This window comes from Hypanus sabinus, chromosome 6, assembly GCF_030144855.1.
Source record: "Hypanus sabinus isolate sHypSab1 chromosome 6, sHypSab1.hap1, whole genome shotgun sequence".
NCBI classification, from domain to species: Eukaryota; Metazoa; Chordata; class Chondrichthyes; order Myliobatiformes; family Dasyatidae; genus Hypanus; species Hypanus sabinus.
In genome coordinates, this window is record NC_082711.1 from 180,330,357 (window position 1) to 180,474,535 (window position 144,179).

At 52.2% G+C, this 144,179-nt stretch overlaps 4 protein-coding genes and 1 long non-coding RNA gene across 7 annotated transcripts in view; 3 read left to right on the forward strand and 2 right to left on the reverse strand.

Annotated features, from left to right (window-relative positions):
• Positions 1 to 10,766, forward strand: part of LOC132396180 (unconventional myosin-Ic-like) — a 112,262-nt gene extending 101,496 nt beyond the window's left edge. Inside the window, exon 32 of the mRNA XM_059973732.1 lies at positions 8,663 to 10,766. Coding sequence (XP_059829715.1) covers positions 8,663 to 8,689 — 27 coding nt within the window. The 3' untranslated portion in view covers positions 8,690 to 10,766. The remainder of the gene's footprint in view (positions 1 to 8,662) is intronic.
• A 12,966-nt stretch (positions 10,767 to 23,732) lies between these two features.
• Positions 23,733 to 35,415, forward strand: LOC132395223 (uncharacterized). Its single transcript, XM_059971510.1, has 4 exons — positions 23,733 to 23,840; positions 32,762 to 33,687; positions 35,150 to 35,181; positions 35,274 to 35,415. The coding sequence occupies exons 1-4, from the start codon at positions 23,733 to 23,735 to the stop codon at positions 35,351 to 35,353; spliced, it is 1,146 nt and encodes a 381-aa protein (XP_059827493.1). The 3' UTR covers positions 35,354 to 35,415.
• A 282-nt stretch (positions 35,416 to 35,697) lies between these two features.
• serpinf1 (serpin peptidase inhibitor, clade F (alpha-2 antiplasmin, pigment epithelium derived factor), member 1) lies at positions 35,698 to 79,370 on the reverse strand. Of its 2 annotated transcripts, none has more exons than XM_059973733.1 (8): positions 79,198 to 79,370; positions 51,240 to 51,327; positions 50,447 to 50,657; positions 47,999 to 48,154; positions 46,398 to 46,601; positions 37,936 to 38,078; positions 37,380 to 37,590; positions 35,698 to 35,978 (listed from the first exon to the last, which is right to left on the reverse strand). In XM_059973733.1, exons 2-8 carry the CDS (start codon positions 51,315 to 51,317, stop codon positions 35,698 to 35,700), a joined length of 1,284 nt encoding a protein of 427 aa, XP_059829716.1. In that variant the 5' UTR covers positions 51,318 to 51,327; positions 79,198 to 79,370. The 2 variants fall into 2 exon arrangements, with proteins under 2 accessions (XP_059829716.1, XP_059829717.1); XM_059973734.1 differs by having other exon boundaries at positions 79,160 to 79,370.
• Positions 79,371 to 125,998: 46,628 nt separating this feature from the next.
• On the forward strand, positions 125,999 to 128,943 carry LOC132395135 (uncharacterized). Its single transcript, XR_009512540.1, has 2 exons — positions 125,999 to 126,092; positions 127,848 to 128,943. It is a non-coding gene; the product is annotated as an uncharacterized LOC132395135 (long non-coding RNA).
• A 529-nt stretch (positions 128,944 to 129,472) lies between these two features.
• serpinf2b (serpin peptidase inhibitor, clade F (alpha-2 antiplasmin, pigment epithelium derived factor), member 2b) overlaps positions 129,473 to 144,179 on the reverse strand; it is a 53,727-nt gene continuing 39,020 nt past the window's right edge. For both annotated transcript variants that reach the window (XM_059973735.1, XM_059973736.1), the window contains exon 8: positions 129,473 to 132,498. In XM_059973735.1, coding sequence (XP_059829718.1) covers positions 132,179 to 132,498 — 320 coding nt within the window. In that variant the 3' untranslated portion in view covers positions 129,473 to 132,178. The remainder of the gene's footprint in view (positions 132,499 to 144,179) is intronic.

A 144,179-nucleotide genomic window follows, 5' to 3' on the forward strand; every position in this document is an offset into this window, starting at 1 on the left:
TGTTGCTGTAGGTTCAGTAGTGTAGAGTTAGTGTGACACTACAGCTCCCGGTGTTGCTGGTAGGTTCAGTAGTGTAGGGTTAGTGTGACACTACAGCTCCCGGTGTTGCTGTAGGTTCAGTAGTGTAGAGTTAGTGTGACACTACAGCTCCCGGTGTTGCTGTAGGTTCCGTAATGTAGTGTTAGTGTGACACTACAGCTCCCGTTGTTGCTTGTAGATTCAGTAGTGTAGAGTTAGTGTGACACCACAGCTCCCGGTGTTGCTGGTAGGTTCAGTAGTGTAGAGTTAGTGTGACACTACAGCTCCCGGTGTTGCTGTAGGTTCCGTAATGTAGTGTTAGTGTGACACTACAGCTCCCGTTGTTGCTTGTAGATTCAGTAGTGTAGAATTAGTGTGACACTACAGCTCCCGGTGTTGCTGTAGGTTCAGTAGTGTAGAGTTAGTGTGACACTACAGCTCCCGGTATTGCTTGTAGATTCAGTAATGTAGAGTTAGTGTTACTGTACAGCTCCCGGTGTTGCTGGTAGGTTCAGTAGTGTAGTGTTAGTGTGACACTACAGCTCCCGGTGTTGCTGGTAGGTTCAGTAGTGTAGAGTTAGTGTGACACTACAGCTCCCGGTGTTGCTGTAGGTTCAGTAGTGTAGGGTTAGTGTGACACTACAGCTCCCGTTGTTGCTGTAGGTTCAGTAGTGTAGTGTTAGTGTGACACTACAGCTCCCGGTGTTGCTGGTAGGTTCAGTAGTGTAGAGTTAGTGTGACACCACAGCTCCCGGTGTTGCTGTAGGTTCAGTAGTGTAGAGTTAGTGTGACACCACAGCTCCCGGTGTTGCTGTAGGTTCAGTAGTGTAGAATTAGTGTGACACTACAGCTCCCGTTGTTGCTGTAGGATCAGTAGTGTAGAGTTAGTGTGACACCACAGCTCCCGGTGTTGCTGTAGGTTCAGTAGTGTAGAGTTAGTGTGACACCACAGCTCCCGGTGTTGCTGGTAGGTTCAGTAGTGTAGTGTTAGTGTGACACTACAACTCCCGTTGTTGCTTGTAGATTCAGTAGTATAGAGTTAGTGTGACACTACAGCTCCCGTTGTTGCTGTAGGATCAGTAGTGTAGAGTTAGTGTGACACCACAGCTCCCGGTGTTGCTGGTAGGTTCAGTAGTGTAGTGTTAGTGTGACACTACAACTCCCGTTGTTGCTTGTAGATTCAGTAGTATAGAGTTAGTGTGACACTACAGCTCCCGGTGTTGCTGGTAGATTCAGTAGTGTAGAGTTAGTGTGACACTACAGCTCCCGGTGTTGCTGGTAGGTTCAGTAGTGTAGAGTTAGTGTGACACTATAGCTCCCGGTGTTGCTGGTAGGTTCAGTAGTGTAGAGTTGGTGTGACACTACAGCTCCCGGTGTTGCTGGTAGGTTCAGTAGTGTAGAATTAGTGTGACACTACAGCTCCCGGTGTTGCTGTAGGTTCAGTAGTGTAGAGTTAGTGTGACACTACAGCTCCCGGTGTTGCTGTAGGTTCAGTAGTGTAGAATTAGTGTGACACTACAGCTCCCGGTGTTGCTGTAGGTTCAGTAGTGTAGAATTAGTGTGACACTACAGCTCCCGGTGTTGCTGTAGGTTCAGTAGTGTAGAGTTAGTGTGACACTACAGCTCCCGGTGTTGCTGGTAGGTTCAGTAGTGTAGAGTTAGTGTGACACTACAGCTCCCGGTGTTGCTGGTAGGTTCAGTAGTGTAGAGTTAGTGTGACACTACAGCTCCCGGTGTTGCTGGTAGGTTCAGTAGTGTAGAGTTAGTGTGACACTACAGCTCCCGTTGTTGCTGTAGGTTCAGTAGTGTAGAGTTAGTGTGACACTACAGCTCCCGGTGTTGCTGTAGGTTCAGTAGTGTAGAATTAGTGTGACACTACAGTTCCCGGTGTTGCTGGTAGGTTCAGTAGTGTAGAGTTGGTGTGACACTACAACTCCCGGTGTTGCTGGTAGGTTCAGTAGTGTAGAGTTGGTGTGACACTACAGCTCCCGGTGTTGCTGTAGGTTCAGTAGTGTAGAGTTAGTGTGACACTACAGCTCCCGGTGTTGCTGGTAGGTTCAGTAGTGTAGAGTTAGTGTGACACTACAGCTCCCGGTGTTGCTGTAGGTTCAGTAGTATAGAGTTAGTGTGACACTACAGCTCCTGGTGTTGCTGGTAGGTTCAGTAGTGTAGAGTTAGTGTGACACCACAGCTCCCGGTGTTGCTGTAGGTTCAGTAGTGTAGAGTTAGTGTGACACTACAGCTCCCGGTGTTGCTGTAGGTTCCGTAATGTAGAGTTAGTGTTACTGTACAGCTCCCGGTGTTGCTGGTAGGTTCAGTAGTGTAGAGTTAGTGTGACACTACAGCTCCCGGTGTTGCTGTAGGTTCAGTAGTGTAGGGTTAGTGTGACACTACAGCTCCCGGTGTTGCTGGTAGGTTCAGTAGTGTAGTGTTAGTGTGAGACTGCAGCTCCCGGTGTTGCTGGAGGGTTCAGTAGTGTAGAGTTAGTGTGACACTACAGCTCCCGGTGTTGCTGGTAGATTCAGTAGTGTAGAGTTAGTGTGACACTACAGCTCCCGGTGTTGCTGGTAGATTCAGTAGTGTAGAGTTAGTGTGACACTATAGCTCCCGGTGTTGCTGGTAGGTTCAGTAGTGTAGAGTTAGTGTGACACCACAGCTCCCGGTGTTGCTGTAGGTTCAGTAGTGTAGAGTTAGTGTGACACCACAGCTCCCGGTGTTGCTGTAGGTTCAGTAGTGTAGAATTAGTGTGACACTACAGCTCCCGGTGTTGCTGGTAGGTTCAGTAGTGTAGTGTTAGTGTGACACTACAGCTCCCGGTGTTGCTGTAGGTTCCGTAATGTAGAGTTAGTGTGACACTACAGCTCCCGGTGTTGCTGTAGGTTCAGTAGTGTAGAATTAGTGTGACACTACAGCTCCCGGTGTTGCTGGTAGGTTCAGTAGTGTAGAATTAGTGTGACACTACAGCTCCCGGTGTTGCTGGTAGGTTCAGTAGTGTAGAGTTAGTGTGACACTACAGCTCCCGGTGTTGCTGGTAGATTCAGTAGTGTAGAGTTAGTATGACACTATAGCTCCCGGTGTTGCTGTAGGTTCAGTAGTGTAGAGTTAGTGTGACACTACAGCTCCCGGTGTTGCTGGTAGATTCAGTAGTGTAGAGTTAGTGTGACACTATAGCTCCCGGTGTTGCTGTAGGTTCAGTAGTGTAGAGTTAGTGTAACACTACAGCTCCCGGTGTTGCTGGTAGGTTCAGTAGTGTAGAGTTAGTGTGACACTACAGCTCCCGGTGTTGCTGATAGGTTCGGTAGTGTAGAGTTAGTGTGACACTACAGCTCCCGTTGTTGCTGTAGGTTCAGTAGTGTAGAGTTAGTGTGACACTACAGCTCCCGTTGTTGCTGTAGGTTCAGTAGTGTAGAATTAGTGTGACACTACAGCTCCCGGTGTTGCTGTAGGTTCAGTAGTGTAGAGTTAGTGTGACACTACAGCTCCCGGTGTTGCTGGTAGATTCAGTAGTGTAGAGTTAGTGTGACACTATAGCTCCCGGTGTTGCTGTAGGTTCAGTAGTGTAGAGTTAGTGTAACACTACAGCTCCCGGTGTTGCTGGTAGGTTCAGTAGTGTAGAGTTAGTGTGACACTACAGCTCCCGTTGTTGCTGTAGGTTCAGTAGTGTAGTGTTAGTGTGACACTACAGCTCCCGGTGTTGCTGGAGGGTTCAGTAGTGTAGAGTTAGTGTGACACTACAGTTCCCGGTGTTGCTGGTAGATTCAGTAGTGTAGAGTTAGTGTGACACTACAGCTCCCGGTGTTGCTGATAGGTTCGGTAGTGTAGAGTTAGTGTGACACTACAGCTCCCGTTGTTGCTGTAGGTTCAGTAGTGTAGAGTTAGTGTGACACTACAGCTCCCGTTGTTGCTGTAGGTTCAGTAGTGTAGAGTTAGTGTGACACTACAGCTCCCGGTGTTGCTGTAGGTTCAGTAGTGTAGAGTTAGTGTGACACTACAGCTCCCGGTGTTGCTGGTAGGTTCAGTAGTGTAGAGTTAGTGTGACACTACAGCTCCCGGTGTTGCTGGTAGATTCAGTAGTGTAGAGTTGGTGTGACACTACAGCTCCCGGTGTTGCTGGTAGGCTCGGTAGTGTAGAGCTAGTGTGACATGACGGCTCCCGGTGTTGTTGGTAGATTCAGTAGTGTAGAGTTAGTGTGACACTACAGCTCCCGGTGCTGCTGTAGGTTCAGTAGTGTAGAGTTAGTGTGACACCACAGCTCCCGGTGTTGCTGTAGGTTCAGTAGTGTAGAGTTAGTGTGACACTACAGCTCCCGGTGTTGCTGGTAGGTTCAGTAGTGTAGGGTTAGTGTGACACTACAGCTCCCGGTGTTGCTGTAGGTTCAGTAGTATAGAGTTAGTGTGACACTACAGCTCCCGGTGTTGCTGTAGGTTCAGTAGTGTAGAGTTAGTGTGACACTACAGCTCCTGGTGTTGCTGTAGGTTCAGTAGTGTAGAGTTAGTGTGACACTACAGCTCCCGGTGTTGCTGTAGGTTCAGTAGTGTAGAGTTAGTGTGACACTACAGCTCCCGGTGTTGCTGTAGGTTCAGTAGTGTAGAGTTAGTGTGACACTACAGCTCCCGGTGTTGCTGTAGGTTCAGTAGTATAGAGTTAGTGTGACACTACAGCTCCCGGTGTTGCTGTAGGTTCAGTAGTGTAGAATTAGTGTGACACTACAGCTCCCGGTGTTGCTGGTAGGCTCGGTAGTGTAGAGTTAGTGTGACACTACAGCTCCCGGTGTTGCTGTAGGTTCAGTAGTGTAAGGTTAGTGTGACACCACAGCTCCCGGTGTTGCTGGTAGGTTCAGTAGTGTAGAGTTAGTGTGACACTACAGCTCCCGGTGTTGCTGTAGGTTCAGTAGTGTAGAGTTAGTGTGACACCACAGCTCCCGGTGTTGCTGTAGGTTCAGTAGTGTAGAGTTAGTGTGACACTACAGCTCCCGGTGTTGCTGTAGGTTCCGTAATGTAGAGTTAGTGTTACTGTACAGCTCCCGGTGTTGCTGTAGGTTCGGTAGTGTAGAGTTAGTGTGACACTACAGCTCCCGGTGTTGCTGGTAGGTTCAGTAGTGTAGTGTGTGTGTGACACTACAGCTCCCAGTGTTGCTGTAGGTTCAGTAGTGTAGAGTTAGTGTGACACTACAGCTCCCGGTGTTGCTGGTAGATTCAGTAGTGTAGAGTTAGTGTGACACTACAGCTCCCGGTGTTGCTGTAGGTTCAGTAGTGTAGAATTAGTGTGACACTACAGCTCCCGGTGTTGCTGTAGGTTCAGTAGTGTAGAGTTAGTGTGACACTACAGCTCCCGGTGTTGCTGGTAGGTTCAGTAGTGTAGAGTTAGTGTGACACTATAGCTCCCGGTGTTGCTGTAGGTTCAGTAGTGTAGAGTTAGTGTGACACTACAGCTCCCGGTGTTGCTGTAGGTTCCGTAATGTAGAGTTAGTGTTACTGTACAGCTCCCGGTGTTGCTGGTAGGTTCAGTAGTGTAGAGTTAGTGTGACACTACAGCTCCCGGTGTTGCTGGTAGATTCAGTAGTATAGAGTTAGTGTGACACTACAGCTCCCGGTGTTGCTGGTAGGCTCGGTAGTGTAGAGTTAGTGTGACACTACAGCTCCCGGTGTTGTTGGTAGATTCAGTAGTGTAAGGTTAGTGTGACACTACAGCTCCCGGTGTTGCTGGAGGGTTCAGTAGTATAGAGTTAGTGTGACACTACAGCTCCCAGTGTTGCTGTAGGTTCGGTAGTGTAGAGTTAGTGTGACACTACAGCTCCCGGTGTTGCTGGAGGGTTCAGTAGTGTAGAGTTAGTGTGACACTACAGGTCCCAGTGTTGCTGTAGGTTCAGTAGTGTAGAGTTAGTGTGACACTACAGCTCCCGGTGTTGCTGGTAGATTCAGTAGTGTAGAATTAGTGTGACACTACAGCTCCCGGTGTTGCTGGTAGATTCAGTAGTGTAGAGTTGGTGTGACACTACAGCTCCCGGTGTTGCTGGTAGATTCAGTAGTGTAGAGTTGGTGTGACACTACAGCTCCCGGTGTTGCTGGTAGGTTCAGTAGTGTAGTGTTAGTGTGACACTACAGCTCCCGGTGTTGCTGGAGGGTTCAGTAGTATAGAATTAGTGTGACACTACAGCTCCCGGTGTTGTTGGTAGATTCGGTAGTGTAGAGTTAGTGTAACACTACAGCTCCCGCTGTTGCTGTAGGTTCGGTAGTGTAGGGTTAGTGTGACACTACAGCACGGGGAATTGCAATTCGGAGTTCACTCTGACCTACTCTGTAAGGAGTTTGTATGCCACCCTGTGAACCACATGGGTTTCCTTTGGGTGTCCAGTTTCTTGCCACAACCAAAGACATTTAGTAGGATAATTGGTGGTTGTAAATTGCTGGAAGGACCAGGATGACCCGCTCTGCACCGTGCCTCTGAACTAAATAAATTTACTTCAAAGCTAGCGGCCCTGCAGGTGAGATGGATGAGCTGGAGTGTGGTGCTATCAGAAACACAGCTGAGGGAGGGGCAGGAATGGCAGTTTTGGGTGTGGAGTTTTCAAGTGTGATGGGGGGGGTTTGCACTACTGATTAGCATGAGCTGAGAGCAGGATATTCTGGAGAGAGGGGCAGGTGAAATATATCATCTGGAAATAGAAAGGCGTGATCTCTGATGGAGTTACACAAGTCCCAATAGTCGAAGATCAGATCTGTAGGCAAGCACAGTACAGTGCTGAATGAGGGAAATTTGACTTACCCATTACTGGCCTCCAGAGCAGTTTTGCGAGTTGGACCCGGGAATGAAAGAGTTAATGATTGAGGCTCTAGAACTTCATTCCCTGAATTGAGGAGTGACCTGATTGAAGTATGATATGATCACCTGGGGCACAGACAGGGTGAAAGCACATGGGTCTCCTCTTTGAAGCATGCTAAGAACTAGAGGACACCGGTGTAAGACCAGAGGTTTCTAAGGGGCATTCCTGTCACGGGATGTCCTTCTCTGATCCAATTGAGATACCCCCACCCTCTCTCAACAGAGACACCTGTGGGGGTATCCTTGTCGTGGGAGGGGCAGGATGGGGTGTGTCTGTCTGGGTCAGCATGTGGGATTCTCTGTCAGTACTGAGGGTGGGGGTATCCCTGTCGAGGGAGGGGCAGGATGGGGGTGTCTCTGTCAGGACTCAGGGTAGGATCGTCCCTGTCCAGGTCAGGTTGGGGGCATCTCTATCAAAAGAGGAAAGAGGTGTGTTGTCGGGGTCAAAGTGGGGGTGTCTCTATCAAGGGAGGGTAGAGGGGCTTCCTTTCAGTGTCAGTGGGATCTGTCAAGGGAAGGTGGGGACATCCCTGTCGGGGTCAGGGTGAGGGATCCCTGTAGGTGTGAAGGGCATCTCTATTGAGAGAGCATGGAGCATCCTTGTCCATGTCAGGGTGGGATTACCCCTGTCTGTGTCAGGGTAGGGGTGCCTCTGTTAGAGTTACCCCTGCTGGTGTCAGGGTGGGATGTCCCTGTTGTGAGAGGGTGGAATTGCCCCTGTCTGTGTCAGGGTAGGGGTGCCTCTGTTCGAGTTGCCCCTGCTGGTGTCAGGATGGGATGTCCCTGTTGTGAGAGGGTGGAATTGCCCCTGTCTGTGTCAGGGTAGGGGTGCCACTGTTAGAGTTGCCCCTGCTGGTGTCAGGATGGGATGTCCCTGTTGAGAGAGGGTGGAATTGCCCCTGTCTGTGTCAGGGTAGGGGTGCCTCTGTTCGAGTTGCCCCTGCTGGTGTCAGGATGGGATGTCCCTGTTGTGAGAGGGTGGAATTGCCCCTGTCTGTGTCAGGGTAGGGGTGCCTCTGTTCGAGTTGCCCCTGCTGGTGTCAGGGTGGGATGTCCCTGTTATGAGAGGGTGGAATTGCCCCTGTCTGTGTCAGGGTAGGGGTGCCTCTGTTCGAGTTGCCCCTGCTGGTGTCAGGGTGGGATGTCCCTGTTGTGAGAGGGTGGAATTGCCCCTGTCTGTGTCAGGGTAGGGGTGCCTCTGTTCGAGTTGCCCCTGCTGGTGTCAGGATGGGATGTCCCTGTTGTGAGAGGGTGGGATTGCCCCTGTCTGTGTCAGGGTAGGGGTGCCTCTGTTCGAGTTGCCCCTGCTGGTGTCAGGATGGGATGTCCCTGTTGTGAGAGGGTGGAATTGCCCCTGTCTGTGTCAGGGTAGGGGTGCCACTGTTAGAGTTGCCCCTGCTGGTGTCAGGATGGGATGTCCCTGTTGAGAGAGGGTGGAATTGCCCCTGTCTGTGTCAGGGTAGGGGTGCCACTGTTAGAGTTGCCCCTGCTGGTGTCAGGATGGGATGTCGCTGTTGAGAGAGGGTGGAATTGCCCGTCTGCATCATGGTAGGGTTGCCTCTGTTAGAGTTGCTCCTGTTGGTGTCAGGGTGGGATGATCCTGTTGAGAGAGGTTTAGGGTGCCCCTGTCGGGGTCAGGGTGGGGGTGTCTCTGGGGCAGAGATGGTGTCAAGGTTGGGGGTGGAATGCTCATTCGGAGCAGCTGGGGTCGAGATGTTTCCGTTGGGTTTGAGGAGGTTGGGCAGGGGAGTGTTACTGTTGTATTAGTGGGAATGATCCTGTTGAGGACCCCAGCCAAGCCCACCCTCACTGTCTCTCCAGGTGGCTCCGCGCCTGAACTCCAGATGACGGAGGGTAGGGATTGCGACGGCCACCCCACACACGCACGGTCCGATGAACGGGAGTCCGAGAGTTCACCGGTGAGACATTCGAGATGCTGGCCTTCGTCACACACCTACACAAACTGTGCTCACCATGACTGCCAAAGTCTGTGCTTCCAGCTGGGAACTCTCATTCCCAGTTCATACATTAATCACGCAAAATAAATTTAATGGAAGTTTATATTAAAGAGTATTTGCCATTATCATGGACTCACCAAGTTTAATCACTCTCCTGCCTCTGTGCACAATGGTGCTTTAAGGAAAACAGTATAACCTCTCTGTCTCTCTGCCAAATCCACTGTGCTTCACACTGCCTCAGACCCAGTCGGTGTCTGTGCTGCCCTCCGGGAAATGGTGACTGAGAGTTGGTGCTGAGGTGGGGGTCTACCATCACTGATTCCTCCACTGCCACCCTCATGACGATCTCTACACCGCTGGGCCTTTAGTCAACTGCCCCACTTTGGGGTTTCTGTACCGAAGGAGATTGTATCCTGGTAGGTTGGAGTGGCCTGGTGGTCTCATGGACTTCCTCAGTGGAGGGTCCACTGTCAATGGCATCCTAGGGCGAACATCCTGTTAATGGTCACTTCCTCGCTGAACATAGGAGCAGAATTAGGCCATTTGGCCCATCAAATTTGCTCCACCATTCCATTGTGGCTGATTTATTATCCCTCTCAACCCCATTCCTGTCTTCTCCCTGTAACCCTTGAGCCCTACCTAATTAAGAACTTATCAACCTATACCCAATGACTTGGTCTCCACTGTTATCTTTACAATGAATTCTACAGATTCACCATCCTCTGGCTAAAGAAATTCCTCCTCATCTCTGCTCTACACAGATGTCCTTTCATTCTGTCCTTCCTCTGGTCCTAGACTCCTCCATTATAGAAAACAACATCTCCTCATCCAGTCCTTTCAGAATTTCATAGGTTTCAATTAAATCCCCCCTCATTCTTCTAACCTCCAATGGGTACAGGCCCAGAGCCATTAAATGTTCTTTCATTCATGTGAATCTCCTCTCCAATGTCAGCTCATCCTTCCTTAGATAAGGGCCCCAAAACTGCTCACAATACTCCAAGTGAGGTCTGACAACTGCCCATAAACCCTTCAGCTCTCCGCAGTTGTTCAGTCACTGCGGGTACACCGGCTCCATCAGATCAACTGAGTCTGCCACAAGTACAGCGACCTCATGTGCTCATCTGACTCTCCCTCTTCCCATTTAATGACCCCCCCCCTCACAACACAACCACATCAGTCAGTGACCCACCCTACCCTCTAAAGTGGGCAGTTGTGACCCTCCCACCACGGGGGTGGGTGAGTTGATGTGATGTTGTAAGTAGTGGTTGAGGGGACAGGGATGCCTCCTGGTGAGGATGCACTGCAGGAGAGTGCAGATGTCTGGTCTGTCCACCACAGAAAGTTCAGACGTCTGGTCTCCACACTCACCACAGAGGGTACAGATGTCTGGTCTCTGCCAGACTGAACAGTGTGTCTGATCTCCCCAGCGTGCAGACATACGTATGGTCTCCCCATCCACCACAGAAAGGACAGACGTTTGGTTTCCCTAGCATGTAGTCTCCCTGCGCTGGTCGTCTGGGTTTGGTTGCAGAGAGGTTGGGTAGACAGGGCCCAGAGGTGCAGCTGTTGAGACAAACAGGAGTTGATCTCACTTGATTGCTCCAGGAAGGAGGCAGTGGGGGAGGTGGGGGCAAGGACTAGGAGTCCCAATCAGGGACGTAGGCTTAGTGAGATAAAGTGGGCTGAATGGCCTGGCCCTTGGCCCCAGTAACCCATTCCCACCCTCCCTCAGGGTGTTCTCGACATTGGACTGGGTGTGAGGAGCTGGGTTGAGGCATGCAAGGGTGGGGCAGATGTGGGGCTTCCTTCAGGCCAAGCCTGCATTGGGGTGACAGGCCAAGAGGCTGGAGCCGTTCCCTGGGCAGGAGCATTCTAAATAAAGTATACGCAATGTTAATTAAAGACTGTAGTAATCTTTGTATGGATCGATGTGTCAGACTTGGTTTCAATAAAACAATATTTTCCAACTTGTTGTGAATGTTGTTTCCTTGCCTGGGTCAGGGCTACTGGCATACTCCAGCTGGGATGCCTGCTGAAGTTGACCAACCCATCTTCACCTGGACAAAACCCTCCACCACAACATCTCAGCCTACATACAGCCCACCATTCTGCTTGTACAAGCATCTGCCCATCTCCATCCTCGGGCACTTGGGGACTCCACTCCTCTGCTGTCTGCGCAGAGAATTCCAAATATTTGAGAAGAAAATCCACCTTCTTGTCCATAAGTAGCCCCCATTCTGAAACACCATGCCATTTCCATGGCAACCACCCTCTCTACTCCTGCTTTCTCAATCTCCTTAGTGTATGAACTCTCACGTCAGAGTTGAAGAGGGGCACCCCACTGCCTCTGATGGGTATACACCTTCCCCTGAGCATGGAGACCAAAAGGGTGCAGCAGAACCTAGAGCATTACAGGAGAGTCCAGGCCCTTCAGCCCAGTGTTGTGCCTACAAGTTAACCTAACCCTCTCCTCCCATATAGTATCAATTTTTCTATCATTTGTGTGTCCCTAATTTATCTACCTCTGTCAGCACCCTGGCAAAGGCATTCCATGCAGCCACCACTCTGTAAAAACGTACCTGCCACTTGCTCCAATTCTTCAGCCATACATTTATCTGTGACCTCATTTTATTCCTATCCTCACTATGTGGCACAGGCAGCAATCCCAAGATTACTACCCTTGAGGTCCTGCTTCTCAGCTTCCTGTATTCTTTTTTCAGGACCTCCTCCCTTTTCCTACCTAATAGAATACTGAAGCGAGATAATGCTGAAACTTTATAAGACACTGGTCAGGCTGCACTTGGACCCCATATCTCAGAAAGGATGTGTTGTTGTTGGAGAGAGTCCAGAGGAGGTTCATGAGAATTATTCTGGGAATGAAGGGGTTAAAATGTGAGGAGTGTTTGGCAGCTTTGAGCCTGTACTCACTGGAGTTTAGAAGAATGTGTGAGGATTTAATTGAAAACTACCAAATGTTGAAGGGACTAGATAGGGTGGATGTGGAGAGGATGTTTCCTATGGTGGGGGTATCCAGAACAACCTCAAAACTGAGGGGTGACCTTTTGGAATAGAGGCAAGGAGGAATTTTTCTTAGCCAGAGAGTAGTGAATCTGTGGAATGCTCTGCCACAGACTGCGGTGGAGGCCAAGTCTGTGTGTATACTTAAGGTGGAAGTTGATAGTTTCCTGATCAGTCAGGGCCTCGAAGGATATGGTGAGAAGGCAGGTGTATGGGGTTGAGTGGGATCTGAGATCAGCCATGATAGAATGGTGGAGCAGACTCGATAGGCTGAATGGCCTATTTCTGTTCCCAATCATTCTCGTGAACCTTTGCTGGACTCTCTCCAATACCAGCACATCCATTCTTGGATGAGGAACCCAAAACTGCTTCCAAAATTCCAAATGCAGTCTGACCAATAGCTTATAAAGCCTCAGCATTAGATCCTTGCTCTTCTCGAAATGAATGTGAACATTGCATTTGCCTTCTTCACTATTGAATCTCACACAAGGGCTCCCAAGTCCTTTTGTACCTATGTCTCTGTATCCATTCCCCATTTAGAAAATAGCCTACACCTTTTTTCTTTCTATCAAAGTGCATTATCCCACACTTCCCTCTGCTCTATGCTATCTATCCCTTTGCCCACTCTCCCAACCAGTCAAAATCCTCTGCAGATTCTGCCTCAGTGGCGCTCACTACCTGTCCCTTTAAGACCAGAGGTGAGAGATGTCAAAGGAACACCAGGGCACCTTCTTCATGCAAAGGGTTTTGTGATTTGGATTGAACTGCCAGAAGTGGTCTCAGGTCACTGGAGGAAAGTTTGGGGGGGGGGGGGGTGCCAGAGATAGTTTTTTGTACAGTGGTGGGTGCATGCAACACACTACCAGGAGACATTTAAAAGACAAGCACATGGCTGTGGGTTAGATGGGTCTTAGACTAGGTTAAAGGTCAGCACAACATCCTGGGTGTAAGGGCCTGTACTGTTTTGGTGACTGTGGTGGGCATCTTCTTCCTAAGGCCACCAACACTACTGGACCTGAGGATCTGAGGGCAAGATTGTGTTATCAGAGGAAAATGAGAGGCTGTCATATACTGTATGACCGAGACATGGCTTTCTCCCAGCACGCCAGATAGAGCAGGCAAACAGGAAGGTGTCTTGATGATTGAATGGACCGAACTGCTGATTCAGAAAACGCAAATTGTGGGGCTGTTTCATGATAAACTCCCCTTGGTGCGCCAATGTGGTGGTTTTGTTGAGCTTGTGTTGCCGCCACCTGGAACACCTAATGGTCAGATGTCATCCATTGTATTTACATAAGGAGTTCTCCATAATCTTGTCTGCAGTTTACATAACAACACTGGTCAACTTTAATCAAGCGCTCCCAATACTGCATGATGCCATCTCCAAACTAGAAACAGTCCGCCGATGCATTCAAATTATAGGCATGTTTGAAGAAAACCCTGCCCAATTACCGTCAGTATATAACCTGTAGCACCAGAGGTCCCAACACACTAGACCATGCCCAGACCTAATTTTGGGACAACAAAGGATTACATTCAGAAGCCCTGGATGAACCGTTAGACTCGCAATCTGCAGAGGGCCAGATCAAAGGCATTCAAGTTTGATGATCAAGAAAGTTACAAGAGGTCCAGACATAATCTCTGGAAAGCCATGTCACGGGCAACATGGAAATTCCAGACCAAACTTGAATCAACGAAGAATGGTTGACAGTTGTAGCAGAGATTGAATACTATCACCTCTTATAAAATTAAATCAAATGACAAGGTGACAGTGGGACCTCGCTTCCAGATGAGCTCAATGCCCTCTACGCTCGCTTTGACCATCAAAACAGGGAGAGAGCATCACAGACCCCCACACCCCAAAGTTCCTATAATTTCAGTCTCTGAGACTGATGTGCGAACAGCCTTTGGGAGGGTAAAGCCATGAAAAGCATCTGGTCCAGATGGGGCAGCTGGCGAAGTGTGAAAGACTGCACTGTTCAACTGGCTGGAGTGTTCTCTGAGATCCTTCACCTCTTGCTTTGGCAGTGTGTGTGCTGTCCAGCTGCAGGCTTCAATCATACCGGTGCCCAAGAAGAGTATGATGAACACTAAGTACACTGCAGATGCTGCGGTCAAATCAACATGTACAACAAGCTGGAGGAACTCAGCAGGTCGGGCAGCATCCATTGAAATGAACAGTCAACGTTTCGGGCCAAGACCCTTTGTCAGGACATGAGTACGATGAGCTGACATGAGTACTGTCACCCAGGAGCACTTACATCCACAGTTAAGAAGTGTTTAGAGAGGCTGGTGATGAACCATCAACATCTGCCTGAGAAGCAACTTGGATCTGCTCCAGTTTGCCTACTGGGTCCACAGGCCCACAGCAGATGCCATCTCATTGGCATTTCACTCAACCCTGGAACATCTGGACAGCAAAGATGCATCAGGGTGCTCTTCATCAATTACAGCTCAGCATTCAATACCATTGTCCCCTCAAAACTAACCAATAAGCTCAAAGACCTTGGCCTCAATACTTTCTTGTATAACTGGATCCTCGATTTCCTCATTTGCAGACCCACTCAGCTTGGACTGGTAATAACAAGGCTATGTGCTTAGCCCCCTCTCTGCTCACTTTACACATTTGACTGTGTGGCTAAGGACAGCTCAAACCCCATACTTAAGTTTGCTGACGACACCACTGCTGTAGGCCGATTCAAAGGTGGTGATGAATCAACACTTAGGAGGGTGATTGAAAATCTGGTTGAGCAGTGCATTAACAATAATTTCTTACTCGATATCAGCAAGAGCAAGGAGCTAATAATAGACTTCAGGAGAAGGAAACCAGAGGTCCATGAAATCAGAGGTGGAGATGGTCAGCAACTTTAAATTCCTCAGTGTTACCTGTCCTGGATCCAGAACGTAAGTGCAATTACAAAGGAAGCACAGCAGCACCTCCACTTCCTTAGGAGTTTGGGGAGATCTGGAATGACATCTAAAACTTTGACAAACTTTTATAGATGTGTAATGGAGAGTATATTGTCTAGCTGCATCACAGCGTGTCGTGGAAGGATCCTTGCCTATGAACAGAAAATCATAGAAGAAGTATGGATACAGCCCAGGTCCATCACAGGTAAAGCTCTCCCCTGCCACCATTGAGCACATCTACATGAAACACTGTCGTAGAAAAGTAGCATCTTCAGAGACCCCACCACCCAGATCACGCTCTCTGCTCGCTGCTGCCATCAGGAAGAAGGTAGAGGAGCCTCAGGACTCGCACCATCAGGTTCAGGAACTGCTATTACCCATCAAACATCGGGCTCTTGAACCAGAGGGGATAACTTCACTCATTGAAGTGTTCCCAGGCTATGGACTCACTTTCGAGAAATCTTCATCTCATGTTCTTGATATTTATTGTTAATTTATTATTATTGTTTCTTCTTTTGTATTTGCACAGTTTGTTGTCTTTTGCACTCTGGTTGAACACTCTGACTGGGCGGACTTTCATTAGTTCCATTATGGATATTGCAGTATTTTATAGATTTATTGAGTATACCCACAAGAAAATTAATCTCACGGTTGTATATGGTGACATATATGTATTTTAATAATTAAATTACCTTGAAGTTTGAAATTGGGGCATAGGCCACTGACAGCAGTTCACCAGATTCTCTGGCCTGAGCCAGTTTTTAAGTTGTTTCCAGATGTAGACCACCTCCTTTAATCTTTCCTCTCCCAGGAGCCTCTGGTATTTCTGTAGCACTGGGGTTTTAAGGGATGGGTTTGCTAGCCCCATTCCCAACCCTCCTCCTTTCACAGGAGGGCTAGGGACCATCCATGGCAGAGTGGTGGTAGGCATATTAGCAACATTTCAAAGCCTCCAGGTAAGTACATGTGGGGGTGTTGGAGTGGGCAGGTAAGAGGGCTATGAAGCCCAATTCAGGCAGATGGGACTAACTTGTTGGGCAGTCAGTATGGATGAGTTGGGCTGAAGTATCTGTTACCATGCTGTGTGATTCTCTGACCATCTGAGCTTTAACAATTCCTTTTCCTCCCATACCTGTTTCTGTACTGTACTTTTCTATGACTATCGGTGCAGGTCGACGGGAGTGGGCTGCTTAAACGGCTTGGCATGGACTAGATGGGCCAAAGGGCCTGTTACCATTCTGTGGCTCTATCTTGTATTATCATCTGCAAACGTGGCCACAAAGCCGTCAGTTCTTTCATCTGGATCATCAATACGTAGAGTGAAGAATTGTGGTCCCACACTGACCCCTGCAGAACTCCATTAATCCCCAGCAGCCATGCTGAAAAGGATGTCCCACTCTCTGCCTCCTGCCTGTCAGCCAAACCTCTGCCCATGCCAGCACTTTGCCAAGGGCCCTTTCCTGTTTCGCAACATGTGTGTGGTACTTTGTCAAAGGCCTTCTGAAACTCACTGCCCTGCCCTCACTAATACATTTTCAACCTCCTCAAAGTTCAATCAAGCTGGTGAGACGGACTCCACCCAAACAAAACTACGCTGAGTTCCTTTGATGGGCTCTGCCTCGGAACTCTGTGGCTCACAACATTTCCCCGACAATTTCCCTTCAAGCTGATATTTGGCTCACTGGCCTGTAGGAAACGAACTTATCCACACTGGTCTTGAATGAAGGGTCACGGCCAGGTCAGTGTGCTGAGGAGAGGGTTCATGTGCTAGGTTTAGACACTACAGTGTTAAAGTTGGAGCTTCCAACCAAACCAACAGCCCTACCCTGCACCTTTCCTGCCTCCCCGGTTATTGTAAATTGCTCTTCCACCAACTCCCGGATTCTTTCCAATAATAAACCCCTTCCTCTCCTCTCCACCAGCAAAGAGAACGGAAAACTCTCTGCACTTGCTCTCAGTTCCAGTTCCACGCGTCGACTGCAGCAGCCAGCAGTCAGAAGTGTTTCCTGTATCCGAATCAGACACGCACTGCTCAGACCTGGGAGTGTGTGAAGGAGTTTCACTCGGTGTCTGACCCCGGGAGTGTGTGATCGGACGGTGAGGAGGGAGATTCACTCTGTGTCTGACACCGGGTGTGTGTGATGGGACGGTGTGGAGGGAGATTCACTCTGTATCTGACCCCGGGATTGTGTGATGGGATGGTGTGGAGTGAGTTTCACTCTGTCTCTGACCCATTGAGAGTGTGATGGGATGGTGTGGAGGGAGCTTCACTCTGTGTCTCACCCCAGGAGTGTGTGATGCGATGGTGTGGAGGGAGATTCACTCTGTGTCTGACCCCGGGAGTGTGTGATGGGATGGTGTGGAGGGAGATTCACTCTGTATCTGACCCCAGGAGTCTGTTATGGGACGGTGTGGAGGGAGATTCACTCTGTATCTGACCCCGGGATTGTGTGATGGGATGGTGTGGAGGGAGATTCACTCTGTGTCTGACCCCGGGATTATCTGATGGGACGGTGTGGAGGGAGATTCACTCTGTGTCTGACCCCGGGAGTGTGTGATGGGACGGTGAGGAGGGAGATTCACTCTGTGTCTGACCCCGGCAGTGTGTGATGGGACGGTGTGGAGGGAGATTCACTCTGTATCTGACCCCAGGAGTGTGTGATGGGACGGTGTGGAGGGAGTTCCACTCTGTGTCTGATCCGGGGAGTGTGTGATGGGACGGTGTGGAGGGAGATTCACTCTGTGTCTGAACCTGGGAGTGTGTCATGGGACGGTGTGGAGGGAGATTCACTCTGTGTCTGACCCCGGGAGTGTGTAATGGGATGGTGGGGAGGGAGCTCCACTCTGTGTCTGACCCCGGGATTGTGTGATGAGACGGTGTGGAGGGAGATTCACTCTGTATCTGACCCTGGGAGTGTGTGAAGGGACAGTGTGGAGGGAGTTTCACTCTGTATCTGACCCCGGGAGGGAGTGAGGGACGGTGTGGAGGGAGTTTCACTCTGTGTCTGACCCCGGGATTGTGTGATGGGACGGTGTGGAGCGAGTTTCACTCTGTGTCTGACCCCGGGAGTGTGTGATGGGACGGAGTGGAGGGAGATTCACTCTGTATCTGACCCCAGGAGTGTGTGATGGGACGGTGTGGAGGGAGATTCACTCTGTGTCTGACCCCGGGATTATCTGATGGGACGGTGTGGAGGGAGATTCACTCTGTGTCTGACCCAGGGAGTGTGTGATGGGACGGTGAGGAGGGAGATTCACTCTGTGTCTGACCCCGGCAGTGTGTGATGGGACGGTGTGGAGGGAGATTCACTCTGTATCTGACCCCAGGAGTGTGTGATGGGACAGTGTGGAGGGAGTTCCACTCTGTGTCTGATCCGGGGAGTGTGTGATGGGACGGTGTGGAGGGAGATTCACTCTGTGTCTGAACCTGGGAGTGTGTCATGGGACGGTGTGGAGGGAGATTCACTCTGTGTCTGACCCCGGGAGTGTGTGATGGGACGGTGTGGAAGGAGATTCACTCTGTGTCTGACCCCGGGATTGTGTGATGGGATGGTGGGGAGGGAGCTCCACTCTGTGTCTGACCCCGGGATTGTGTGATGAGACGGTGTGGAGGGAGATTCACTCTGTATCTGACCCTGGGAGTGTGTGAAGGGACAGTGTGGAGGGAGTTTCACTCTGTATCTGACCCCGGGATTGTGTGATGGGACGGTGTGGAGCGAGTTTCACTCTGTGTCTGACCCCGGGAGTGTGTGATGGGACGGTGTGGAGGGAGATTCACTCTGTATCTGACCCCGGGATTGTGTGATGGGATGGTGTGGAGGGAGATTCACTCTGTATCTGACCCCGGGATTGTGTGATGGGACGGTGAGGAGGGAGATTCACTCTGTGTCTGATACCGGCAGTGTGTGATGGGATGGTGTGGAGTGAGTTTCACTCTGTGTCTGACCCCGGGAGTGTGTGATGGGACGGTGTGGAGGGAGATTCACTCTGCGTCTGACTCCGGGAGTGTGTGATGGGACGGTGTGGAGGGAGTTTCACTCTGTGTCTGACCCCGGGAGTGTGTGATGGGACGGTGTGGAGGGAGTTTCACTCTGTGTCTGACCCCGGGAGTGTGTGATGGGACGGTGTGGAGGGAGATTCACTCTGTGTCTGACCCCGGGAGTGTGTGAATGGACTGTGAGGAGGGAGTTTCACTCTGTGTCTGACCCCGGGAGTGTGTGAGGGGACGGTGTGGAAGGAGATTCACTCTGTGTCTGACCCCAGGATTGTGTGATGAGACGGTGTGGAGGGAGATTCACTCTGTATCTGACCCCGGGATTGTGTGACGGGATGGTGTGGAGGGAGCTCCTCTCTGTATGTGACCCGGGAGTGTGTGATGGGATGGTAAGGAGGGAGTTTCACTCTGTGTCTGACCCTGGGAGTGTGTGATGGGACATTGTGGAGGGAGTTTCACTCTGTATCTGACCCCGGGAGGGAGTGAGGGACGGTGTGGAGGGAGTTTCACTCTGTGTCTGACCCCAGGAGTGTGTGATGGGACGGTGAGGAGGGAGTTTCACTCTGTGTCTGACCCTGGGAGTGTGTGATGGGACGGTGTGGAGGGAGATTCACTCTGTGTCTGACCCCGGGAGTGTGTGATGGGACGGTGTGGAGGGAGTTTCACTCTGTGTCTGACCCCGGGACGGTGTGGAGGGAGTTTCACTGTGTCTGACCCCGGGAGTGTGTGATGGACGGTGTGGAGGGAGTTTCACTCGGTGTCTGACCCCGGGAGTGTGTGATGGGACAGTGTGGAGGGAGATTCACTCTGTGTCTGACCCCGGGAGTGTGTGATGGACGGTGTGGAGGGAGTTTCACTCTGTGTCTGACCCCGGGAGTGTGTGATGGGACGGTGTGGAGGGAGATTCACTCTGTGTCTGACCCCGGGAGTGTGTGATGGGACGGTGTCGAGGGAGTTTCACTCTGTGTCTGATCCCAGGAGTGTGTGATGGGACGGTGAGGAGGGAGTTTCACTCTGTGTCTGCCCCCGGGAGTGTGTTATGGGACAGTGTGGAGGGAGATTCACTCTGTGTCTGACCCCGGGGGAGTGTGTGATGGGACGGTGTGGAGGGAGATTCACTCTGTGTCTGACCCCGGGAGTGTGTGATGGGACGGTGTGGAGGGAGATTCACTCTGTGTCTGACCCCGGGAGTGTGTGATGGGACGGTGAGGAGGGAGATTCTCTCTCTATCTGACCCCGGGATTGTGTGATGGGACTGTGTGGGGGGAGTTTCACTCTGTGTCCGACCCCGGGAGTGTGTGATGAGACGGTGTGGAGGGAGCTCCACTCTGTGTCTAAAAAAACTTAACTGAGGAGAAATAGGAGCTACAGGCAGGTAGTCATCCCTGGGTTGCAGGAGGCAGGTACCTGCGTGACTGTCAGGAGGGGGAAGCGAAATAGGTAGCCAATGCAGAGTGCCCCTGTGGCCATTCCCCTCATTAATAATTATACCACTTTGGGTACTGTTGAGGGGTGTGATGTTCTGGGGGCAGTCACATCAACCGGACGTCTGGTCCCAAGACTGGTGCTGTGGCTCAGAAATGAAGGGGGAGAAGAGAACTGTAGTAGTGATAGTGGATTTCATAGTTAGAGGTGCAGACAAATGAGTGTATGAGGAACTGGTGCAGAGGGCTGTGCTTCAGATTTCTGGATCATTGGGATCTCTTCTGGGGAAGGTCTGACCTGTAGAAAAGGCGTGGATTATGCCCAAACCCTAGGAGTCCGATATCCTTATGGGCAAGTTTGCTAGAGCTGTTCAGGAGGGTTTGAATTAAATAGACAGGGGGCTGGGAACCAGAGTGATAGGCCTGAGGACGGGGCAGTGTGTAGTGAGGCTGTCAGGAAGGACAGGCGGATAAAGCAAAATTGCAGTGTATGGGATCTTAAAGTGTTACAAGGTGGAAATCAGAAAGGGTGATGAATACAGGACTGAAGGTGTTACATGGGAATGCACACAGTATACGGAATAAGGTAGATGATCTTGTAGCGCAGTTAGAGGTTGGCACCTACAACGTTCCAGGTATCACTGAGCCGTGACTGAAAGAAGATTATAGTTGGGAGCTTAAAATCCAAGGATACACATTGTATCAAAGGGGCAGATAGGTAGGCAAAAGGGTTGGCATGGCTGTACTGGTACAAAAAAATCAAACCTTTGCAAGGAGGTGACATAGGAATGGAAGATGTAGAATCCGTGTGGGTAGAGGTCTTCAGGCTGCCAAACTGTGGCCAGGATGTGCAATACGAGGTACAACAGCAGACAGGAAATGCATGTCAAAAGATCGTCACGGGAGATTTCAACGTACAGGTGGATTGGGAAAATCCGGTTGGTGCTGGAACCCAAGAGAGGGGATTTGTAGAAAGCCTTTGAGGTGTCATTTCAGAGCGGCTTGTGGTTGAGCCCACTAGGGGAAAGGCAATTCTGGATCTGGTATTGGGTGATGAACCAGATTTGATTATGGATCTTGAGGTAAAGCAACTCTTAGAAAGGCAGTGATCATTATCTGAGACTTCACGAAAGGCGGGGGGTGGGGGAGGCGAGAAGAGAGAATAAAGTCAGATTATTCAGTATTACCGTGGAATTAAGGGAATTACAGAGGCCTGAGAGAGGAGCTGGCCAAAGTTGATTGGAAGGGGATACTAACAGGGATGATGGCAGAACAGGAACAGCAGGAGTTTCTGGGAGCAATTCAGAAGACGCAGGATTCCAAAGATGAAGATGTATTCTAACGAGACAATGACATTGACAAGGGAAGTCAGACTGTATAAAAGTAAAAGGAATATAACAAAAATAGTGGGATGTTAGAGGATTGTGAAGCTTTTAAAAACCAGCCAAAACTCATAAGGAGAGATAGAGGAATTATGAAAGTATGCTAACCAATAATGTAAAAGAGCAAATCAAATGATTTTTTTTCAGTTATCTAAAGACTGAAAGAGAGACAAAAGCCTGCTGGGAAATCACCCTGGAGAGGTAGTAATGGGGGACAGGAAATGCTGGATGATTTCAGACTTCACCATGGAAAACACTCACAGTATGCAAGAAATTCAAGAGTGTCGGGGGGGGGGGCGGGTGTAGAAGTGAGTGTAGTTGCTATTTCTGAGGAGAAGGTGCTTGGGAGGATGAAAGCCTGAAGGTATATCAGTCACCTGGATCAAAACACCCCAGGGTTTTCTGAAAGAGGTGGCTGGAGAGATTGTGCAAACATTAGTAATGATCTTTCAAGAATCAACAGATTCTGGAATGGTTCCAGGGGACTAGAAATTTGCAAATGTCACATTTTAGGAAGAGAGGGAGGCAGGAGGATGAAAACTATATGTCAGATAGCCTGACCTCAGTGGTTGGGAAGATGTTGGAGTCCATTATTAAGGATTAGGTTTCAGGTTACTTGGAGGCACATGACAAAGTAGGCCAAAGTCAGCGTAGATTCCTTAAGGGGAAATCTTGGCTGAGAAATAACAGGCGGTATAGACAAAGTAGTCAGTGGATGTCATTTACTTGTATTTTCAGAAGCCCTTTGACAAGATGCTACAAATGAGACTGCTTAACAAGAGCCCATGGTATTACAGGAAATGTACCAGAATTGCTGATTGGCAGGAGGCAGAGTGGGAATAAGAGTTTTTTTCTGATTGGCTGCTGATAACCAATAGTGTTCCACAGTGGTTGGTGTTGGGATCGTTACTTTTTATGTTATATTTCAATGATTTGGATGATGAAATTAATGGCTTTGTGGCCAGGTTTGCAGATGATACGAAGATGTGTGGAGGGATAGGTAGTGTTGAGGAAGCAAAGAGGCTGCAGAAGAACTTGTAAATAAGTAGCAGATGGAAAATACTGTAGGGAAGTGTATGGTCATGCACTTTGATAGAAGGAATAAAGATGTGGACTATGTACTATCTGGGGAGAAAATTTAAAAATCAGAGTTGCAAACAGAATTGAGAGAGATTGTGCAGGAATCCCAAAAGGTTAACTTGCAGACTCAGTTAATGGCAAGGAAGGCAAATGCAATGTCAGCATTAATTTTGAGAAGTCTAAAGTATAAAAGCCAGGGTGTAATGCTGGGGCATTGGTCAGACCACACAAAAGTATTGTGAGCAGTTTGGGCCCCTTATCTAAGAAAAGTTGTGCTCACATTGGAGAGAGTCCAGAGGAGGGTTGAGAATGAAAGGGTTAATATATGAGGAATAGGTGATTGCTCTGAGCCTGCACTGGCTGGAGTTTAGAAGAACGGGGTAGGTGGGGGTGTGGTTATCTCATTGAAACCTATTGCATGTTGAAAGGCCAAAATAAGGTGGATGTGAAGAGAACGTTTCCTATAGTTGGAAAGCCTAGGACAAGAGGGCACAAGCCTGAGAATAGAGGGGTGTCCATTTAGAACGGAGATGAGGAGGGATTTCTTTAGCCAGAGAGTGGTGAATCTGTGAAATTCTTCACCACAGACAGCTGTGGAGATCGTCATTGGGTTATTTAAAGCAGAGGTTGATGGGCCCTCTCAAATGTTACAGGGAGAGGCAGGAGAATGGGGTACTATATCAGCCATGATAGAATGGCAGAGCAGACTCGATGGGCCAAATAGCCTGATTTTCTCCGATATCTATATACTACTAAAACTCTCATGCTGTTTGTCTGTGACCTCCAATTAGCGCAAATTTTTGACAAAATCTACTTAAAATGCGCTAACTTACAGTGTAGGCAAAGTTCAGGATAATATATTCAATGAAAAGTGTTCACTCGCCAAAATCAACAGCCCCGCCATCATGGAAAGGGGAGGCGGCAGCAGGGCGCATGCGCACGACCAGCCGCAGCAGCGACACCAAGCGGAGCACAAGGGCAGCGCAGCGCAGCGCAGCGCAGCGGCGGATCCCCATCATGGCCAGAAACCAGCTTCGTATCTTCCATCCAGCATTGGGGGGGGAAGGTATATGGTCAGCCTAATTATGCCGCGTGGAAAGAGAAGAGGGACATTATGGTCACGAGATGACGCCAAACGTCGTCGGGAAGCGACAAGGAGAGGGAGAGAACAAGAATCAGATGAGGCCAGGGCCACTCGACTCCAGGACCAAAGAGACAGAGGAGGAGAGGCATGCACGTCTCCAGAATGACAACGAGAGGCACAGGAGGAGGAGAGAGAAAGAGACAGAGGAGGAGAGGCATGCACGTCTCCAGAATGACAACGAGAGGCACAGGAGGAGGAGAGAGAAAGAGACAGAGGAGGAGAGGCATGCACGTCTCCAGAATGACAACGAGAGGCACAGGAGGAGGAGAGAGAAAGAGACAGAGGAGGAGAGGCATGCACGTCTCCAGAATGACAACGAGAGGCACAGGAGGAGGAGAGAGAAAGAGACAGAGGAGGAGAGGCATGCACGTCTCCAGAATGACAACGAGAGGCACAGGAGGAGGAGAGAGAAAGAGACAGAGGAGGAGAGGCATGCACGTCTCCAGAATGACAACGAGAGGCACAGGAGGAGGAGAGAGAAAGAGACAGAGGAGCTGAGAAATGCACAATCAGAGACAACGCACAAACGGCAGAAGAGATTAAGAGACGACGCATGAAAGGACTGCACGTCTCCAGAATGACAACCAGAGGCACAAGGGTGGCAGATCAACCAAAAACGATGCCATCAAAAGTGTCCTTCATTAAACGAGGAGGAGCTATATTTGCCTTGCTACGTCTTTCTTCTTTAATAAACTGCGGTTTTCATCTTCAATTTCCAAAGCAGAGGAATACCAATAGCATTCGGGAAAGTTTAATGTTCATTCTGGTCACATCAGACTGCACTACCCTTCTCTCAAAGGGTGCCCCGTTGTCTAGTCTTGTATAAACATGCACATTGCACTTTTTGTCAGCCAGTCAATATTCAGGCCATGCCACTCAAGGACTTCTGTTAATATTATTTTGTCACTGTATGTGCTGGACTTGAGGAGAAACTAAAGTCAGATATCAGTATTACTGTGGAACAAAGGGAATGAGAGAGGAGTTGGCCAGAATGGATTGGAAAAGAACACTGGCAGCAATGATGGCTGGAATTTCTGAAAACAATTTGGAAGGCGCAGGATATATACATCCCAAAGAGGAAGAGGTATTCTAAAGGCAAGATGACACAACCGTGGCTAACAAGAGAAGTCAAAGCCAACACAGAAGCCAAATAGAGGGAATGCAATAGAGCAAAAATTAGTGAGAAGTTAGATTGGGAAGCTTTTAAAAAAAAATAATAGCAGCCAACTAAAAAAGTCATTAAGAAGGTAAAGAAGACATACAAAAGTAAGCTTGCCAATAATATTAATGAGGATACCAGAAGTTTTCTCAGATACATGAAGTGTAAAAGAGGGGTGAGAGTGGATATCGGGCCAGTGGAAAACACTGCTGGAGAGGGGAATGGGAAGCAAGGAAATGGATGAACTGGAGAAGTATTTTGCCTCCATCTTCACTGTGGAAGACACTGGCAGTGTGGTGGAAGTTCCAGGTATCAGGGGGCATGAAGTGTGTGAAGTTACCAGAACTGGAGAGAAGGTTCTTGGGAAACTGAAAGGTCTGAAGGTAGATCAGTCACCCGGACAGATGGATGACACCCCAGGGTTCTGAAAGAGGAGGCTGAACAGATTGTGGAAGCATTAGTAATGATTTTTCAAGAATCACTAGATTCTGGAAAATTGCAAATGTTACTCTTCGAGAGAGAGGCAGAGAACGGGATCTATAGGTCTCGGAGTACTTGGAGGCACATGATAAAATAGCCCATATTCAACATGGTTTCCTCAAGGGAAAATCTTACCCGACAAATCTGTTGGAATTCTTTGAAGACATAACAGGCAGGATAGACAAAGGAGAATTGGGTGATGTGAACAACACACACAAAATGCTGGTGGGACACAGCAGGCCAGGCAGCATCTATAGGGAGAAGTGTTGTCGACGTTTTGAGCCGAGACCCTTCCTGATGAAAATAGGTTGGGGGTCAGGTAGTTTTGAGGAAGTAAAGAGGCTACAGAAGAAATTATACAGATTAGGAGAATGGGCAAAGAAATGGCAGATGGAATACAGTGTTGGGAAATGTATGGTCATGCACTTTGTGAGAAGAAATGAAAAGCTTCACTGTTTTCTAAATGGAGAGACAAAAATTACTGAAATGCAAAGGGACTTGTGCAGGATTCCCCAAAGGTTAATTTGCAGGTTGAGTCAGTGGTGAGGAAGGCAAATGCAATGTTAGCATTCATTTCAAGTGAACTAGAATATAAAAGCAAGAATGTAATGATGAGACTTTATAAAGCCCTGGTGAGGCCTCACTTGGAGTATTGTGAGCAGTTTTGGGCCCCTCATCTTAGAAAGGATGTGCTGAAACTGGAGAGGATTCAAAGAAGGTTCATGAAAATGATTCTAGGATTGAATGGCTTGTCTTATGGTGATTGTCAGGTGTTTCTGGGCTTGTGTCGTGAATTCAGAACAATGAGGGGTGACCTCATTGAAATCTGTTGAATAGTGAAAGGCCTTGATAGAGTGGATGTGGAGTGGATGTTTCCTATAGTGGGAGAGTCTAGGACCAGGGGACACAGAGTGGATGTGGAGAGGATGTTTCCTATAGTGGGAGAGTCTAGGACCAGGGGACACAGAGTAGATGTGGAGAGGATGTTTCCTACACTGGGGGAGTCTAGGACCAGAGGACACAGATAGAGTGGATGTGGAGAGGATGTTTCCTATAGTTGGGGGAGTCTAGGACCAGAGGACACAGATAGAGTGGATGTGGAGAGGATGTTTCCTATAGTGGGGGAGTCTAGGACCAGAGGACACAGATAGAGTGGATGTGGAGAGGATGTTTCCTATAGTGGGGGAGTCTAGGACCAGAGGACACAGATAGAGTGGGTGTGGAGAGGATGTTTCCTATAGTGGGGGACTCTAGGACGAGGACACAGATAGAGTGGATGTGGAGAGGATGTTTCCTATAGTGGGGGAGTCCAGGACCAGAGGGCACAGATAGAGTGGATGTGGAGAGGATGTTTCCTATAGTGAGGGACTCTAGGACCAGAGGACACAGATAGAGTGGATGTGGAGAGGATGTTTCCTATAGTGGGGGAGTCCAGGACCAGAGGACACAGATAGAGTGGATGTGGAGAGGATGTTTCCTATAGTGGGGACTCTAGGACCAGAGGACACAGATAGAGTGGATATGGAGAGGATGTTTCCTATAGTGGGGGAGTCTAGGACCAGAGGACACAGATAGAGTGGGTGTGGAGAGGATGTTTCCTATAGTGGGGGAGTCTAGGACCAGAGGACACAGATAGAGTGGGTGTGGAGAGGATGTTTCCTATAGTGGGGGAGTCTAGGATCAGAGGGCACAGATAGAATGGATATGGAGAGGATGTTTCCTATGGTGGGGGAGTCTAGGACCAGAGGGCACAGCCTCAGAATAGAGGGGTTGTCCTTTTAGAACAGAGATGAGGAGGAATTTCTTTAGCCGGGGGTGATGAATCTGTGGAATTCTTTGCCACAGGCAGCTGTGGAGACCAAGTCTTTATGTATATTTAAGACAGAGGTTGATAGGTTTTTTTGGTCACTGCATGAATGGATACAGGGAGAAAGCAGGAGATTGGGGCTAGGAAGAAAATTGGATGAGTCATGATGAAATAGTGGAGCAGACTTGATGGATCAAATGGCTTAATTCCGTATCTATGTCTCATGGCTTTATAACTGTATGGCGGAATGCATACATGTGTGTGACTCAGTGACAATTAAACTGAACATGAAATGTGTAAGGGAACACTTTGGATTTGGCGATCATAATGCCGTTAGTTTCAAGGTAATTGTGGAGCAGATAGTTTGGGTCCTTGGTTTGAGGTTCTAAATTGGAGAAAGGCCGATTTTGATGGCATCAGAAGGGATCTGCCAAGTGTGGATTTGGTAAGTGGGAAATTGTGAGAGCACAGAGCTTTAATGTTCGTGTCAGAATAAACGGCAAGAGTAAGAGGTTTCGAAAACCTTGGTGTTCAAGAGGTATTGAGGTCCTGGTAAAGAAACAAGGAAGTGCTGAGGTAGGCAGGAACAACTGAGGACAAGAAATGCAGGCGAGCTCTTGAGAAAGAAATGTGGAGGACCGAGAGCAGGCATGAGGTGGCTCTGGCACACACAGTGAAGGGATTCTAGTATATTAACAGCAAGACGGTAACAAATTGGTCCTCCGCAAGGTCAGAATGACAATCTATGGAGCCAAGTGAGGGGGGCAGATCTTAACTGGGTATTTTGCATCTGTATTTACTCAGTCGATGGAAGTGAGGCGAAGCAGCAGAGAGGCCATTACAGAGGAGGAGGTGGTTGCTGTCTTCAGGTAAATTATGGTGCATAAATCCCCAGTGCCTGACAAATTGTTCCCTCAGATCTTGTAGGAGGAAAGTGCAGAAATTGCAGGGGCCCTAGCAGAGATATTTAAAACATTCTTAGTCATCCATGAGGTGCTGGGGGACAGCTAATGTTGTTCTGTTGTTTAAGCCAGGCTCCAAAAACGAACCAGGAAACTATAGGCCGGTGAGCCTGACATCAGTAGTGGGAAAGTCATTGGAAGGTTTTCTAAGGGACTGGATTGATAAGTATTTGGATAGACAGGGATAGTCAGCATGGCTTTGTGCATGGTAGGTCATGTGTAACCAATCTAATAGAGTTTTGTGAGGAAGTTCCCAGGAAAGTGGATGAAGACAAGGCTGTGGATATTGTCTCATGGACTTTAGCACAGCATTTGACAAGGTCCCACATGGGAGGCTGATCAAAATGGTCCAGTTGCTTGGCATTCAACGTGAGGTAGTAAACTGGATTGGACATCGGCTTTGTGGGTGAAACCAGAGAGCAGCAGTAGACGGTTACCTCTCTGACTGGAGGCCTGTGACCAGTGGACTGCCGCAGTGATTGTGCTGGGTCTGTTGTTGTTGGTCATCTATATCAATTCAATGGTTCCATTTAATATCAGAGAATGTATACAACCTGAAATTGTTGATAGTGTGGTAAACCGGATCAGCAAATTTGTGGATGTAGTGGACAGCGAGGAAGATTATCAAAGCTAGAAAACTGAACTGCAAAATGGCAGATGGAATTGAATGCAGACAGTGTGGGGTTTGCGCTTTGGGAGGGCAAGCCAGGGTATGGGGAGCTCTGGTCAAGGTGCACGTCAGTGGGACTGGCATTAAGTGGGTTGAATGTGCTGCGGTATGACCCGTGGCACCTGAGGCAGTCTGCAAAGTGTCACCACACGTTCCAACGCTTCAATGTTCAGCAGAAGAACAGGAACAGAATGTTAAAAGCAAAGAAGCCCCCCCTTCCTCCATTCCACGCACTCTAATACACCAACGTTCCATCTCCTAGCCTCCAGAGGACTCAGACGCAGGCATTGGGCCTTTATCTTCCCGAAAGGCCATCGGCAATCGACTTCCACATCCAGACTTGTCGATTTTGGTCTTCAAACTTCAGGTTTCGATCGTCAGTATTGACTCCAGTACTTGCCAAAGGCAGGCCTAAACTCTGTACCTATGTCTCCTGCCTGCATGGGCTTCCACTAACCTGGGGGGAATTGCTGACGAGGAGAAGCAGGCTCCATCCTCACCGGGGGATTTCCAGCGTGCTTGCCAACCCATCGCAGGTGTCGTCTGTCACAAGTCTATGTTGCCGGCACTGAGCGCAGGAAGTGAAGTGGAAGCCAAAACTCTCCCACCTCCCGGTCATAATCAAAACCTCACTGCCAACTGCCCTCTCTGTACCAAAACAATCCCTACAAACTCAATAAACAATTAGGCCTGAGCCATGATCTTAACAGAGCCCACAATATGGGCCACCATGACAGTATGGATCCCTAGAGTGTGTGACGGGACGGTGTGGAGGGAGATTCACTCTGTGTCTGACCCTGGGAGTGTGTGAGGGACGGTGTGGAGGGAGATTCACTCTGTGTCTGACCCCAGGAGTGTGTGATGGGACGGTGTGGAGGGAGATTCACTCTGTGTCTGACCCTGGGTGTGATGGGACAGTGTGGAGGGAGATTCACTCTGTGTCTGACCCCGGGAGTGTGTGAGGGACGGTGTGGAGGGAGATTCACTCTGTGTCTGACCCCGGGAGTGTGTGATGGGACGGTGTGGAGGGAGATTCACTCTGTGTCTGACCCTGGGAGTGTGTGACGGGACGGTGTGGAGGGAGATTCACTCTGTGTCTGACCCTGGGAGTGTGTGATGGGACGGTGTGGAGGGAGTTTCACTCTGTGTCTGACCCCGGGAGTGTGTGATGGAACGGTGTGGAGGGAGATTCACTCTGTGTCTGACCCTGGGAGTGTGTGAGGGACGGTGTGGAGGGAGATTCACTCTGTGTCTGACCCTGGGTGTGATGGGACAGTGTGGAGGGAGATTCACTCTGTGTCTGACCCCGGGAGTGTGTGAGGGACGGTGTGGAGGGAGATTCACTCTGTGTCTGACCCTGGGTGTGATGGGACAGTGTGGAGGGAGATTCACTCTGTGTCTGACCCCGGGAGTGTGTGATGGGACGATGTGGAGGGAGTTTCACTCTGTGTCTGACCCCAGGAGTGTGTGATGGGACGGTGTGGAGGGAGATTCACTCTGAGTCTGACCCCGGGAGTGTGTGATGGGACGGTGTGGAGGGAGTTTCACTCTGTGTCTGACCCCCGGAGTGAGTGATGGGACGGTGTGGAGGGAGATTCACTCTGTGTCTGACCCCGGGAGTGTGTGATGGGACGGTGTGGAGGGAGATTCACTCTGTATCTGACCCCAGGATTGTGTGATGGGATGGTGTGGAGGGAGATTCACTCTGTGTCTGACCCCGGGATTGTGTGATGGGACAGTGTGGAGGGAGATTCACTCTGTGTCTGACCCCGGGAATGTGTGATGGGACGGTGTGGAGGGAGATTCACTCTGTGTCTGACCCTGGGTGTGATGGGACAGTGTGGAGGGAGATTCACTCTGTGTCTGACCCCAGGAGTGTGTGATGGGACAGTGTGGAGGGAGATTCACTCTGTGTCTGACCCCGGGAGTGTGTGATGGGACGGTGTGGAGGGAGCTTCACTCTGTGTCTGACCCCAGGAGTGTGTGATGGGACAGTGTGGAGGGAGATTCACTCTGTGTCTGACCCCGGGAGTCTGTGATGGGACAGTGTGGAGGGAGATTCACTCTGTGTCTGACCCCAGGAGTGTGTGATGGGACAGTGTGGAGGGAGTTTCACTCTGTGTCTGACCCCGGGAGTGTGTGATGAGACAGTGTGGAGGGAGTTTCACTCTGTGTCTGACCCCAGGAGTGTGTGATGGGACGGTGTGGAGGGAGATTCAGTCTGTGTCTGACCCCAGGAGTGTGTGATGGGACGGTGTGGAGGGAGTTTCACTCTGTGTCTGACCCCAGGAGTGTGTGATGGGACGGTGTGGAGGGAGATTCACTCTGAGTCTGACCCCGGGAGTGTGTGATGGGACGGTGTGGAGGGAGTTTCACTCTGTGTCTGACCCCCGGAGTGAGTGATGGGACGGTGTGGAGGGAGATTCACTCTGTATCTGACCCCAGGATTGTGTGATGGGATGGTGTGGAGGGAGATTCACTCTGTGTCTGACCCCGGGATTGTGTGATGGGACGGTGTGGAGGGAGATTCACTCTGTATCTGACCCCGGGATTGTGTGATGGGATGGTGTGGAGGGAGATTCACTCTGTGTCTGACCCCGGGATTGTGTGATGGGACGGTGTGGAGGGAGATTCACTCTGTGTCTGACCCTGGGAGTGTGTGATGGGACGGTGTGGAGGGAGTTTCACTCTGTGTCTGACCCCGGGAGTGTGTGATGGGATGGTATGGAGGGAGATTCACTCTGTGTCTGACCACGGGAGTGTGTGATGGGACGGTGTGGAGGGAGATTCACTCTGTGTCTGACCCCGGGAATGTGTGATGGGATGGTGTGGAGGTAGTTTCACTCTGTCTCCCTCTCGGAGGAGGTGTGTTCTGTGATCTGTTTTCTCCGTGTGCCTGCCACTTTGTTCAGTCTGAGGGATTTCTGCTCACAATGCTCCCCGGAGGTGAGGTCACCTGTCCAGAGTTTACTGAATCCCAAAAAATAATTGCACGAACTCTTACGCAGTTCTGGAGCATTCTGTCTCATCATTCGCATGTTACAGGTAAGGTTAATAAATTCACCCACAGAGCTGACTGTTCCAATGTTGTCAGATGATCATTGTCAGACACCGAAGGTTTTTGTAGGGTTCTGTGAACAGTGTTAGTGGTTACACTAAGCCAGCAGAAATGATGGATAGCATCAGTCCAGGAGGGTGTGGGAGGTGTTTGTCCTGCCTGGGGTCCATGTGGTTTGTACCTGTCCGGTCCTGGGTCAGTGTGGGTGATACCTGTCCACTTTGGGTCAGTGTGGGTGGTACCCGTCCACTCCTGGGTCAGTGTGGCGGTACCCGTCCACTCCTGGGTCAGTGTGGCGGTACCCGTCCACTCCTGGGTCAGTGTGGCGGTACCCGTCCACTCCTGGGTCAGTGTGGCGGTACCCGTCCACTCCTGGGTCAGTGTGGCGGTACCCGTCCACTCTTGGGTCAGTGTTGTGGTACCCGTCCACTTTGGGTCAGTATGGGTGGTACCCGTCCACTCCTGTGTCAGTGTGGGTGGTACCCGTCCACTCCTGTGACAGTGTGGGTGGTACCCGTCCACTCTGGGTCAGTGTGTGGTGGTACTGTCCACTCCTGTGTCAGTGTAGGTGGTACCCGTCCACTCCGGGTCAGTGTGTGGCGGTACTGTCCACTCCTGTGTCAGTGTAGGTGGTACCCGTCCACTCCGGGTCAGTGTGTGGCGGTACTGTCCACTCCTGTGTCAGTGTAGGTGGTACCCGTCCACTCCTGTGTCAGTGTGGGTGGTACCCGTCCACTCCTGGGTCAGTGTGTGGTGGTACCCGTCCACTCTGGGTCAGTGTGTGGCGGTACCCGTCCTGTCCTGGGTCAGAGTGTGGCTGTACCCGTCCTGTCCTGGGTCAGAGTGTGGCGGTACCCGTCCACTCCTGTGACAGTGTGTGGCGGTACCCGTCCACTCCTGGGTCAGTGTGTGGCGGTACCCGTCCACTCCTGGGTCAGTGTGTGGCGGTACCCGTGCACTCCTGGGTCAGTGTGTGGCGGTACCCGTGCACTCCTGGGTCAGTGTGTGGCGGTACCCGTGCACTCCTGGGTCAGTGTGTGGCGGTACCCGTGCACTCCTGGGTCAGTGTGTGGCGGTACCCGTCCACTCCTGGGTCAGTGTGTGGCGGTACCCGTCCACTCCTGGGTCAGTGTGTGGCGGTACCCGTCCACTCCTGGGTCAGTGTGTGGCGGTACCCGTCCACTCCTGGGTCAGTGTGTGGCGGTACCCGTCCACTCCTGGGTCAGTGTGTGGCGGTACCCGTCCACTCCTGGGTCAGTGTGTGGCGGTACCCGTCCACTCCTGGGTCAGTGTGTGGCGGTACCCGTCCACTCCTGGGTCAGTGTGTGGCGGTACCCGTCCACTCCTGGGTCAGTGTGTGGCGGTACCCGTCCACTCCTGGGTCAGTGTGTGGCGGTACCCGTCCACTCCTGGGTCAGTGTGTGGCGGTACCCGTCCACTCCTGGGTCAGTGTGTGGCGGTACCCGTCCACTCCTGGGTCAGTGTGTGGCGGTACCCGTCCACTCCTGGGTCAGTGTGTGGCGGTACCCGTCCACTCCTGGGTCAGTGTGTGGCGGTACCCGTCCACTCCTGGGTCAGTGTGTGGCGGTACCCGTCCACTCCTGGGTCAGTGTGTGGCGGTACCCGTCCACTCCTGGGTCAGTGTGTGGCGGTACCCGTCCACTCCTGGGTCAGTGTGTGGCGGTACCCGTCCACTCTGGGTCAGTGTGTGGCGGTACCCGTCCACTCTGGGTCAGTGTGGTGGTACCCGTCCACTCTGGGTCAGTGTGGTGGTACCCGTCCACTCTTGGGTCAGTCCGGGTGGTACCCGTCCACTCCTGGGTCAGTGTGTGGTGGTACCCGTCCACTCCTGGGTCAGTGTGGGTGGTACCCGTCCACTCCTGGGTCAGTGTGGTGGTACCCGTCCACTCCTGGGTCAGTGTGGGTGGTACCCGTCCACTCCTGGGTCAGTGTGGTGGTACCCGTCCACTCTGGGTCAGTGTGTTGTGGTACCCGTCCACTCCTGGGTCAGTCCAGGTGGTACCCGTCCACTCTGGGTCAGTGCGGTGGTTCCCGTGCACTCCTGGGTCAGTGCGGTGGTACCCGTGCACTCCTGGGTCAGTGCGGTGGTACCCGTGCACTCCTGGGTCAGTGCGGTGGTACCCGTCCACTCCTGGGTCAGTGTGGTGGTACCCGTCCACTCTGGGTCAGTGTGTGGTGGTACCCGTCCACTCTGGGTCAGTGTGTTGTGGTACCCGTCCACTCCTGGGTCAGTGTGTGGTGGTACCTGTCCACTCTGGGTCAGTGTGTTGTGGTACCCGTCCACTCCTGGGTCAGTGTGTGGTGATACCCGTCCACTCCTGGGTCAGTGTGTTGTGGTACCCGTCCACTCCTGGGTCAGTGTGGTGGTACCTGTCCACTCCTGGGTCAGTGTGTGGTGGTACCGTCCACTCCTGGGTCAGTCCAGGTGGTACCCGTCCACTCTGGGTCAGTGCGGTGGTTCCCGTGCACTCCTGGGTCAGTGCGGTGGTACCCGTGCACTCCTGGGTCAGTGCGGTGGTACCTGTCCACTCCTGGGTCAGTGTGTGGCGGTACCCGTGCACTCCTGGGTCAGTGTGTGTGGTACCCGAGCACTCCTGGGTCAGTGCGGTGGTACCCGTCCACTCCTGGGTCAGTGTGGTGGTACCCGTCCACTCTGGGTCAGTGTGTGGTGGTACCCGTCCACTCTGGGTCAGTGTGTGGTGGTACCCGTCCACTCTGGGTCAGTGCGGTGGTTCCCGTGCACTCCTGGGTCGGTGTGTGGCGGTACCCGTCCACTCCTGGGTCAGTGTGGTGATACCCGTCCACTCCTGGGTCAGTGTGGCGGTACCCGTCCACTCCTGGGTCAGTGTGGTGATACCCGTCCACTCCTGGGTCAGTGTGGTGGTACCCGTCCACTCTTGGGTCAGTCCAGGTGGTACCCGTCCACTCTGGGTCAGTGCGGTGGTTCCCGTGCACTCCTGGGTCAGTGCGGTGGTACCCGTCCACTCCTGGGTCAGTGCGGTGGTTCCCGTGCACTCCTGGGTCAGTGCGGTGGTTCCCGTGCACTCCTGGGTCAGTGCGGTGGTACCCGTGCACTCCTGGGTCAGTGTGTGTGGTACCCGTGCACTCCTGGGTCAGTGTGTGTGGTACCCGTCCACTCTGGGTCAGTGTGGTGGTACCCGTCCACTCTTGGGTCAGTCCAGGTGGTACCTGTCCACTCTGGGTCAGTGTGTGGTACCCGTCCACTCCTGGGTCAGTCCAGGTGGTACCTGTCCACTCTGGGTCAGTGTGTGGTACCCGTCCACTCCTGGGTCAGTGTGTGTGGTACCCGTCCACTCCTGGGTCAGTGTGTGGTGGTACCGTCCACTCCTGGGTCAGTGTGGTGATACCCGTCCACTCCTGGGTCAGTGTGGTGATACCCGTCCACTCCTGGGTCGGTGGAGGGCGTGGGTCGCGTTATGGATAGGCGTCCCACAATAGTCTGGTCTGGGACGGTCACCTCCGGCCTGGGGCCAATGTGCAGATGAGTGAGAAACATGAGACACGGGAGAGTTAAAAAGAACAAGGATGGCCCAGGCCCGCACAGGAAACACCAGAGGATCAGAGACAGAGGGAGTGTGGTGGGAAGGACAGTGAGAAAGGCGGAACATTTGGGAAGGTCAGGGGTCGAAAAGGCTGAGTGGGTGGATTGGGAGGCGGAGAAGGAGATTGAGGGAGGAGGATGCAGAGGGTGGTGTGGACAGGGAGGGAGCTGGGTGAGGGTGGGTGAGGGGAGCAGCTGGGTGTGTGCGGCATTGCTGACGATCACTGCTATGCCGGTCCTCCGTGCTGGCTTGTCCCCAGATTCCTGGGGTCGATGACCCTCCCGATGTGGAGCAGAGAGCCGGAAGCGTTGTCGTACACGACCAGGATGAAGGGTTGGTTGACGTGGAACTCCAGGTCGAGCTGAGGGCCGGTAGGGTTCCTGAGGTCAGCGTCCTGCGCCCCCTTCTCATCCAGCGACATGGAGGCGGTGTGGGTGATGCTGGAGACGGAGACGGGGGTCAGGGAGAGTTTCTTCAGCACCGACGAGCTGTAGAGGGGACTCAGATCTGGACAAGGAAGGAACACATTGTCTTAGCTCCAAGCCTGTCCCGTTTCCCTCGACGAACCCCCCCCGTGACGAGGGCTGGGCTTGCTCTGTGCAGAGGGAGGACTGGTGTTATAGGGGAAGGGGTGAGGATTGAGGAGAGCAAGTACTCTGGGCAGGGTAACACCCAGGGGCACTGATCCCCATTCAGGAGAGAGGGTGGTGAGGAGATGCTAATGGGGACAGTGGTAGGGATAGGTTGATGGTGAGGAGAGGGGACAGGGAGGGTGATAGTGAGAGGGGCAGGGAGGATGAGAATGGAGGGAGAGGGGATGGGGAGGGTGAGAATGAGGGAGGGGATGGGGAGGGTGAGAATGGAGGGAGAGGGGATGGGGAGGGTGAGAATGGAGGGAGAGGGGACAGGGAGGGTGATAGTGAGAGGGGCAGGGAGGATGAGAATGGAGGGAGAGGGGATGGGGAGGGTGAGAATGAGGGAGGGGATGGGGAGGGTGAGAATGGAGGGAGAGGGGATGGGGAGGGTGAGAATGGAGGGAGAGGGGACAGGGAGGGTGATAGTGGGAGGGGCAGGGTGGATAAGAATGGAGGGAGAGGGGATGGGGAGGGTGAGAATGGAGGGAGAGGGGATGGGGAGGGTGAGAATGAGGGAGGGGATGGGGAGGGTGAGAATGGAGGGAGAGGGGACAGGGAGGGTGATAGTGAGAGGGGCAGGGAGGATGAGAATGGAGGGAGAGGGGATGGGGAGGGTGAGAATGAGGGAGGGGATGGGGAGGGTGAGAATGGAGGGAGAGGGGATGGGGAGGGTGAGAATGGAGGGAGAGGGGATGGGGAGGGTGAGAATGGAGGGAGAGGGGACAGGGAGGGTGATAGTGGGAGGGGCAGGGTGGATAAGAATGGAGGGAGAGGGGATGGGGAGGGTGAGAATGAGGGAGGGGATGGGGAGGATGAGAATGGAGGGAGAGGGGATGGGGAGGGTGAGAATGAGGGAGGGGATGGGGAGGGTGAGAATGGAGGGAGAGGGGATGGGGAGGGTGAGAATGAGGGAGGGGATGGGGAGGGTGAGAATGGAGGGAGAGGGGATGGGGAGGGTGAGAATGAGGGGGGGATGGGGAGGGTGAGAATGGAGGGAGAGGGGATGGGGAGGGTGAGAATGAGGGAGGGGATGGGGAGGGTGAGAATGGAGGGAGAGGGGATGGGGGTTGAGAATGGAGAGAGGGGACTGGGTGAAAATGGAAGGAGGGAGGGGACAAGGAGTGTGAGATGTAGGAGTGATGATGATGGGAACAGAGGTGGACGAGGAGGGGCCAGAGGGTGAATGGGGAGGGGAAGGAGGGGATGTACAGAGCGAGGAAGGGGAGCTGGGGGGGCGGTGGGAGAACGGGGAGGGGTTATCCTGCACACTTACTCATGTCTGCCAGAACATTCTTCAGCTCAAGTTTGGTGTTAATGTTGAGCTTGGGGAGGGAGACACTGGCCCAGACCGACTGCAGCTGGCTGACCAGGTCATGGACAAATACAGGGGTCAGGCTGTCCTCGATACCGGTCATGTTGTACATGGGGCCGCTGGGCAGGAAGACCAACAGGCTGACGTCACCCTGGTACGGGAAGAGGCCAATCTACAGGACGAGAAACAGAAGGTGTGGAATGAAGGGCCCAGGGCAGCCACAACTACACCATGCCCACACAGCCTGTGGCCAGAGACCAGTGCAGACCAGATGGAAGATCAGAGAGGGACCCCTCACCACACCTCCCAAAAAGTGAGGCTCCCTCAGTACTGGCCCCACAGAGTGAGTCTCCCTCAGAGCCCTAACGACCCCCCCCCCCCAACATGTGAGTGTGAGTGACACAGATTCCCATAGTCAAATCCCCCCTCCACCATCTCCGAGAGCAGGGACACAGTTGCTCATAACCAAATGCCCCCCACCCTCAGCCTCCGAGGACAGCGTGGAGCGGAGACCAACCTTGCAGCCCAACTCCGAATCGAAGCCGTAACGCATCGGGTAGTGTGGACTGGTCATCATTGAAATGGCCACCTCCTGCAAGAATCCCGTCCGGAACGTCTGCAGATGTGTGTTGTCTGACCTAAACCTCGTCACCAGCTTCCCTGGAATTCAATAAAGCTGAGGGGTAACAGTCAGGAGATGTGGGGGTGGTACCAGATTATGGTAAGAGTCTGTACGCCAGGGACTGTACCCTGGGAGACTCCGTACGCCGGGGACTGCACCCTGGGAGGGTCGGTACGCCGGGGACTGTACCCTGGGAGAGTCCGTACGCCGGGGACTGCACCCTGGGAGGGTCGGTACGCCGGGGACTGCACCCTGGGAGGGTCGGTACGCCGGGGACTGGACCCTGGGAGGGTCGGTACGCCGGGGACTGGACCCTGGGAGGGTCGGTACGCCGGGGACTGTACCCTGGGAGGGTCGGTACGCCGGGGACTGCACCCTGGGAGGGTCGGTACGCCGGGGACTGGACCCTGGGAGGGTCGGTACGCCGGGGACTGGACCCTGGGAGGGTCGGTAAGCCGGGGACTGCACACTGGGAGGGTCGGTACGCCGGGGACTGCACACTGGGAGGGTCGGTACGCCGGGGACTGTCCTCTGGGAGGGTCGGTACGCCGGGGACTGTACCCTGGGAGGGTCGGTACGCCGGGGACTGCACCCTGGGAGGGTCGGTACGCCGGGGACTGCACCCTGGGAGGGTCGGTACGCCGGGGACTGCACCCTGGGAGGGTCGGTACGCCGGGGACTGCACCCTGGGAGGGTCGGTACGCCGGGGACTGCACCCTGGGAGGGTCGGTACGCCGGGGACTGGACCCTGGGAGGGTCGGTACGCCGGGGACTGGACCCTGGGAGGGTCGGTACGCCGGGGACTGCACCCTGGGAGGGTCGGTACGCCGGGGACTGTACCCTGGGAGGGTCGGTACGCCGGGGACTGTACCCTGGGAGGGTCCGTACGCCGGGGACTGTACCCTGGGGGGGTCGGTACGCCGGGGACTGTCCTCTGGGAGGGTCGGTACGCCGGGGACTGTACCCTGGGAGGGTCGGTACGCCGGGGACTGCACCCTGGGAGGGTCGGTACGCCGGGGACTGTACACTGGGAGGGTCGGTACGCCGGGGACTGTACACTGGGAGGGTCGGTACGCCGGGGACTGTACCCTGGGAAGGTCCGTACGCCGGGGACTGGACCCTGGGAGGGTCGGTACGCCGGGGACTGGACCCTGGGAGGGTCGGTACGCCGGGGACTGCACACTGGGAGGGTCGGTACGCCGGGGACTGCACACTGGGAGGGTCGGTACGCCGGGGACTGCACCCTGGGAGGGTCGGTACGCCGGGGACTGCGCCCTGGGAGGGTCGGTACGCCGGGGACTGTACCCTGGGAGAGTCCGTACGCCGGGGACTGCACCCTGGGAGGGTCGGTACGCCGGGGACTGCACCCTGGGAGGGTCGGTACGCCGGGGACTGGACCCTGGGAGGGTCGGTACGCCGGGGACTGGACCCTGGGAGGGTCGGTACGCCGGGGACTGTACCCTGGGAGGGTCGGTACGCCGGGGACTGCACCCTGGGAGGGTCGGTACGCCGGGGACTGGACCCTGGGAGGGTCGGTACGCCGGGGACTGGACCCTGGGAGGGTCGGTAAGCCGGGGACTGCACACTGGGAGGGTCGGTACGCCGGGGACTGCACACTGGGAGGGTCGGTACGCCGGGGACTGTCCTCTGGGAGGGTCGGTACGCCGGGGACTGTACCCTGGGAGGGTCGGTACGCCGGGGACTGCACCCTGGGAGGGTCGGTACGCCGGGGACTGCACCCTGGGAGGGTCGGTACGCCGGGGACTGCACCCTGGGAGGGTCGGTACGCCGGGGACTGCACCCTGGGAGGGTCGGTACGCCGGGGACTGCACCCTGGGAGGGTCGGTACGCCGGGGACTGGACCCTGGGAGGGTCGGTACGCCGGGGACTGGACCCTGGGAGGGTCGGTACGCCGGGGACTGCACCCTGGGAGGGTCGGTACGCCGGGGACTGTACCCTGGGAGGGTCGGTACGCCGGGGACTGTACCCTGGGAGGGTCCGTACGCCGGGGACTGTACCCTGGGGGGGTCGGTACGCCGGGGACTGTCCTCTGGGAGGGTCGGTACGCCGGGGACTGTACCCTGGGAGGGTCGGTACGCCGGGGACTGCACCCTGGGAGGGTCGGTACGCCGGGGACTGTACACTGGGAGGGTCGGTACGCCGGGGACTGTACACTGGGAGAGTCGGTACGCCGGGGACTGTACCCTGGGAAGGTCCGTACGCCGGGGACTGGACCCTGGGAGGGTCGGTACGCCGGGGACTGGACCCTGGGAGGGTCGGTACGCCGGGGACTGCACACTGGGAGGGTCGGTACGCCGGGGACTGCACACTGGGAGGGTCGGTACGCCGGGGACTGCACCCTGGGAGGGTCGGTACGCCGGGGACTGCGCCCTGGGAGGGTCGGTACGCCGGGGACTGCACCCTGGGAGGTTCGGTACGCCGGGGACTGCGCCCTGGGAGGGTCGGTACGCCGGGGACTGCGCCCTGGGAGGGTCGGTACGCCGGGGACTGCGCCCTGGGAGGGTCGGTACGCCGGGGACTGCGCCCTGGCAGGGTCGGTACGCCGGGGACTGCGCCCTGGGAGGGTCGGTACGCCGGGGACTGCGCCCTGGGAGGGTCGGTACGCCGGGGACTGCGCCCTGGGAGGGTCGGTACGCCGGGGACTGCGCCCTGGGAGGGTCGGTACGCCGGGGACTGCGCCCTGGGAGGGTCGGTACGCCGGGGACTGCGCCCTGGGAGGGTCGGTACGCCGGGGACTGCGCCCTTGGAGGGTCGGTACGCCGGGGACTGCGCCCTGGGAGGGTCGGTACGCCGGGGACTGCGCCCTGGGAGGGTCGGTACGCCGGGGACTGGACCCTGGGAGGGTCGGTACGCCGGGGACTGCACCCTGGGAGGGTCGGTACACCGGGGACTGCACCCTGGGAGGGTCGGTACGCCGGGGACTGCACCCTGGGAGGGTCGGTACGCCGGGGACTGTACCCTGGGAGGGTCCGTACGCCGGGGACTGCACCCTGGGTGGGTCGGTACGCCGGGGACTGCACCCTGGGAGGGTCGGTACGCCGGGGACTGCACCCTGGGAGGGTCGGTACGCCGGGGACTGCACCCTGGGAGGGTCGGTACGCCGGGGACTGCACCCTGGGAGGGTCGGTACGCCGGGGACTGCAACCTGGGAGGGTCGGTACGCCGGGGACTGCACCCTGGGAGGGTCGGTACGCCGGGGACTGCACCCTGGGAGGGTCGGTACGCCGGGGACTGTCCTCTGGGAGGGTCGGTACGCCGGGGACTGCACCCTGGGAGGGTCGGTACGCCGGGGACTGCACCCTGGGAGGGTCGGTACGCCGGGGACTGTACACTGGGAGGGTCGGTACGCCGGGGACTGCGCCCTGGGAGGGTCGGTACGCCGGGGACTGCGCCCTGGGAGGGTCGGTACGCCGGGGACTGCGCCCTGGGAGGGTCCGTACGCCGGGGACTGCGCCCTGGGAGGGTCCGTACGCCGGGGACTGCGCCCTGGGAGGGTCCGTACGACGGGGACTGGGCCCTGGGAGGGTCCGTACGACGGGGACTGGACCCTGGGAGGGTCCGTACGACGGGGACTGTACACTGGGAGGGTCGGTACGCCGGGGACTGTACACTGCGAGGGTCGGTACGCCGGGGACTGTACACTGGGAGGGTCGGTACGCCGGGGACTGCACCCTGGGAGGGTCCGTACGCCGGGGACTGTACCCTGGGAGGGTCCGTACGCCGGGGACTGGACCCTGGGAGGGTCGGTACGCCGGGGACTGCACCCTGGGAGGGTCGGTACGCCGGGGACTGTACCCTGGGAGGGTCGGTACGCCGGGGACTGTACCCTGGGAGGGTCGGTACGCCGGGGACTGTACCCTGGGAGGGTCCGTACGCCGGGGACTGCACCCTGGGAGGGTCGGTACGACGGGGACTGTACACTGGGAGGGTCGGTACGACGGGGACTGTACACTGGGAGGGTCGGTACGACGGGGACTGTACACTGGGAGGGTCGGTACGCCGGGGACTGCACCCTGGGAGGGTCCGTACGCCGGGGACTGTACCCTGGGAGGGTCCGTACGCCGGGGACTGGACCCTGGGAGGGTCGGTACGCCGGGGACTGTACCCTGGGAGGGTCCGTACGCCGGGGACTGTACCCTGGGAGGGTCCGTACGCCGGGGACTGCGCCCTGGGAGGGTCCGTACGCCGGGGACTGCGCCCTGGGAGGGTCCGTACGCCGGGGACTGCGCCCTGGGAGGGTCCGTACGACGGGGACTGGGCCCTGGGAGGGTCCGTACGCCGGGGACTGGACCCTGGGAGGGTCGGTACGCCGGGGACTGTACACTGGGAGGGTCGGTACGCCGGGGACTGTACACTGCGAGGGTCGGTACGCCGGGGACTGTACACTGGGAGGGTCGGTACGCCGGGGACTGCACCCTGGGAGGGTCCGTACGCCGGGGACTGTACCCTGGGAGGGTCCGTACGCCGGGGACTGCACCCTGGGAGGGTCGGTACGCCGGGGACTGTACCCTGGGAGGGTCGGTACGCCGGGGACTGTACCCTGGGAGGGTCCGTACGCCGGGGACTGTACCCTGGGAGGGTCCGTACGCCGGGGACTGCACCCTGGGAGGGTCGGTACGACGGGGACTGTACACTGGGAGGGTCGGTACGACGGGGACTGTACACTGGGAGGGTCGGTACGCCGGGGACTGTACACTGGGAGGGTCGGTACGCCGGGGACTGCACCCTGGGAGGGTCCGTACGCCGGGGACTGTACCCTGGGAGGGTCCGTACGCCGGGGACTGGACCCTGGGAGGGTCGGTACGCCGGGGACTGCACCCTGGGAGGGTCGGTACGCCGGGGACTGTACCCTGGGAGGGTCGGTACGCCGGGGACTGTACCCTGGGAGGGTCCGTACGCCGGGGACTGTACCCTGGGAGGGTCCGTACGCCGGGGACTGCACCCTGGGAGGGTCGGTACGCCGGGGACTGCGCCCTGGGAGGGTCGGTACGCCGGGGACTGCGCCCTGGGAGGGTCGGTACGCCGGGGACTGCGCCCTGGGAGGGTCGGTACGCCGGGGACTGCGCCCTGGGAGGGTCGGTACGCCGGGGACTGCGCCCTGGGAGGGTCGGTACGCCGGGGACTGCGCCCTGGGAGGGTCGGTACGCCGGGGACTGCGCCCTGGGAGGGTCGGTACGCCGGGGACTGCGCCCTGGGAGGGTCGGTACGCCGGGGACTGCGCCCTTGGAGGGTCGGTACGCCGGGGACTGCGCCCTGGGAGGGTCGGTACGCCGGGGACTGCGCCCTGGGAGGGTCGGTACGCCGGGGACTGGGCCCTGGGAGGGTCGGTACGCCGGGGACTGCGCCCTGGGAGGGTCGGTACGCCGGGGACTGCGCCCTGGGAGGGTCGGTACGCCGGGGACTGCGCCCTGGGAGGGTCGGTACGCCGGGGACTGTACCCTGGGAGGGTCCGTACGCCGGGGACTGTACCCTGGGTGGGTCGGTACGCCGGGGACTGCACCCTGGGAGGGTCGGTACGCCGGGGACTGCACCCTGGGAGGGTCGGTACGCCGGGGACTGCACCCTGGGAGGGTCGGTACGCCGGGGACTGCACCCTGGGAGGGTCGGTACGCCGGGGACTGCACCCTGGGAGGGTCCGTACGCCGGGGACTGTACCCTGGGAGGGTCGGTACGCCGGGGACTGTCCTCTGGGAGGGTCGGTACGCCGGGGACTGCACCCTGGGAGGGTCGGTACGCCGGGGACTGCACCCTGGGAGGGTCGGTACGCCGGGGACTGCACCCTGGGAGGGTCGGTACGCCGGGGACTGCACCCTGGGAGGGTCGGTACGCCGGGGACTGCGCCCTGGGAGGGTCGGTACGCCGGGGACTGCGCCCTGGGAGGGTCGGTACGCCGGGGACTGCGCCCTGGGAGGGTCCGTACGCCGGGGACTGCGCCCTGGGAGGGTCCGTACGCCGGGGACTGCGCCCTGGGAGGGTCCGTACGACGGGGACTGGGCCCTGGGAGGGTCGGTACGACGGGGACTGGACCCTGGGAGGGTCGGTACGACGGGGACTGTACACTGGGAGGGTCGGTACGACGGGGACTGTACACTGGGAGGGTCGGTACGCCGGGGACTGCACCCTGGGAGGGTCCGTACGCCGGGGACTGGACCCTGGGAGGGTCCGTACGCCGGGGACTGGACCCTGGGAGGGTCGGTACGCCGGGGACTGCACCCTGGGAGGGTCGGTACGCCGGGGACTGTACCCTGGGAGGGTCGGTACGCCGGGGACTGTACCCTGGGAGGGTCCGTACGCCGGGGACTGTACCCTGGGAGGGTCCGTACGCCGGGGACTGCACCCTGGGAGGGTCCGTACGCCGGGGACTGTACACTGGGAGGGTCGGTACGCCGGGGACTGTACACTGGGAGGGTCGGTACGCCGGGGACTGCACCCTGGGAGGGTCGGTACGCCGGGGACTGTACCCTGGGAGGGTCGGTACGCCGGGGACTGGACCCTGGGAGGGTCGGTACGTCGGGGACTGTACCCTGGGAGGGTCGGTACGCCGGGGACTGTACCCTGGGAGGGTCGGTACGCCGGGGACTGTACCCTGGGGGGGTCGGTACGCCGGGGACTGTCCACTGGGAGGGTCGGTACGCCGGGGACTGTACCCTGGGAGGGTCGGTACGCCGGGGACTGCACCCTGGGAGGGTCGGTACGCCGGGGACTGTACACTGGGAGGGTCGGTACGCCGGGGACTGTACACTGGGAGGGTCGGTACGCCGGGGACTGTACCCTGGGAGGGTCCGTACGCCGGGGACTGGACCCTGGGAGGGTCGGTACGCCGGGGACTGGACCCTGGGAGGGTCGGTACGCCGGGGACTGCACACTGGGAGGGTCGGTACGCCGGGGACTGCACACTGGGAGGGTCGGTACGCCGGGGACTGCACCCTGGGAGGGTCGGTACGCCGGGGACTGGACCCTGGGAGGGTCGGTACGCCGGGGACTGCACACTGGGAGGGTCGGTACGCCGGGGACTGCACACTGGGAGGGTCGGTACGCCGGGGACTGCGCCCTGGGAGGGTCGGTACGCCGGGGACTGCGCCCTGGGAGGGTCGGTACGCCGGGGACTGCGCCCTGGGAGGGTCGGTACGCCGGGGACTGTCCTCCGGGAGGGTCGGTACGCCGGGGACTGCGCCCTGGCAGGGTCGGTACGCCGGGGACTGCGCCCTGGCAGGGTCGGTACGCCGGGGACTGCGCCCCGGGAGGGTCGGCACGCCGGGGACTGCGCCCCGGGAGGGTCGGCACGCCGGGGACTGCGCCCCGGGAGGGTCGGCACGCCGGGGACTGCGCCCCGGGAGGGTCGGCACGCCGGGGACTGCGCCCCGGGAGGGTCGGCACGCCGGGGACTGCGCCCCGGGAGGGTCGGCACGCCGGGGACTGCGCCCCGGGAGGGTCGGCACGCCGGGGACTGCGCCCCGGGAGGGTCGGCACGCCGGGGACTGCGCCCCGGGAGGGTCGGCACGCCGGGGACTGCGCCCCGGCAGGGTCGGCACGCCGGGGACTGCGCCCCGGCAGGGTCGGCACGCCGGGGTCTGCGCCCCGGCAGGGTCGGCACGCCGGGGACTGCGCCCCGGCAGGGTCGGCACGCCGGGGACTGCGCCCCGGCAGGGTCGGCACGCCGGGGACTGCGCCCCGGCAGGGTCGGCACGCCGGGGACTGCGCCCCGGGAGGGTCGGCACGCCGGGGACTGCGCCCCGGGAGTGTCGGCACGCCGGGGACTGCGCCCCGGGAGTGTCGGCACGCCGGGGACTGCGCCCCGGGAGTGTCGGCACGCCGGGGACTGCGCCCCGGGAGGGTCGGCACGCCGGGGACTGCGCCCCGGGAGGGTCGGCACGCCGGGGACTGCGCCCCGGGGGGGTCGGCACGCCGGGGACTGCGCCCCGGGAGGGTCGGCACGCCGGGGACTGCGCCCCGGGAGGGTCGGCACGCCGGGGACTGCGCCCTGGCAGGGTCGGCACGCCGGGGACTGCGCCCTGGCAGGGTCGGTACGCCGTGGACTGCGCCCTGGGAGGGTCCGTATGCCGGGGAATGTACACTGGGAGGGTCGGTACGCCGGGGACCTGACACCAGGGAGAGTCGGTTCATCTGGGACTGTACCCCTGGGAGGCTGAACCTTTGGGGCCAGACCCCAGGGGAGGGTCATTATCATTGGTTTCCAGGATCTTTAAGGTGTAACCATGTGGATCAATGAGGAGAATTAACCAGGAAGATCCCCCAATGTGCTGCCCCCCATCTCCCCCTCTAAACCAGATACAACCCCGAATTCCCCCAACACAGGCAGCCCCCGAGAGATGTACCGTTGAAGTAAGCGGCGCTGAGCAGCAACAGGCTGTGGTTGTGTGGAATGGTGCTGATGGCCTCGGTGATGTGTCTGTCTGTCTGCGTCCTCACCCACTGGTTGATGCTCCGGATGTCCACGGCTGTCTTTCCAGTCAGGGCCTTGGGTCGCGAGCCGTAGAACTGACTGACCTGATTCATGAAGTTAGCTCGCATCCTCAGCTCTGGGGTAAGGGGAACAGTGTGAGGGTTCCTGCTCACTGACACACTCTGGGTCACACTCTCCACTCACTCTCTCTCACACACACACACACACACACACACACACACACACACTCACACTCACACACACTCATCTCCGACCCTCTCTCTCTCTCTCTCACACACACACACTCACTCACACACACTCATCTCCGACCCTCTCTCTCTCTCTCTCACACACACACACTCACTCACACACACTCATCTCCGACCCTCTCTCTCACACACACACACACTCACTCACACACACTCATCTCTGACCCTCTCTCTCTCTCTCACACACACACTCACTCACACACACTCACTCACACACACTCATTTCCGACCCTCTCTCTCTCTCTCACACACACACACTCACTCACACACACTCATCTCTGACCCTCTCTCTCTCTCTCACACACACACTCACTCACACACACTCACTCACACACACTCATCTCTGACCCTCTCTCTCTCTCTCACACACACACTCACTCACACACACTCACTCACACACACTCATCTCCGACCCTCTCTCTCTCTCACACACACACACACATCTCCGACCCTCTCTCTCTCTCACACACACACACTCACTCACACACACTCATCTCCGACCCTCTCTCTCACACACACACACATTCATCTCTGACCCTCTCTCTCTCACACACACACACTCACTCACACACACTCATCTCCGACCCTCTCTCTCTCACACACACACACACACACACACATTCATCTCTGACCCTCTCTCTCTCTCACACACACACACACACACACACATTCATCTCTGACCCTCTCTCTCTCTCTCACACACACACTCACTCACACACATTCATCTCTGACCCTCTCTCTCTCTCACACACACACACACACATTCATCTCCGACCCTCTCTCTCTCTCTCTCACACACACACACACATTCATCTCTGACCCTCTCTCTCTCTCACACACACACACTCACTCACACACACTCATCTCTGACCCTCTCTCTCACACACACACACACACACACACACATTCATCTCTGACCCTCTCTCTCTCTCACACACACACACTCATCTCCGACCCTCTCTCTCTCTCTCACACACACACTCACTCACACACACTCATCTCTGACCCTCTCTCTCTCTCACACACACACACTCACTCACACACAATCATCTCCGACCCTCTCTCTCTCTCTCTCTCTCTCTCTCTCACACACACACTCACTCACACACACTCATCTCCGTCCCTCTCTCTCTCTCACACACACACACACCCTACAGTATCTCTCTCTCTCATACACAGGATATCTCTCTCTCTACACACACACTCATTCTCTCACAAACACACTCACTCTCACACACGCGTGTGCAAACTCTTGCTTTCTTACTTTCCTTGCCATATATGCGTGCGACCGTCCTGAACTGCTTGGGCTGGGCGCTCGTCTCAACCAGCAGCTCCTTGAACACGGGGTGCACATCCAGGTCCCGTAGTGGTCCATAGTTCAGGGTTCGTTGCAACAGTTCCTTCATTGTGGAGAGGTCACCTGAGTGAAATAACGAAGAGGCAAGTTATGGGGAACCAGGCACAAACGCAATCCCCACCCCGGGGAGGGTCAGTACGCCAGGGACCCTACCCAGGGAGAGTGGGAAGTGACCAAATTGGGGGAAGGCTAATTTCAATAGAATAGAACACAGACACTACAGTACAAACGGGCTCTTTAGCCCAGAATGTCGTGTTGACCCTTGAATCTACTCCCAAGATCAATCGAACCCTTCCCTCCATTTCTCTATTATCCATGTGCCTGTCTAAGAGTCTCGTAAATGTCCCTGACGTATCTGCCTGCACCCGCACCCTCAGCACTGTGTTTCACACATCCACCACTCTGTGTAAAGAAACTCCGACATCCCCTCTGTACTTTCCTTCACCCACCTTAAAATCATGCCACCTCATATTAGCCATTTCTACCCTGGGAAAAAGTCTCTGATTCTCCACTCGATCTATGCCTCTTCTCACTTTGTACACCTCTCATCCTTCACTCCAGAGAGAAAAGCCCTAACTCACTCAACCTATCCATAAATCACGCTCTCTAATCCAGACAGCATCTGGTCAATCTTCTCTGCACCATCTCTAATCTAGGCAGCATCCTGGTCAATCTCCTCTGCACCCTCTCTAATCCAGGCAGCATCCCGGTCAATCTCCTCTGCACCCTCTCTAATCCAGGCAGCGTCCTGGTCAATCTCCTCTGCACCCTCTCTAATCCAGGCAGCGTCCTGGTCAATCTCCTCTGCTCCCTCTCTAATCCAGGCAGCATCCTGGTCAATCTCCTCTGCACCCTCTCTAATCCAGGCAGCATCCTGGTCAATCTCCTCTGCACCCTCTCTAATCCAGGCAGCATCCTGGTCAATCTCCTCTGCACACTCTCTAATCCAGGCAGCATCCTGGTCAATCTCCTCTGCACCCTCTCTAATCCAGGCAGCATCCTGGTCAATCTTCTCTGCACCCTCTCTAATCCAGGCAGCATCCTGGTCAATCTCCTCTGCACGCTCTCTAATCCAGACAACATCCTGGTCAATCTCCTCTGCACCCTCTCTAATCCAGGCAGCATCCTGGTGAATCTCCTCTGCACCCTCTCTAATCCAGGCAGCATCCTGGTCAATCTCCTCTGCACCCTCTCTAATCCAGGCAGCATCCTGGTCAATCTCCTCTGCTCCCTCTCTAATCCAGGCAGCATCCTGGTCAATCTCCTCTGCACCCTCTCTAATCCAGGCAGCATCCTGGTCAATCTCCTCTGCACCCTCTCTAATCCAGGCAGCATCCTGGTCAATCTTCTCTGCACCCTCTCTAATCCAGGCAGCATCCTGGTCAATCTCCTCTGCACGCTCTCTAATCCAGACAACATCCTGGTCAATCTCCTCTGCACCCTCTCTAATCCAGGCAGCATCCTGGTCAATCTCCTCTGCACCCTCTCTAATCCAGGCAGCATCCCGGTCAATCTCCTCTGCACCCTCTCTAATCCAGGCAGCATCCTGGTCAATCTCCTCTGCACCCTCTCTAATCCAGGCAGCATCCTGGTCAATCTCCTCTGCACCCTCTCTAATCCAGGCAGCATCCTGGTGAATCTCCTCTGCTCCCTTTCTAAAGCTGCCACATCCTTCTGATAATGAGGCAACCAGAACTAACGGTATTCCGCATGTGGTCTAAGCAGGTTTTATAGAGCTGCAACATTGCCTCATGGCTCTTGAACTCATTCCTCACACTAATAAAGGCCAATATACCTCATGCCTTCTTAACCACCCCATGAACGTGTGCAGCAATTTGGAATGAATATCGCCTTCCCTCCATCCCACCCCACTGCTAAGAACCTGTCCCTTCCCAGCACTCTGCCTCAAGTTTGCCTTTCCAAAGAGAACAACTTCATCCTTTTCTGGGTTGAACTCCATCTGCCACTTCTCAGCCCAACTCTGCAAGCTGTCAATGTCTCGTTGTAATCTATGACAACCTTCTCCACTATCCAGAAACTTCTTGTCATCTGTAAGCTTACTAACCCACTTCCTCATCCAAGTCATTTATAAAAATCACAAAGAGCTGGGGCCCCATAACCACTGGTCACTGACTTCCAGTCAGAATATGCTCCATCTACAAGCAGCCTCTGCTTTCTGTGGGCAAGCCAATAGGGAAACAAGGGGGGGTAGGGGCAGGTGGATGCTGAGATCACAATAGGTCACTGGTAGGGAGGGATAGCAGAGTGCTGCCCCACTCTCGGAGACTGAGGGGAAGGGCACGCAGCAAGAAGCGGCCCTGTGCAGACTGAGCAGACCAGAGGTCACTTCCTCACCAAGTGACAGTGCAGACAGGCTCGAGGCTACACTCAGGGGAGACAGGAAGACGTTGGCTCTGGGATCCAAGTTGGCCACCAGCCGGTAAAGATCGTATCCGAATTCAGAGATGGAGTAGGCAAGTCTCTGCACTGGTGTTCCCAGAATCTCCTCCTCCACTTCCTCCTCGATGGCCAGATCTGGGAGCATGGTCTCCTCCTCGAAAGGCTCCTGCAAACATTTAACACATCAAGGGATTGGTCCCGAGAAACATAACGAATGCAGAATGTGTGTCCCACCTTGGATTACTGCACAGGTCAAACATAGGATGGACCAGTCAAGTTATCCATCATCAGGTAATTAAACAAAGGTACACAAATGATTTTCTGAATAAGCATGTTGAGGAGCATGTGGCGAAAGTCTAGTTAGGGTCCAGTTGTGAGTAATGGAACATAGAATGTAAAAACCCTACCTCAAATAATGTTGCTGCTCAGTAACGCCCTGGTTAGACCACACTTGAACTGTTCAGTCCTGCTCGTCTCATTATCGGAAGGATGTTGAAGCTTTAGAGAGGGTGCAGAGGAGATTCACCTGGGTGCTGCCTGGACTAGAGATGTGTCACATGAGGAAAGACTGAGCAAGCGAAGGCTTTTCTCTTTGGAGTGAAGGAGGATGAGGGGTGTGTACAAAGGTCTGTGCTGTCTGCACTATTCTATGTTCTATGTATTTTGATATTTTTTGCTATGTAACATCAGATGGAGTGGCTTGACAGCGGGAGACATTCACGTGTAGGAGCAAAAAATTGCAGCTTACCAATGTGAAGTATTCCTCTTGACCGGAGGCAATTGGGATGGCTCCCAGGAACACCAGCACAACCAGCAGCCTCGTCATGTCTTCAGATCTGAGGAGAGCGACGAGAGACGGACATAAGATTCCCCCCGAGTCTGGCCGGGAAAACTAGTCCGGCCAGGAGCACTGGGACCACGATCTGACCAGGAAAACAAGTCCAGCCGGGAGCACTGGGACCCCGATCCGACCAGGAAAACAAGTCCGGCCGGGAGCACTGGGACCCCGATCCGACCAGGAAAACAAGTCCGGCCGGGAGCACTGGAACCCCGATCCGACCAGGAAAACAAGTCCGGCCAGGAGCACTGGGACCCCGATCCGACCAGGAAAACAAGTCCGGCCGGGAGCACTGGGACCCCAATCCGACCAGGAAAACAAGTCCAGCCGGGAGCACTGGGACCCTGATCCGACCAGGAAAACAAGTCCGGCTGGGAGCACTGGGACCCCGATCCGACCAGGAAAACAAGTCCGGCCGGGAGCACTGGGACCCCAATCCGACCAGGAAAACAAGTCCGGCCGGGAGCACTGGGACCCCAATCCGACCAGGAAAACAAGTCCAGCCGGGAGCACCGGGACCACGATCTGACCAGGAAAACAAGACCAGCCAGGAGCACTGGGACCCCGATCCGACCAGGAAAACAAGTCCGGCGGGGAGCGCCGGGACCCGTCTGACCAGGAAAACAAGTCCGGCCGGGAGCACTGGGACCCCGAGTCCGTCTGGGAGCACTGGGACCCCGAGTCCGTCTGGGAGCACTGGGACCCCGAGTCTGGCCGGGAGCGCCGGGACCCCGAGTCTGGCCGGGAGCGCCAGGACCCCGAGTCTGGCCGGGAGCACCGGGACCCCGAGTCCGTCTGGGAGCACTGGGACCCCGAGTCCGTCTGGGAGCACTGGGACCCCGAGTCCGTCTGGGAGCGCCGGGACCCCGAGTCCGTCTGGGAGCACTGGGACCCCGAGTCCGTCTGGGAGCACTGGGACCCCGAGTCCGTCTGGGAGCACTGGGACCCCGAGTCCGTCTGGGAGCGCCAGGACCCTGAGTCTGGCCGGGAGCACCGGGACCCCGAGTCCGTCTGGGAGCACTGGGACCCCGAGTCCATCTGGGAGCACTGGGACCCCGAGTCTGGCCGGGAGCACCGGGACCCCGAGTCCGTCTGGGAGCACTGGGACCCCGAGTCCATCTGGGAGCACTGGGACCCCGAGTCCATCTGGGAGCACTGGGACCCCGAGTCCATCTGGGAGCACTGGGACCCCGAGTCCATCTGGGAGCACTGGGACCCCGAGTCCGTCTGGGAGCGCCGGGACCCCGAGTCCGTCTGGGAGCGCCGGGACCCCGAGTCCGTCTGGGAGCGCCAGGACCCCAAGTCTGGCCGGGAGCACTGGGATCCCGATTCCGGCCGGGAGCACCGGGACCCCGAGTCCGTCTGGGAGCGCCGGGACCCGAGTCTGACCAGGAAACACCGGGACCCTGAGTCCGGCCGGGAAAACAAGTCCGGCTGGGAGCACCGGGACCCCGAGTCCGGCCGGGAGCACCGGGACCCCGAGTCCGGCCGGGAAAACAAGTCCGGCCGGGAGCACCGGGACCCCGAGTCCGGCCGGGAAAACAAGTCCGGCCGGGAGCACCGGGACCCCGAATCCGGCCGGGAGCACCGGGACCCCGAGTCCGGCCGGGAAAACAAGTCCGGCCGGGAGCACCGGGACCCCGAGTCCGGCCGGGAAAACAAGTCCGGCCGGGAGCACCGGGACCCCGAGTCCGGCCGGGAGCGCCGGGACCCCGAGTCCGGCCGGGAGCGCCGGGACCCCGAGTCCGGCCGGGAGCGCCGGGACCCCGAGTCCGGCCGGGAAAACAAGTCCGGCCGGGAGCACCGGGACCCCGAGTCCGGCCGGGAAAACAAGTCCGGCCGGGAGCACCGGGACCCCGAGTCCGGCCGGGAAAACAAGTCCGGCCGGGAGCACCGGGACCCCGAATCCGGCCGGGAGCACCGGGACCCCGAGTCCGGCCGGGAAAACAAGTCCGGCCGGGAGCACCGGGACCCCGAGTCCGGCCGGGAGCACCGGGACCCCGAGTCCGGCCGGGAAAACAAGTCCGGCCGGGAGCACCGGGACCCCGAGTCCGGCCGGGAGCGCCGGGACCCCGAGTCCGGCCGGGAGCGCCGGGACCCCGAGTCCGGCCGGGAGCGCCGGGACCCCGAGTCCGGCCGGGAGCGCCGGGACCCCGAGTCCGTCAGGGAGCGCCGGGACCCCGAGTCCGGCCGGGAGCGCCGGGACCCCGAGTCCGGCCGGGAGCGCCGGGACCCCGAGTCCGGCCGGGAAAACAAGTCTGGCCGGGAGCACCGGGACCCCGAGTCCGGCCGGGAGCACCGGGACCCCGAGTCCGGCCGGGAGCACAGGGACCCCGAGTCCGGCCGGGAGCACCGGGACCCCGAGTCCGGCCGGGAGCGCCGGGACTTTGCTGTAAGTAGTTTGTCATCGCACCTGTGCAGACGTGGACTTGTGTAGATGACAATAAACTGGAGCAGCAGTATTGTTGACTGTGGCAGGAGAACAAGCAACAGAGGCCGTGGCGCAGAACTGAGGGAGTGTTGGGTGAGAGATTGACTCTGTCTGCTATTGGACAGAGATAACAAAAGATCTGGGTCTATGTCTATAGCAGAGTGCAGGTCTACCCCAGTGTCCTGGGACAGTGTTTGTGTCTGAACCCAAAACCGTCTTTCAGAACTGAAATATTGACTCAGTATCCATCTCCATAGACTCCACTTTATCTGGTGAACATTCCGGAATTTCCGCAGCTGTTTGTGGGATTTTCCTGCTGTAACCAGAGTTTATTATGGTACAACAGTAATGACGTTTTCATTCACTGGGAAGTCCCAGAGTGGTACAAGGCGCTAGTGAAAAGCAGTTCAGTGTACAGTCACTTCACGAACCCTCACAAAACTGCCCCACCTTTTGCTAGCCTGCCAGGACCCTGCTAACTACCCCACTTCACCACGGAAACCCTTGCTCCCAGTAACCTCTCTCCTATTCTGGGCTCTCTTCCTGAAACCTGCTGCCTGCTGAGCTTTGGCTGATGGAACAACAGCCTGTCCCGAGATTGGACCGTGATGCCGGTTACATTAGAGAGACACAACAGTGCAGTGGTCAGTGGGACACTTTACGGTGCCAGTAACCAGGGTTCGATTCCTGCCGATTCCTGTCTGTAAGGAGCTTGTACGTTCTCCCCAGGGCCGCAAAGGTCTCCTCCAGCTGCTCTGGTTTCCTCTCACATCCCAAAGACGTACGGGTTAGGGTTAGTGAGTTGTGGGCATGCTGTGTTAACACCGGAAGCAAATCCTCAGACCTTGCTGGTCATTGACACAAACCACATGTTTCACTGTGTGTTTCAAAGTTCATGTGACAAGTAAACATAGAAACATATAGGTGCAGGAGTAGGCCATTTGGCCCTTCGAGCCTGCACCGCCATTCAGTATGATCATGGCTGATCATCCAACTCAGAACCCTGTGCCTGCTTTCTCTCCATACCCCCGATCCCTTTAGCCACAAGGGCCATATCTAACTTCCTCTTAAATATAGCCAATGAACCGGCCTCAACTGTTTCCTGTGGCAGAGAATTCCACAGATTCACCACTCTGTGTGAAGAAGTTTTTCCTCATCTCGGTCCTAAAAGGTTTCCCCATTATCCTTAAACCATGACCCCTCGTTCTGGACTTCCTCAACATCAGAAACAATCTTCCTGCATCTAGCCTGTCCAATCCCTTTAGAATTTTATATGTTTCAATAAGATCCCCCCTCAATCTTCTAAATTCCAGTGAGTATAAGCCGAGTCGATCCAGTCTTTCTTCATACGAAAGTCCTGCCATCCCAGGAATCAATCTGGTGAACCTTCTCTGTACTCCCTCTATAGCAAGAATGTCTTTCCTCAGATTAGGGGACCAAAACTGCACACAATATTCTAGGTGAGGTCTCACCAAGGCCTTGTACAACTGCAGTAGAACCTCCCTGCTCCTGTACTCAAATCCTTTTGCTATGAATGCCAATATACCATTCGCCTTTTTCACCGCCTGCTGTACCTGCATGCCCACCTTCAATGACTGGTGTACAATGACACCCAGGTCTCGTTGCATCTCCCCTTTTTCCTAATTGGCCACCGTTCAAGTATAAATTTGTTTTCCTGTACGTGCAACCAAAGTGGATAACCTCACATTTATCCATATTAAATTGCATCTGCCATGAATTTGCCCACTCACCTAACCTATCCAAGTCACCCTGCATCCTCTTAGCATCCTCCTCACAGCTAACACCGCCGCCCAGCTTCGTGTCATCCACAAACTTGGAGATACTGCATTTAATTCCCTCGTCTAAATCACTAATATATATTGTAAACAACTGGGGTCCCAGCACTGAGCCTTGAGGTATCCCACTAGTCACTGCCTGCCATTCTGAAAAGGCCCCGTTTACTCCCACTCTTTGCTTCCTGTCTGCCAACCAATTCTCTATCCACATCAATACCATATCCCCCAATACCGTGTGCTTTAAGTTTGCACACTAATCTCCTGTGTGGGACCTTGTCAAAAGCCTTTTGAAAATCTAAATATACCACATCCACTGGCTCTCCCCTATCCACTTTATTAGTTACATCTTCAAAAAATTCTATAAGATTCGTCAGACATGATTTTCCTTTCACAAATCCATGCTGACTTTGTCCGATGATTTCACCTCTTTCCAAATGTGCTGTTATCACATCTTTGATAACCTGCTCTAGCATTTTCCCCACCACCAATGTCAGACTAACTGGTCTATAATTCCCCTGTTTCTCTCTCCCTCCTTTTTTAAAAAGTGGGGTTACATTAGCCACCCCCCAATCCTCAGGAACTAATCCAGAATTTAAGGAGTTTTGAAAAATTATCACTAATGCATCCACTATTTCTTGGGCTACTTCGTTAAGCACTATGGGATGCAGACCATCTGGCCCTGGGGATTTATCTGCCTTTAATCCCTTCAATTTACCTAACACCACTTCCCTACTAAAATGTATTTCCCTCAGTTCCTCCATCTCACTAGACCCTCGGTCCCTTACTATTTCCGGAAGATTATTTATGTCCTCCTTAGTGAAGACAGAACCAAAGTAGTTATTCAATTGGTCTGCCATGTCTTTGTTCTCTATGATCAATTCACCTGTTTCTGACTGTAAGGGACCTACATTTGTCTTGACCAATCTTTTACTTTTAACTTATCTATAAAAGCTTTTACAGTCAGTTTTTATGTTCCCTGCCAGCTTTCTCTCATAATCTTTTTTCCCTTTCCTAATTAAGCCCTTTGTCCTCCTCTGCTGGTCTCTGAATTTCTCCCAATCCTCAGGTGTGCTGCTTTTGTTTTTCTAATTTATATGTTTCTTCTTTGGACTTGATACTATCCCTAAATTCCCTTGTCAGCCACAGGTGCACTACCTTCCCTGGTTTATTCTTTTGCCAAACTGGGATGAACAATTGTTGTAGTTCATCCATGTGATCTTTAAATGCTTGCCATTGCATATCCACCGTCAATCCTTTAAGTATCATTTGCCAGTCTACCTTAGCTAATTCACGTCTCATACCTTCAAATTTACCCTTCTTTAAGTTCAAAACCTTTGTTTCTGCATTAACTATGTCACTCATCATCTTAATGAAGAATTCCACCATATTATGGTCTCTCTTACCCAAGGGGCCTCGCACGACAAGATTGCTAACTAACCCTTCCTCATTGCTCAATACCCAATCTAGAATGGCCTGCTCTCTAGTTGGTTCCTCGACATTTTGGTTCAGAAAACCATCCCGCATACATTCCAAGAAATCCTCTTCCTCAGCACCCTTAACAATTTGGTTCACCCAATCTATATGTAGATTGAAGTCACCCATTATAACTACTGTTCCTTTATTGCACACATTTCTAATTTCCTGTTTAATGCCATCCCCAACCTCATTACTGCTGTTAGGTGGCCTGTACACAACTCCCACCAGCGTTTTCTGCCCATTAGTGTTATGCAGCTCTACCCATGTCAATTCCACATCCTCCAGACTAATGTCCTTCCTTTCTATTGCGTTGATCTCCTCTCTAACCAGCAATGCTACCCAGCTCCTTTACTTTCTTGTCTATCCCTCCTGAATATTGAATATCCCTGGATGTTGAGCTCCCATCCTTGGTTACCCTGGAGCCATGTCTCTGTGATCCCAACTATATCATATTCATTAATAACTATCTGCACATTCAATTCATCCACCTTGTTACGAATGCTCCTCGCATTGACACACAAAGCCTTCAGGCTTGTTTTTACAACACTCTTAGCCCTTATACAATTATGTTGAAAAGTGGCTCTTTTTGCTTCTTGCCCTGGATTTGCCTGCCTCCCTGCCACTTTTACTTTTCACCTTACTACTTTTTGCTTCTACCCTCATTTTACACCCCTCTGTCTCTCTGCACTTGTTCCCATCCCCCTGCGATATTAGTTTAAAGCCTCCTGAACAGCAGTAGCAAACACTCCCCCTAGAACATTGGTTCCAGTCCAGCCCAGGTGCAGACCGTCCTGTTTATACCGGTCCCACCTCCCCCAGAAATGCCCCAATGCCCCAGAAATTTGAATCCCTCCCCCTTGCACCATTTTTCAAGCCATGTATTCATCTGAAATATCCCCCTATTTCTACTCTGACTAGCACGTGGCACTGGTAGTAATCCAGAGATTATTACCTTTGTGGTCCTACTTTTTAGTTTATCTCCTAACTCCTTAAATTCACCTTGTAGGACCTCATCCCGTTTTTTACCTATATCGTTGGTACCTATGTGCACCACGACCGCTGGCTGTTCACCCTCCCATTCCAGAATGTCCTGCAGCTGCTCAGAGACATCCTTGACCCTTGCACCAGGGAGGCAACATACCATCGGCTGCAGAAACGCCTATCTATTCCCCTATCTATTCCCCTTACAATGAATCCCCTATCACTATAGCTCTCCCACTCCTTTTCCTTCCCTCCTGTGCCACAGAGCCAGCCATGGTGCAGTGAACTCGGCTGCTGCTGCCTTCCCCTGATGAGACATCTCCCCCAACAGTATCCAAAACAGTATATCTGTTTAGGAGGGAGATGACCTCAGGGGACTCCTGCACTACCTGCCTACTGCTACGCTGTCTGGTGGCCACCCCTTCCCTTTCTGCCTGTGTAGCCTTTACCTGTGGTGTGGCCAGCTCACTGAACGTGCTATTCACGACTTTCTCAGCATCGCAGATGCTCCAGTATGAATCCAATCGCAGCTCCAGCTGCTCAATGCGGTCTGCCAGAAGCTGCAGTTGGACACACTTCCTGCACACATAGTCGTCAGGGACACTGGAAGTATCCCTGATTTCCCAAATGCTGCAGGATGAACAAACCACGGGGCCGATCTCAGCTGCCATGACCTACCGAATACTTGCCTCAACTTTTGAAACTATCTCCTTTGAAAGGTAAAGGTAATCTTTATTCTTTTTTAATGATTCCTGTTGCCAGCAGGGCCAATGCAGCGTTTTACCCTTCTGCAGCCTTGACGGCACAACGGAGAGATCCCGGTACACAACAATCCCTGTGATGAAAGGGTGGAAGGTAAACATTGTGTGCTGGACTTTGAGAGAACCTGGGACCTTACGCAACCTGTAGGGCTCGGGTCATATTTACTGTGAGTGGGAGGCTCTCACTGCTGACACACTCCCCCTGGCTCAGAGGCATCAGGAGATTGCAGAAGCACACTGATAAAATGTTTTCCTGTGGGGCTGCGAGAGGAGGATGAGCAGACAGTCAGTGAGACCAAAGTATCACCTCCCAGCTTCTTACTACATCCCTCACCCCCCAACCACCTGGTCTCACCTGTCACCTGCCAGCCTCTCCCCTCCCCTCCCTCACCTTCTTATTCTGGCTTCAGCCTCCTACCTTTCCAGTCCCAACAAAGGGTCACGGCATGAAATGTCGACATGAGGAAATCTGCAGATGCTGGAGATTCAAGCAACACACACAAAATGCTGGTGGAACACAGCAGGTCAGGCAGCATCTATAGGGAGAAGCGCTGTCGTCGTTTCGGGCCGAGACCCTTTGTCAGGACTGTCGATGGTTTATTTCCCTCCATAGATGTGCCTGGCCTGCTGAGTTCCTCCAGCATTTTGTGTGTTTGTCTGAATTTCCAGCATCAGCAGAATCTCTCTTGTTTATGCCTGACTGGTTCCCCCTGATGTCCACAGGTGGCAGAGACTAGTGGGCTGTTCATGACTGTAACAGATGCCCTCGCCTACCCTGGAACTGTGTGGTGATCACCTACAATTCTACTCAGTCCTATTGCATTACATTCACTTTCCCAATTGATGCACTCTGCATAATCCCAATGGGACCCTTCCCTTCCCATTCACTCCCAATGAACCTCACACTTTCCCATTCACTCCCAATGACCCCACTCCTTCCCATTCACTCCTAGTCCACAGTCCCAATGACCCCACCCCTTCCCATTCACTCCTAGTCCACAGTCCCAATGACCCCACCCCTTCCCATTCACTCCTAGTCCACAGTCCCAATGACCCCTCACCTTCCCATTCACTCCCAATGAACCCCACTCCTTCCCATTCACTCCTAGTCCACAGTCCCAATGACCCCACCCCTTCCCATTCACTCCCAATTAACCCCACCCTTCCCATTCACTCCCAATGAATCCCACCCTTCCCATTCACTCCTAGTCCACAGTCCCAATGACACCACCCCTTCCCATTCACTCCTAGTCCACAGTCCCAATGACCCCACCCCTTCCCATTCACTCCCAATGACCACCACCCCTTCCCATTCACTCCTAGTCCACAGTCCCAATGACCCCACCCCTTCCCATTCACTCCCAATTAACCCCACCCTTCCCATTCACTCCCAATGACCCCACTCCTTCCCATTCACTCCTAGTCCACAGTCCCAATGACCCCACCCCTTCCCATTCACTCTGACTGAACCCCACCTTTCCCAATCACTCCCAATGAAACCCACCCTTCCCATTCACTCCCAGTCAACAGTCCCAATGAACCTCACTTCCATTCACTCCTAGTCCACAGTCCCAATGAACCCCACCCTTCCCATTCACTCCCAATGAAACCCACCCTTCCCATTCACTCCCAGTCAACAGTCCCAATCAACCCCCCCTTCCATTCACTCCTAGTTCACAGTCCCAATGACCCCACCCCTTCCCATTCACTCCCAATGAACCCCACCCCTTCCCATTCACTCCCAATTAACCCCACACTTCCCATTCACTCCTAGTCCACAGTCCCAATGACCCCACCCCTTCCCATTCACTCCCAATGACCCCACTCCTTCCCATTCACTCCTAGTCAACAGTCCCAATCAACCCCCCCTTCCATTCACTCCTAGTTCACAGTCCCAATGACCCCACCCCTTCCCATTCACTCCTAGTCCACAGTCCCAATGAACCCCACCCTTCCCATTTACCCCAATGAACCCCACCCTTCCCATTCACTCCCAGTCAACAGTCCCAATGAATCCCCCCTTCCATTCACTCCTAGTTCACAGTCCCAATGACCCCACCCCTTCCCAATCACTCCCAATGAAACCCACCCTTCCCATTCACTCCCAGTCAACAGTCCCAATCAACCCCCCCTTCCATTCACTCCTAGTGCACAGTCCCAATGACCCCACCCCTTCCCATTCACTCCCAATGAACCCCACCCCTTCCCATTCACTCCCAATTAACCCCACCCTTCCCATTCACTCCTAGTCCACAGTCCCAATGACCCCACCCCTTCCCATTCACTCCCAATGACCCCACTCCTTCCCATTCACTCCTAGTCCACAGTCCCAATGACCCCACCCCTTCCCATTCACTCCCAGTCAACAGTCCCAATCAACCCCCCCTTCCATTCACTCCTAGTTCACAGTCCCAATGACCCCACCCCTTCCCATTCACTCCTAGTCCACAGTCCCAATGAACCCCACCCTTCCCATTCACTCCCAATGAACCCCACACTTTCCCATTCATTCCCAGTGAACCCCACCCTTCCCAACCACCCCAATAAACCCCACCATTCCCATTCAACCCAATTAACCTCACCACTTCACATTCACTCCAAGTCCACAGTCCCAAGGACCCCACCGGTTCCCATTCACTCCCAATAAACCCCACCCTTCCCATTCACTCCCAATGAAACCCACCCCTTCCCATTCACTCCCAGTCAACAGTCCCAATCAGCCCCCCCTTCCATTCACTCCTAGTTCACAGTCCCAATGACCCCACCCCTTCCCAATCACTCCTAGTCCACAGTCCCAATGAACCCCACCCTTCCCATTCACTCCCAAAGACCCCACCCCTTCCCAATCACTCCCAGTCAACAGTCCCAATGAACCTCACTTCCATTCACTCCTAGTGCACAGTCCCAATGAACCTCACAATTCCCATTCACTCCCAATGACCCCACCCCTTCCCATTCACTCCCAATGACCCCACCCCTTCCCATTCACTCCCAATGAACCCCACCCCTTCCCATTCACTCCCAATTAACCCCACCCTTCCCATTCACTCCCAATGACCCCACTCCTTCCCATTCACTCCTAGTCCACAGTCCCAATGACCCAACCCCTTCCCATTCACTCCCAATGACCCCACTCCTTCCCATTCACTCCTAGTCCACAGTCCCAATGACCCCACCCCTTCCCATTCACTCCCAATGAACCCCACCCCTTCCCATTCACTCCCAATGAACCCCACCCTTCCCATTCACTCCCAATGAACCCCACAATTCCCATTCACTCCCAATGACCCCACTCCTTCCCATTCACTCCTAGTCCACAGTCCCAATGACCCCACCCTTCCCATTCACTCCCAATGACCCCACTCCTTCCCATTCACTCCTAGTCCACAGTCCCAATGACCCCACCCCTTCCCATTCACTCTGACTGAACCCCACCTTTCCCAATCACTCCCAATGAAACCCACCCTTCCCATTCACTCCCAGTCAACAGTCCCAATGAACCTCACTTCCATTCACTCCTAGTCCACAGTCCCAATGAACCCCACCCTTCCCATTCACTCCCAATGAACCCCACAATTCCCATTCACCCCAATGAACCCCACCCTACCCATTCACTCCCAATAACCCCACACTTTCCCATTCATTCCCAGTGAACCCCACCCTACCCATTTAATCCCAATGAACCCCACCTTTCCCAACCACCCCAATAAACCCCACCATTCCCATTCAACCCAATTAACCTCACCACTTCACATTCACTCCAAGTCCACAGTCCCAAGGACCCCACCGGTTCCCATTCACTCCCAATAAACCCCACCCTTCCCATTCACTCCCAATGAAACCCACCCCTTCCCATTCACTCCCAGTCAACAGTCCCAATCAGCCCCCCCTTCCATTCACTCCTAGTTCACAGTCCCAATGACCCCACCCCTTCCCAATCACTCCTAGTCCACAGTCCCAATGAACCCCACCCTTCCCATTCACTCCCAAAGACCCCACCCTTCCCATTTACCCCAATGAACCCCACCCTTCCCATTCACTCCCAGTCAACAGTCCCAATCAACCCCCCCTTCCATTCACTCCTAGTTCACAGTCCCAATGACCCCACCCCTTCCCATTCACTCCCAATGAACCCCACCCTTCCCATTTACCCCAATGAACCCCACCCTTCCCATTCACTCCCAGTCAACAGTCCCAATCAACCCCCCCTTCCATTCACTCCTAGTTCACAGTCCCAATGACCCCACCCCTTCCCATTCACTCCCAATGAACCCCACCCCTTCCCATTCACTCCCAATGAACCCCACAATTCCCATTCACCCCAATGAACCCCACCCTACCCATTCACTCCCAATAACCCCACACTTTCCCATTCATTCCCAGTGAACCCCACCCTACCCATTTAATCCCAATGAACCCCACCTTTCCCAACCACCCCAATAAACCCCACCATTCCCATTCAACCCAATTAACCTCACCACTTCACATTCACTCCAAGTCCACAGTCCCAAGGCCCCCACCGGTTCCCATTCACTCCCAATGAACCCCACCCTTCCCATTTACCCCAATGAACCCCACCCTTCCCATTCACTCCCAGTCAACAGTCCCAATGAACCCCCCCTTCCATTCACTCCTAGTTCACAGTCCCAATGACCCCACCCCTTCCCAATCACTCCCAATGAAACCCACCCTTCCCATTCACTCCCAGTCAACAGTCCCAATCAACCCCCCCTTCCATTCACTCCTAGTTCACAGTCCCAATGACCCCACCCCTTCCCATTCACTCCCAATGAACCCCACCCCTTCCCATTCACTCCCAATGAACCCCACCCCTTCCCATTCACTCCCAATGAACCCCACCCTTCCCATTCACTCCCAATGAACCCCACAATTCCCATTCACTCCCAATGACCCCACTCCTTCCCATTCACTCCTAGTCCACAGTCCCAATGACCCCACCCTTCCCATTCACTCCCAATGACCCCACTCCTTCCCATTCACTCCTAGTCCACAGTCCCAATGACCCCACCCCTTCCCATTCACTCTGACTGAACCCCACCTTTCCCAATCACTCCCAATGAAACCCACCCTTCCCATTCACTCCCAGTCAACAGTCCCAATGAACCTCACTTCCATTCACTCCTAGTCCACAGTCCCAATGAACCCCACCCTTCCCATTCACTCCCAATGAACCCCACAATTCCCATTCACCCCAATGAACCCCACCCTACCCATTCACTCCCAATAACCCCACACTTTCCCATTCATTCCCAGTGAACCCCACCCTACCCATTTAATCCCAATGAACCCCACCTTTCCCAACCACCCCAATAAACCCCACCATTCCCATTCAACCCAATTAACCTCACCACTTCACATTCACTCCAAGTCCACAGTCCCAAGGACCCCACCGGTTCCCATTCACTCCCAATGAACCCCACCCTTCCCATTTACCCCAATGAACCCCACCCTTCCCATTCACTCCCAGTCAACAGTCCCAATGAACCCCCCCTTCCATTCACTCCTAGTTCACAGTCCCAATGACCCCAACCCTTCCCAATCACTCCCAATGAAACCCACCCTTCCCATTCACTCCCAGTCAACAGTCCCAATCAACCCCCCCTTCCATTCACTCCTAGTTCACAGTCCCAATGACCCCACCCCTTCCCATTCACTCCCAATGAACCCCACCCCTTCCCATTCACTCCCAATGACCCCAATCCTTCCCATTCACTCCTAGTCCACAGTCCCAATGACCCCACCCCTTCCCATTCAATCCCAATGAACCCCACCCCTTCCCATTCACTCCCAATTAACCCCACCCTTCCCATTCACCCAATGAACCCCACAATTCCCATTCATCCCAATGAACCCCACCCTTCCCATTCACTCCCAATGACCCCACTCCTTCCCATTCACTCCTAGTCCACAGTCCCAATGACCCCACCCTTCCCATTCACTCCCAATGACCCCACTCCTTCCCATTCACTCCTAGTCCACAGTCCCAATGACCCCACCCCTTCCCATTCACTCTGACTGAACCCCACCTTTCCCAATCACTCCCAATGAAACCCACCCTTCCCATTCACTCCCAGTCAACAGTCCCAATCAACCCCCCCTTCCATTCACTCCTAGTTCACAGTCCCAATGACCCCACCCCTTCCCAATCACTCCCAGTCAACAGTCCCAATGAACCTCACTTCCATTCACTCCTAGTCCACAGTCCCAATGAACCCCACCCTTCCCATTCACTCCCAATGAACCCCACAATTCCCATTCACCCCAATGAACCCCACCCTACCCATTCACTCCCAATAACCCCACACTTTCCCATTCATTTCCAGTGAACCCCACCCTACCCATTTAATCCCAATGAACCCCACCATTCCCATTCAACCCAATTAACCTCACCACTTCACATTCACTCCAAGTCCACAGTCCCAAGGACCCCACCGGCTCCCATTCACTCCCAATGAACCCCACCCTTCCCATTTACCCCAATGAACCCCACCCTTCCCATTCACTCCCAGTCAACAGTCCCAATGAATCCCCCCTTCCATTCACTCCTAGTTCACAGTCCCAATGACCCCACCCCTTCCCAATCACTCCCAATGAAACCCACCCTTCCCATTCACTCCCAGTCAACAGTCCCAATCAACCCCCCCTTCCATTCACTCCTAGTTCACAGTCCCAATGACCCCACCCCTTCCCATTCACTCCCAATGAACCCCACCCCTTCCCATTCACTCCCAATTAACCCCACACTTCCCATTCACTCCTAGTCCACAGTCCCAATGACCCCACCCCTTCCCATTCACTCCCAATGACCCCACTCCTTCCCATTCACTCCTAGTCAACAGTCCCAATCAACCCCCCCTTCCATTCACTCCTAGTTCACAGTCCCAATGACCCCACCCCTTCCCATTCACTCCTAGTCCACAGTCCCAATGAACCCCACCCTTCCCATTTACCCCAATGAACCCCACCCTTCCCATTCACTCCCAGTCAACAGTCCCAATGAATCCCCCCTTCCATTCACTCCTAGTTCACAGTCCCAATGACCCCACCCCTTCCCAATCACTCCCAATGAAACCCACCCTTCCCATTCACTCCCAGTCAACAGTCCCAATCAACCCCCCCTTCCATTCACTCCTAGTGCACAGTCCCAATGACCCCACCCCTTCCCATTCACTCCCAATGAACCCCACCCCTTCCCATTCACTCCCAATTAACCCCACCCTTCCCATTCACTCCTAGTCCACAGTCCCAATGACCCCACCCCTTCCCATTCACTCCCAATGACCCCACTCCTTCCCATTCACTCCTAGTCCACAGTCCCAATGACCCCACCCCTTCCCATTCACTCCCAGTCAACAGTCCCAATCAACCCCCCCTTCCATTCACTCCTAGTTCACAGTCCCAATGACCCCACCCCTTCCCATTCACTCCTAGTCCACAGTCCCAATGAACCCCACCCTTCCCATTCACTCCCAATGAACCCCACACTTTCCCATTCATTCCCAGTGAACCCCACCCTTCCCAACCACCCCAATAAACCCCACCATTCCCATTCAACCCAATTAACCTCACCACTTCACATTCACTCCAAGTCCACAGTCCCAAGGACCCCACCGGTTCCCATTCACTCCCAATAAACCCCACCCTTCCCATTCACTCCCAATGAAACCCACCCCTTCCCATTCACTCCCAGTCAACAGTCCCAATCAGCCCCCCCTTCCATTCACTCCTAGTTCACAGTCCCAATGACCCCACCCCTTCCCAATCACTCCTAGTCCACAGTCCCAATGAACCCCACCCTTCCCATTCACTCCCAAAGACCCCACCCCTTCCCAATCACTCCCAGTCAACAGTCCCAATGAACCTCACTTCCATTCACTCCTAGTGCACAGTCCCAATGAACCTCACAATTCCCATTCACTCCCAATGAACACCACCCCTTCCCATTCACGCCTAGTCCACAGTCCCAACGACCCCTCACCTTACCATTCACTCCCAATGGACCCCACTCCTTCACATTCACTTCTAGTCCACAGTCCCAATGACCCCACCCCTTCCCATTCACTCCCAATGTCCCCACCCCTTCCCATTCACTCCTAGTCCACAGTCCCGATGAACCCACCCCTTCCCATTCACTCCCAATGACCCCGCCCCTTCCCATTCACTCCCAATGAACCCACCCCTTCCCATTCACTCCCAATGACCCCGCCCCTTCCCATTCACTCCCAATGTCCCCACCCCTTCCCATTCACTCCTAGTCCACAGTCCCGATGACCCCATCCCTTCCCATTCACTCCCAATGACCCCGCCCCTTCCCTTTCACTCCTAGTCCACAGTCCCAATGACCCCACCCCTTCCCATCACGGCCAATGAACCCCACCCCTTCCCATTCACACGTAGTCCACAGTCCCAATGACCCCACCCCTTCCCATTTACTCCCAATGAACCCCACCCTTCCCATTCACTCCCAGTGAACCCCACACTTTCCCATTCACTCCTAGTCCACAGTCCCAATGACCCCACCCCTTCCCATTCACTCCCAATGACCCCACCCCTTCCCATTCGCTCCTAGTCCAGTCCCAATGACCCCACCCCTTCCCATTCACTCCTAGTCCACAGTCCCAATGACCCCACCCCTTCCCATTCACTCCTAGTCCACAGTCCCAATGACCCCGCCCCTTCCCATTCACTCCTAGTCCACAGTCCCAATGACCCCACCCCTTCCCATTCACTCCCAATGACCCCACCCCTTCCCATTCACTCCCAATGACCCCACCCCTTCCCATTCGCTCCTAGTCCAGTCCCAATGACCCCACACTTTCCCATTCACTCCTAGTCCACAGTCCCAATGACCCCGCCCCTTCCCATTCACTCCTAGTCCACAGTCCCAATGACCCCACCCCTTCCCATTCACTCCCAATGACCCCACCCCTTCCCATTCGCTCCTAGTCCAGTCCCAATGACCCCACCCCTTCCCATTAACTCCTAGTCCACAGTCCCAATGACCCCAACCCTTCCCATTCACTCCCTGTGGTACCCGACCCTTCCCATTCACTCCTAGTCCACAGTCCCAATGACCCCGCCCCTTCCCATTCACTCTGACTGAACCCCACCTTTCCCATTCACTCCCAATGAACCCCACTCTTCCCATTCACTCCCAATGGACCCCACCCTTCTCATTCACGCCTAGTGCACAGTCCCAATGACCCCGCCCCTTCCCATTCACTCTGACTGAACCCCACCTTTCCCATTCACTCCCAATGAACCCCACAATTCCCATTCACCCCAATGAACCCCACCCTTCCCATTCACTCCTAATAACCCCACCCCTTCCCATTCACTCCCAATGAACCCCACAATTCCCATTCACCCCAATGATCCCCACCCTTCCCATTCACTCCTAATAACCCCACCCCTTCCCATTCACTCCTTGTCCACAGTCCCAATGATCCTACCCCTTCCCATTCACTCCCAATGACCCCCACCCCTTCCCTTTCACTACTAGTCCACGGTCCCAATGACCCCACCCCTTCCCATTCACTCCTAGTCCACAGTCTCAATGACCCTACCCCTTCCCATTCACTCCCAATGACCTCCACCCCTTCCCTTTCACTCCTAGTCCACAGTCCCAATGACCCCGCCCCTTCCCATTCACTCTGACTGAACCCCACCTTTCCCATTCACTCCCAATGAACCCCACTCTTCCCATTCACTCTCAATGAACCCCACTCTTCCCATTCACTCCTAATAACCCCACCCCTTCCCATTCACTCCCAGTCAACAGTCCCAATGAATCCCACCCCTTCCCATTCACTCCTTGTCAACAGTCCCAAATACCCCACCCCTTCCCATTCACTCCCAATGAACCCCACCCCTTCCCATTCACTCCTGATCCACAGTCCCAATGACCCCACGCCTTCCCATTCACTCCTAGTCCACAGTCCCAATGACCTCACCCCTTCCCATTCTCACCTAGTCCACAGTCCCAATGACCCCACCCCTTCCCATTCTCACCTAGTCCACAGTCCCAATGACCCCAACACTTCCCATTCACTCCCAATGAAACCCACCCCTTCCCATTCTCACCTAGTCCACAGTCCCAATGACCCCACCCCTTCCCATTCTCACCTAGTCCACAGTCCCAATGACCCCACCCCTTCCCATTCACTCCCAATGAAACCCACCCCTTCCCATTCACTCCTTGTCCACAGTCCCAATGACCCTACCCCTTCCCATTCACTCCCAATAACCCCATCCCTTCCCTTTCACTCCTTGTCCACAGTCCCAATGACCCTACCCCTTCCCATTCATTCCCAATAACCCCACCCCTTCCCATTCACTCCCAATAACCCCACCCCTTCCCATTCACTCCCAATGACCCCACCCCTTCCCATTCACTCCCAATGAACCCACCCCTTCCCTTTCACTCCTTGTCCACAGACCCAATGACCCCACCCCTTCCCATTCACTCCCAATGAACCCACCCCTTCCCTTTCACTCCTAGTCCACAGTCCCAATCACCCCACCCCTTCCCATTCACTCCCAATGAACCCCACCCCTTCCCATTCACTCCTTGTCCACAGTCCCAATGACCCCACCCCTTCCCATTCACTCCCAATGAACCCACCCCTTCCCATTCACTCCCAATGAACCCACCCCTTCCCATTCACTCCCAATGAACCCCACCCCTTCCCATTCACTCCTAGTCAACAGTCCCAATGACCCCAACCCTTCCCATTCACTCCCAATGAACCCACCCCTTCCCATTCACTCCCAATAACCCCACCCCTTCCCATTCACTCCTAGTCAACAGTCCCAATGACCCCAACCCTTCCCATTCACTCCCAATGAAACCCATCCTTCCCATTCTCTCCTAGTCCACAGTCCCAATGACCCCACCCCTTCCCATTTACTCCCAATGAACCCCACCCCTTCCCATTCACTCCTAGTCCACAGTCCCAATGACCCCAACCCTTCCCATTCACTCCCAATGAACCCACCCCTTCCCATTCACTCCTAGTCAACAGTCCCAATGACCCCAACCCTTCCCATTCACTCCCAATGAACCCACCCCTTCCCATTCACTCCCAATAACCCCACCCCTTCCCATTCACTCCTAGTCAACAGTCCCAATGACCCCAACCCTTCCCATTCACTCCCAATGAACCCACCCCTTCCCATTCACTCCTAGTCAACAGTCCCAATGACCCCAACCCTTCCCATTCACTCCCAATGAACCCACCCCTTCCCATTCACTCCTAGTCAACAGTCCCAATGACCCCAACCCTTCCCATTCACTCCCAATGAAACCCACCCTTCCCATTCACTCCTAGTCCACAGTCCCAATGACCCCAACCCTTCCCATTCTCTCCTAGTCCACAGTCCCAATGACCCCACCCCTTCCCATTTACTCCCAATGAACCCCACCCCTTCCCATTCACTCCTAGTCCACAGTCCCAATGACCCCACCCCTTCCCATTTACTCCCAGTGGTACCCCACCCTTCCCATTCACTCCCCATGAACCCCACACTTTCCCATTCACTCCTAGTCCACAGTCCCAATGACCCCCACCCATTCCCATTCACTCCTAGTCCACAGTCCCAATGTCCCCACCCCTTCCCATTCACTCCTAGTCCACAGTGCCAATGACCCTACCCCTTCCCATTTACTCCCAGTGGTACCCCACCCTTCCCATTCACTCCCAATGAACCCCACCCCTTCCCATTCACTCCTAGTCCATAGTCCCAATGACCCCAGCCTTTCCCATTAGGCAGGGTTTAAGGGTCGGCACAACATTGTGGGCCGAAGGGCCTGTACTGTGTTGTACTATTCTATGTTCTATGACCCCAGCCCTTCCCATTCACTCTCAGTCCACACTGCCAATTGGACCCATCCTTACCATTCACTCCCAGTTGACACTCCGAATGGGCCAAATTACCTTCCAATTCTCTCCCAATCCAGTCTCTCAATGGACATGACCCATTCCCATTCACTCCTGGTCCATATCCCTAATGGATCTGACCGTCTCACACACATTCCCATTGGACACTTTCCATTTGGTCAATATACACTCTCTCTAGTAATCATCTCAGCTCTTTGGACTAAATCCCTTCAACCGATGTGTCTTTCCTTTTAGTTGGTCTTGTTTATCCCTCTGTGTGTGGGGTGGTCAGTGTCTGTCAGCTGGACGGAATTATGAGGTCAGCTACATGTTTGCAGTGAGGGGTTTGGGACACCTCACTGGCAGGTCTGTAATCAGAGACCAGCCTTTACTGATTTACAGCCACCTTCCGCTGGTTTTGTGATTACTGTAATTTTGTATGCATACTCATTTAGTTCCTTTAACTTAAAATTCCCCAGTGGGATCTGAGCCCTCCTCTCTGGATCCAAGACCCAATAAATTAACCCTGGAAAGGGTGAGCAGTTTCAAGTTCCTGGGTGTCAACATCTCTGAAGATCTATTGAAGATCTGTTGTGGGCCCAACATGCTGATGCCATTACAAAAAGAAGGCATGACCATAAAATATAGGAACAGAATTAGGCCATTCAGCCCATCAAGTCTGCTCAGCCATTCCATCTTGGCTGATCCCAGATCCCTCTGAACCCCTCTTACCTTTGTTTTAAAAGTGTGCCCCTCAAATTTGAGGCTGTGCCCTCTAGTTTCTCCACCACAGGAAACATCCTCTCCACATCCACCCTATCTACTCCTTTCAACATTCGGTAGGTTTCAATGAAATCCCCCTGCATTCTTCTAAATTCCAGTGAGTACAAGCCCAAAGCTGCCAAACGCATCTCATATGTTAACCCCTTCATTCCTGGAATCATCCTCATGAGCCTCCTCTGGGCTCTCCAATGACACACATCCTTTCTAAGACATGGGCCCAGAACTGATGACAAAACTCCGTGCAGCCTGAATAATGTCTTCTAAAGCTTCAGCATTATCTCCTTGTTCTTATATTCTATTCCCCTTGAAATAAATGCCAACATTGCATTTCCCTCCTTTACCACAGACCCAATGGGTCTTGCATGTGGACTCCCAAGTCCCTCTGCACCTCTGATCTTTGAAGCTTCTCCCCATTTAGATAACAGTCTGCACGATTGTCCCTTTTACCAAAATGCATTATCATACATTTCCCAACACTGTATTCCATCTGCCACTTTTTCCCCATTCTTTCAATTTGTCTCTGCTGCAATCTTATTGCTTTCTCAGCACTACCTACCCTTCATATCATCTGCAAACTTTACCACAGAACCACCAATTCCATTATCCAAATCACTGACAAATAATGTGAAAAATAACAATCCCAGTACTGACCCTAAGGAACACTACTAATCGGATGGCAGAGGGGAAGAGGCTGCTCCTGAATTGCTGAGTGTGTGCCTTCAGGCTTTTGTACCTCCTACCTGATGGTAACAGTGAGAAAACGGCATGCCCTGGGTGCTGGAGGTCCTTAATAATGGATGACGTCTTTCTCAGACACCGCTCCTTGAAGATATCCTGGGTACTTTGTAGGCTAGTACCCAAGATGACTAAATTTACAACCCTCTGCAGCTTCTTTTGGTCCTGTGCAGTAGCCCCACCATACCAGACAGTGATGTAGCCTGTCAGAATGCTCCCCACAGTACAACTATAGAAGTTTTTGAGTGTATTTGCTGACATACCAAATCTCTTCAAACTCCTAATGAAATATAGCCACTGTCTTGCCTTCTTTATAACTGCATCAATATGTTGGAACCAGGTCAGATCCTCAGAGATCTTGACACCCAGGAACTTGAAGCTGCTCACTCTCTCCACTTCTCTGAGGATTGGTATGTGTTCCTTTGGTTAGGTTAAGCTAACTGGCCTACAATTTCCTTTGTTTTGCCTTCCTCCCTTCTTGAAGAGTGGAATGACATTTGCAATCTTCCAGTCGTCTGGGACCATGCCAGGGTCAAGTGATTCTTGAAAGATCATGATCAATGCATCCGTCATCTCTTCAGCAACCTCTCTCAAGGACCCTCATGACAGTGGCTATATTTCATTAGGAGTTTGAAGAAATTTGATACGTCACCAAGGACTTTCAAAAATTTCTACAGATGTACTGTGGCAAGAATTCCAACTGGTTGCATCACTGTCAGGTATGGAGGGGCCACTGCATGGGATTGGAAAAAGCCCATGAAAGTTGAAAACTCAACCTGCTCCATCATGGACACTAGCCTCCCCAGCACTGAGGATATCTTCGAAAGGCAATGCGTCAAAAAGCCACATCCATCATTAAGGACCCCCATCACCCAGGACATGCCCAATTCTCATTGCTACCATTAGGGAAGAGGTACAGGAGCCTGAAGACCCACACTCAATGATTCAGAAACAGCTTTTTCCCCTCTGACCTCAGATTTCTGAATGGACACTGAACCCATGACCATTACCTCACCTTTTTGCTGCTCTTTTTGCACTGCTTATTTAATTATATAAACATATACATATATACAGTGGATTTCAGTTAACTGGGACTCATTGGGACCAGTACATTTTGGTCCAAATCAGTGGCTGACCCAATTAGCTGAAATTTCATGGAACTAGTTAAAAAGGTATAAAAAAGACAAACTACTGTTTAACTGAGTAACTAATTAAGTACTTAAATGAAATACAGAACAAATTAGACCACTACCAGTACCACTGCCGATGTGTCCATCGTATCTGGTGATGACAGGAAACCTGTTCAGGAGAATCTCTGGTGGAAAAGCTGTCGCACTGGGACGAGCCACTCGCCCAACTTCAGAGCTCCAGGTCCAATGGGACGCGTAGTCATCATAACTTGTGTCTTCCTTGGTTGCAGTAGATATCTCCTCTTCCTCGTCTTGCCCTTTGCTCTCCATGGAACGTTGTAGAACCACCTTCCTGGCCATTGGATCTCCCTGTAGGTCTTGTCCGCCGGAGCTGACTTTGCATGCTAGGACAGGCATGTCCCAATCTCACCAGGGTATGAGACCCACCGGCTGTCCTCACCTGGTCTGGCCTACCTGTCAAGGTGTGGCTGCTGTCACATGCAAAATGTTACTTGAGCTGAGTGTCCAGTGGGGACCAAAGATAACATTCAGGATGTCTGTCAATACCTCCAAATTCTTCAAAGTACCTAACTTGTTGAAATAGTGAATTGTTTCATTTTCACTCCCAGCCATTTCTAGAATCTCCAAGCCTGAATGTTTGAAACCGCAGCGAGCAAAATGGTTCTGAACTGTCTTATCTCTCACCAACTATCAGTGACAAAAATCACTGCTTTCTGACCACAAACACTATTTAAAAACCGTTCTCTCTAAGCCCATTGCAGTGCATGCAAGACTAAGGCTAGTAATTTTTATAAAATTTCTCACTATATATATTTCTTATTGTAATTTATAGCATCTTTATGTAGTGCACTGTAATACCACCACTAAACAACAAACTTCACCACATATGTCGGTGATATTAAACCTGATTGCTCGCTGAGGGGAAGAAGGTAAGGTCGCGAGGTGCTTTTTAGACTTATTCTATTAATCCAGTTCAGGTATGGGGGAGACAGTCAGAGCAGTGGTGTGCTCCGTATGCAGTATGTGGGAAGTCAGGGTCAACACAGTTGTCCCTGATGACCACACCTGCAAAAGGTGCGTCCAGCTGCAGCACCTATCAGCCCGAGTCAGGGAGTTGGAGCTGGAGCTGGATGAACTACGGATCATTCGGGAGGCAGAGGCAGAGATAGATAGTTATCAGGAGGTAGTCACACCAAAGAACCAAGATTTAGGCAGATGGGTGACGGTCCAGAGAGGCAGGGGGAGCAGGCAGAGAGAGCAGAGCACCCCTGCGGCCATTCCCATTAACAATAAGTATACCATACTGGATACAGTTGATGGGGATGACCTACCAGGAATGAGTTGTAGTGGTCCTGCCTCTGGCACAGAGGTTGAACCCTCAACTAGAAAGGGGAGGAGGGAAGAGAAGAGAGCGATAGTTTTAGGGGACTCTATAGTTAGGGGGGCAGATAGGAGATTTTGTGGGGCAGATCGGGAGTCTCGGATGGTATGTTGCCTCCCTGGTGCCAGGGTCCAGGACATCTCAGATCGGGTGCAGGCTATTCTTGAGAGTGAGGGCATGAACCCAGATGTAGTGGTCCATGTAGGGACCAACAATGTAGGTAAGGTGAGTGAGGGGGTCCTGCTTAGAAAGTTCAGGGAGTTAGGAGTGAAGCTGAAAGGCAGGACCTCTAGGGTGACAATCTCGGGATTGCTACCTGTGCCACGTGCGAGTGAGGCGAAGAATAGAATGATTATGCACATGAATACGAAGCTGAGAGCATGGTGCAGGAAGGAAGGGTTCAGGTTTTTGGATAATTGGTCTTTGTTCCAGGGACATTGGGATCTGTTTCGAAGGGATGGTCTACATCTGAACCGGAGGGGTACTAACATTCTTGCAGGAGTATTTGCCAGTGCTGCTCGGGGGGGGTTTAAACTAGATGTGCAGGGGGCAGGGATCCAGATCCAGAGGGTTGGTCAGAAGGTGCATGGGGTTAAATGTGTACAAGGTTTGGGTGATCTTGAGAAGGTCATCAAAATTCAGGGTGCAATTTGCCCGATGGAAGTTCAAGGAGCTGGGTTAGGTACCGTAGACAGTGTTTTAAGCAAAGAGAGGAGGAATGGGCTAAGAATTCTATACTTGAATGCGCGTAGTGTCAGAAATAAGACAGATGAGCTTGAAGCTCAGATGAAAATGGGGAACTACGATATTGTTGGGATAACGGAGACATGGCTGCAAGGGATCAGGCCTGGGAATTGAGTGTACCTGGGTATACGTGCTATCGTAGAGACAGAGATATGGGAAGAGGGGGTGGGGTGGCCCTGTTGGTGAGGAATGAGATTCAGTCCTTCGCAAGAGGTGACTTGGGAACAGGGGAAGTAGAGTCTGTGTGGATTGAGCTGAGGAACAGTAAGGGTAAAAAGACCCTAATGGGTGTTGTGTGCAGGCCCCCAAACAGTAGCGTGGATATTGGGTACAAGTTGATAAGGGAGTTAACATTGGCATGTGCTAAAGGTAATGCAGTCGTTATGGGAGATTTCAACATGCAGTTGGACTGGGAGAATCAAGTAGGTGCTGGACCCCAGGATAGGGAGTTTGTGGAGTGTCTAAGGGATGTATTTTTGGAACAGCTTGTGCTTGAGCCAACCAGGAACGAGGCTATTTTGGACTTGGTGATGTGTAATGAACAGGAATTGATAAGTGATCTTGAAGTAAAGGAGCCATTCGGAAGTAGTGATCATAACATGATAAGTTTTTATCTACAATTTGAGAGGGATAAGGGCAGATCAGAGGTGTCAGTGTTGCAATTAAATAAAGGAGACTACGGAGCCATGAGGGAAGAGCTGGCCAAAGTTAAATGGGCGGATGCCCTGGCAGGAAAGACAGTGGATCAGCAGTGGCAGATATTCTTGGGCATAATACAAAAGATGCAAATGCAGTTCATTCCAATGAGAAGGAAGGATTCAAAGAGGGGGAAGGGGCCACAGTGGTTGACAAAGGAAGTCAGAGATTGTATAGCATTAAAGAAAAAGAAGTATGACAGGGCTAAAATGAGTGGGAATACAGATGATTGGGAAAGTTTTAAGGAACAGCAGATCTTAACTAAAAAAGCAATACGGAGAGAAAAAATCAGGTATGAGCTCAGTCTAGCCAGGAATATAAAAGGGGATAGCAAAAGCTTTTTTAGCTATGTGAAGAGAAAGAAGATAGTTAAGAACAATGTTGGCCCCTTGAAGAATGAATTGGGAGAAATTGTTATGGGAAACAGGGAAATGGCAACAGAATTTAATGCATACTTTAGATCTGTCTTCACCAGGGAGGACACAAGCAATCTCCCAGATGTATGGATGGGCCAGGGTCATAAGATATCAGAGGAATTGAGACAGATTGACATTAGGAAAGAAACTGTGATGAGTAGACTGGTAGGACTGAAGGCTAATAAATCCCCGGGTCCAGATGGTCTGCATCCAAGGGTTCTAAAAGAGGTGGCTCAGGAAATTACAGATGCATTGGTAACCATTTTCCAATGTTCCTTAGATTCAGGATCAGTTCCTGAAGATTGGAGAGTGGCTAATGTTGTCCCACTTTTCAAGAAGGGAGGGAAGGAGAAAACGGAGAACTATCACCCTGTTAGCCTAACGTCAGTCGTGGGGAAGATGCTTGAGTCCATTATTAAGGACGAAATAGTGGCACATCTAGATGGCAGAAATAGGATTAGGCCGAGCCAGCATGGATTTACCAAGGGCAAATCATGCTTGACTAATCTGTTGGAGTTTTTTGAGGGTGTAACAAGGATGTTAGACGAGGGTAAGCCAGTAGATGTTGTGTACCTAGATTTTCAGAAGGCATTCGATAAGGTGCCACATAGGAGATTGGTGAGTAAAATCAGAGCTCATGGCATTGGGGGCAGGGTTTCAACATGGATAGAAAACTGGTTGGCAGATAGAAAGCAAAGGGTAGCAGTGAATGGGTGTTTCTCAGACTGGCTGGAGGTGACTAGTGGGGTACCACAGGGCTCTGTATTGGGACCACAGCTCTTTACGATTTATGTCAATGATTTAGATGAGGGCATTGAAAACTATATCAGCAAGCTTGTTGACGATACTAAACTGGGTGGCAATGTGACATGCGAAGAGGACATTAGGAGAATACAGGGAGACTTGGATAGGCTGAGTGAGTGGGCAGATACTTGGCAGATGTCATTCAATGTGAATAAATGTGAAGTTATCCACTTTGGAAGCTGGAACAAGAGGGCAGAGTATTGTCTGAACGGTGTCGAGTTAGGTAAGGGAGAAATGCAAAGAGACCTAGGAGTCCTAGTTCACCAGTCAATGAAGGTGAATGAGCAAGTGCAACAGGCAGTGAAGAGGGCAAATGGAATGTTGGCCTTTGTTACAAGGGGAATTGAGTACAAGAGCAAGGATGTCCTTTTGCATTTGTACAGGGCCCTGGTGAGACCACACCTGGAATATTGTGTACAGTTTTGGTCTCCAGGTTTAAGGAAGGACATTCTGGCAATTGAGGAAGTGCAGGTTGATTCCTGGGATGGCAGGGCTGTCTTACGCAGAGAGATTGGAGAGATTGGGCTTGTACACGCTGGAATTGAGGAGATTGAGAGGGGATCTGATTGAAACATTTAAGATAATTAAAGGATTTGATAGGGTTGAGGCAGGAAATATGTTCCAGATGTTGGGAGAGTACAGTACCAGAGGGCATGGATTGAGAATAAGAGGTCAGTTATTTAAAACAGAGTTGAGGAAGAACTTCTTCTCCCAGAGAGTTGTGGAGGTGTGGAATGCACTGCCTCGGAAGATGGTGGAGTCCAATTCTCTGGATGCTTTCAAGAAGGAGCTGGATAGATATCTGATGGATAGGGGAATCAAGGGATATGGGGACAAGGCAGGGACTGGGTGTTGATAGTGAATGATCAGCCATGATCTCAAAATGGCGGTGCAGACTCGAGGGGCCGAATGGTCTACTTCTGCACCTATTGTCTGTTGTCTTGTCTATTCTGAAAACACCCAGTGACTTGGGAGCTTGTTACATTCAAACCATCTAAGATCTTCTGGGGCAACTGGAGTGGAGAACCTTCCAGGCAAAGGGTCACTGCACCAATCCAGTTGGATCTGAACTTTCCCCTGCAGATCTGTGTGGATTAATGCCCTGCCTGAATCTGAGAGATGACAGTAATTTTGATCACAGTGCCTACACCACTCTACCTTTCACCTGCAGACAATTGATCAAACACTTACACTTTCCAATCAGACAGGGTCACCTCATTGCCCAAGTTCAAAGTAAATTTATTATTAAAGTCCTCCACGTCACATTTAGTACCCGGGATTCATTTTCTTGCAGGCATTCACAGTACCAATGAAAAAAACTGCACACAAAGACGGACAAACGGCCAGCGTGCTACGATAAACTATGCAGATGCCAACACGCAGATAGATAGATGCGGAGTACTGAGAATGGGTGTCGAAGCCTTGAAAGTGAGTCCATGTGTTGCGGAATCAGTTCAGAGTTGTGAGTGAAGTTATCCGCGCCGGTTCAGGAGCCTGATGGTCGTACGGTAATCATTGTTCCTGGCCTGCCGGTGTTCCTGCCCAATGGCAGCAACTACCCGACCCCTCGGTACTGTTTGCCCGTACGCCGCTGCAAGCGTGCCCCCTAACAGCCCGCCCTAACGCTCATCAGTGGCTGTCATGGACATCCAGCTTAACAATGGCTTTCCCAAACTTTGAATCCCCAGGGCATCGTTATCTCTCCGGCAATCACCGCTTTGTAAGCAGCGGCCGGTGTCGGGGCTCCCACCCGTTAAATCCGTTCATCGGCTTACCCGACTCCCCGCACCCTGCACCCTGCGCTCGGCTTTACCTCCCTGTCGTGACGGTGACGCCTCCGAACGGAGCAGCCTCTCAGTACCGCCCGACTGCAGGCAGCAACGTGGCTGAGAAAGTGATTGCTCCTCAGGGGTCCCGGCTAAAAATAACTCGGTTTCCTGTCCACGCAGGCAGAGGAAACACTCGTTCCAGCAGAGAAGGCTCGGGATCATAGACCGCTCCCACCTCCATCAGACCGTGATACGCCAAGACCGAACCACGAGGCGGAAAGCAGACCAGCCTGCTCCGCCATTCGGTCACGCCTGATTTATTGACCCTCTCAAACCCATTCTCTCGCCTCTCCCTGTCACCTTTGACACCCTGACTAATTCCCAATAATGTGGCCTTCATAACGTCTGTGACAATGAATTCCACAGATTCACCACCTCATCTCTGACTTCCTTTGGATTCTGAGGCTGTGTCCTCTGGTCCTGGACTCCCCCACTGTAAGAAACATCCTCTCCACATCCACTGTATCTGTGTCCTCTGGTCCTGGACTCCCCCACTGTAGGAAACATCCTCTCCACATCCACTCTATCTGTGTCCTCTGGTCCTAGACTCCCCCACTGTAGGAAACATCCTCTCCACATCCACTCTATCTGTGTCCTCTGGTCCTGGACTCCCCCACTACAGGAAACATCCTCTCCACATCCACTCTATCTGTGTCCTCTGGTCCTAGACTCCCCCACTACAGGAAACATCCTCTCCACACCCACTCTATCTGTGTCCTCTGGTCCTAGACTCCCCCACTACAGGAAACATCCTCTCCACACCCACTCTATCTGTGTCCTCTGGTCCTAGACTCCCCCACTGTAGGAAACATCCTCTCCACACCCACTCTATCTGTGTCCTCTGGTCCTAGACTCTCCACTATAGGAAACATCCTCTCCACACCCACTCTATCTGTGTCCTCTGGTCCTAGACTCCCCCACTATAGGAAACATCCTCTCCACATCCACTCTATCTGTGTCCTCTGGTCCTAGACTCCCCCACTACAGGAAACATCCTCTCCACATCCACTCTATCTGTGTCCTCTGGTCCTAGACTCCCCCACTACAGGAAACATCCTCTCCACACCCACTCTATCTGTGTCCTCTGGTCCTAGACTCCCCCACTATAGGAAACATCCTCTCCACATCCACTCTATCTGTGTCCTCTGGTCCTAGACTCCCCCACTATAGGAAACATCCTCTCCACACCCACTCTATCTGTGTCCTCTGGTCCTAGACTCCCCCACTGTAGGAAACATCCTCTACACATCCACTCTATCTGTGTCCTCTGGTCCTAGACTCCCCCACTATAGGAAACATCCTCTCCACACCCACTCTATCTGTGTCCTCTGGTCCTAGACTCCCCCACTATAGGAAACATCCTCTCCACACCCACTCTATCTGTGTCCTCTGGTCCTAGACTCCCCCACTGTAGGAAACATCCTCTCCACATCCACTCTATCTGTATCCTCTGGTCCTAGACTCCCCCACTATAGGAAACATCCTCTCCACATCCACTCTATCTGTGTCCTCTGGTCCTGGACTCCCCCACTATAGGAAACATCCTCTCCACATCCACTCTATCTGTGTCCTCTGGTCCTAGACTCCCCCACTATAGGAAACATCCTCTCCACATCCACTCTATCTGTGTCCTCTGGTCCTAGACTCCCCCACTATAGGAAACATCCTCTCCACATCCACTCTATCTGTGTCCTCTGGTCCTAGACTCCCCCACTATAGGAAACATCCTCTCCACATCCACTCTATCTGTGTCCTCTGGTCCTAGACTCCCCCACTGTAGGAAACATCCTCTCTACATCCACTCTATCTGTATCCTCTGGACCTAGACTCCCCCACTATAGGAAACATCCTCTCCACATCCACTCTATCTGTGTCCTCTGGTCCTGGACTCCCCCACTATAGGAAACATCCTCTCCACATCCACTCTATCTGTGTCCTCTGGTCCTAGACTCCCCCACTATAGGAAACATCCTCTCCACATCCACTCTATCTGTGTCCTCTGGTCCTAGACTCCCCCACTGTAGGAAACATCCTCTCCACATCCACTCTATCTGTGTCCTCTGGTCCTGGACTCCCCCACTATAGGAAACATCCTCTCCACATCCACTCTATCTGTGTCCTCTGGTCCTGGACTCCCCCAACTATAGGAAACATCCTCTCCACATCCACTCTATCTGTGTCCTCTGGTCCTGGACTCCCCCAACTATAGGAAACATCCTCTCCACATCCACTCTATCTGTGTCCTCTGGTCCTGGACTCCCCCACTGTAGGAAACATCCTCTCCACATCCACTCTATCTGTGTCCTCTGGTCCTAGACTACCCCACTGTAGGAAACATCCTCTCCACATCCACTCTATCTGTATCCTCTGGTCCTAGACTCCCCCACTATAGGAAACATCCTCTCCACATCCACTCTATCTGTGTCCTCTGGTCCTGGACTCCCCCACTATAGGAAACATCCTCTCCACATCCACTCTATCTGTGTCCTCTGGTCCTGGACTTCCCCACTATAGGAAACATCCTCTCCACATCCACTCTATCTGTGTCCTCTGGTCCTGGACTCCCCCAACTATAGGAAACATCCTCTCCACATCCACTCTATCTGTGTCCTCTGGTCCTGGACTCCCCCAACTATAGGAAACATCCTCTCCACATCCACTCTATCTGTGTCCTCTGGTCCTGGACTCCCCCACTGTAGGAAACATCCTCTCCACATCCACTCTATCTGTGTCCTCTGGTCCAAGACTCCCCCACCATAGAAAACATCCTCTCCACACCCACTCTATCTGTGGTCCTCTGGTCCAAGACTCCCCCACTATAGGAAACATCCTCTCCACACCCACTCTATCTGTGCCCTCTGGTCCTAGACTCCCCCACTATAGGAAACAACCTCTCCACACCCACTCTATCTGCGCCCTCTGGTCCTAGACTCCTCCACTATAGGAAACATCCTCTCCACATCCACTCTATCTGTGTCCTCTGGTCCGAGACTCCCCCACTATAGGAAACATCCTCTCCACACCCATTCCATCTGTGCCCTCTGGTCCTAGACTCCCCCCTCTATAGGAAACATCCTCTCCACACCCACTCTATCTGTGTCCTCTGGTCCTGGACTCCCCCACTATAGGAAACATCCCCTCCACATCCACTCTATCTGTGTCCTCTGGTCCTGGACTCCCCCACTACAGGAAACATCCTCTCCACATCCACTCTATCTGTGTCCTCTGGTCCTAGACTCCCCCACTATAGGAAATATCCTCTCCACACCCATTCTAGGAAACATCCTCTCCACACCCACTCTATCTGTGTCCTAGACTCCCCACTATAGGAAACATCCTCTCCACACTCACTCTATCTGTGTCCTCTGGTCCTAGACTCCCCCACTACAGGAAACATCCTCTCCACATCCACTCTATCTGTGCCCTCTGGTCCTAGACTCGCCCTCTATAGGAAACATCCTCTCCACATCCACTCTGTCTGTGTCCTCTGGTCCTAGACTCCCCCACTGTAGGAAACATCCTCTCCACATCCACTTTATCTGTGTCCTCTGGTCCTAGACTCGCCCTCTATAGGAAACATCCTCTCCACATCCACTCTATCTGTGTCCTCTGGTCCAAGACTCCCCCACCATAGAAAACATCCTCTCCACACCCACTCTATCTGTGGTCCTCTGGTCCAAGACTCCCCCACTATAGGAAACATCCTCTCCACACCCACTCTATCTGTGCCCTCTGGTCCTAGACTCCCCCACTATAGGAAACAACCTCTCCACACCCACTCTATCTGTGTCCTCTGGTCCTAGACTCCCCCACTACAGGAAACATCCTCTCCACATCCACTCTATCTGTGCCCTCTGGTCCTAGACTCGCCCTCTATAGGAAACATCCTCTCCACATCCACTCTGTCTGTGTCCTCTGGTCCTAGACTCCCCCACTGTAGGAAACATCCTCTCCACATCCACTTTATCTGTGTCCTCTGGTCCTAGACTCGCCCTCTATAGGAAACATCCTCTCCACATCCACTCTATCTGTGTCCTCTGGTCCAAGACTCCCCCACCATAGAAAACATCCTCTCCACACCCACTCTATCTGTGGTCCTCTGGTCCAAGACTCCCCCACTATAGGAAACATCCTCTCCACACCCACTCTATCTGTGCCCTCTGGTCCTAGACTCCCCCACTATAGGAAACAACCTCTCCACACCCACTCTATCTGTGCCCTCTGGTCCTAGACTCCCCCACTATAGGAAACATCCTCTCCACACCCACTCTATCTGTGCCCTCTGGTCCTAGACTCCCCCACTATAGGAAACAACCTCTCCACACCCACTCTATCTGCGCCCTCTGGTCCTAGACTCCCCCACTATAGGAAACATCCTCTCCACATCCACTCTATCTGTGTCCTCTGGTCCGAGACTCCCCCACTATAGGAAACATCCTCTCCACACCCATTCCATCTGTGCCCTCTGGTCCTAGACTCCCCCTCTATAGGAAACATCCTCTCCACACCCACTCTATCTGTGTCCTCTGGTCCTGGACTCCCCCACTATAGGAAACATCCCCTCCACATCCACTCTATCTGTATCCTCTGGTCCTGGACTCCCCCACTACAGGAAACATCCTCTCCACATCCACTCTATCTGTGTCCTCTGGTCCTAGACTCCCCCACTATAGGAAATATCCTCTCCACATCCACTCTATCTGTGTCCTCTGGTCCTAGACTCGCCCTCTATAGGAAACATCCTCTCCACATCCACTCTATCTGTGTCCTCTGGTCCAAGACTCCCCCACCATAGAAAACATCCTCTCCACACCCACTCTATCTGTGGTCCTCTGGTCCAAGACTCCCCCACTATAGGAAACATCCTCTCCACACCCACTCTATCTGTGCCCTCTGGTCCTAGACTCCCCCACTATAGGAAACAACCTCTCCACACCCACTCTATCTGCGCCCTCTGGTCCTAGACTCCCCCACTATAGGAAACATCCTCTCCACATCCACTCTATCTGTGTCCTCTGGTCCTGGACTCCCCCACTATAGGAAACATCCTCTCCACATCCACTCTATCTGTGTCCTCTGGTCCTAGACTCCCCCACTGTAGGAAACATCCTCTCCACATCCACTCTATCTGTGTCCTCTGGTCCTGGACTCCCCCACTATAGGAAACATCCTCTCCACATCCACTCTATCTGTGTCCTCTGGTCCTGGACTCCCCCACTATAGGAAACATCCTCTCCACATCCACTCTATCTGTGTCCTCTGGTCCTGGACTCCCCCACTATAGGAAACATCACTCTCCACACCCATTCTATCTGTGTCCTCTGGTCCTGGACTCCCCCACTATAGGAAACATCCTCTCCACATCCACTCTATCTGTGTCCTCTGGTCCTAGACTCCCCCACTACAGGAAACATCCTCTCCACATCCACTCTATCTGTGCCCTCTGGTCCTAGACTCGCCCTCTATAGGAAACATCCTCTCCACATCCACTCTGTCTGTGTCCTCTGGTCCTAGACTCCCCCACTGTAGGAAACATCCTCTCCACATCCACTTTATCTGTGTCCTCTGGTCCTAGACTCGCCCTCTATAGGAAACATCCTCTCCACATCCACTCTATCTGTGTCCTCTGGTCCAAGACTCCCCCACCATAGAAAACATCCTCTCCACACCCACTCTATCTGTGGTCCTCTGGTCCAAGACTCCCCCACTATAGGAAACATCCTCTCCACACCCACTCTATCTGTGCCCTCTGGTCCTAGACTCCCCCACTATAGGAAACATCCTCTCCACATCCACTCTATCTGTGTCCTCTGGTCCAAGACTCCCCCACCATAGAAAACATCCTCTCCACACCCACTCTATCTGTGGTCCTCTGGTCCAAGACTCCCCCACTATAGGAAACATCCTCTCCACACCCACTCTATCTGTGCCCTCTGGTCCTAGACTCCCCCACTATAGGAAACAACCTCTCCACACCCACTCTATCTGCGCCCTCTGGTCCTAGACTCCCCCACTATAGGAAACATCCTCTCCACATCCACTCTATCTGTGTCCTCTGGTCCGAGACTCCCCCACTATAGGAAACATCCTCTCCACACCCATTCCATCTGTGCCCTCTGGTCCTAGACTCCCCCTCTATAGGAAACATCCTCTCCACACCCACTCTATCTGTGTCCTCTGGTCCTGGACTCCCCCACTATAGGAAACATCCCCTCCACATCCACTCTATCTGTGTCCTCTGGTCCTGGACTCCCCCACTACAGGAAACATCCTCTCCACATCCACTCTATCTGTGTCCTCTGGTCCTAGACTCCCCCACTATAGGAAATATCCTCTCCACACCCATTCTAGGAAACATCCTCTCCACACCCACTCTATCTGTGTCCTAGACTCCCCCACTGTAGGAAACATCCTCTCCACATCCACTCTATCTGTGTCCTCTGGTCCTGGACTCCCCCACTACAGGAAACATCCTCTCCACATCCACTCTATCTGTGTCCTCTGGTCCTAGACTCCCCCACTACAGGAAACATCCTCTCCACACCCACTCTATCTGTGTCCTCTGGTCCTAGACTCCCCCACTACAGGAAACATCCTCTCCACACCCACTCTATCTGTGTCCTCTGGTCCTAGACTCCCCCACTGTAGGAAACATCCTCTCCACACCCACTCTATCTGTGTCCTCTGGTCCTAGACTCTCCACTATAGGAAACATCCTCTCCACACCCACTCTATCTGTGTCCTCTGGTCCTAGACTCCCCCACTATAGGAAACATCCTCTCCACATCCACTCTATCTGTGTCCTCTGGTCCTAGACTCCCCCACTACAGGAAACATCCTCTCCACATCCACTCTATCTGTGTCCTCTGGTCCTAGACTCCCCCACTACAGGAAACATCCTCTCCACATCCACTCTATCTGTGTCCTCTGGTCCTAGACTCCCCCACTATAGGAAACATCCTCTCCACATCCACTCTATCTGTGTCCTCTGGTCCTAGACTCCCCCACTATAGGAAACATCCTCTCCACACCCACTCTATCTGTGTCCTCTGGTCCTAGACTCCCCCACTGTAGGAAACATCCTCTACACATCCACTCTATCTGTGTCCTCTGGTCCTAGACTCCCCCACTATAGGAAACATCCTCTCCACACCCACTCTATCTGTGTCCTCTGGTCCTAGACTCCCCCACTATAGGAAACATCCTCTCCACACCCACTCTATCTGTATCCTCTGGTCCTAGACTCCCCCACTATAGGAAACATCCTCTCCACATCCACTCTATCTGTATCCTCTGGTCCTGGACTCCCCCACTATAGGAAACATCCTCTCCACATCCACTCTATCTGTGTCCTCTGGTCCTAGACTCCCCCACTATAGGAAACATCCTCTCCACATCCACTCTATCTGTGTCCTCTGGTCCTAGACTCCCCCACTATAGGAAACATCCTCTCCACATCCACTCTATCTGTGTCCTCTGGTCCTAGACTCCCCCACTATAGGAAACATCCTCTCCACATCCACTCTATCTGTGTCCTCTGGTCCTAGACTCCCCCACTATAGGAAACATCCTCTCCACATCCACTCTATCTGTGTCCTCTGGTCCTAGACTCCCCCACTGTAGGAAACATCCTCTCTACATCCACTCTATCTGTATCCTCTGGACCTAGACTCCCCCACTATAGGAAACATCCTCTCCACATCCACTCTATCTGTGTCCTCTGGTCCTGGACTCCCCCACTATAGGAAACATCCTCTCCACATCCACTCTATCTGTGTCCTCTGGTCCTAGACTCCCCACTATAGGAAACATCCTCTCCACATCCACTCTATCTGTGTCCTCTGGTCCTAGACTCCCCCACTATAGGAAACATCCTCTCCACATCCACTCTATCTGTGTCCTCTGGTCCTAGACTCCCCCACTGTAGGAAACATCCTCTCCACATCCACTCTATCTGTGTCCTCTGGTCCTGGACTCCCCCACTATAGGAAACATCCTCTCCACATCCACTCTATCTGTGTCCTCTGGTCCTGGACTCCCCCAACTATAGGAAACATCCTCTCCACATCCACTCTATCTGTGTCCTCTGGTCCTAGACTCCCCCACTATAGGAAATATCCTCTCCACATCCACTCTATCTGTGTCCTCTGGTCCTAGACTCGCCCTCTATAGGAAACATCCTCTCCACATCCACTCTATCTGTGTCCTCTGGTCCAAGACTCCCCCACCATAGAAAACATCCTCTCCACACCCACTCTATCTGTGGTCCTCTGGTCCAAGACTCCCCCACTATAGGAAACATCCTCTCCACACCCACTCTATCTGTGCCCTCTGGTCCTAGACTCCCCCACTATAGGAAACAACCTCTCCACACCCACTCTATCTGCGCCCTCTGGTCCTAGACTCCCCCACTATAGGAAACATCCTCTCCACATCCACTCTATCTGTGTCCTCTGGTCCTGGACTCCCCCACTATAGGAAACATCCTCTCCACATCCACTCTATCTGTGTCCTCTGGTCCTAGACTCCCCCACTGTAGGAAACATCCTCTCCACATCCACTCTATCTGTGTCCTCTGGTCCTGGACTCCCCCACTATAGGAAACATCCTCTCCACATCCACTCTATCTGTGTCCTCTGGTCCTGGACTCCCCCACTATAGGAAACATCCTCTCCACATCCACTCTATCTGTGTCCTCTGGTCCTGGACTCCCCCACTATAGGAAACATCACTCTCCACACCCATTCTATCTGTGTCCTCTGGTCCTGGACTCCCCCACTATAGGAAACATCCTCTCCACATCCACTCTATCTGTGTCCTCTGGTCCTAGACTCCCCCACTACAGGAAACATCCTCTCCACATCCACTCTATCTGTGCCCTCTGGTCCTAGACTCGCCCTCTATAGGAAACATCCTCTCCACATCCACTCTGTCTGTGTCCTCTGGTCCTAGACTCCCCCACTGTAGGAAACATCCTCTCCACATCCACTTTATCTGTGTCCTCTGGTCCTAGACTCGCCCTCTATAGGAAACATCCTCTCCACATCCACTCTATCTGTGTCCTCTGGTCCAAGACTCCCCCACCATAGAAAACATCCTCTCCACACCCACTCTATCTGTGGTCCTCTGGTCCAAGACTCCCCCACTATAGGAAACATCCTCTCCACACCCACTCTATCTGTGCCCTCTGGTCCTAGACTCCCCCACTATAGGAAACAACCTCTCCACACCCACTCTATCTGCGCCCTCTGGTCCTAGACTCCCCCACTATAGGAAACATCCTCTCCACATCCACTCTATCTGTGTCCTCTGGTCCGAGACTCCCCCACTATAGGAAACATCCTCTCCACACCCATTCCATCTGTGCCCTCTGGTCCTAGACTCCCCCTCTATAGGAAACATCCTCTCCACACCCACTCTATCTGTGTCCTCTGGTCCTGGACTCCCCCACTATAGGAAACATCCCCTCCACATCCACTCTATCTGTGTCCTCTGGTCCTGGACTCCCCCACTACAGGAAACATCCTCTCCACATCCACTCTATCTGTGTCCTCTGGTCCTAGACTCCCCCACTATAGGAAATATCCTCTCCACACCCATTCTAGGAAACATCCTCTCCACACCCACTCTATCTGTGTCCTAGACTCCCCCACTGTAGGAAACATCCTCTCCACATCCACTCTATCTGTGTCCTCTGGTCCTGGACTCCCCCACTACAGGAAACATCCTCTCCACATCCACTCTATCTGTGTCCTCTGGTCCTAGACTCCCCCACTACAGGAAACATCCTCTCCACACCCACTCTATCTGTGTCCTCTGGTCCTAGACTCCCCCACTACAGGAAACATCCTCTCCACACCCACTCTATCTGTGTCCTCTGGTCCTAGACTCCCCCACTGTAGGAAACATCCTCTCCACACCCACTCTATCTGTGTCCTCTGGTCCTAGACTCTCCACTATAGGAAACATCCTCTCCACACCCACTCTATCTGTGTCCTCTGGTCCTAGACTCCCCCACTATAGGAAACATCCTCTCCACATCCACTCTATCTGTGTCCTCTGGTCCTAGACTCCCCCACTACAGGAAACATCCTCTCCACATCCACTCTATCTGTGTCCTCTGGTCCTAGACTCCCCCACTACAGGAAACATCCTCTCCACACCCACTCTATCTGTGTCCTCTGGTCCTAGACTCCCCCACTATAGGAAACATCCTCTCCACATCCACTCTATCTGTGTCCTCTGGTCCTAGACTCCCCCACTATAGGAAACATCCTCTCCACACCCACTCTATCTGTGTCCTCTGGTCCTAGACTCCCCCACTGTAGGAAACATCCTCTACACATCCACTCTATCTGTGTCCTCTGGTCCTAGACTCCCCCACTATAGGAAACATCCTCTCCACACCCACTCTATCTGTGTCCTCTGGTCCTAGACTCCCCCACTATAGGAAACATCCTCTCCACACCCACTCTATCTGTGTCCTCTGGTCCTAGACTCCCCCACTGTAGGAAACATCCTCTCCACATCCACTCTATCTGTATCCTCTGGTCCTAGACTCCCCCACTATAGGAAACATCCTCTCCACATCCACTCTATCTGTGTCCTCTGGTCCTGGACTCCCCCACTATAGGAAACATCCTCTCCACATCCACTCTATCTGTGTCCTCTGGTCCTAGACTCCCCCACTATAGGAAACATCCTCTCCACATCCACTCTATCTGTGCCCTCTGGTCCTAGACTCCCCCACTATAGGAAACAACCTCTCCACACCCACTCTATCTGCGCCCTCTGGTCCTAGACTCCCCCACTATAGGAAACATCCTCTCCACATCCACTCTATCTGTGTCCTCTGGTCCGAGACTCCCCCACTATAGGAAACATCCTCTCCACACCCATTCCATCTGTGCCCTCTGGTCCTAGACTCCCCCTCTATAGGAAACATCCTCTCCACACCCACTCTATCTGTGTCCTCTGGTCCTGGACTCCCCCACTATAGGAAACATCCTCTCCACATCCACTCTATCTGTGTCCTCTGGTCCTGGACTCCCCCACCATAGAAAACATCCTCTCCACACCCACTCTATCTGTGGTCCTCTGGTCCAAGACTCCCCCACTATAGGAAACATCCTCTCCACACCCACTCTATCTGTGCCCTCTGGTCCTAGACTCCCCCACTATAGGAAACAACCTCTCCACACCCACTCTATCTGCGCCCTCTGGTCCTAGACTCCCCCACTATAGGAAACATCCTCTCCACATCCACTCTATCTGTGTCCTCTGGTCCTGGACTCCCCCACTATAGGAAACATCCTCTCCACATCCACTCTATCTGTGTCCTCTGGTCCTAGACTCCCCCACTGTAGGAAACATCCTCTCCACATCCACTCTATCTGTGTCCTCTGGTCCTGGACTCCCCCACTATAGGAAACATCCTCTCCACATCCACTCTATCTGTGTCCTCTGGTCCTGGACTCCCCCACTATAGGAAACATCCTCTCCACATCCACTCTATCTGTGTCCTCTGGTCCTGGACTCCCCCACTATAGGAAACATCACTCTCCACACCCATTCTATCTGTGTCCTCTGGTCCTGGACTCCCCCACTATAGGAAACATCCTCTCCACATCCACTCTATCTGTGTCCTCTGGTCCTAGACTCCCCCACTACAGGAAACATCCTCTCCACATCCACTCTATCTGTGCCCTCTGGTCCTAGACTCGCCCTCTATAGGAAACATCCTCTCCACATCCACTCTGTCTGTGTCCTCTGGTCCTAGACTCCCCCACTGTAGGAAACATCCTCTCCACATCCACTTTATCTGTGTCCTCTGGTCCTAGACTCGCCCTCTATAGGAAACATCCTCTCCACATCCACTCTATCTGTGTCCTCTGGTCCAAGACTCCCCCACCATAGAAAACATCCTCTCCACACCCACTCTATCTGTGGTCCTCTGGTCCAAGACTCCCCCACTATAGGAAACATCCTCTCCACACCCACTCTATCTGTGCCCTCTGGTCCTAGACTCCCCCACTATAGGAAACAACCTCTCCACACCCACTCTATCTGCGCCCTCTGGTCCTAGACTCCCCCACTATAGGAAACATCCTCTCCACATCCACTCTATCTGTGTCCTCTGGTCCGAGACTCCCCCACTATAGGAAACATCCTCTCCACACCCATTCCATCTGTGCCCTCTGGTCCTAGACTCCCCCTCTATAGGAAACATCCTCTCCACACCCACTCTATCTGTGTCCTCTGGTCCTGGACTCCCCCACTATAGGAAACATCCCCTCCACATCCACTCTATCTGTGTCCTCTGGTCCTGGACTCCCCCACTACAGGAAACATCCTCTCCACATCCACTCTATCTGTGTCCTCTGGTCCTAGACTCCCCCACTATAGGAAATATCCTCTCCACACCCATTCTAGGAAACATCCTCTCCACACCCACTCTATCTGTGTCCTAGACTCCCCCACTGTAGGAAACATCCTCTCCACATCCACTCTATCTGTGTCCTCTGGTCCTGGACTCCCCCACTACAGGAAACATCCTCTCCACATCCACTCTATCTGTGTCCTCTGGTCCTAGACTCCCCCACTACAGGAAACATCCTCTCCACACCCACTCTATCTGTGTCCTCTGGTCCTAGACTCCCCCACTACAGGAAACATCCTCTCCACACCCACTCTATCTGTGTCCTCTGGTCCTAGACTCCCCCACTGTAGGAAACATCCTCTCCACACCCACTCTATCTGTGTCCTCTGGTCCTAGACTCTCCACTATAGGAAACATCCTCTCCACACCCACTCTATCTGTGTCCTCTGGTCCTAGACTCCCCCACTATAGGAAACATCCTCTCCACATCCACTCTATCTGTGTCCTCTGGTCCTAGACTCCCCCACTACAGGAAACATCCTCTCCACATCCACTCTATCTGTGTCCTCTGGTCCTAGACTCCCCCACTACAGGAAACATCCTCTCCACACCCACTCTATCTGTGTCCTCTGGTCCTAGACTCCCCCACTATAGGAAACATCCTCTCCACATCCACTCTATCTGTGTCCTCTGGTCCTAGACTCCCCCACTATAGGAAACATCCTCTCCACACCCACTCTATCTGTGTCCTCTGGTCCTAGACTCCCCCACTGTAGGAAACATCCTCTACACATCCACTCTATCTGTGTCCTCTGGTCCTAGACTCCCCCACTATAGGAAACATCCTCTCCACACCCACTCTATCTGTGTCCTCTGGTCCTAGACTCCCCCACTATAGGAAACATCCTCTCCACACCCACTCTATCTGTGTCCTCTGGTCCTAGACTCCCCCACTGTAGGAAACATCCTCTCCACATCCACTCTATCTGTATCCTCTGGTCCTAGACTCCCCCACTATAGGAAACATCCTCTCCACATCCACTCTATCTGTGTCCTCTGGTCCTGGACTCCCCCACTATAGGAAACATCCTCTCCACATCCACTCTATCTGTGTCCTCTGGTCCTAGACTCCCCCACTATAGGAAACATCCTCTCCACATCCACTCTATCTGTGCCCTCTGGTCCTAGACTCCCCCACTATAGGAAACAACCTCTCCACACCCACTCTATCTGCGCCCTCTGGTCCTAGACTCCCCCACTATAGGAAACATCCTCTCCACATCCACTCTATCTGTGTCCTCTGGTCCGAGACTCCCCCACTATAGGAAACATCCTCTCCACACCCATTCCATCTGTGCCCTCTGGTCCTAGACTCCCCCTCTATAGGAAACATCCTCTCCACACCCACTCTATCTGTGTCCTCTGGTCCTGGACTCCCCCACTATAGGAAACATCCTCTCCACATCCACTCTATCTGTGTCCTCTGGTCCTGGACTCCCCCACTATAGGAAACATCACTCTCCACACCCATTCTATCTGTGTCCTCTGGTCCTGGACTCCCCCACTATAGGAAACATCCTCTCCACATCCACTCTATCTGTGTCCTCTGGTCCTAGACTCCCCCACTACAGGAAACATCCTCTCCACATCCACTCTATCTGTGCCCTCTGGTCCTAGACTCGCCCTCTATAGGAAACATCCTCTCCACATCCACTCTGTCTGTGTCCTCTGGTCCTAGACTCCCCCACTGTAGGAAACATCCTCTCCACATCCACTTTATCTGTGTCCTCTGGTCCTAGACTCGCCCTCTATAGGAAACATCCTCTCCACATCCACTCTATCTGTGTCCTCTGGTCCAAGACTCCCCCACCATAGAAAACATCCTCTCCACACCCACTCTATCTGTGGTCCTCTGGTCCAAGACTCCCCCACTATAGGAAACATCCTCTCCACACCCACTCTATCTGTGCCCTCTGGTCCTAGACTCCCCCACTATAGGAAACAACCTCTCCACACCCACTCTATCTGCGCCCTCTGGTCCTAGACTCCCCCACTATAGGAAACATCCTCTCCACATCCACTCTATCTGTGTCCTCTGGTCCGAGACTCCCCCACTATAGGAAACATCCTCTCCACACCCATTCCATCTGTGCCCTCTGGTCCTAGACTCCCCCTCTATAGGAAACATCCTCTCCACACCCACTCTATCTGTGTCCTCTGGTCCTGGACTCCCCCACTATAGGAAACATCCCCTCCACATCCACTCTATCTGTGTCCTCTGGTCCTGGACTCCCCCACTACAGGAAACATCCTCTCCACATCCACTCTATCTGTGTCCTCTGGTCCTAGACTCCCCCACTATAGGAAATATCCTCTCCACACCCATTCTAGGAAACATCCTCTCCACACCCACTCTATCTGTGTCCTAGACTCCCCACTATAGGAAACATCTCTCCACACTCACTCTATCTGTGTCCTCTGGTCCTAGACTCCCCCACTACAGGAAACATCCTCTCCACATCCACTCTATCTGTGCCCTCTGGTCCTAGACTCGCCCTCTATAGGAAACATCCTCTCCACATCCACTCTGTCTGTGTCCTCTGGTCCTAGACTCCCCCACTGTAGGAAACATCCTCTCCACATCCACTTTATCTGTGTCCTCTGGTCCTAGACTCGCCCTCTATAGGAAACATCCTCTCCACATCCACTCTATCTGTGTCCTCTGGTCCAAGACTCCCCCACCATAGAAAACATCCTCTCCACACCCACTCTATCTGTGGTCCTCTGGTCCAAGACTCCCCCACTATAGGAAACATCCTCTCCACACCCACTCTATCTGCGCCCTCTGGTCCTGGACTCCCCCACTATAGGAAACATCCTCTCCACACCCACTCTATCTGCGCCCTCTGGTCCTGGACTCCCCCACTATAGGAAACATCCTCTCCACATCCACTCTATCTGTGTCCTCTGGTCCTGGACTCCCCCACTATAGGAAACATCCTCTCCACATCCACTCTATCTGTGTCCTCTGGTCCTAGACTCCCCCACTGTAGGAAACATCCTCTCCACACCCACTCTATCTGTGTCCTCTGGTCCTGGACTCCCCCACTACAGGAAACATCCTCTCCACATCCACTCTATCTGTGCCCTCTGGTCCTAGACTCGCCCTCTATAGGAAACATCCTCTCCACATCCACTCTGTCTGTGTCCTCTGGTCCTAGACTCCCCCACTGTAGGAAACATCCTCTCCACATCCACTTTATCTGTGTCCTCTGGTCCTAGACTCGCCCTCTATAGGAAACATCCTCTCCACATCCACTCTATCTGTGTCCTCTGGTCCAAGACCCCCCCACCATAGAAAACATCCTCTCCACACCCACTCTATCTGTGGTCCTACACTCCTCCACAATAGGAAACATCCTCTCCACATCCACTCTATCTGTGTCCTCTGGTCCAAGACTCCCCCACTATAGGAAACATCCTCTCCACATCCACTCTATCTGTGTCCTCTGGTCCAAGACTCCCCCACCATAGAAAACATCCTCTCCACACCCACTCTATCTGTGGTCCTCTGGTCCAAGACTCCCCCACTATAGGAAACATCCTCTCCACACCCACTCTATCTGTGCCCTCTGGTCCTAGACTCCCCCACTATAGGAAACAACCTCTCCACACCCACTCTATCTGCGCCCTCTGGTCCTAGACTCCCCCACTATAGGAAACATCCTCTCCACATCCACTCTATCTGTGTCCTCTGGTCCGAGACTCCCCCACTATAGGAAACATCCTCTCCACACCCATTCCATCTGTGCCCTCTGGTCCTAGACTCCCCCTCTATAGGAAACATCCTCTCCACACCCACTCTATCTGTGTCCTCTGGTCCTGGACTCCCCCACTATAGGAAACATCCCCTCCACATCCACTCTATCTGTGTCCTCTGGTCCTGGACTCCCCCACTACAGGAAACATCCTCTCCACATCCACTCTATCTGTGTCCTCTGGTCCTAGACTCCCCCACTATAGGAAATATCCTCTCCACACCCATTCTAGGAAACATCCTCTCCACACCCACTCTATCTGTGTCCTAGACTCCCCACTATAGGAAACATCCTCTCCACACTCACTCTATCTGTGTCCTCTGGTCCTAGACTCCCCCACTACAGGAAACATCCTCTCCACATCCACTCTATCTGTGCACTCTGGTCCTAGACTCGCCCTCTATAGGAAACATCCTCTCCACATCCACTCTGTCTGTGTCCTCTGGTCCTAGACTCCCCCACTGTAGGAAACATCCTCTCCACATCCACTTTATCTGTGTCCTCTGGTCCTAGACTCGCCCTCTATAGGAAACATCCTCTCCACATCCACTCTATCTGTGTCCTCTGGTCCAAGACTCCCCCACCATAGAAAACATCCTCTCCACACCCACTCTATCTGTGGTCCTCTGGTCCTAGACTCTCCACTATAGGAAACATCCTCTCCACACCCACTCTATCTGTGCCCTCTGGTCCTAGACTCCCCCTCTATAGGAAACATCCTCTCCACACCCACTCTATCTGTGTCCTCTGGTCCTGGACTCCCCCACTATAGGAAACATCCCCTCCACATCCACTCTATCTGTGTCCTCTGGTCCTGGACTCCCCCACTACAGGAAACATCCTCTCCACATCCACTCTATCTGTGTCCTCTGGTCCTAGACTCCCCCACTATAGGAAATATCCTCTCCACACCCATTCTAGGAAACATCCTCTCCACACCCACTCTATCTGTGTCCTAGACTCCCCCACTGTAGGAAACATCCTCTCCACATCCACTCTATCTGTGTCCTCTGGTCCTGGACTCCCCCACTACAGGAAACATCCTCTCCACATCCACTCTATCTGTGTCCTCTGGTCCTAGACTCCCCCACTACAGGAAACATCCTCTCCACACCCACTCTATCTGTGTCCTCTGGTCCTAGACTCCCCCACTACAGGAAACATCCTCTCCACACCCACTCTATCTGTGTCCTCTGGTCCTAGACTCCCCCACTGTAGGAAACATCCTCTCCACACCCACTCTATCTGTGTCCTCTGGTCCTAGACTCTCCACTATAGGAAACATCCTCTCCACACCCACTCTATCTGTGTCCTCTGGTCCTAGACTCCCCCACTATAGGAAACATCCTCTCCACATCCACTCTATCTGTGTCCTCTGGTCCTAGACTCCCCCACTACAGGAAACATCCTCTCCACATCCACTCTATCTGTGTCCTCTGGTCCTAGACTCCCCCACTACAGGAAACATCCTCTCCACACCCACTCTATCTGTGTCCTCTGGTCCTAGACTCCCCCACTATAGGAAACATCCTCTCCACATCCACTCTATCTGTGTCCTCTGGTCCTAGACTCCCCCACTATAGGAAACATCCTCTCCACACCCACTCTATCTGTGTCCTCTGGTCCTAGACTCCCCCACTGTAGGAAACATCCTCTACACATCCACTCTATCTGTGTCCTCTGGTCCTAGACTCCCCCACTATAGGAAACATCCTCTCCACACCCACTCTATCTGTGTCCTCTGGTCCTAGACTCCCCCACTATAGGAAACATCCTCTCCACACCCACTCTATCTGTGTCCTCTGGTCCTAGACTCCCCCACTGTAGGAAACATCCTCTCCACATCCACTCTATCTGTATCCTCTGGTCCTAGACTCCCCCACTATAGGAAACATCCTCTCCACATCCACTCTATCTGTGTCCTCTGGTCCTGGACTCCCCCACTATAGGAAACATCCTCTCCACATCCACTCTATCTGTGTCCTCTGGTCCTAGACTCCCCCACTATAGGAAACATCCTCTCCACATCCACTCTATCTGTGCCCTCTGGTCCTAGACTCCCCCACTATAGGAAACAACCTCTCCACACCCACTCTATCTGCGCCCTCTGGTCCTAGACTCCCCCACTATAGGAAACATCCTCTCCACATCCACTCTATCTGTGTCCTCTGGTCCGAGACTCCCCCACTATAGGAAACATCCTCTCCACACCCATTCCATCTGTGCCCTCTGGTCCTAGACTCCCCCTCTATAGGAAACATCCTCTCCACACCCACTCTATCTGTGTCCTCTGGTCCTGGACTCCCCCACTATAGGAAACATCCTCTCCACATCCACTCTATCTGTGTCCTCTGGTCCTGGACTCCCCCACTATAGGAAACATCACTCTCCACACCCATTCTATCTGTGTCCTCTGGTCCTGGACTCCCCCACTATAGGAAACATCCTCTCCACATCCACTCTATCTGTGTCCTCTGGTCCTAGACTCCCCCACTACAGGAAACATCCTCTCCACATCCACTCTATCTGTGCCCTCTGGTCCTAGACTCGCCCTCTATAGGAAACATCCTCTCCACATCCACTCTGTCTGTGTCCTCTGGTCCTAGACTCCCCCACTGTAGGAAACATCCTCTCCACATCCACTTTATCTGTGTCCTCTGGTCCTAGACTCGCCCTCTATAGGAAACATCCTCTCCACATCCACTCTATCTGTGTCCTCTGGTCCAAGACTCCCCCACCATAGAAAACATCCTCTCCACACCCACTCTATCTGTGGTCCTCTGGTCCAAGACTCCCCCACTATAGGAAACATCCTCTCCACACCCACTCTATCTGTGCCCTCTGGTCCTAGACTCCCCCACTATAGGAAACAACCTCTCCACACCCACTCTATCTGCGCCCTCTGGTCCTAGACTCCCCCACTATAGGAAACATCCTCTCCACATCCACTCTATCTGTGTCCTCTGGTCCGAGACTCCCCCACTATAGGAAACATCCTCTCCACACCCATTCCATCTGTGCCCTCTGGTCCTAGACTCCCCCTCTATAGGAAACATCCTCTCCACACCCACTCTATCTGTGTCCTCTGGTCCTGGACTCCCCCACTATAGGAAACATCCCCTCCACATCCACTCTATCTGTGTCCTCTGGTCCTGGACTCCCCCACTACAGGAAACATCCTCTCCACATCCACTCTATCTGTGTCCTCTGGTCCTAGACTCCCCCACTATAGGAAATATCCTCTCCACACCCATTCTAGGAAACATCCTCTCCACACCCACTCTATCTGTGTCCTAGACTCCCCACTATAGGAAACATCCTCTCCACACTCACTCTATCTGTGTCCTCTGGTCCTAGACTCCCCCACTACAGGAAACATCCTCTCCACATCCACTCTATCTGTGCCCTCTGGTCCTAGACTCGCCCTCTATAGGAAACATCCTCTCCACATCCACTCTGTCTGTGTCCTCTGGTCCTAGACTCCCCCACTGTAGGAAACATCCTCTCCACATCCACTTTATCTGTGTCCTCTGGTCCTAGACTCGCCCTCTATAGGAAACATCCTCTCCACATCCACTCTATCTGTGTCCTCTGGTCCAAGACTCCCCCACCATAGAAAACATCCTCTCCACACCCACTCTATCTGTGGTCCTCTGGTCCAAGACTCCCCCACTATAGGAAACATCCTCTCCACACCCACTCTATCTGCGCCCTCTGGTCCTGGACTCCCCCACTATAGGAAACATCCTCTCCACACCCACTCTATCTGCGCCCTCTGGTCCTGGACTCCCCCACTATAGGAAACATCCTCTCCACATCCACTCTATCTGTGTCCTCTGGTCCTGGACTCCCCCACTATAGGAAACATCCTCTCCACATCCACTCTATCTGTGTCCTCTGGTCCTAGACTCCCCCACTGTAGGAAACATCCTCTCCACACCCACTCTATCTGTGTCCTCTGGTCCTGGACTCCCCCACTACAGGAAACATCCTCTCCACATCCACTCTATCTGTGCCCTCTGGTCCTAGACTCGCCCTCTATAGGAAACATCCTCTCCACATCCACTCTGTCTGTGTCCTCTGGTCCTAGACTCCCCCACTGTAGGAAACATCCTCTCCACATCCACTTTATCTGTGTCCTCTGGTCCTAGACTCGCCCTCTATAGGAAACATCCTCTCCACATCCACTCTATCTGTGTCCTCTGGTCCAAGACTCCCCCACCATAGAAAACATCCTCTCCACACCCACTCTATCTGTGGTCCTACACTCCTCCACAATAGGAAACATCCTCTCCACATCCACTCTATCTGTGTCCTCTGGTCCAAGACTCCCCCACTATAGGAAACATCCTCTCCACATCCACTCTATCTGTGTCCTCTGGTCCAAGACTCCCCCACCATAGAAAACATCCTCTCCACACCCACTCTATCTGTGGTCCTCTGGTCCAAGACTCCCCCACTATAGGAAACATCCTCTCCACACCCACTCTATCTGTGCCCTCTGGTCCTAGACTCCCCCACTATAGGAAACAACCTCTCCACACCCACTCTATCTGCGCCCTCTGGTCCTAGACTCCCCCACTATAGGAAACATCCTCTCCACATCCACTCTATCTGTGTCCTCTGGTCCGAGACTCCCCCACTATAGGAAACATCCTCTCCACACCCATTCCATCTGTGCCCTCTGGTCCTAGACTCCCCCTCTATAGGAAACATCCTCTCCACACCCACTCTATCTGTGTCCTCTGGTCCTGGACTCCCCCACTATAGGAAACATCCCCTCCACATCCACTCTATCTGTGTCCTCTGGTCCTGGACTCCCCCACTACAGGAAACATCCTCTCCACATCCACTCTATCTGTGTCCTCTGGTCCTAGACTCCCCCACTATAGGAAATATCCTCTCCACACCCATTCTAGGAAACATCCTCTCCACACCCACTCTATCTGTGTCCTAGACTCCCCACTATAGGAAACATCCTCTCCACACTCACTCTATCTGTGTCCTCTGGTCCTAGACTCCCCCACTACAGGAAACATCCTCTCCACATCCACTCTATCTGTGCACTCTGGTCCTAGACTCGCCCTCTATAGGAAACATCCTCTCCACATCCACTCTGTCTGTGTCCTCTGGTCCTAGACTCCCCCACTGTAGGAAACATCCTCTCCACATCCACTTTATCTGTGTCCTCTGGTCCTAGACTCGCCCTCTATAGGAAACATCCTCTCCACATCCACTCTATCTGTGTCCTCTGGTCCAAGACTCCCCCACCATAGAAAACATCCTCTCCACACCCACTCTATCTGTGGTCCTCTGGTCCAAGACTCCCCCACTATAGGAAACATCCTCTCCACACCCACTCTATCTGTGCCCTCTGGTCCTAGACTCCCCCACTATAGGAAACAACCTCTCCACACCCACTCTATCTGCGCCCTCTGGTCCTAGACTCCCCCACTATAGGAAACATCCTCTCCACATCCACTCTATCTGTGTCCTCTGGTCCGAGACTCCCCCACTATAGGAAACATCCTCTCCACACCCATTCCATCTGTGCCCTCTGGTCCTAGACTCCCCCTCTATAGGAAACATCCTCTCCACACCCACTCTATCTGTGTCCTCTGGTCCTGGACTCCCCCACTATAGGAAACATCCCCTCCACATCCACTCTATCTGTGTCCTCTGGTCCTGGACTCCCCCACTACAGGAAACATCCTCTCCACATCCACTCTATCTGTGTCCTCTGGTCCTAGACTCCCCCACTATAGGAAATATCCTCTCCACACCCATTCTAGGAAACATCCTCTCCACACCCACTCTATCTGTGTCCTAGACTCCCCACTATAGGAAACATCCTCTCCACACTCACTCTATCTGTGTCCTCTGGTCCTAGACTCCCCCACTATAGGAAACATCCTCTCCACATCCACTCTATCTGTGTCCTCTGGTCCAAGACTCTCCCACTATAGGAAACATCCTCTCCACACCCACTCTATCTGTGTCCTCTGGTCCTAGACTCCCCCACTATAGGAAACATCCTCTCCACACCCACTCTATCTGCGCCCTCTGGTCCTGGACTCCCCCACTATAGGAAACATCCTCTCCACACCCACTCTATCTGCGCCCTCTGGTCCTGGACTCCCCCACTATAGGAAACATCCTCTCCACATCCACTCTATCTGTGTCCTCTGGTCCTGGACTCCCCCACTATAGGAAACATCCTCTCCACATCCACTCTATCTGTGTCCTCTGGTCCTGGACTCCCCCACTATAGGAAACATCCTCTCCACACCCATTCTATCTGTGTCCTCTGGTCCTGGACTCCCCCACTATAGGAAACATCCTCTCCACATCCACTCTATCTGTGTCCTCTGGTCCTAGACTCCCCCACTGTAGGAAACATCCTCTCCACACCCACTCTATCTGTGTCCTCTGGTCCTGGACTCCCCCACTACAGGAAACATCCTCTCCACATCCACTCTATCTGTGCCCTCTGGTCCTAGACTCGCCCTCTATAGGAAACATCCTCTCCACATCCACTCTGTCTGTGTCCTCTGGTCCTAGACTCCCCCACTGTAGGAAACATCCTCTCCACATCCACTTTATCTGTGTCCTCTGGTCCTAGACTCGCCCTCTATAGGAAACATCCTCTCCACATCCACTCTATCTGTGTCCTCTGGTCCAAGACTCCCCCACCATAGAAAACATCCTCTCCACACCCACTCTATCTGTGGTCCTACACTCCTCCACAATAGGAAACATCCTCTCCACATCCACTCTATCTGTGTCCTCTGGTCCAAGACTCCCCCACTATAGGAAACATCCTCTCCACACCCACTCTATCTGTGCCCTCTGGTCCTAGACTCCCCCACTATAGGAAACAACCTCTCCACACCCACTCTATCTGCGCCCTCTGGTCCTAGACTCCCCCACTATAGGAAACATCCTCTCCACACCCACTCTATCTGTGTCCTCTGGTCCGAGACTCCCCCACTATAGGAAACATCCTCTCCACACCCATTCTATCTGTGCCCTCTGGTCCTAGACTCCCCCTCTATAGGAAACATCCTCTCCACACCCACTCTATCTGTGTCCTCTGGTCCTGGACTCCCCCACTATAGGAAACATCCCCTCCACATCCACTCTATCTGTGTCCTCTGGTCCTGGACTCCCCCACTACAGGAAACATCCTCTCCACATCCACTCTATCTGTGTCCTCTGGCCCTAGACTCCCCCACTATAGGAAATATCCTCTCCACACCCATTCTAGGAAACATCCTCTCCACACCCACTCTATCTGTGTCCTAGACTCCCCACTATAGGAAACATCCTCTCCACACTCACTCTATCTGTGCCCTCTGGTCCTAGACTCCCCCACTATAGGAAACATCCTCTCCACATCCACTCTATCTGTGCCCTCTGGTCCTAGACTCCCCCACTGTAGGAAACATCCTCTCCACACCCACGCTATCTGTGCCCCCTGGTCCTAGACTCCCCCACTATAGGAAACATCCTCTCCACACCCACTCTATCTGTGTCCTCTGGTCCTGGACTCCCCCTCTATAGGAAACATCCTCTCCACATCCACTCTATCTGTGTCCTCTGGTCCAAGACTCTCCCACTATAGGAAACATCCTCTCCACACCCACTCTATCTGTGTCCTCTGGTCCTAGACTCCCCCACTATAGGAAACATCCTCTCCACACCCACTCTATCTGCGCCCTCTGGTCCTGAACTCCCCCACTATAGGAAACATCCTCTCCACACCCACTCTATCTGTGTCCTCTGGTCCTGGACTCCCCCACTATAAGAAACATCCTCTCCACATCCACTCTATCTGTGCCTTCTGGTCCTGGACTCCCCCACTACAGGAAACATCCTCTCCACATCCAGTCTATCCAGGTCTTTCAATGAGATCCCCCTCATTCTTCCAAACTCCACCAAGTACAGGCCCAGAGCCATCAAATGGGCCTCCTATGTTAACCCTTTCATTCCCAGGATCGATAACCACCCATGACCCCCTTCTGAGGCAAACACATCTTTTCTGAGATAATGAGCCCAAAATACTCCAAGTGCAGTCTGGTCAATGCCTTATAAACCCTCATCATTTTTATTTTCTAGTCCCCTCGAAAGGAATTCTAACATTGCAACACACACAAGTTGTTGGAGGAATTCAGCAGGTCAGGCAGCATCTACAGAGAGAAGTAAACAGTTAACATTTCCAGTTCCTGGCCCCAAAATCGCATGTCAACTGTTTATTCCTGTCCATAGATGCTGCCTGACCTGCTGAATTCCTCCAGCATTTTGTGTGTGTTGCTCTGGATTTCCAGCACCTGCAGAATCTTCTGTGTTTGTGATTCCAGCATTGTGTTTACCCTCCTAACCCAATTCAACCTACATTAACCTTTAGGGATTCCTGAACTAGGACTCCCAAGTCCCTTGGCACCTCCAATTTCTGAATTTCCTTCCCATTTAGAAAAAGTCTGCAGCGTTAATCCTTCTTCCAAAGTGACTTTCCCCACACTTGCTTGTGCTCAATTGCACCTGCCACTTCTTTGCCCATTCTCCCAACAGTCGCCATGACCTACAGAGTCACAGAGCACCACAGAACAGAAGCAGGCCATTTGGCCCATGCCAGCACCTGGACAATACCCCTCCCATCCATGTACCTATCCAAATTTATACCACTTCATGGGCAACTTGTTCATCACTCTCACCACCGACTCAGTGAGGAAGAACCCCTCGGGTTTCATCTTTCACCCTAAAGGTACAAATGCCAACAGTGCAAAGAGATAAGTTGTAACATGGAGGCAAAATCCAACAGGGGAAAGAATGCAGGGCTGAAGATGCTGTATTTAAAAGCGGGTAGCATTCGGAATAAGGTGGATAAACTCAGGGCACAATTACAGATTGGTCAGTATGCCCTGGGCACAGATTGGTCAGTATGCCCTGGGCACAATTACAGATTGGTCAGTATGCCCTGGGCACAGATTGGTCAGTATGCCCTTGGCATTACTAAGTTGTGGCCGAAAGAAGGTTATAGTTGGCAGCTGAACATCAAAGGATGTACTTTGTATTGAAAGGACAGGTAGGGGGGCATGGGCTTTGATGTGGCTCTGTTGGTGAGAGATGAAATTACATCTTTAGACAGGGGTGACAGTGTCAGAGAATGTTGAATCTTTGTGGGTGGAGTTAAGAATCTGCAAGGGCAAAAACAGACCATTATGGGAATCATATATCGGCCTCTACATAATAGACAAGACGGGAGGATAAGATTGCAAAGGGAGCTGGAAAAGGCATGTAATAAGAGAATTGACCCAATTTTAATGGAGAACTTCAATATGCAATGGGATTGGGAAAATCAGGTTGGTGTTGGATCACAAGAGAGGAAATTTGTTGAATGCCTACGAGATGGCTTTTTAAGAGCAGCCTGTGCTTGAGCCTATTTGGGGAAAGACCATCTTAGATTGGGTGCTGTGCAATAACCCAGATCTGATCAGGGAGCTTAATGTTCGCTGATGACACGGCCATAGTGGGGTGTGTCAGGAATGGTCAGGAGGAAGAGTATAGGAAACTGATACAGGACTTTGTGATATGGTGCAACTCAAACTACCTGCGTCTCAATATCACCAAGACCAAGGAGATGGTGGTGGACTTTAGGAGACCTAGGCCTCATATGGAGCCAGTGATCATTAATGGAGAATGTGTGGAGCAGGTTAAGACATACAAGTATCCGAGAGTGCAGTTAGACGAGAAGCTAGACTGGACTGCCAACACAGATGCCCTGTGCAGGAAAGCACAGAGTCGACTGTACTTCCTCAGAAGGCTGGCGTCATTCAATGTTTGTAGTGAGATGCTGAAGATGTTCTATCGGTCAGTTGTGGAGAGTGCCCTCTTCTTTGTGGTGGCGTGCTGGGGAGGCAGCATTAAGAAGAGGGACGCCTCATGTCTTAATAAGCTGGTAAGGAAGGCGGGCTCTGTCGTGGGCACAGAACTGGAGAGTATGACATCGGTGGCAGAGTAGAGGGCGCTGAGTAGGCTACGGTCAATCATGGAAAACCCTGAACATCCTCTGCACAGCACCATCCAGAGACAGAGAAGCAGCTTCAGCGGCAGGTTGCTGTCAATGCAATGCTCCTCAGACAGGATGAAGAGATCACTACTCCCCAACGCCATTCAGCTCTACATTTCAACCACCAGGGGCAAGACATGTTAAAGTGCCGGGGTTAGGACTGAGCTTAAGTTACCACTCAATGCACTTTAGTAACTATTTAAGAACTTTTTAAAAGCTATTTATTAAAGCTTTTTGGGAGGGTGATTTTAGATGCATATCATATTTATATTAAATACTGTATGTAATTAGTTTTGCTGCAATAAGTGTATGGGACACTGGAAAAATGTTGAATTTCCCCTTGGGGATGAATAAAGTATCTATCTATCTATGTAAAGGAACACTTAGGAGGCAGTAATTTCATAATATGATTGAATTCATACTGCAACTTGAGAGGGAGAAGCATAACTCACAGGTATCAGGATCGCAATGGAATCAATGGAAACGAAGGGTCTCAGCCCGAAACGTTGACAGCGCTTCTCCCTATAGATGCTGCCTGGCCTGCTGTGTTCCACCAGCATTCTGTGTGTGTTGTTTGAATTTCCAGCATCTGCAGATATCCTCGTGTTTGCTAAATAATATAAAGCAGGGTATCAAGTTTTTTCCAGTTATATAAAGAGTAAAAGGGAGGTGAGAGTTTATATTGGACCACTGGAAAATTATGCTGGTGAGGTAGTGATGGAGGACAAAGAAATGGCAGAGGAACTTAATGGGTACTTTGCATCTGTTTTCACTGTGGAAGACACGAGCAGTGTGACAGAGGTCGGTGAGTGTCAAGGAGCAGGAGTGAAGGCCATTGCTATTACAAAGGAAGAAGTGCTAGGCAAACTCAGAGGTCTTAAGGTGAATAAGTCACCTGGGCCAGATGGACTACATCCCAGAGTCCTGAGAGAGGTTGCTGAAGAGATTACAGATGCTTTGGTCATGATCTTACAAGAATCACTAGATTCTGGCATGGTCCCAGAGGACCGAAAATTTGCAAATGTCACCACTCTTTAAGAAGGGAGGAAGGCAAAAGAGAGGAAATTATAGGCCAGTTAGCCTAATCTCAGTGGTTCGGAAAGTGTTGGAGTCTATTATCAAGGACGATATTTCAAGGTTCTTGGAGACTAATAAAATAAGCCAAAGTCAGCATGGTTTCTGTCAAGGGAAATCTTGCCTGACAAATCTGTTGGAGTTCTTCAAGGAAGTAACAAGCAGGGTGGACAAAGGAAAGGCATGGGTTGTCATTTACTTTGATTTTCAGAAGGCATTTGATAAGGTGCCACACATGAGACTGCTTAACAAGATAAAATCCTGTGATGTTACAGGAAAGATACTGACATGGATAGTGGAATGGCTGGCAGGCAGGAGGCAGCGAGTGGGAATAAAAGGGACCTTTTCCATTTGGCTGCCAGTGACTAGTGGTGTTCCTCAGGGGTCAGTGTTGGGACCGCTACTTTGCACATTGCTTGTCAGTGATTTAGATAGTGGAATTGATGGCTTTGTGGCAAAGTTTGCAGATGATACAAATAGGTGAGGGGTAGGCAGTGCTGAGGAAGCAGTGTGATTGCAGCAGGGCTTAGACAGGTTGGAAGAATGAGCAAAAAGTGGCAGATGGAATACAGTGTTGGTAAATGTATGATAATGCATTTTGGTAAAAGGAACATTAGTGCAGACTATTATCTAAAAGGGGAGAAGGTTCAAACATCAGAGGTGCAGAGGGACTTGGGAGTCATTGTGCAAGACTCCAAGAAAGTTAATTTACAGGCTGGGTCTGTGGTAAAGAAGGCAAATGTAACATTGGTATTTATTTCAAGGGGAATAGAAGAAAACAAGGAAACAATGGTGAGGCTTTATAAGACATACGTCAGGCTGTATTTGTATTGTCAACAGTTTTGGACCCCATATCTCAGAAAGGATGTGTTGTCATTGGAGAGAGTCCAGAGGAGGTTTACAAGATAATTCTGGGAATGAAGGGATTAACGTATGATGAGTGTTTGGCAGCTTTGAGCCTGTACTCACTGGAATTTAGAAGAAGGCAGGGGAATCTCATAGAAACCTACCGGATGTTGAAAGGATGTTTCCTATGGTGGAGGGCACAGCCTCAAAGCTGAGGGGTGACCCTGTAGAACAGAGGTAAGGAGGAATTCTTTTAGCCAGAGAGAGGTGAATCTGTGGAATGCTCTGCCACAGACTGTGCTGGAGGCTGAGTCCGTGCGTATATTTCAGGTGAAAGTTGATAAGATCCCTGGTTGGTCAGGGAATCAAAGGATACGGCAATGGGGTTGAGTGGGATCCGGGATCAGCCATGATGGAATGGTGGAACAGACTTGATGGGCTGAATGGCCTAATTCTGCTCCTGTGTTCTTATGGTTACGGATCTCTAGTTCTGGTCTTGTCCACCTTGAGAGAAAACGCCTGCTTGCTTTTACCCAATCTATAAACTCATAATTTTGAATACCTCTACCAAATCTTCCCTCACTCTCCTACCCTCCAGGGAATAAAGTTCTAACCTAGTCAGTCTTCCTATAACTCAGGCCCTCGAGCACCGAACACTGAACAGTACAGCACGGCACAGGTCTGCAGGAGAAGCTGGACAGATCAGGAGAATGGGAAGTGACAGATGGAGAAGTGTCTGGTCACGCTCTTTGGTAGAATTAGAATGAATAAAGGTGTAGATCATATATGTCAAACTCAAGGCCCGCGGGCCAAATCCAGCCCGCGGTAGAATTATCTTTGGCCCGCGCGATAACATCTAATTACTATTAAAGCTGGCCCCAGTAATCGAAGCGCCTATGGCGTATGATATGGCTAATGCTGAGTTTATTCAGGTACCAGGTTTTCAGGTTTTTAGTGTTTATTCGGTTTCCCTGGTTTATTTCCTGAATATCATTAATGAATAAATTTTTTCTCTATTAGAGCTGGCCACCCGGTATATTGCATGCACCACTAATACTACAAATCCCATAATGCACTGCCAGTGCATTGCTTGCGCTTGCCTTACGTCTACATTTGTGTTTGCTAATGCTTGATTTCAAACGGTTTATTAATGGAAAAGGTATGGCTCCCAAAACAATCTTAGCCGAAATAGCATCATTTCTTTCTCGTTGCCTACTTTCTTGTAGTCTACATCTGTAAGTTAATATCAATCATAAAAAGAATGCTTGCTAGGCAATCTGCTTCATAAAAAACGAAATTCGTAAAGTGAAACAATTTTAGATATAGCAGAGACTGAGACACATGAGAGCAGGTTGAAGAAATGAAGGCAACTAAAGCTGTGGGAGCACACGCGCATGCACAACTGATCCGGCCCGCATGAAGTTGCATTTTTCTCAATCCGGCCCGTGACCTAAAATGAGTTTGACACGCCTCTTATTTTCTAAATGGGGAGAAAATTCAGAAATCAGAAGAGCAAAGGGATAGAAGTTCCCGTGCAGGATTCCATCACGGTGAACCAGCAGGTTAAGTTGGTGGTAAGGAAGGCAAATTGAGAGAACTGGAATATTGTCATCGGCCAAATCAAAGGTGGTGATTAATCAGCATATAGGAGGGAGATTGAAAATCTGGCTGAATGGTGCCACAACAACAACCTCTCACTCAATGTCAGCAAGACCAAGGAGATGATATTGAGTTCAGGAGGAAGAAGCTGGAGGTCCATGAGCCAGTCATCATTGAGGGATCAGAGGTGGAGATGGTTAGCATTGTTGGTGGTGTCATTTCTGAGCATCTGTCCTGGGACCAGCCATCAATGCCATTACCAAGCAAAGCACAGCACCGCCTCTACTTCGAAGTTTCTGTAAATTTGACAAGTCATTTAATACTTTGGCAAACTTCTCCAGGTGTGTCGTGGAGAGTATATTGACTGGCTACATCACAGCCTGGTATGGAAACACCAACGCCCTTGGATGGAAAAGTAGTGGAGATGGCCCAGTCCATCACGAGTAAATCACTCCCCACATCTACATGAAATGCTCTCCAAGGAAAGCAGCATCCATCAACAGGGACCCCACCACCCAGGCCGTGCTCTCTTCTCACTGCTGCCATCAGCAAGAAGGTACAGGACCTGCTCACCAGGCTCAGGAATTACTGCTCCTCAACCATCAGGAACTTGAATCAGAGAGGAATAACTTCGCCCCATCACTGAACTGGACTCACTTTCAAAGACTCTTCATCTCACATTCACAATATTTATTCTTTTTATTGTATTTACACAGTTTTTTTTGTACATTAATTGTTTTCCAAACTGTTATGTTTGGTCTTTCATCGATTCTTGTACTACTGTGACTGCCTGCAAGAAAATGAATCTCAGGGTTATATATGGTGATATATTTACTTAAGTAATACATTTACTTTGAACTTTGAATATTAATAAAACAAGGATATAATGCTGAGGCTTTATAAGGCACTTGGAGTATTGTGAGCAGATCTGGGTCCATTAATTATGAAAAGATGTGCTGACATTCAAGAGGGTCCAGAGGAGATTCATGAGATGATTCTGAGAACAAAAGGGTTAACATGCGAGTGTTTGATGGCTCTGGGCCTGTACTCACTGGAGTTTAGAAGAATGGGGTTGGAGGGGGTGGTCTCATTAAAACCCAATGAATGTTGGAAAGCCTAGATAGAAACATCGAAAACCTACAGTGCGAAACAAGCCCTTCGGCCCACAAAGCTGTGCCGAACATGTCCTTACCTCAGGAATTACCTAGGGTTACCCAGAGCCCTCTATTTTTCTAAGCTCCATGTGCCTGTCCAGGAGCCTCTTAAAAGACCCTATCGTATCCACCTCCACCACCGTTGCCGGCAGCCCATTCCACGCACTCACCACTCTCTGACATCTTCTCTGTACCTACTCCCCAGGATGAAGAGATCACTACTCCCCAACGCCATTCAGCTCTACATTTCAACCACCAGGGGCAAGACATGTTAAAGTGCCGGGGTTAGGACTGAGCTTAAGTTACCACTCAATGCACTTTAGTAACTATTTAAGAACTTTTTAAAAGCTATTTATTAAAGCTTTTTGGGAGGGTGATTTTAGATGCATATCATATTTATATTAAATACTGTATGTAATTAGTTTTGCTGCAATAAGTGTATGGGACACTGGAAAAATGTTGAATTTCCCCTTGGGGATGAATAAAGTATCTATCTATCTATGTAAAGGAACACTTAGGAGGCAGTAATTTCATAATATGATTGAATTCATACTGCAACTTGAGAGGGAGAAGCATAACTCACAGGTATCAGGATCGCAATGGAATCAATGGAAACGAAGGGTCTCAGCCCGAAACGTTGACAGCGCTTCTCCCTATAGATGCTGCCTGGCCTGCTGTGTTCCACCAGCATTCTGTGTGTGTTGTTTGAATTTCCAGCATCTGCAGATATCCTCGTGTTTGCTAAATAATATAAAGCAGGGTATCAAGTTTTTTCCAGTTATATAAAGAGTAAAAGGGAGGTGAGAGTTTATATTGGACCACTGGAAAATTATGCTGGTGAGGTAGTGATGGAGGACAAAGAAATGGCAGAGGAACTTAATGGGTACTTTGCATCTGTTTTCACTGTGGAAGACACGAGCAGTGTGACAGAGGTCGGTGAGTGTCAAGGAGCAGGAGTGAAGGCCATTGCTATTACAAAGGAAGAAGTGCTAGGCAAACTCAGAGGTCTTAAGGTGAATAAGTCACCTGGGCCAGATGGACTACATCCCAGAGTCCTGAGAGAGGTTGCTGAAGAGATTACAGATGCTTTGGTCATGATCTTACAAGAATCACTAGATTCTGGCATGGTCCCAGAGGACCGAAAATTTGCAAATGTCACCACTCTTTAAGAAGGGAGGAAGGCAAAAGAGAGGAAATTATAGGCCAGTTAGCCTAATCTCAGTGGTTCGGAAAGTGTTGGAGTCTATTATCAAGGACGATATTTCAAGGTTCTTGGAGACTAATAAAATAAGCCAAAGTCAGCATGGTTTCTGTCAAGGGAAATCTTGCCTGACAAATCTGTTGGAGTTCTTCAAGGAAGTAACAAGCAGGGTGGACAAAGGAAAGGCATGGGTTGTCATTTACTTTGATTTTCAGAAGGCATTTGATAAGGTGCCACACATGAGACTGCTTAACAAGATAAAATCCTGTGATGTTACAGGAAAGATACTGACATGGATAGTGGAATGGCTGGCAGGCAGGAGGCAGCGAGTGGGAATAAAAGGGACCTTTTCCATTTGGCTGCCAGTGACTAGTGGTGTTCCTCAGGGGTCAGTGTTGGGACCGCTACTTTGCACATTGCTTGTCAGTGATTTAGATAGTGGAATTGATGGCTTTGTGGCAAAGTTTGCAGATGATACAAATAGGTGAGGGGTAGGCAGTGCTGAGGAAGCAGTGTGATTGCAGCAGGGCTTAGACAGGTTGGAAGAATGAGCAAAAAGTGGCAGATGGAATACAGTGTTGGTAAATGTATGATAATGCATTTTGGTAAAAGGAACATTAGTGCAGACTATTATCTAAAAGGGGAGAAGGTTCAAACATCAGAGGTGCAGAGGGACTTGGGAGTCATTGTGCAAGACTCCAAGAAAGTTAATTTACAGGCTGGGTCTGTGGTAAAGAAGGCAAATGTAACATTGGTATTTATTTCAAGGGGAATAGAAGAAAACAAGGAAACAATGGTGAGGCTTTATAAGACATACGTCAGGCTGTATTTGTATTGTCAACAGTTTTGGACCCCATATCTCAGAAAGGATGTGTTGTCATTGGAGAGAGTCCAGAGGAGGTTTACAAGATAATTCTGGGAATGAAGGGATTAACGTATGATGAGTGTTTGGCAGCTTTGAGCCTGTACTCACTGGAATTTAGAAGAAGGCAGGGGAATCTCATAGAAACCTACCGGATGTTGAAAGGATGTTTCCTATGGTGGAGGGCACAGCCTCAAAGCTGAGGGGTGACCCTGTAGAACAGAGGTAAGGAGGAATTCTTTTAGCCAGAGAGAGGTGAATCTGTGGAATGCTCTGCCACAGACTGTGCTGGAGGCTGAGTCCGTGCGTATATTTCAGGTGAAAGTTGATAAGATCCCTGGTTGGTCAGGGAATCAAAGGATACGGCAATGGGGTTGAGTGGGATCCGGGATCAGCCATGATGGAATGGTGGAACAGACTTGATGGGCTGAATGGCCTAATTCTGCTCCTGTGTTCTTATGGTTACGGATCTCTAGTTCTGGTCTTGTCCACCTTGAGAGAAAACGCCTGCTTGCTTTTACCCAATCTATAAACTCATAATTTTGAATACCTCTACCAAATCTTCCCTCACTCTCCTACCCTCCAGGGAATAAAGTTCTAACCTAGTCAGTCTTCCTATAACTCAGGCCCTCGAGCACCGAACACTGAACAGTACAGCACGGCACAGGTCTGCAGGAGAAGCTGGACAGATCAGGAGAATGGGAAGTGACAGATGGAGAAGTGTCTGGTCACGCTCTTTGGTAGAATTAGAATGAATAAAGGTGTAGATCATATATGTCAAACTCAAGGCCCGCGGGCCAAATCCAGCCCGCGGTAGAATTATCTTTGGCCCGCGCGATAACATCTAATTACTATTAAAGCTGGCCCCAGTAATCGAAGCGCCTATGGCGTATGATATGGCTAATGCTGAGTTTATTCAGGTACCAGGTTTTCAGGTTTTTAGTGTTTATTCGGTTTCCCTGGTTTATTTCCTGAATATCATTAATGAATAAATTTTTTCTCTATTAGAGCTGGCCACCCGGTATATTGCATGCACCACTAATACTACAAATCCCATAATGCACTGCCAGTGCATTGCTTGCGCTTGCCTTACGTCTACATTTGTGTTTGCTAATGCTTGATTTCAAACGGTTTATTAATGGAAAAGGTATGGCTCCCAAAACAATCTTAGCCGAAATAGCATCATTTCTTTCTCGTTGCCTACTTTCTTGTAGTCTACATCTGTAAGTTAATATCAATCATAAAAAGAATGCTTGCTAGGCAATCTGCTTCATAAAAAACGAAATTCGTAAAGTGAAACAATTTTAGATATAGCAGAGACTGAGACACATGAGAGCAGGTTGAAGAAATGAAGGCAACTAAAGCTGTGGGAGCACACGCGCATGCACAACTGATCCGGCCCGCATGAAGTTGCATTTTTCTCAATCCGGCCCGTGACCTAAAATGAGTTTGACACGCCTCTTATTTTCTAAATGGGGAGAAAATTCAGAAATCAGAAGAGCAAAGGGATAGAAGTTCCCGTGCAGGATTCCATCACGGTGAACCAGCAGGTTAAGTTGGTGGTAAGGAAGGCAAATTGAGAGAACTGGAATATTGTCATCGGCCAAATCAAAGGTGGTGATTAATCAGCATATAGGAGGGAGATTGAAAATCTGGCTGAATGGTGCCACAACAACAACCTCTCACTCAATGTCAGCAAGACCAAGGAGATGATATTGAGTTCAGGAGGAAGAAGCTGGAGGTCCATGAGCCAGTCATCATTGAGGGATCAGAGGTGGAGATGGTTAGCATTGTTGGTGGTGTCATTTCTGAGCATCTGTCCTGGGACCAGCCATCAATGCCATTACCAAGCAAAGCACAGCACCGCCTCTACTTCGAAGTTTCTGTAAATTTGACAAGTCATTTAATACTTTGGCAAACTTCTCCAGGTGTGTCGTGGAGAGTATATTGACTGGCTACATCACAGCCTGGTATGGAAACACCAACGCCCTTGGATGGAAAAGTAGTGGAGATGGCCCAGTCCATCACGAGTAAATCACTCCCCACATCTACATGAAATGCTCTCCAAGGAAAGCAGCATCCATCAACAGGGACCCCACCACCCAGGCCGTGCTCTCTTCTCACTGCTGCCATCAGCAAGAAGGTACAGGACCTGCTCACCAGGCTCAGGAATTACTGCTCCTCAACCATCAGGAACTTGAATCAGAGAGGAATAACTTCGCCCCATCACTGAACTGGACTCACTTTCAAAGACTCTTCATCTCACATTCACAATATTTATTCTTTTTATTGTATTTACACAGTTTTTTTTGTACATTAATTGTTTTCCAAACTGTTATGTTTGGTCTTTCATCGATTCTTGTACTACTGTGACTGCCTGCAAGAAAATGAATCTCAGGGTTATATATGGTGATATATTTACTTAAGTAATACATTTACTTTGAACTTTGAATATTAATAAAACAAGGATATAATGCTGAGGCTTTATAAGGCACTTGGAGTATTGTGAGCAGATCTGGGTCCATTAATTATGAAAAGATGTGCTGACATTCAAGAGGGTCCAGAGGAGATTCATGAGATGATTCTGAGAACAAAAGGGTTAACATGCGAGTGTTTGATGGCTCTGGGCCTGTACTCACTGGAGTTTAGAAGAATGGGGTTGGAGGGGGTGGTCTCATTAAAACCCAATGAATGTTGGAAAGCCTAGATAGAAACATCGAAAACCTACAGTGCGAAACAAGCCCTTCGGCCCACAAAGCTGTGCCGAACATGTCCTTACCTCAGGAATTACCTAGGGTTACCCAGAGCCCTCTATTTTTCTAAGCTCCATGTGCCTGTCCAGGAGCCTCTTAAAAGACCCTATCGTATCCACCTCCACCACCGTTGCCGGCAGCCCATTCCACGCACTCACCACTCTCTGACATCTTCTCTGTACCTACTCCCCAGCCCCTTAAACCTGTGTCCTCTCATGCTAGCCATTTCAGCCCTGGGAAAAAGCCTCTGATTGTCCACACGATCAATGCCTTTCATCATCTTATACACCTCTATCAGGTCACCTCTCATCCTCCGTCACTCCAAGGAAAAAAAATACCGAGTTCACTCAACCTGTTTTCATAAGGCATGCTCCCCAATCCAGGCAACGTCCTTGTAAATCTCCCCTGCACCCTTTCTGTGGTTTCCACATCCTTCCTGTAGTGAGGCGACCAGATCTAACCAGGGTCCTATATAGCTGCAACATTACCTCTCAGCTCCTAAATTCAATTCCATGATTGATGAAGGCCAATGCACTGTATGCCTTCTTAACCAGAGTCAACCTGCGTAGCAGCTTTGAGTGTCCTATGGACTCGGACCCCAAGATCCCTCTGATCCTCCACACTGCCGAGAGTCTTACCATTAATGCTATATTCTGCCATCATATTTGACCTACTAAAATAAACCACTTCACACTTATCTGGATTGAACTCCATCTGCCACTTCTCAGCCCATTTTTGCATCCTATCAATGTCCCGCTGTAATCTCTGACAGCCCTCCACACTATCCACAACACCCCCAACCTTTGTGTCATCAGCAAACTTACTATCCCATCCCTCTACTTCCTCATCCAGGTATTTATAAAAATCACGAAGAGTAGGGGTCCCAGAACAGATCCCTGAGGCACTCCACTGGGTCACCGACCTTCATGCAGAATATGACCCACCTACAACCACTCTTTGCCTTCTGTGGGCAAGCCAGTTCTGGATCCACAAAGCAATGCCCCCTTGGATCCCATGCCTCCTTACTTTCTCAAGCCTTGCATGGGGTACCTTATCAAATGCCTTGCCGAAATCCATATACACTACATCTACTGCTCTTCCTTCATCGATGTGTTTAGTCACATCCTCAAAAAATGTCAATCAGGGTTGTAAGGCATAATCTGCCTTTGACAAAGCCATGCTGACTATTCCTAATCATATTATATCTTTCCAAATGTTCATAAATCCTGCCTCTCAGGATCTTCTCCATCAACTTACCAACCACTGAAGTAAGACTCACTGGTCTATAATTTCCTGGGCTATCTCTTCTCCCTTTCTTGAATAAAAGAACAACATCCACAACCCTCCAATTCTCCAAAACCTCTGCCGTCCCCATTGATGATGCAAAGATCATCGCCAGAGGCTCAACAATCTCCTCCCTCGCCTCCCACAGTAGCCTGGGACATTTCTCATCTGGTCCTGGTGACTTATCCAACTTGATGCTTTCCAAAAGCTACAGCACATAGAGTGGATGTGGAGAGGATGTTTTCTATAGTGGGGGAGACTAGGAACAGAGGACACAGATAGAGTGGATGTGGAGAGGATGTTTCCTATAGTGGGGAGTCTAGGACCAGAGGACACAGATAGAATGGATGTGGAGAGGATGTTTTCTACAGTGGGGAGTCTAGGACCAGAGGACACAGATAGAGTGGATGTGGAGAGGATGTTTTCTACAGTGGGGGAGTCTAGGACCAGAGGACACAGATAGAGTGGATGTGGAGAGGATGTTTCCTTCAGTGGGGGAGTCTAGGACCAGAGGACACAGATAGAGTGGATGTGGAGAGGATGTTTCCTTCAGTGGGGGAGTCTAGGACCAGAGGACACAGATAGAGTGGATGTGGAGAGGATGTTTCCTTCAGTGGGGGAGTCTAGGACCAGAGGACACAGATAAAGTGGATGTGGAGAGGATGTTTCCTATAGTGGGGGAGTCTAGGACCAGAGGACACAGATAGAGTGGATGTGGAGAGGATGTTTCCTGTAGTGGGGGAGTCTAGGACCAGAGGACACGGATAGAGTGGATGTGGAGAGGATGTTTCCTGTAGTGGGGGGGTCTGGGACCAGAGGACACAGATAGAGTGGATGTGGTGAGGATGTTTCCTATAGTGGGGGAGTCTAGGACCAGAGGACACAGATAGAGTGGGTGTGGAGAGGATGTTTCCTATAGTGAGGGAGTCTAGGACCAGAGGACACAGATGGAGTGGATGTGGAGAGGATGTTTCCTTTAGTGGGGGAGTCTAGGACCAGAGGACACAGATAGAGTGGATGTGGAGAGGTTGTTTCCTATAGTGGGGGAGTCTAGGACCAGAGGACACAGATAAAGTGGATGTGGAGAGGATGTTTCCTTTAGTGGGGGAGTCTAGGACCAGAGGACACAGATGGAGTGGATGTGGAGAGGATGTTTCCTATAGTGGGGGAGTTTAGGACCAGAGGACACAGATAGAGAGGATGTGGAGAGGTTGTTTCCGATAGTGGGGGAGTCCAGGACCAGAGGACACAAATAGAGTGGGTGTGGAGAGGATGTTTCCTGTAGTGGGGGAGTCCAGGACCAGAGGACACAGATAGAGTGGGTGTGGAGAGGATGTTTCCGATAGTGGGGGAGTCCAGGACCAGAGGACACAAATAGAGTGGGTGTGGAGAGGATGTTTCCTGTAGTGGGGGAGTCCAGGACCAGAGGACACAGATAGAGTGGATGTGGAGAGGTTGTTTCCGATAGTGGGGGAGTCCAGGACCAGAGGACACAAATAGAGTGGGTGTGGAGAGGATGTTTCCTGTAGTGGGGGGGTCTGGGACCAGAGGACACAGATAGAGTGGATGTGGAGAGGATGTTTCCTGTAGTGGGGGGGTCTGGGACCAGAGGACACAGATAGAGTGGATGTGGAGAGGTTGTTTCCGATAGTGGGGAGTCCAGGACCAGAGGACACAGATAGAGTGGGTGTGGAGAGGATGTTTCCGATAGTGGGGTGTCTAGGACCAGAGGACACAGCCTCAGAATAGAATGCCCATTTAGAACAGAGATGACAAGGAATTTATTTAACAAGAGGCTGAAGTATCTGTGGAATTTGTTGCCACAATTTTGCAGAGCCAAAGTCATTGGATATTTTAAGGATGAGTTGATTGGGTTCTTGATTAGTCAGAGTGTCAAAGGTTGTGGGGAGAAGGCAGTAGGATGGGGTTGAGAGGGGTAATACATCAGCCATAATGGATTGGTGGAGCAGACTTGATGGGCCGAATGGCCCAATTGCCCTCCTCTGTGTTATGGCCCATGATATTGTGTCAATGTTTTAACCTACTCTAAAATCAATCTAACCTTTCCCTCCCATGTAGCCCTCCATTTTTCTATCATCCATGTGCCTATCTGAGAGCCTCTTAAATGAATCTCCTAATGTATCTGCCTCCAGCACCACCCCTCGCAATATGTTCCACAGACCCAGCACTCTGCGTTAAAAATCTACCTGAACATCCACCCTATACTTTTCTCCAGTTTTTATCTGCAATTTGAGAAGGATAAGGGCAGCTCGGAGGTGTCAGTGTTGCAGTTGAACAAAGGAGACTATGGAGCCATGAGGGAGGAGCTGGCCAAAGTTGACTGGACGGACATCCTAGCAGAAAAGACAGTGGAACAGCAATGGCAGGTATTCTTGGGAATAATGCAGAAGGTGCAAAATCAGTTCATCCCCCAGAGAAGGAAGGATTCAAAGGGGGGAAAGTGGCCACAGTGGTTGACAAAGGAAGTCAGAGATTGCATAGCATTAAAAAAAAGGAAGTATGACAGAGCTAAGGTGAGTGGGAGGACAGATGATTGGGAAGTTTTTAAGGAACAACAGAACTTAACTAAAAAGACAATATGGGGAGAGAAAATGAGGTACAAACGCAAGCTAGCCAGGAATATAAAGGAGGATAGCAAAAGCTTTTTTAGGTATGTGAAGAGAAAGAAGATAGTTAAGAACAATGTTGGGCCCTTGAAGAATGAATTGGGTGAAATTGTTATGGGAAACAGAGAAATGGCAGAAGAATTTAATAAGTACTTTAGATCTGTCTTCACTAAGGAAGACACAAGCAATCTCCCAGATGTATGGATGGGCCAAGGACATAGGGTAACAGAGGAAATGAAACAGATTGACATTAGGAAGGAAACGGTGATGAGTAGACTGATGGGACTGAAGGCTGACAAATCCCCAGGTCCAGATGGTCTGCATCCTAGGGTTCTAAAGGAGGTGGCCCTGGAAATTACGGATGCATTGGTAATCATTTTCCAATGTTCCTTAGATTCAGGATCAGTTCCTGAGGATTGGAGAATGGCTAATGTTATCCCACTTTTTAAGAAAGGAGGGAGGGAGAAAACAGAGAACTATCGACCTGTCAGCCTGACATCGGTGATGGGGAAGATGCTAGAGTCCATTATTAAAGATGAAATAGCGGCATATCTAGATAGCAGTGATAGGATTGGGCCGAGCCAGCATGGATTTACCAAGGGCAAATCATGCTTGACTAATCTATTGGAGTTTTTCGAGGATGTAACCAGGAAGTTAGACAAGGGAGATCCAGTGGATGTAGTGTACCTCGATTTTCAGAAGGCATTTGATAAGGTCCCACATAGGAGATTGGTGGGTAAAATCAAAGCTCATGGCATTGGGAGGGAAGACATTGACATGGATAGAAAACTGGTTGGCAGATAGAAAGCAAAGGGTAGCAGTGAATGGGTGTTTCTCGGAATGGCAGGTGGTGACTAGTGGGGTGCCACAGGGCTCGGTATTGGGACCACAGCTGTTTACGATTTACGTCAACGATTTAGATGAAGGCATTGAGAATAACATCAGTAAATTTGCTGATGATATTAAGCTGGGTGGCAATGTGACATGTGATGATGTTAGGAGAATTCAGGGTGACTTGGATAGGCTGGGTGAGTGGGCAGATACTTGGCAGATGACGTTTAATGTGAATAAGTGTGAGGTTATCCACTTTGGGAGTAAGAACAGGAAGGCAGATTATCATCTGAACGGTGTAGAGTTAGGTAAGGGAGAAATACAAAGAGATCTAGGAGTCCTTGTTCATCAGTCACTGAAGGTGAATGAGCAAGTGCAGCAGGGAGTGAAGAAGGCTAATGGAATGTTGGCCTTTATTACAAAGGGAATTGAGTACAAGAGCAAGGAAATCCTTTTGCATTTGTACAGAGCCCTGGTGAGACCACACCTGGAGTATTGTGTACAGTTTTGGTCTCCAGGGTTAAGGAAGGACATCTTGGCTGTAGAGGAAGTGCAGCGTAGGTTCATGAGGTAAATTCCTGGGATGTCCGGACTGTCTTACGCAGAGAGGTTAGAGAGACTGGGCTTGTACACGCTGGAATTAAGGAGATTGAGAGGGGATCTGATTGAAACATATAAGATTATTAAGGGATTGGACAAGATAGAGGCAGCAAATATGTTCCAGATGCTGGGAGAGTCCAGTACCAGAGGGCATGGTTTGAGAATAAGGGGTAGGTCATTTAGGACAGAGTTAAGGAAAAACTTCTTCTCCCAGAGAGTTGTGGGGGTGTGGAATGCACTGCCTCGGAAGGCAGTGGAGGCCAATTCTCTGGATGCTTTCAAGAAGGAGCTAGATAGATATCTGATGGATAGGGGAATCAAGAGATGTGGGGACAAGGCAGGAACCGGGTATTGATAGTAGATGATCAGCCATGATCTCAAAATGGCAGTGTAGGCTCGAAGGGCCGAACGGTCTACTTCTGCACCTATTGTCTAATCACCTTAAAGTTATGCCTCCTTATATTTCTGCCCTGGGAAAAAGTCTCTGACTGTCCACTCAATCTATGTCTCATATCATCTTGTATATCTCTATCAAGTCAACTTTCATCTTCCCCCTTCCAGAGAGAAAAGCCCTAGCTGGCTCAATCTATCCTGATAAGACACGCTCTCTAATCCAGGCAGCACCTTGGTAAACCTCCTCTTCACCCTTTCTAAAGCTTTCACATCCTTCCTACAATGAGGCGATCAGAGCTGAACATGATATCCCAAGTGTGGTCTAATCATGGTTTAGAAGAGCTGGGATCCTAATTTAATCATTGACCTAATTTAATATTTCATCTTTTCTCTTCTTAATGTTTTATTTTTAGTTGCCGTTTGTTGTTTTTAAAAACATTCCAATCCTTTAGCTTCCTGCTAGTGTTTGCAACATCATAAGCCATGTCTTTTGAGTGTGTCCATCTGAAAAATTGACCTTTTATTCATTTTTTTATTCATATGTTGCCTGTCCTGCTGAGTTCCTCCAGCATTTTGTGTGTGTTACACTTCCTTTTGTGTTTATCCTGTCTTTGACCATAAGACATGGGAGCAGAGTTGGGCCACTCCCCATCGAGTCTGCTCCACCATTCTACCGTCCTATAACCATATAACCATATAACAATCACAGCACGGAAACAGGCCATCTTGGCCCTCCTAGTCTGTGCCGAACCCTTAATCTCACCTAGTCCCACCTACCCGCACTCAGCCCATAACCCTCCACTCCTTTCCTGTCCATATACCTATCCAATTTTACCTTAAATGACACAACTGAACTGGCCTCTACTACTTCTACAGGAAGCTCATTCCACACAGCTATCACTCTTTGAGTAAAGAAATACCCCCTCGTGTTTCCCTTAAACTTCTGCCCCCTAACTCTCAAATCATGTCCTCTAGTTTGAATCTCCCCTACTCTCAATGGAAACAGCCTGTTCACGTCAACTCTATCTATCCCTCTCAAAATTTTAAATACCTCGATCAAATCCCCCCTCAACCTTCTACGCTCCAATGAATAGAGACCTAACTTGTTCAACCTTTCTCTGTAACTTAAGTGCTGAAACCCAGGTAACATCCTAGTAAATCGTCTCTGCACTCTCTCTAATTTATTGATATTTTCCCTATAATTTGGTGACCAGAACTGCACACAATATTCCAAATTTGGCCTTACCAATGCCTTGTACAACTTTAGCATTACATCCCAACTTCTGTACTCAATGCTTTGATTTATAAAGGCCAGCGTTCCAAAAGCCCTCTTCACCACCCTATCTACATGAGACTCCACTTTCAGGGAACTATGCACAGTTATTCCTAGATCTCTCTGTTCCTCTGCATTCCTCAATGCCCTACCATTTACCCTGTATGTTCTATTTGGATTATTCCTGCCAAAATGTAGAACCTCACACTTCTCAGCATTAAACTCCATCTGCCAATGTTCAGCCCATTCTTCTAACCGGCATAAATCTCCCTGCGAGCTTTGAAAATCCACCTCATTATCCACAACACCTCCTACCTTAGTATCATCGGCGTACTTACTAATCCAATTTACCACCCCATCATCCAGATCACTTATGTATATTACAAACAACATTGGGCCCAAAACAGATCCCTGAGGCACCCCGCTAGTCACCGGCCTCCATCCCGATAAACAATTATCCACCACTACTCTCTGGCATCTCCCATCTAGCCACTGTTGAATCCATTTTATTACTCCAGCATTAATACCTAACGACTGAACCTTCTTAACTAACCTTCCATGTGGAACTCTGTCAAAGGCTTTGCTGAAGTCCATATAGACTACATCCACTGCCTTACCCTCGTCAACATTCCTCGTAACTTCTTCAAAAAATTCAATAAGGTTTGTCAAACATGACCTTCCACGCACAAATCCATGCTGGCTACTTCTAATCAGATCCCGTCTATCCAGATAATTATAAATACTATCTCTAAGAACACTTTCCATTAATTTACCCACCACTGATGTCAAACTGATAGGTCTATAATTGCTAGGCTTCCTTCTAGAACCCTTTTTAAACAATGGAACCACATGAGCAATACGCCAATCCTCCGGCACAATCCCCGTTTCTAATGACATATTAAAGATCTCCGTCAGAGCTCCTGCTATTTCTACACAAACTTCCCTCAAGGTCCTGTGGAATATCCTGTCAGGACCCGGAGATTTATCCACTTTTAAATTTCTTAAAAGCGCCAGTACCTCCACCTCTTTAATTGTCATAGGTTCCATAACTTCCTTACTTGTTTCCCACACCTTAGACAATTCAATATCCTTCTCCTTAGTGAATACCGAAGAGAAGAAATCATCCAAAATCTCTCCCTTCTCCTTCGGTTCCACACATAGCTGATTCTCTAAGGGGCCAATTTTATCCCTCACTATCCTCTTGCTTTTAATATAACTGTAGAGACCTTTCGGATTTACTTTCACCTTATTTGCCAAACCAACCTCGTATCTTCTTTTAGCTTTTCTAATCTCTTTCTTAAGATTCCTTTTACATTCTTTATATTCCTCGAGCAATTCCTTTACTCCATGCTGCCTATATCTATTGTAGACATCCCTCTTTTTCTGAACCAAATTTCTAATATCCCTTGAAAACCATGGTGCTCTCAAACCTTTAACCTTTCCTTTCACCCTAACAGGAACATAAAGATTCTGTACCCTCATAATTTCACCCTTAAATGACCTCCATTTCTCTATTACATCCTTCCCATAAAACAACTTGACCCAATCCACTCTCTCTAAATCCCTTCGCATCTCCTCAAAGTTAGCCTTTCTCCAATCAAAAATCTCAACTCTAGGTCCAGTTCTGTCCTTCTCCATAATTATATTGAAGCTAATGCCATTGTGATCACTGGACCCGAAGTGCTCCCCAACACATACATCTGTCAGCTGACCTATCGCATTCCCTAACAGGAGATCCAACACTGCCCCATCTCTAGTCGGTACTTCTATGTATTGTTGCAAAAAACTATCCTGCACACATTTCACAAACTCTAAACCATCCAGCCCTTTTACAGAATGAGCTTCCCAGTCTATGTGTGGAAAATTAAAATCTCCCACAATCACCACCTTGTGTTTACTACAAATATCTGCTATCTCCTTACACATTTGCTCTTCCAACTCACGCGCCCCATTAGGTGGCCTATAATACACTCCTATCAGTGTTACTACACCTTTCCCATTCTTCAATTCCACCCAAGTGGCCTCCCTAGAGGAGCTCTCTAATCTATCCTTCCAAAGCACCGCCATAAGATTTTCTCGGACAAGCAATGCAACACCTCCTCCTCTGGCCCCTCCTACTCTATCACACCTGAAGCAACTAAATCCAGAAATATTTAGTTGCCAATCACACCCTTCCTGCAACCATGTTTCACTAATAGCTACAACATCATAATTCCAGGTATCAATCCACGCTTTAAGCTCATCCACCTTTCTTACAATGCTCCTAGCATTAAAATAGATACATTTAAGATACTCTCCATCTCCTCCTCTCTTTCCATCCCTAACAATGCATTCAAATTTATTATCCTTTTCTTTCTTCTCCCCTACATCTTCGGGCTGAGCGCATCCCTTCTCCATCACCTGCCTTTCCTCCCTCACACACTGTCTATTTACTTGCTCCACTGGTGAACTAACCTCCTCTCCCATAGTCTCCTCAAATAGTCTCCCACCCCCCCATCTTACTAGTTTAAAGTCCTCCCTGTAGCCCTAGCAAACCTCCCCGCTAGGATATTGGTCCCCCCACGATTCAAGTGTAACCCGTCCTTCTTGAACAGGTCACTCCTGCCCCAGAAGAGGTCCCAATGATCCAGAAATGAATCCCTGCCCCCTGCTCCAATCCCTCAGCCACGCATTCATCCTCCACCTAATTCCATTCCTACTCTCACTGTCGCGTGGCACAGGCAGTAATCCCGAGATTACTACCTTTGCGGTCCTTCTTCTTAACTGCCTTCCTAACTCCCTATACTCTTGTTTCAGGACCTCTTCCCCTTTCCTACCTATGTCATTGGTACCTACATGTACCACGACCTCTGGCTCCTCACCCTCCCACTTCAGGATATCTTGGACGCGATCAGAAACGTCCCGAACCCTGGCACCAGGGAGGCAAATTACCATCTGGGACTCCCAGTCACCTTCACAGAAACGCCTGTCTGAGCCCCTGACTATTGAGTCCCCTATTACTATGGACCTCTTTCTTCTAACCCTACCCTTCTGAGCTACAGGGCCGTCCTCTGTGCCAGAGGCTCGGCCACTGTCACTTCCACCAGGTAGGCTGTCCCCCCCAACAGTACTCAAACATGAGTACTTATTGTCAAGGGGTACAGCCACTGGGGTACTCTCTAGTACCTGCCTCTTCCCCTTCCTGACTGTAACCCACCTATCTGCCTCCCGTGGCCCCGGAGTGACCACCTGCCTGTAACTCCTCTCTATCACCTCCTCACTCTCCCTGACCAGGCGAAGGTCATCGAGCTGCAGCTCCAGTTCCCTAACTCGGTCCCTCAGGAGCTGCAGTTCGGTGCACCTGGCGCAGATGTGGACGTCCGGGAGGCTCGGAGACTCCAGGACCTCCCACATCCGACACCGAGAACAACAAGCTGCCCTCACACTCATACCTCCCAAATAACTGACAATAACAAGAACTAAAAGATAAGCCTACTGTGCCCTCTTCCGCCTAAGCCCCCTGAGCCCAAGCCCTACACTCTGCGCCCGGCTCACTCCGCTGCCCGCAAACGAAGCTGCCCGCTTCTTAAGGCGGCGTTCTTTATATATCTTCCCTCCTTCCCGGGCCTCCTTCACGCGCCTGCGCAGTCCCGCCTCTCAGAACTCCGATCTGAGAAGCAATTGGACAATTTGAAAATGGCTGCCGCCACACTTCCTCTCAAAGCCTCGCTGTCCTCTTCCAAAAGAGGTCCTTCTCAACCCCATTCTCCTGCCTTCTTCCTGTAGCCTTTGATACCCTGACTAATCAAGAACTATCAACCACTGCCTTAAATCTACCCAGTGACGGCCTCCACAGCCGTCTGTGGCAATGAATTCCACAGATTCACCAGCCTCTGACTAAAGAAATTCCTCCTCATCTCTGTTCTTTGACTTCTCTTATCAGCCATGGTTGTGTCATCCTCCCTGTAGAGTGCTTCTTCTTCTTTGGGAAAAAACGATCCTGTGTGTGAATTATTACCAGAAACTCCAGCCCTGGCTGCCCTGTGGAAGCCTCGGTTTGGCAAAGATTAAGCTAGTGTGAGGTCCTCCCTCTTTGGGCAGGATGAGACACCAAGGACGTGAGCAGACCAAGACAAGGTAATGATAAACACTAATGAAGAACTGAGATCCACACAGTGTCTATTGAAATAACGTGTTGTTTTCATCGGCTATTAGTATCTGTGATGGTACTTGCTGTTTGTATTCCTGTGTGTGACAAGGTGTACAAGATTTCATTCGGTCAATATCTGTATAAAATTAACTTCTGAGCAGTTTGGTGATGGGCTGGACTCCTCTACTTGGGGGCAAGTAAATAAGAAGTGATTGGAAAACAAATATCAGTTAGCAGAGTCCTGTTAATCAGTGACATTGTCCCTGCTAGTGTCCTTTCCAATCAACTTTAGCCGGCTCCGCTCTCATGCCTCTGTAATTCCCTTTACTCTACCATAATACTGATATATCTGATTTTTTATTTAATTATTTTCTATTTCTGTACAGGCAGATGAGATTAGTTCAGTTGGCCATTTGATGACTAATTTATTTGGTCCAGCACCACATAGTGGGCGGAATGGCCTGTTCCTGTGCTGCATTCTAATTTCTGCGTTTAAGTTCTCTGCTACAAACCCACTAAACAATTAGTCCCTCTGAGTAAACTAAAAAGGAACGTTTAGGGACTGTACTGGCTTCCCCCACTCAAAGCTTCTGATTCAGATGTATTTATCACATATACACGGAAACATCCAGTAAATGTCTCGTTTGCCTTAATAACCAAACCCTAAGGATGTCCCAGGGTCCAGTCCACACCAACGTTCCACGTCCACCACGTTCAGCAGAACAGAACAAAACACAAAGCAACAGTGACAAGACAAAGCTCTGTCACTCCTGCCTCCCACACATAGACAGTCCTTCTACTCCAGGTCAGCCCTTCAGAGCACCCGTCTACAGTCCAGGCTTGAGCGATCAGGCCTTGACTTCTGGACGTTCCGCTGACCCGTAGGCTCTGATGGTCAGTGTTGAACCCCAGACAAGCTGACTGGCCCTTGTGCCTCCTGATCAGATAGACATGTGATCTCAGAACCCAGCAACCTGCGACAGCCCAAACTTCACAGATGTCCTTTTGCCACCTATCCATGACACTGGCCTTAGAGCCCAGAGCTTGGAGTGAGGGTCTCAATATTGGCCTAACTCCCACACATCCCTGTCCTTAACCCTAATCTGACCTCTAACTCCCCACATCCCTGTCCCTAAACCTTAATCTGACCTCTAACTCCCACACATCCCTGTCCTTAACCCTAATCTGACCTCTAACTCCCCACATCCCTGCCCTTAACCCTAATCTGACCTCTAACTCCCCACATCCCTGCCCTTAACCCTAATCTGACCTCTAACTCCCCACATCCCTGTCCCTAAACCCTAATCTCAAGTAAAGTCGTCAAGTCACTTATATTGTCATTTTGACCATAACTGCTGGTACAGTACATAGTAAAAATGAGACAACGTTTTTCAGGACCATGGTTTTACATGACACCGTACAAAAACTAGACTGAACTATGTAAAAAAACAACAACACAGAGAAAAAAAAACAAACTACACTAGACTACAGACCTACCCAGGACCGCATAAAGTGCACAGAACAGTGCAGGCATTACAATAAATAATAAACAGGACAATAGGGCAGTAAGGTGTCAGTCCAGGCTCTGGGCATTGAGGAGTCTGATAGCTTGGGGGAAGAAACTGTTACATAGTCTGGTCGTGAGAGCCCGAATCCTTCGGTGCCTTTTCCCAGACGGCAGGAGGGAGAAGAGTTTGTATGAGGGGTGCGTGGGGTCCTTCATAATGCTGTTTGCTTTGCAGATGCAGCGTGTAGTGTAAATGTCCGTGATGGTGGGAAGAGAGACCCCGATGATCTTCTCAGCTGACCTCACTATCGGCTGCAGGGTCTTGCGATCTGAGGTGGTGTAATTTCCGAACCAGGCAGTGATGCAGCTGCTCAGGATGCTCTCAATACAACCCCTGTAGAATGTGATGAGGATGGGGGGGTGGGGTGGGAGATGGACTTTCCTCAGCCTTCGCAGAAAGTGGAGACGCTGCTGGGCTCTCTTTGCTGTGGAGCTGGTGTTGAGGGACCAGGTGAGATCTGAGCTCTCCCTCCCCACTCTTACCTAGGTCCTCTCCATTTAGGGTCCATTTCTTTTATTGCCTGCTCCTTTCCCATTAGCCAGTTGATGCTGTTTTACCTCCTTCCCACTCTGGTCCTTGCCCCTGCAAATACCCCAGCCAATTAGACCCAGAGGTAAATGTAACGTGTGGGACCCGAGGAGTGATAGCTGACTAAGGTGGGACCCAGCGTGAGTGGGTAGGGTGGCCAGGAGGTCTGCATTTGTGAGTGGGCTCAAGCCCACCGTCTGGCTCTGCCTTGACGTCAGAGGCTGACAGGAAATGATGTAGCTGTCAGTGGTCGCTAACTCAGCCGGCTCCATCATGGGCACTCGCCTCCCCAGCATCGCAGACATCTTCAAATATGTCCATTATTCAGGCTCCCCACCCAGGACGCGCCCTCTTCTCATTGATACCATCAGGGAGGAGATACTGGAGCCTGAAGACCCATACTCACCGTTTCAGCAACTTTCCTTCTCCTCAACCATCAGGTTTCTAAATGGACAATGAACACACCTTCATTAGTCCTACTTTGCTCCATTTAGTTATGTTTTAATACACCGTATTTTAATGACTTTGCACTGTACTGCTGCAGCAAAACCACAAATTTCATATTATATAAGACAACGATAATGAATCTGATTCTGATCTGACGTTAGATCCTGCAAAACAACCAGGGGCATGTACGTCACCCTTGGGTGGGATTCTGCTGATTAATATGCAAATTTAGTCAACTCCACTCTCCATCATATCGAAGGGGGCATTCCCCACCACCCACCCACAGCCCCCGGCAGACTCTCTCCATCGTATCGAGGGGGGCATCCCCCACCACCCACCCACAGCCCCCGGCAGACTCTCTCCATCGTATCGAGGGGGGCATCCCCCACCACCCACCCACAGCCCCCGGCAGACTCTGTCCATCGTATCGAGGGGGGCATCCCCCACCACCCACCCACAGCCCCCGGCAGACTCTCTCCATCGTATCGAGGGGGGCATCCCCCTCCACCCACCCACAGCCCCCGGCAGACTCTCTCCATCGTATCGTGGGGGGGCATCCCACACCACCCACCCACAGCCCCCGGCAGACTCTCTCCATCATATCGAGGGGGGCATCCCCCTCCACCCACCCACAGCCCCCGGCAGACTCTCTCCATCGTATCGAGGGGGGCATCCCCCACCACCCACCCACAGCCCCCGGCAGACTCTCTCCATATCTCCAGTCCAGCTAATCTCAGTGTCACCCGAAATACAAGCAACCTCACAGTGAGAAAGGAAATACAGGCAACCTCGTACTGACAAGGGAAATACAGGCAACCTCGTACTGACAAGGGAAATACAGGCAAATTTACTCATGAACACAGGAAATACAGGAAATTTCACTCATGAACACAAGAAAAAAAGCAATGTTGATCAGCATCACTGGAAGGATAGACAGCCAGTAACAGAAAATACAGGTGATCTCAGTGAGATGTCACAGGAAGTACAGGCAATCCGGAGGCTCACAGGAAGTACAGACAATCCCATGGTGACACTGCAGTTACAGGCGACCATCAACAGGTATAGCTTGGGATGTGCCCGCTCGTGGCTGGTTCCACTGTGGCATGCATTGGTCTTCAACCCCCTCACTCCGCTTACGACCTGCTGCAGAAATGGGGGTCACTGTTCAGTGACTTTTAGAAGGCACCAAGGACTGGACGGAGGTGGGTGGTGGGGATGAATGGGGTGGTGGGGAGTGATGGCTGGTGTAGGGGTTGGTAGGAGGGTGGGCTAGTGTGGGGTAGGCAGTATTGGGGGTTGAGGGGTGGGGTGAGGGGTGGGGTAAGGGGTTGGTAGAGAGGGTAATTAGGTGGGAGGGTTGGCTATTGGTGGTTGAGGGTGACGTGGTGGTAGGGGTGATGGGTGAGGGGAGGTGGATAGAGGGGTGAATGGGCTGATGAAGTGTAGTAGGAGGTGAGGGGGTGTAGTAGTTGAGGGGGTGTTGGGTCTAGTGGAAGGTGAGGGGCGTGGTAAGAGGTGAAGGATGTGGTAGGTGAGGGAGTGTTGTGGGAGGTGTTGGGTCTAGTGGGAGGTGAGGGAGTGTTGGGTCTAGTGGGAGGTGAGGGGTGGGGTAGGAGGTGAGGGAGTGTTGGGTCTAGTGGGAGGTGAGGGGCGTGGTAAGAGGTGAGGGGTGTGGTAGGAGGTGAGGAAGTGTTGGGTCTAGTGGGAGGTGAGGGGCGGGGTAGGAGGTGAGGGAGTGTTGGGTCTAGTGGGAGGTGAGGGGCGGGGTAGGAGGTGAGGGAGTGTTGGGTCTAGTGGGAGGTGAGGGGCGGGGTAGGAGGTGAGGGGCGTGGTAGGAGGTGAGGGAGTGTTGGGTCTAGTGGGAGGTGAGGGGCAGGGTAGGAGGTGAGGGAGTGTTGGGTCTAGTGGGAGGTGAGGGGCGGGGTAGGAGGTGAGGGAGTGTTGGGTCTAGTGGGAGGTGAGGGGCGGGGTAGGAGGTGAGGGAGTGTTGGGTCTAGTGGGAGGTGAGGGGCGTGGTAGGAGGTGAGGGAGTGTTGGGTCTAGTGGGAGGTGAGGGGCGGGGTAGGAGGTGAGGGAGTGTTGGGTCTAGTGGGTGGTGAGGGGCGGGGTAGGAGGTGAGGGAGTGTTGGGTCTAGTGGGAGGTGAGGGGCGGGGTAGGAGGTGAGGGAGTGTTGGGTCTAGTGGGAGGTGAGGGGCGTGGTAGGAGGTGAGGGAGTGTTGGGTCTAGTGGGAGGTGAGGGGCAGGGTAGGAGGTGAGGGAGTGTTGGGTCTAGTGGGAGGTGAGGGGCGGGGTAGGAGGTGAGGGAGTGTTGGGTCTAGTGGGAGGTGAGGGGCGTGGTAGGAGGTGAGGGAGTGTTGGGTCTAGTGGGAGGTGAGGGGCGTGGTAGGAGGTGAGGGAGTGTTGGGTCTAGTGGGAGGTGAGGGGCGGGGTAGGAGGTGAGGGAGTGTTGGGTCTAGTGGGAGGTGAGGGGCGGGGTAGGAGGTGAGGGAGTGTTGGGTCTAGTGGGAGGTGAGGGGCGGGGTAGGAGGTGAGGGAGTGTTGGGTCTAGTGGGAGGTGAGGGGCGGGGTAGGAGGTGAGGGGCGGGGTAGGAGGTGAGGGAGTGTTGGGTCTAGTGGGAGGTGAGGGGCGGGGTAGGAGGTGAGGGGCGGGGTAGGAGGTGAGGGAGTGTTGGGTCTAGTGGGAGGTGAGGGGCGTGGTAGGAGGTGAGGGAGTGTTGGGTCTAGTGGGAGGTGAGGGGCGGGGTAGGAGGTGAGGGGCGGGGTAGGAGGTGAGGGGCGGGGTAGGAGGTGAGGGAGTGTTGGGTCTAGTGGGAGGTGAGGGGCGGGGTAGGAGGTGAGGGAGTGTTGGGTCTAGTGGGAGGTGAGGGGCGGGGTAGGAGGTGAGGGAGTGTTGGGTCTAGTGGGAGGTGAGGGGTGTGGTAAGAGGTGAGGGAGTGTTGGGTCTAGTGGGAGGTGAGGGGCGGGGTAGGAGGTGAGGGAGTGTTGGGTCTAGTGGGAGGTGAGGGGCGGGGTAGGAGGTGAGGGAGTGTTGGGTCTAGTGGGAGGTGAGGGGCGGGGTAGGAGCTGAGGGAGTGTTGGGTCTAGTGGGAGGTGAGGGGCAGGGTAGGAGGTGAGGGAGTGTTGGGTCTAGTGGGAGGTGAGGGGCAGGGTAGGAGGTGAGGGAGTGTTGGGTCTAGTGGGAGGTGAGGGGCGGGGTAAGAGGTGAGGGAGTGTTGGGTCTAGTGGGAGGTGAGGGGCGGGGTAGGAGGTGAGGGAGTGTTGGGTCTAGTGGGAGGTGAGGGGCGTGGTAAGAGGTGAGGGAGTGTTGGGTCTAGTGGGAGGTGAGGGGCGGGGTAGGAGGTGAGGGAGTGTTGGGTCTAGTGGGAGGTGAGGGGCGGGGTAGGAGGTGAGGGAGTGTTGGGTCTAGTGGGAGGTGATGGGCGTGGTAAGAGGTGAGGGAGTGTTGGGTCTAGTGGGAGGTGAGGGGCGGGGTAGGAGGTGAGGTAGTGTTGGGTCTAGTGGGAGCTGAGGGGAGATCCAAGCCCAGTTATCACTTGGGTTCGGGAATGTGTACAGTACTGGGGAATGGCCCCAGCCTGGCGGCCGGTACTTCCTGCAGTGTCGCCTGGGGTTGTTTGATGGTGCCGAGGAAGAGCGGAATTCCGGAGATCTCATCGCGGATCATGAAGAAAAACGGCCGATTGATAGCACACTGCAGGAGAGACCGGGTGATGGAGACACTGGTACCAGCCGAAGCCTCCACACCCTCCTCGCTCAGCTCCATTGTGGACTTGTGCTGGACGGAGGACACCACGAGCGGCTGGTCGGAAATGCGACTCAGGTCCGGGTTACTGAAGATCCTCCTGAGGCCTGCCAGAGGGAGGGAGGGGGGGCAGAGAAAGAGAGACATTGAGAGCAGAACCACCCCCACAGCCCTGACTAACCTTTACATGCCCAGACACACCAACACTACCGAAATGCCAGAAGTCAGCGGGCATATATCCAGAAACACGTCAAATGACCACACACAACACAGAGTGACTCCCATCACACTCTCCACACAGAGTGACTCCAATCACTCACTACACAGAGTGATTCCCATCACACTCACCACACAGAGTGATTCCCATCACACTCACCACACAGAGTGACTCCCATCACACTCACCACACAGAGTGACTCCCATCACACTCACCACACAGAGTGACTCCCATCACACTCACCACACAGAGTGATTCCCATCACACTCACCACACAGAGTGACTCCACCCACACTCACCACACAGAGTGACTCCCATCACACTCACCACACAGAGTGATTCCCATCACACTCACCACACAGAGTGACTCCACCCACACACTCACCACACAGAGTGACTCCCATCACACTCACCACACAGAGTGACTCCAATCACTCACAACACAGAGTGACTCCACCCACTCACTCACCACACGGAGTGACTCCACCCACACTCTCCACACAGAGTGACTCCACACACATTCACCACACAGAGTGACTCCACCCACACTCACCACACACAGAGTGACTCCAATCACACTCACCACACAGAGTGACTCCACCCACACTCACCGCACAGAGTGACTCCACACACATTCACCACACAGAGTGACTCCAACCACACTCACCACACAGAGTGACTCCCATCACACTCAACACACAGAGTGACTCCACCCACACTCACCACACAGAGTGACTCCAATCACACTCACCACACAGAGTGACTCCACACATTCACCACACAGAGTGACTCCACCCACACACTCACCACACAGAGTGACTCCCATCACACACTCACCACACAGAGTGACTCCACCCACACTCACCACACAGAGTGACTCCACCCACTCACTCTCCACACAGAGTGACTCCACACACACACTCACCACACAGAGTGACTCCAACCACACTCACCACACAGAGTGACTCCAACCACACTCACCACACAGAGTGACTCCCATCACACACTCACCACACAGAGTGACTCCACCCACTCACTCTCCACACAGAGTGACTCCACACACACACTCACCACACAGAGTGACTCCAACCACACTCACCACACAGAGTGACTCCAACCACACTCACCACACAGAGTGACTCCAATCACACTCACCACACAGAGTGACTCCACCCACACTCTCCACACAGAGTGACTCCAATCACACTCACCACACAGAGTGACTCCCATCACACACTCACCACACAGAGTGACTCCAATCACACTCACCACACAGAGTGACTCCAATCACACTCACCACACAGAGTGACTCCAACCACACTCACCACACAGAGTGATTCCAACCACTCACCACACAGAGTGACTCCCATCACACTCACCACACAGAGTGACTCCCATCACACTCACCACACAGAGTGACTCCAATCACACTCACCACACAGAGTGACTCCCATCACACTCACCACACAGAGTGACTCCCATCACACTCACCACACAGAGTGACTCCAATCACACTCACCACACAGAGTGACTCCAATCACACTCACCACACAGAGTGACTCCAATCACATTCACCACACAGAGTGACTCCAACCACACTCACCACACAGAGTGACTCCCATCACACTCACCACACAGAGTGACTCCCATCACACTCAACACACAGAGTGACTCCACCCACACTCACCACACAGAGTGATTCCAACCACTCACCACACAGAGTGACTCCCATCACACTCACCACACAGAGTGACTCCCATCACACTCACCACACAGAGTGACTCCAATCACACTCACCACACAGAGTGACTCCAATCACACTCAACACACAGAGTGACTCCCATCACACTCACCACACAGAGTGACTCCCATCACACACTCACCACACAGAGTGACTCCCATCACACTCAACACACAGAGTGACTCCCATCACACTCACCACACAGAGTGACTCCAACCACACTCACCACACAGAGTGACTCCAATCACACTCACCACACAGAGTGACTCCACCCACACTCACAACACAGAGTGACTCCACCCACACACTCACCACACAGAGTGACTCCCATCACACTCTCCACACAGAGTGACTCCAATCACACTCCCCACACAGAGTGACTCCCATCACACTCACCACACAGAGTGACTCCACACACACACTCACCACACAGAGTGACTCCAACCACACTCACCACACAGAGTGACTCCAACCACACTCACCACACAGTGACTCCCATCACACACTCACCACACAGAGTGACTCCCATCACACACTCACCACACAGAGTGACTCCCATCACACTCACCACACAGAGTGACTCCAATCACACTCACCACACAGAGTGACTCCAATCACACTCACTACACAGAGTGACTCCCATCACACACTCACCACAGAGTGACTCCAATCACACTCACCACACAGAGTGACTCCACCCACACTCACCACACAGAGTGATTCCACCCACTCACTCACCACACAGAGTGACTCCCATCACACACTCACCACAGAGTGACTCCAATCACACTCACCACACAGAGTGACTCCACCCACACTCTCCACACAGAGTGACTCCACACACACTCACCACACAGAGTGACTCCAACCACACTCACCACACAGAGTGACTCCACCCACACTCACCACACAGAGTGACTCCACCCACACTCACCACACAGAGTGACTCCAACCACACTCACCACACAGAGTGACTCCACCCACACTCTCCACACAGAGTGACTCCAACCACACTCACTACACAGAGTGACTCCACACACACTCACCACACAGAGTGACTCCACCCACACTCACCACACAGAGTGACTCCCATCACACTCACCACACAGAGTGACTCCAACCACACTCACCACACAGAGTGACTCCACCCACACTCTCCACACAGAGTGACTCCAACCACACTCACCACACAGTGACTCCACACACACTCACCACACAGAGTGACTCCAATCACACTCACCACACAGAGTGACTCCACCCACACTCACAACAGAGAGTGACTCCAATCACTCACTCACTACACAGAGTGACTCCACCCACACAATCACCACACAGAGTGACTCCACCCACACTCACTACACAGAGTGACTCCCATCACACTCACCACACAGAGTGACTCCAACCACACTCACCACACAGAGTGACTCCAATCACACTCAACACACAGAGTGACTCCACCCACACTCAACACACAGAGTGACTCCACCCACACTCACCACACAGAGTGACTCCCATCACACTCACCACACAGAGTGACTCCACCCACACACTCACCACACAGAGTGACTCCACCCACACTCACCACACAGAGTGACTCCAATCACACTCACTACACAGAGTGACTCCAATCACACTCACCACACAGAGTGGCTCCCATCACACACTCACCACACAGAGTGACTCCCATCACACTCACCACACAGAGTGACTCCAATCACACTCACTACACACAGAGTGACTCCAATCACACTCACCACACAGAGTGACTCCACCCACACACTCACCACACAGAGTGAATCCACACACACTCACCACACAGAGTGACTCCAATCACACTCACCACACAGAGTGACTCCCATCACACTCACTACACAGAGTGACTCCACCCACACACTCACCACACAGAGTGACTCCCATCACACTCAACACACAGAGTGACTCCAATCACACTCACCACACAGAGTGACTCCACCCACACTCACCACACAGAGTGACTCCCATCACACTCAACACACAGAGTGACTCCAATCACACTCACCACACAGAGTGACTCCCATCACACACTCACCACAGAGTGACTCCACCCACACTCACCACACAGAGTGAATCCACACACACTCACCACACAGAGTGACTCCAATCACACTCACCACACAGAGTGACTCCCATCACACTCACTACACAGAGTGACTCCACCCACACACTCACCACACAGAGTGACTCCCATCACACTCACCACACAGAGTGACTCCACCCACACACTCACCACACAGAGTGAATCCACACACACTCACCACACAGAGTGACTCCAATCACACTCACCACACAGAGTGACTCCCATCACACTCACTACACAGAGTGACTCCACCCACACACTCACCACACAGAGTGACTCCCATCACACTCACCACACAGAGTGACTCCAATCACACTCACCACACAGAGTGACTCCCATCACACTCACCACACAGAGTGACTCCAATCACACTCACCACACAGAGTGACTCCAACCACACTCACCACACAGAGTGACTCCAACCACACTCACCACACAGAGTGACTCCAACCACACTCACCACACAGAGTGACTCCACCCACACTCAACACACAGAGTGACTCCACCCACACTCTCCACACAGAGTGACTCCACCCACACTCACTACACAGAGTGACTCCACACACACTCACCACACAGTGACTCCACCCACACACTCACCACACAGAGTGAATCCACACACACTCACCACACAGAGTGACTCCCATCACACTCACCACACAGAGTGACTCCCATCACACACTCACCACACAGAGTGACTCCCATCACACTCACCACACAGAGTGACTCCAATCACACTCACCACACAGGGTGACTCCCATCACACTCACCACACAGAGTGACTCCAATCACACTCACTACACATAGTGATTCCAACCACTCACTCTCCACACAGTGACTCCACACACACTCACCACACAGAGTGACTCCAACCACACTCACCACACAGAGTGACTCCAATCACACTCACCACACAGAGTGACTCCCATCACACACTCACCACACAGAGTGACTCCAATCACACTCACCACACAGAGTGACTCCAATCACACTCACCACACAGAGTGACTCCCATCACACACTCACCACACAGAGTGACTCCAATCACACTCACCACACAGAGTGACTCCAATCACACTCACCACACAGAGTGATTCCAACCACTCACTACACAGAGTGACTCCACCCTCACTCACCACACAGAGTGACTCCAACCACACTCACCACAGAGTGACTCCCATCACACTCACCACACAGAGTGACTCCCATCACACTCAACACACAGAGTGACTCCACCCACACTCACCACACAGTGATTCCAACCACTCACCACACAGAGTGACTCCCATCACACTCACCACACAGAGTGACTCCCATCACACTCACCACACAGAGTGACTCCAATCACACTCAACACACAGAGTGACTCCCATCACACTCACCACACAGAGTGACTCCCATCACACACTCACCACACAGAGTGACTCCCATCACACTCAACACACAGAGTGACTCCCATCACACTCACCACACAGAGTGACTCCAACCACACTCACCACACAGAGTGACTCCAATCACACTCACCACACAGAGTGACTCCACCCACACTCACAACACAGAGTGACTCCACCCACACACTCACCACACAGAGTGACTCCAATCACACTCCCCACACAGAGTGACTCCCATCACACTCACCACACAGAGTGACTCCACACACACACTCACCACACAGAGTGACTCCAACCACACTCACCACACAGAGTGACTCCAACCACACTCACCACACAGTGACTCCCATCACACACTCACCACACAGAGTGACTCCCATCACACACTCACCACACAGAGTGACTCCCATCACACTCACCACACAGAGTGACTCCAATCACACTCACCACACAGAGTGACTCCAATCACACTCACTACACAGAGTGACTCCCATCACACACTCACCACAGAGTGACTCCAATCACACTCACCACACAGAGTGACTCCACCCACACTCACCACACAGAGTGATTCCACCCACTCACTCACCACACAGAGTGACTCCCATCACACACTCACCACAGAGTGACTCCAATCACACTCACCACACAGAGTGACTCCACCCACACTCACCACACAGAGTGATTCCACCCACACACTCACCACACAGAGTGATTCCACCCACACACTCACCACACAGAGTGACTCCAATCACACTCACCACACAGAGTGACTCCAATCACACTCACTACACAGAGTGACTCCACCCACACTCACCACACAGAGTGATTCCACCCACTCACTCACCACACAGAGTGACTCCAATCACACTCACTACACAGAGTGATTCCACCAACACACTCACCACATAGAGTGACTCCAAACATACTCACGACACAGAGTGACTCCACCCACACTCACCACACAGAGTGACTCCACCCACACTCACCACACAGAGTGACTCCACACACACTCACTGCACAGAGTGACTCCACCCACACACTCACTACACAGAGTGACTCCACACACACTCACCACACAGAGTGACTCCACCCACACTCACTCCAGAGTGACTCCCATCACACTCACCACACAGAGTGATTCCACCAACACACTCACCACATAGAGTGACTCCAAACATACTCACGACACAGAGTGACTCCACCCACACTCACCACACAGTGACTCCACCCACACACTCACTACACAGAGTGACTCCACACACACTCACCACACAGAGTGACTCCCATCACACTCAACACACAGAGTGACTCCCATCACACACTCACCACACAGAGTGACTCCCATCACACTCACCACACAGAGTGACTCCCATCACACTCAACACACAGAGTGACTCCACCTACACTCACCACACAGAGTGACTCCCATCACACACTCACCACACAGAGTGACTCCACACATTCACCACACAGAGTGACTCCCATCACACTCACCACACAGAGTGATTCCACCAACACACTCACCACATAGAGTGACTCCAAACATACTCACGACACGGAGTGACTCCACCCACACTCACCACACAATGACTCCACACACACTCACCACACAGAGTGACTCCACACACACTCACCACACAATGACTCCACCCACACACTCACCACACAGAGTGACTCCACCCACTCACTCTCCACACATTCACCACACAGAGTGACTCCACCCACACTCACCACACAGAGTGACTCCAATCACACACTCACCACACAGAGTGACTCCCATCACACTCACCACACAGAGTGACTCCACCCACACTCACCACACAGAGTGACTCCCATCACACTCACCACACAGAGTGACTCCCATCACACACTCCCCACACAGAGTGACTCCAACCACACTCACCACACAGAGTGACTCCAATCACACTCACCACACAGAGTGACTCCAATCACACTCACCACAGAGTGACTCCAATCACACTCATCACACAGAGTGACTCCACCCACACTCACAACACAGAGTGACTCCACCCACACACTCACCACACAGAGTGACTCCACCCACACTCACCACACAGAGTGACTCCCATCACACTCTCCACACAGAGTGACTCCAATCACACTCCCCACACAGAGTGACTCCCATCACACTCACCACACAGAGTGACTCCACACACACACTCACCACACAGAGTGACTCCAACCACACTCACCACACAGAGTGACTCCACCCACACTCTCCACACAGAGTGACTCCAATCACACTCACCACACAGAGTGACTCCACCCACACTCACCACACTGTGACTCCCATCACACACTCACCACACAGAGTGACTCCCATCACACTCACCACACAGAGTGACTCCAATCACACTCACCACACAGAGTGACTCCAATCACACTCACTACACAGAGTGACTCCCATCACACACTCACCACAGAGTGACTCCAATCACACTCACCACACAGAGTGACTCCACCCACACTCACCACACAGAGTGATTCCACCCACTCACTCACCACACAGAGTGACTCCCATCACACACTCACCACAGAGTGACTCCAATCACACTCACCACACAGAGTGACTCCACCCACACTCACCACACAGAGTGACTCCACCCACACTCACCACACAGAGTGATTCCACCCACACACTCACCACACAGAGTGACTCCAATCACACTCACCACACAGAGTGACTCCACCCACACTCACCACACAGAGTGATTCCACCCACACACTCACCACACAGAGTGACTCCAATCACACTCACCACACAGAGTGACTCCAATCACACTCACTACACAGAGTGATTCCACCAACACACTCACCACATAGAGTGACTCCAAACATACTCACCACACAGTGACTCCACCCACACTCACCACACAGAGTGACTCCACCCACACTCACCACACAGAGTGACTCCACACACACTCACTGCACAGAGTGACTCCACCCACACTCACTCCAGAGTGACTCCCATCACACTCACCACACAGAGTGATTCCACCAACACACTCACCACATAGAGTGACTCCAAACATACTCACGACACAGAGTGACTCCACACACACTCACCACACAGAGTGACTCCACCCACACTCACCACACAGAGTGACTCCCATCACACTCACCACACAGAGTGACTCCCATCACACTCAACACACAGAGTGACTCCACCTACACTCACCACACAGAGTGACTCCCATCACACACTCACCACACAGAGTGACTCCACACATTCACCACACAGAGTGACTCCCATCACACTCACCACACAGAGTGATTCCACCAACACACTCACCACATAGAGTGACTCCAAACATACTCACGACACGGAGTGACTCCACCCACACTCACCACACAATGACTCCACACACACTCACCACACAGAGTGACTCCACACACACTCACCACACAATGACTCCACCCACACACTCACCACACAGAGTGACTCCACACACACTCACCACAGAGTGACTCCAATCACACTCACCACAGAGTGACTCCACCCACACTCACCACACAGAGTGACTCCCATCACACACTCACCACACAGAGTGACTCCACACACACTCACCACACAGAGTGACTCCACACACACTCACTGCACAGAGTGACTCCACCCACACTCACAACACAGAGTGACTCCACCCACTCACTCTCCACACAGAGTGACTCCACACACACTCACCACACAGAGTGACTCCACACACACTCACTGCACAGAGTGACTCCACCCACACATTCACCACACAGAGTGACTCCAATCACACACTCACCACACAGAGTGACTCCAATCACACTCACCACACAGAGTGACTCCCATCACACACTCACCACACAGAGTGACTCCCATCACACTCAACACACAGAGTGACTCCCATCACACTCAACACACAGAGTGACTCCACCCACACTCACCACACAGAGTGACTCCCATCACACTCACCACACAGAGTGACTCCCATCACACTCACCACACAGAGTGACTCCCATCACACACTCACCACACAGAGTGACTCCAATCACACTCACCACACAGAGTGACTCCAATCACACTCACCACACAGAGTGACTCCAATCACACTCACCACAGAGTGACTCCAATCACACTCACCACACAGAGTGACTCCAATCACACTCACCACACAGAGTGACTCCAATCACACTCACCACACAGAGTGACTCCAATCACACTCACCACACAGAGTGACTCCAATCACACTCACCACAGAGTGACTCCAATCACACTCACCACACAGAGTGACTCCAATCACACTCACCACACAGAGTGACTCCAATCACACTCACCACAGAGTGACTCCAATCACACTCACCACACAGAGTGACTCCAATCACACTCACCACAGAGTGACTCCAATCACACTCACCACACAGAGTGACTCCAATCACACTCACCACACAGAGTGACTCCCATCACACTCACCACAGAGTGACTCCAATCACACTCACCACAGAGTGACTCCAATCACACACTCACCACACAGAGTGACTCCACCCACAGACTCACCACACAGAGTGACTCCAACCACAATCACCACACAGAGTGACTCCAATCACACACTCACCACACAGAGTGATTCCACCAACACACTCACCACATAGAGTGACTCCAAACATACTCACTACACAGAGTGACTCCACCCACACACTCACTACACAGAGTGACTCCACACACACTCACCACACAGAGTGACTCCACCCACACTCACTCCAGAGTGACTCCACACACACTCACTACATAGAGTGACTCCAAACATACTCACGACACAGAGTGACTCCACCCACACTCACCACACAGTGACTCCACCCACACACTCACTACACAGAGTGACTCCAATCACACGCACCACACAGAGTGACTCCACACACACTCACCACACAGAGTGACTCCACCCACACTCCCCACACAGAGTGACTCCAACCACACTCACTACACAGAGTGACTCCAATCACACTCCCCACACAGAGTGACTCCACCCACACACTCACCACTCAGAGTGACTCCCATCACACTCACTACACAGAATTACTCCACCCACACACTCACCACACAGAGTGACTCCACACACACACTCACCACACAGAGTGACTCCACACACACTCACCACACAGAGTGACTCCACACACACACTCACCACACAGAGTGACTCCACACACACTCACTACACAGAATTACTCCACCCACACACTCACCACACAGAGTGACTCCACCCACACTCACCACACAGAGTGACTCCCATCACACTCACTACACAGAATTACTCCACCCACACACTCACTACACAGAGTGACTCCACACACACTCACCACACAGAATTACTCCACCCACACACTCACCACACAGAGTGACTCCACCCACACACTCACCACACAGAGTGACTCCACCCACACACTCCCCACACAGAGTGACTCCACCCACACACTCACCACACAGAGTGACTCCCATCACACTCACTACACAGAGTGACTCCAATCACACTCACTACACAGAGTGACTCCAATCACACTCACTACACAGAGTGACTCCCATCACACACTCACCACACAGAGTGACTCCCATCACACTCACTACACAGAGTGACTCCACACACACTCACTACACAGAATTACTCCACCCACAGACTCACCACACAGAGTGACTCCACCCACACTCACCACACAGAGTGACTCCCATCACACTCACTACACAGAGTGACTCCACACACACTCACTACACAGAATTACTCCACCCACACACTCACCACACAGAGTGACTCCCATCACACTCACCACACAGAGTGACTCCACACACACTCACTACACAGAGTGACTCCACCCACACATTCACCACACAGAGTGACTCCAATCACACTCACTACACAGAGTGACTCCACACACACACACTCACTACACAGAGTGACTCCACACACACTCACTACACAGAGTGACTCCACACACACTCACTCCAATCAGAGTGACTCCAATCACAGGTTGACAGTGCGACTGGGGTCATGGGTAACTCTGGGGTGGGGTTGACAGGGCGACTAGGGTCATGGGTAACTCTGGGACTGACTGGGGTCATGGGTAACTGGGGGGGTGACATTGTGACTGGGGTCATCGGTAACTCTGGGGGAGTGACAGTGTGACTGGGTTCATGGGTAACTCGGGAACTGACTGGGGTCATGGGTAACTCTGGGGGATTGACAGTGTGACTGGGGTCACGGGTAACTCTGGGGGAGTGACAGTGTGACTGGGGTCACGGGTAACTCTGGTGGGGTTGACAGTGCGACAGGGGTCATGGGTAA

Bases quoted from the DNA above. Each gene is read 5' to 3' on its own strand.
- LOC132395223 (XM_059971510.1), top strand. From the start codon at position 23,733: ATGACGCCAAACGTCGTCGGGAAGCGACAAGGAGAGGGAGAGAACAAG. The intron at 33,688-35,149 runs GTGGTACCCGTC...GGGTCAGTCCAG, and splicing joins CCACTCTTGGGTCAGTCCGG to GTGGTACCTGTCCACTCTGG. The intron at 35,182-35,273 runs TACCCGTCCACT...TCAGTGTGGTGA, and splicing joins CACTCTGGGTCAGTGTGTGG to TACCCGTCCACTCCTGGGTC.
- serpinf1 (XM_059973733.1), bottom strand. From the start codon at position 51,317: ATGACGAGGCTGCTGGTTGTGCTGGTGTTCCTGGGAGCCATCCCAATT. The intron at 48,155-50,446 runs GTGAGGAAGTGA...TATTTCACTCAG, and splicing joins CCTGTCTGCACTGTCACTTG to GTGACCTCTCCACAATGAAG. The intron at 37,591-37,935 runs GTTGGTCTCCGC...CTCGTCCTGTAG, and splicing joins ATTCGGAGTTGGGCTGCAAG to ATTGGCCTCTTCCCGTACCA.